The sequence below is a fragment of the Callospermophilus lateralis genome, chromosome 19 (assembly GCF_048772815.1).
Source record: "Callospermophilus lateralis isolate mCalLat2 chromosome 19, mCalLat2.hap1, whole genome shotgun sequence".
Taxonomy (NCBI): Eukaryota; Metazoa; Chordata; class Mammalia; order Rodentia; family Sciuridae; genus Callospermophilus; species Callospermophilus lateralis.
This window is the reverse complement of record NC_135323.1, coordinates 21,570,027-21,707,976: the sequence shown is the minus strand read 5'-3', so window position 1 is coordinate 21,707,976 and position 137,950 is coordinate 21,570,027. Positions and strand designations below refer to the sequence as shown.

At 47.9% G+C, this 137,950-nt stretch overlaps 9 protein-coding genes and 2 non-coding genes across 21 annotated transcripts in view; 5 read left to right on the top strand and 6 right to left on the bottom strand.

The window, feature by feature from the left end:
* Window positions 1-5,748, bottom strand: part of Stx4 (syntaxin 4) — a 6,280-nt gene extending 532 nt beyond the window's left edge. For both annotated transcript variants that reach the window (XM_076839998.2, XM_076839997.2), the window contains exons 1-10: window positions 5,618-5,748; window positions 4,698-5,521; window positions 4,419-4,520; window positions 4,210-4,309; window positions 4,013-4,087; window positions 3,353-3,423; window positions 1,526-1,634; window positions 1,377-1,453; window positions 1,018-1,155; window positions 1-84 (exon numbers count right to left, since the gene is read on the bottom strand). The exon at window positions 1-84 is cut by the window's left edge and continues 27 nt beyond it. In XM_076839998.2, coding sequence (XP_076696113.1) covers window positions 1-84; window positions 1,018-1,155; window positions 1,377-1,453; window positions 1,526-1,634; window positions 3,353-3,423; window positions 4,013-4,087; window positions 4,210-4,309; window positions 4,419-4,520; window positions 4,698-4,727 — 786 coding nt within the window. In that variant the 5' untranslated portion in view covers window positions 4,728-5,521; window positions 5,618-5,748. The remainder of the gene's footprint in view (window positions 85-1,017; window positions 1,156-1,376; window positions 1,454-1,525; window positions 1,635-3,352; window positions 3,424-4,012; window positions 4,088-4,209; window positions 4,310-4,418; window positions 4,521-4,697; window positions 5,522-5,617) is intronic.
* A 15,601-nt stretch (window positions 5,749-21,349) lies between these two features.
* On the top strand, window positions 21,350-42,829 carry Stx1b (syntaxin 1B). Of its 4 annotated transcripts, none has more exons than XM_076840087.2 (10): window positions 21,350-21,388; window positions 29,289-29,363; window positions 29,577-29,676; window positions 29,765-29,839; window positions 32,534-32,607; window positions 32,970-33,078; window positions 33,272-33,345; window positions 34,985-35,122; window positions 35,226-35,336; window positions 42,686-42,829. In XM_076840087.2, exons 1-10 carry the CDS (start codon window positions 21,359-21,361, stop codon window positions 42,821-42,823), a joined length of 924 nt encoding a protein of 307 aa, XP_076696202.2. In that variant the 5' UTR covers window positions 21,350-21,358; the 3' UTR covers window positions 42,824-42,829. The 4 variants fall into 4 exon arrangements, with proteins under 4 accessions (XP_076696202.2, XP_076696205.1, XP_076696203.2 ...); XM_076840090.2 differs by lacking the exon at window positions 42,686-42,829 and adding an exon at window positions 35,601-35,685; XM_076840088.2 differs by lacking the exon at window positions 21,350-21,388 and adding an exon at window positions 28,376-28,399.
* Hsd3b7 (hydroxy-delta-5-steroid dehydrogenase, 3 beta- and steroid delta-isomerase 7) lies at window positions 39,145-42,766 on the bottom strand. Of its 2 annotated transcripts, none has more exons than XM_076840086.2 (7): window positions 42,512-42,766; window positions 41,933-42,104; window positions 41,542-41,697; window positions 41,159-41,267; window positions 40,986-41,031; window positions 40,643-40,805; window positions 39,145-40,160 (listed from the first exon to the last, which is right to left on the bottom strand). In XM_076840086.2, exons 2-7 carry the CDS (start codon window positions 42,096-42,098, stop codon window positions 39,745-39,747), a joined length of 1,056 nt encoding a protein of 351 aa, XP_076696201.1. In that variant the 5' UTR covers window positions 42,099-42,104; window positions 42,512-42,766; the 3' UTR covers window positions 39,145-39,744. The 2 variants fall into 2 exon arrangements, with proteins under 2 accessions (XP_076696201.1, XP_076696200.1); XM_076840085.2 differs by having other exon boundaries at window positions 40,986-41,085; window positions 42,512-42,764.
* Window positions 42,830-43,157: 328 nt separating the features above from the next.
* Window positions 43,158-67,001, bottom strand: Setd1a (SET domain containing 1A, histone lysine methyltransferase). 4 transcript variants are annotated; one of them, XM_076839728.2, is made up of 19 exons: window positions 66,847-67,001; window positions 65,887-66,051; window positions 65,567-65,662; window positions 63,307-63,577; window positions 60,865-60,986; window positions 60,425-60,654; window positions 59,190-60,039; window positions 58,252-59,040; window positions 57,604-57,780; window positions 57,394-57,481; window positions 56,583-56,740; window positions 56,357-56,444; window positions 53,991-54,332; window positions 46,932-47,984; window positions 46,332-46,504; window positions 46,145-46,255; window positions 45,841-45,960; window positions 44,065-44,202; window positions 43,158-43,987 (listed from the first exon to the last, which is right to left on the bottom strand). In XM_076839728.2, the coding sequence occupies exons 2-19, from the start codon at window positions 66,034-66,036 to the stop codon at window positions 43,814-43,816; spliced, it is 5,130 nt and encodes a 1,709-aa protein (XP_076695843.2). In that variant the 5' UTR covers window positions 66,037-66,051; window positions 66,847-67,001; the 3' UTR covers window positions 43,158-43,813. The 4 variants fall into 4 exon arrangements, with proteins under 4 accessions (XP_076695843.2, XP_076695845.2, XP_076695844.2 ...); XM_076839730.2 differs by lacking the exon at window positions 66,847-67,001 and adding an exon at window positions 66,808-66,829; XM_076839729.2 differs by lacking the exon at window positions 66,847-67,001 and adding an exon at window positions 66,642-66,730.
* A 1,911-nt stretch (window positions 67,002-68,912) lies between these two features.
* Window positions 68,913-74,733, bottom strand: Orai3 (ORAI calcium release-activated calcium modulator 3). Its single transcript, XM_076839731.2, has 2 exons — window positions 74,303-74,733; window positions 68,913-70,430 (listed from the first exon to the last, which is right to left on the bottom strand). Exons 1-2 carry the CDS (start codon window positions 74,528-74,530, stop codon window positions 69,762-69,764), a joined length of 897 nt encoding a protein of 298 aa, XP_076695846.1. The 5' UTR covers window positions 74,531-74,733; the 3' UTR covers window positions 68,913-69,761.
* Window positions 74,734-76,473: 1,740 nt separating this feature from the next.
* On the bottom strand, window positions 76,474-95,123 carry Fbxl19 (F-box and leucine rich repeat protein 19). Of its 2 annotated transcripts, none has more exons than XM_076839763.1 (11): window positions 94,800-95,123; window positions 93,326-93,526; window positions 91,765-91,908; window positions 91,565-91,651; window positions 91,254-91,472; window positions 90,615-90,776; window positions 88,733-89,244; window positions 81,284-81,447; window positions 81,028-81,189; window positions 77,037-77,255; window positions 76,474-76,932 (listed from the first exon to the last, which is right to left on the bottom strand). In XM_076839763.1, exons 2-11 carry the CDS (start codon window positions 93,500-93,502, stop codon window positions 76,754-76,756), a joined length of 2,025 nt encoding a protein of 674 aa, XP_076695878.1. In that variant the 5' UTR covers window positions 93,503-93,526; window positions 94,800-95,123; the 3' UTR covers window positions 76,474-76,753. The 2 variants fall into 2 exon arrangements, with proteins under 2 accessions (XP_076695878.1, XP_076695879.1); XM_076839764.1 differs by having other exon boundaries at window positions 90,744-90,776.
* Window positions 95,124-116,187: 21,064 nt separating this feature from the next.
* On the top strand, window positions 116,188-120,421 carry LOC143385455 (cardiotrophin-2). The gene is made up of 3 exons (XM_076840937.2): window positions 116,188-116,200; window positions 118,410-118,546; window positions 119,963-120,421. The coding sequence occupies exons 1-3, from the start codon at window positions 116,188-116,190 to the stop codon at window positions 120,419-120,421; spliced, it is 609 nt and encodes a 202-aa protein (XP_076697052.1).
* Window positions 117,477-117,582, top strand: LOC143385515 (U6 spliceosomal RNA). The gene has a single exon (XR_013089471.1). It is a non-coding gene; the product is annotated as a U6 spliceosomal RNA (small nuclear RNA).
* On the bottom strand, window positions 119,446-126,320 carry Ctf1 (cardiotrophin 1). 2 transcript variants are annotated; one of them, XM_076840458.2, is made up of 3 exons: window positions 126,241-126,320; window positions 125,020-125,138; window positions 119,446-122,333 (listed from the first exon to the last, which is right to left on the bottom strand). In XM_076840458.2, the coding sequence occupies exons 1-3, from the start codon at window positions 126,263-126,265 to the stop codon at window positions 121,854-121,856; spliced, it is 624 nt and encodes a 207-aa protein (XP_076696573.1). In that variant the 5' UTR covers window positions 126,266-126,320; the 3' UTR covers window positions 119,446-121,853. The 2 variants fall into 2 exon arrangements, with proteins under 2 accessions (XP_076696573.1, XP_076696574.1); XM_076840459.2 differs by having other exon boundaries at window positions 125,020-125,135; window positions 126,241-126,316.
* A 2,336-nt stretch (window positions 126,321-128,656) lies between these two features.
* Bcl7c (BAF chromatin remodeling complex subunit BCL7C) lies at window positions 128,657-132,649 on the top strand. The gene is made up of 6 exons (XM_076840457.1): window positions 128,657-128,961; window positions 129,479-129,557; window positions 129,891-129,999; window positions 130,093-130,254; window positions 131,773-131,858; window positions 132,454-132,649. The coding sequence occupies exons 1-6, from the start codon at window positions 128,870-128,872 to the stop codon at window positions 132,577-132,579; spliced, it is 654 nt and encodes a 217-aa protein (XP_076696572.1). The 5' UTR covers window positions 128,657-128,869; the 3' UTR covers window positions 132,580-132,649.
* Window positions 132,650-134,104: 1,455 nt separating this feature from the next.
* Window positions 134,105-134,172, top strand: Trnag-ucc (transfer RNA glycine (anticodon UCC)). The gene has a single exon. It is a non-coding gene; the product is annotated as a tRNA-Gly (tRNA).
* The last annotated feature ends 3,778 nt before the right edge of the window (window positions 134,173-137,950 follow it).

The window sequence follows — 137,950 nt, the reverse complement described above, 5'->3', positions numbered from 1 at the left end:
AGCTTTCTTGACATGTTCCTGCCCACGTTCCACATAGTCTGCTGAGCTCAGGATGTTCTTTTCTATCCGGTTGATCATCTCCCCCTGCTCAGAAAATAGAATGATTCAGGGAGACAGGGATGACCAGGCAAGTGGTGCTCAGCAACTCCTTTGCCCACCCCAGACACAAATGACTAAAGGACAGTCTTAGAAAAAAAAACTGCACTAAAGAAGATATGGCAGGACCAGATCTGATAAAAGTTCTGACTCCTAAGGACGGCTTCCTGGCCTCCTTCAATCAATGTGATCCCTTCTCCCCTGTTCCCTTATTTCATACAACCTCCATTTGCAGGGGCGAGATGGAGCCACGGGCCTCAAATGGCTCCTACCTTTTTCATAGATATTGAACTTTTGTCCCCTTACAAATCTATCTGAATTCATCCATTCTTCTATGTCTGTTTCCCAGCTGCTATGAAGCCCTCCCTGTTCCTGCCTCCTCCTGGCACTACCAGCCTTCAGGTCCTGGTACTCCTACTGAATGAAAGCCCTTTCCCATGACTCCCAGCTGCAAAAGGGCATTGGCTGTAGCACTACTGAGGTCAGCTCCTCAAGGACAGGGCTGGAAGCTTACCTCAGCTCCTACAATGGGCCAGAGGAATACCACTGACACCCCAACCTTGCTCAAATTTTAGAAGGCAGATCCTCTAGGGGGAAACTTGGGAGCTCTTAGAATCATGAAGGTGGGTTCTGTTGGTAGTGGAGGAGCCATGATTGAGGCCATACCTGGGGTAGGTGCAAATTGGAGAGATGGATGGGAGGTTATATACAAAAGAGTGGCCATCTGGGTAGCAGTGGAGGTGGGCACAATTCTGGGGATTTGGCTAGGGATGGAAGTAGGGGCCACCTGAGACATGGCCAAGCCTGGAAGAGCACAAAAGCCCAGGAAAGAGTCTAAGGGTGGAGAGATTGGTCCCAGGTTGAGACTGGAGGCTCTGACTATGCATAGCCTCCCATCTGGGGGCTGCCCACAGTACCCACCTGCATCTCCACCTCAGTTGCTAAAAAAGTGAAGATCTCATGAAGCTCACGGATACTGCGTTCAAGCTGCTGGATCTCACTATGTCGAGCTGAAATCTCATTTAGGGCCTGTCGAGTCACCTGTGTGTCCTTCAGTATCTGGGGGGATGTGGACAGAAGAGAGGGAATAGATCACAGGGTGACCAGCAACAGGTCAGAAGCTCCTGTTGGGTTTTTGGGGCAGTCCCCTAGCCAAGGAGCAAAGTCAGGAACCTGATGAGTGACTCCATACTGGGCTGCAGTATGCCCTGAGTCAAAAGGCACCAGGGATCAGAGAAAATGGGAGGCCCAGCAGAGGGAAGATGGCCATGGGCACTCACATTGGATACAAACACCTCACTCTGCCCACTGTCCAACATCTGCTCCAGCTCCTCATCAGAAACCATTCCAGCATTGGCTGTAAAAGAAAAGGCCAGCTCAGAGCTGGGTCAGCATTACCCGACACCAAAGGTCTAGAGCTCCAACTCACTGATTTTCAGCTGCCTCCGTATGCGCTCCACGTTCTTTTCCCGGTATTCAGACTGCATCAAGTTGCACTTGTTGATGAGCTCCACAAATTGCTGGGACAGCACCCCATGCTAAGGATGGAGAATACAAGCTGGGCACCTCAGGAGGATCCCTGCCTCTCTGGGCCTCAGCATCCCAAGGATATAGTGAGCAAACATGAACTGTCATGAGGTGCCTACTGCCTTAACCACCCTGACAGGCTCCCTCACTTCTGAGTGAAAGCCAAAGCCCTAACCAAGGCCTAAATGGCCCTACATGATCTTCTCTGACCCCAGTAACTCTCTGACCTTATCTCCTCCTTCCCTCCTGAGTGTTCCTTATTCCTTACTTCCACTACTAGCCTTTGAATTCACTGCTTCTTCTAATATGCTTATTCCCCACAAACATCTTTTAATCTTTGTTCCAATGTCACATTCTGAATGAAGCTTTTTCTTCCTTTTTTTTTTTTTTTTGAGGTTGGGGGGTACTGGGGATTGAACTCAGGGGCACCCGACCATTGAACCACATCCCCAGATCTATTTTTTTATATTTTAGAGACAGAGTCTCACTGAGTTGCTTAGTGCCTTGCTTTTGCTGAGGCTGGCTTCGAACTCATGGTTCTCCTGTCTCAGCCTCCCAAGCCACTGGGACTACAGGCATGTGCCCATGGCGCCCAGCTTTTCTCCATCTTTTTTAAGATCTTTTTTGTGGCTCTAGGGATTGGAGATTGAACATCCTAAGCACAAGCACTACCACCGAACACTATTGTCAGCCGACTACCTTACTAAAATTGCAACCCTACCTTCTCAGCACTCTTTGACCCTCTTCTCCTACTCTTTGGTCCTTAATACTTATTGTGTTTTTATTATTATGGCGATTGTCCTGCCCCACTAAAATATAAGTCCCTCAAAATAGGGATTTTTGGTTTAAAAAGGGTCCAGCACACAGTGAGCAATCAATGTATGTTTGTTGAATGCTTGCTGAATGCCAGTCTCACTGCTTAAACTGGAGATCACCATGCTTTAGGTTCTCCCTAAAACATCCTCTCCGGGGCAATTTGTTCCACCTTGTTCTTCCACTGATACTTTAAATAAGCTCATCCTTTAGAATTCTTTCTTCAGAGATATATCTGCTCTCCTGGACTCAACTGCACCCTTTCAAAATGCTCCAACCTCTTCATCTTCGATTTGGGACCTTTGTTGAGCTCTGGGTCCACCAACTCCAACCCTAACCTCCAAGAACCTCAAGCCACTTCTCACTGGACACCCAGAAGGAGCCAGTCAGATTACTTCAAATCTCCTTACTAAGATGTCATCCCAGTGAAGTTCCTCTTTGGTGCTGCCCTAGCAAAGTTCCTCTTCCTGATTTCTTGAATACTGTCCATGGGGCCAAGGATGTCCCTGCCATGTAGGCAAGAAAGTTGCCAGTCATTTCTGACTTCTCCTTCACTTTGTCTGTGCAGAGTCACCAAGTCATACATGAATAATGTGTTTGCTCCCTAATCAACCCATATTCCCCATCTCATTTCTTGAAAGTATGTCTCCTGTAGGCAAGCCAAGGTCATGTGTAGAAACAAAGAAATTCACTGAATGGAGAAGAAAGCAGGGTGTTATAATAGATTTTATATCAGGAAAACTAGGTTCTTCACCTTAAGTGAATACTTTCCCTTTCTGAGCCTCAGCTCCCTATTTGGAAAATCATCAGGTTAAGATTCAAGGATCTCTAAAGGGCCCTTCCTTCATACATCTGCCATTTAATGATTTATGAACCACTTACTGAAATGTCCTAGTTCTAGGAAAATTAAACCCACCTGGGTTTTTCTCATTCTTGTGTTGACGGAGTTAGAATTCTCATCAGCTTCCTCCTTCTGAGGCTCTATGGCTGTGGGAAGACGCAAGAGTCCGGAGAAAAGGATATTGACTCAAGACTTCTGGAAATTGGAAACCAGGAAAAAGGGCCACAGCCAGATCACAGCTACCTAATAGGGAGCTTCTCATTTCTGGGGAATTTTTTAGGGAACTATAACTTATTATAAAATGACTAGGGGCTGGGGGTGTTGCTCAGTGGTAAAATGTATGCACAGTATACACAAGGCCTTGGATTAGATCCCAACACCATGGGGTCGCGGGTGGGGGGGACACCAATTTTGAGCCTCTGGCAACAGAAAGTTTATTTTTCCTTGCATTACATCAGTGAGTTCCCATGAGTATGAAGAAGACTCATTACAAAACCCAAAGAATGCACACTGAGCAGCAAGAACTATAGGAGTAAATGGTTTCATTCTAAATAAAGGAACCTGAAAAGCAGGCACATGTTATGAAAAGTACAGTGGACTGGATGCCAGGCACAGAGATTCTAGACCCAGGCTGCTGTGTGACCTGGATGTATCACTGGCCTCTCAGAGGCAAAACTCCCCAGACATACCAGGAATAGGGAAGAACCAAAGGGAAGGGAGGACCTAGGAGCTCACCCTTCAGCTGGGTGCGGATCTCCCTTCCCAGCTGTTTGATCTCATCACGCAGGTTCTGCAGGTCCTGCTTCATGCCTAAACAAGAGAAGGCCTTGATTCCCCAACCACAGCCCCCACCTCAAGAAATCACCCTGCACTTAACTACAACCCCCACAATCCATTGGGCTGAGCATGCGTACACCGGGGGTTTCGCTTACTCTCCTCGGGAAGGGGCGTGGCCAGGATGGTGACCTGCTGCTTCTCCAACTCCCGGATTTTATTCTCCAGCTTGACCATAGTCTGCCGAATTGTCTGGACCTAAGAAGGATGACCGAGATGGCTGAAAGAGATTTGGGGTACTCCAGATTTCACTGCTCCTCGGTCCTCCTACCCCCCGAGAATCCAGGCCAAGACCCCAGCCCCTTACCTTCTGGAAGAACTCATCGTCCGGGCTCCCCAGCCGAGCTGTGCCCGGGTGCACCACCAGCGCAACTCGCTCCTTGTCCTCATCGTCCGAACTGTTATCCCCCTGCCAGGGCCGAAGTCACTGGCACCATTTTCATGCTGCAGTTCTCGCCCCGCAGGACCCATAGTCTTCCGGGATTTTCCTTCCTGGCCATCAGCCACCCCTCCCTGTCCCGAAGACCAGGGCTCCTGCAATCCAGTCGGTCCTCCAGCCCCCAACCCTACTTCCCCAGTTTCTCACCTGCCTCAGCTCGCGGGTCCTGTCCCGCATGGCGGCGGGAGCTCTCTCCCCGGCGTCTGAGCCCAGAGGGCCTCAAGATTCTAAGTTTGGAAGTCCCGCACCCCACTCGCATTGACAGCCCCCTCCCTCACCCTGCGGACCCCAACACCCTCATGAGCCGCCAAAGACCCTGACCCTCGCACTGTCCACAGTCAATGGGAAGGAGCCGACTTCAGGACCCCCCAAGTTCCACAGGTTGGAATTCCCTTTTCTTCCCCCCCTCCCGCTCCCGTAGCCTCAGCCCCGCCCCTCTGGGATAGTTGGGGCATGCGCAGCAGGTCGCGTCTCTTCCTCGCCCGGGGGAAAGGCGAGGTCGGAAGCTATAGAGCCCCGAACGGAAGCAAAACTGCTTCAATGCTAGAGCCCTCCCCCTTTACCGGAACCGTCGCTTCTTCCAACGGAAATCTGTTGCCAAAAGGGGTGGGAATGCGTCATTTCTATGTAATTGAAAGAGACCCGCATCTCACATCACCCCATGGCGCCCCTCGCGTCACGTGAGCGCCTGGGTCCCAGCCTCGCAAACCGCAGAACGTGACTCTGACTGTCACGTGTCCCGGCTCTGTCAACGCTGCCTCCGAGACCAGTCTCACGACGTCCACGGCACCCGGGCTCTGAGCTATTCCCCTACAGCCCCCGCGAGGTGGGGCGGAGGGTACTGACTATCCCAGAGACCTTTTGAGGCAGTGGGTGGTGGGACATTGGCTTGAATTCGCTTGTATTCTTTTGGGGACCAGGAGCGTTGGCAGACTTACGACTTAGAATTGGGACTGTCAGCATCATGGAACCTTGAAAGTCAGAAAATAACAAGATCCGAAGTCTTCAGCGTCAAAGAATTGCAGGGGTTAGTAGGCAGAGAATCTGGGGGTGGAAAGTGACCTCACCCAGGGCAGAAATTTCTTCCGCATACTCCTGGCTCAGCCTCTGACAGGTGGGCGGCCGGCGCCCTGCAGGAACACTGCAGTCCCGCTGCACTCACCAATTTCCGATCAGTGAGACCATTTCAGGACATCTCAGGCTGAGAAGAAAAGTGTCTGTATTATGTTGAGCGGGCTGCTTCCTTGCCACTCACACCTCCCACCCCTACCCTTCGCCTGAGGTCAGAGCATGACTATCTTGCTCTTATCTAAATCCTCCCCATCAAGTTCAGTACCTACTGCTGTAAAGGACTCACGAAATATTTCTGAACAGAGTTTTAGCCTGTCGTGTATACGAAGACGAAGCCCAGGGTTCCCTGATCTTTAGACTTTAGGTGCCACTTCCCTAACCTGGCTCTCTATTCATTCACTTGAGTGATATTTATTGGGCATACTGTGGACTAGACACTGTTACAGGGACTGGAGATACATCAGGGACTAACAGACAAAAATCTCTGCTCTTGTGGAACTTACATTTTGTAGGAGGAGTTCCCAAAGCACTCAGTCTCCACATAGCCAAGAATGCATAGATCATATACATATGTCAAGAGTACAACTCTTTGCAGTGAACTCACGCAAAACTTCAAGCAAGAGAAGGAAAGGTCCCTCTCCAGTATGGACTGGTCAGGAAACCTATATTCTTGTGCCTGAGTTGCTACAGACTGCAGAGTCACTTCTTGCTTCTGGGCCTTGATCTCCAATCTGTACAGTGGGTAACAGCAGGGGGATGGAAAGGAGGATCAACTTTATCAATATGCCCTGCTCTTGCCGAGTGCAGTGGCGCTCACCTGTAATCCCAAAGGCTTAGGAGGCTGAGGCAGGAGGATTGAGAGTTCAAAGCCAGCCTCAGCAATTTAGCAAGGCCCTAAGTAACTTAGCGAGACCCTGTCTCTAATAAAATATAAAAAAGGACTGGTGATGTGGTTCCAAGGTTAAACACCCCTGGGATCAATCCCCAATAAGAAAAAGAAAATAAAGGTTCTGAAGTTCAATGATTATGAAGTTGGAAACTGTGAAGTGCTGAGTGAGGGACTTTGGTGTTTCTTTTCCTCTTAGAATTCAGCTTGCCTGAGTTTGCGAATGGAATGAAGATGATGCTGCCAATCAATGTACAGAGGGAATTTAGGGTTGGAGGGCTTATCAGGAGGCTAAGGGTGAGGTCCCTTAAAGATCATGGAGAAGAATTTCTTTGCACTTGGGTCTTCCATTTTAGCCTGTGCCTCTCCAATTAACTGCCACTCGCCTCCTGCTGCTGCCCCCACATCTTGTCTCTCCTCCTCTTCCTCCTCCTCCTCCTCCTCCTCCTCCTCCTCCTCCTCCTCCTCCTCCTTCTTCTCCTTCTCTTTCTCTCTCTGGAAGTGGAAGGACTGTTGAGCACCTGACTGTATGTGATCTTGAATGATTGCTTCTCTCTGGGACACAATTCCCTCATTTGACAACTTGGTCTGGCAACTTCTGCCTTGCCGAAAGTAAGAATTGGATGATGTCAAGGGAGGTTAGGAAGGATATAGAAGGGTCTTGTAAATTCATGAGGGTTTCCCCGTCTCTGGGATTTTACTACCGTGCATTCCAGCTCTCTGTGGGCCCTGAGTCCCATCTGCTTCTGTATCTCAGCCTCTTGATGACTTTCTTCCTTTTCTTTCTCTCTCTCTTTTTTCTTTCTTTTTTTTTTTTTTTTTTGTAGTGGGGATTTAATGCAGGGGCTCTTTACCACTGGACTACATCCCTAGCCCTTTCTATTTTCCATTTTGAGACAGAGTCTTGCTAAGTTGTTTAGGGCCTTGCTAAATTGCTGAGGTTAATTTAAAAAATTTACAATCCTCCAGCCTCAGCCTCCCAAATCACTGGGATTACAGGCGTGCCACACTGCGCCCAGCTTGATGATTTGCTTTCTTGGTTCCAAGCTGCAATATGAAGTTGTTGGTGTCTCTGTTAAGCAACTCAGGATTATGATATTCATTATTTCATATATGGTCTCTGGGTGGGATTACAGGGCTTTGGGATGGTGACTAAAGGTCACAAGAAGCTGGACTTAAAGCATGGAGTGGTGTGTAGAGGGGACAGACCATTCAGAAACTGAGCCTTTTGTTACTTCCAGTCCCTCTGAGTGACCATGATATATGCATTAAGTACATTGGCCTTGGGTGTGTAGGTATTGGGGGGTGTATATTCTTTCCAGTCTGTCTGAAGCTCAGACTCCACCTAGTCCTGATGCTTAGCAACTTGTTCTGTCCCTTCTACCTGCAGTATGATCCTAACCACACTGGAGCCAGATGACCTGGGCAGGGATCCCCACTCATTCACCTACTAACTCTGTGAGGCAGGTTACTTAACCTCTCTGTGCCTCAGTTCCCATCTGAAAAATGGGAAGAATAGTGGTACCAAATAGATTTGCTATAAGGATTAAATGAGATGATATAAGTAAAGAGAATAAGCAGATCTGCTATAGGACAGTGCTATGTAAGTATTTTTTCTATTTTATGAGGGTAAAGATGTTGGTTGTTACTCTGAGGCTTTCAGCATTCCCAGTGTCTCTGCTGGGGATTCCATATAGTTGCTTGTCTAAAGCCTGCCTTCCTCTTTCCATCCCCTGAGCACCACTGTACACTGGATTCTAATCTACTCACTATTTCCTGCACATCTCTCATGTCTCCATTTGGATCTGACAGACTGTATATTTTGCTTATTTATTTTATATTTTGTCTGTTTTTATCTTCACCACACTCACTAGATAAGAACTTCATGGGACTGTGGTGATGGTGATAGACTCACATGCCTAGCATGTGTGAGGCCCTGAGTTTGATCTGCAGTACCACATTAAAAAATAAATTAATTAAATGGAGTATAAAACAACAACAACAACAATAACTTCATGAAGCCAGGTATGGTGGCGCATGCCTGTGGTCCTAGCAGGAGGCTGACGCAGGAGGATTGTAAGTTTAAAGCTAGTCTCAGCAATTTAGTGAGGCCCTCAGCAACTTAATGAGATCCTGACTCAAAATAAAAAATAAAAAAGGGCTGGGGATGTGGCTCAATAGTTAAGCTCTTGGGTTCAATCCCCAATACAAAAAAAAAAAAAAATCTTTCATGAGGACTGGGATTTTTACCTGCCTTATACACTAGTGTCTCCAGCACCTACAACAGTGTTTCACATATGCTAACTAGCTGGTTGGTAAATATTCATGAGTGAATAGAATTATTCATTTTTCATTTAATATTTATATAGTACTTATTTGTACTAGGCACCAATATAAACAACTTTATAAATATTAACCCATTTAATTGTAATAATTCTATAAGATGGATGCTATTACTGCCCTCATTTTACAGGAAAGAAAACTGACCACAGAGAAGTTAAGTAACTTGCCCAAAGTTTCACAATTCGTAAATGACAAAGCTAGGATTTGAAGCCAGATAGTGCAACTATAGGGTGTGTACTCTTAACCAATACACTATGATCCAAGGAAAATACCAGTTAGGGGTGGCTCCACATGTTCCACCACCTCTGGGGACTTGCTGCCACCTATTGATGTTTTGGATTATCTGGGGGGAGGAGGGGGCTAGTGCTTGCTGACTGAACTGCCTCTGTTCCCCTGTCACAGGGTCTCCAAACCTGCTGGGTTAGAACTGACTCTTGGAGAGGTTCTTGGTCCTCCTCTTTCCTCATTTACTTTGTCTCCAGAACCTAAAGATATCCACCCATGTGTCATTTAAGGGCCTCCAATCACCAAGACTATTTCTGTGCAAACCCCATGATCCATGAATGGAACCCACATAGTTCTGTCTTCTTGAGCCTGTCTGGGGCCTGAACTTTTTTTTTGGGGGGGGGGCTGAACTTGACTACTTCTTAGAGTTCCATCTGAGTGACCTTCCCCTCTTCAAATTCTACACACACTCCTATGGTTTTAACTGACATCCATATGCTTGCCTCCAAAGGTGCATCTTCAACCCAAACATTCTCCTGAGATCCAGATCCCAAATCCCAGAATCCACTGGCCTACTGGATGTCCCCTCCTAGAGGCCACACAGGCGTCTGAAGCCCAACATACACAAAACAGGATGTATCACCTTCCCCTGGAAACCTCCTAAACCAGTTTCCTGTCTTCCTGTGTTTCCTCTTCACGTGAGTGATAAGTGACACTATTAACTCATGCCATTATTTTGGCCTTAAAATTTATTCTAAAGGTGATGGGAGACCTGAGGATATAGATCAGTGGTAGAGCACTTGCCTAACATGCAAAACCCTGGGTCCAGATCCACAGCGCTGCAAATAAATAAATAAGTAAGATGGATAATGTTATTTGTCAGGATAAGCTTCATAAAAACACCACAAGATATGGGCTGGGGTTGTGGCTCAGTGGTAGAACCACTTGCCTAGTATGCATGAGACACTGGGTTTGATCCCTAATACCACATAGGAAAACTAAATAAACAAAATAAAGATATTGTGTCCATCTACAACTAAAAAATTTTAAATATTTTTTAAAACACTACAAGATAATAAGGGGAAAATCCTTTATAGGTCACAAAATGAGGACGGTTTTTCCAACTCCAACTCAGAATTCAGCAACTATAAAAGAAAAGATTAATATATCTGTATAAAAAATTATGCATGGTAAAAACATAAGCAAAGTCAAAAAACAAATTGGGAAATATATATGTATATATACTATCATATATATATGCAATTCTTATCATACACAAACAGCTAATCTCCCTACTATTCATATTGATAAAAAAAAGACCCATAGTATAACAAAAATAGGCAAAGAATATGACAGTTCACAAAAAAAAAAATACATAGGCTTTAAACATGTATGCAGATGTACAACATTACTCAAAATAATAGAAATGAAAATAAGGTAATGAAGAAGTCAGGTATAGTGGCTCATGCCTGTAATTCCAGCTACTCAGGAGGCTGAGGCATAAGGATGGCAAATTTGAAGCCAGCTTCAGCAACTTAGCAAGACTCTGTCTCGAAATAAAAATAAAAAGGGCTGGGGATATAGATCAATGATAAAGCACCCCCAGGTTAAATCCGCAGATCCACAAAAAAACCAAAAATACTGAAATGCTATTTTGTGTTTATTGCATTAGTTTAAGCCCATAAATCTGACAAGACACTTTGTCAACAATACTGTGGGGAAATAAGTACTTCATTCATTTTTGGTAAGAATGCAAAATAATGCAACCCAAATAATATTTATCAAAATGATAAATGTGTTGGGCACAGAGGCATATTCCTGTAATATGAGCTACTTGGGAGGCTGAAGCAGGAGGATTGCAAGTTTGAGGCCAGCCTTTACAGCTTAGTGAGACATTATCTCAAAATATAAAAATAAATCAATAAATAAAAAGGGGTGGGGTGTCTCTCAGAGGTAGAGTACTTGCCCAACATACACAAGCCCTGGGTTCAATCCCCAGTACTAAAATAATGCATACATATCCCTCCATTTTTTTTACAGTACTAGAGATTGAATTCAGGGGTGCTCTACCACTGAGCCACATCCCCAGCCATTTTTTAGTTTATTTTAAGATAGGGTTTTGTTGAGTTGCCACGGCTGACCTCAAAAATATGAGCCTCCTGTCTCAGCCTCCTGAGTGGCTGGAATTACAAGTGTGTGCCACCATTCCTGACTGTATATGTTCTTTGAACCAGCAATCCTACTTCTGAGAGGCCAGAAGAGATTCCCACTATATTAATTAGCTACTGCTGCAAAAGAAATCACCCCCCAGAAACATGGGGTTACTTACTGGACTAAAGCAACCACTTTTTGTTTTTACAGATTCTGAAAGAAGCTGGGTGATTTTTCTGCTGGTCTTGCCTTGGACTATGCAAGTGGTTACAGTCAGCTGGCACCTCTGCTGGGGTGGGCTGATCCAAGATGGGTTCACTCATACTCATGTGTCTGGGATCTTAGCTCTGATGGCTAGCTTGGCTGGAGTGGTTGAGCCACTCCCTCCGTGTGACACTTCATCTGGGTTTATTCATAGCATAGTGACCTCAGTGTTCCAAGAAGGTGAAAGTGGAAGCTGCATTGCCTCTTGTAGTCCTATTATGAATCTGCACATGACTTACAGAATATTCTATTCAAAGCAAGTCACAAATCCATACCAACTTCAAAGAATGGGAGAATATAATATAATTTTAACTTATCACATCTGTGTATTTATTGGTGTTGTTTGAGATAGATCAGAAACTTGTCAACCAGCAAGTTGAAGCTATCAAAAAGAATTAGGAGGACTGGGACTGTAGCTCATTGGTAGAGCGCCCACCTCACATGTGTGAGGCACTGGGTTCAATCCTCAGTACCACAAAAAAATAAATAAAGATATTGTGTCCAACTACAAAAGAATTAGGAGCCTCACTATATAGAAATATGAAATATTCATTATTTAAATATGAAAGTGTAGAATAAGGATATCAGGCTTACCATTGCATAAGAAAAAAAAAAAGTGTGTGTTCTGTGCATGTCAGGCTTAGGTGTCTGACAGGCTGTGTTAGTCAGCTTTTTGTCTCTGTGACCAAAATACCTGACATAAACAACTTAAAGAAAGAAAGGTTTATTTTGGCTCACAGTTTTGGAGGTTTCAGTTTATGGTCTGCTGGCTCCAAGGCAAACGTCCTGTCAGAAGAGTGTGTCAGAGGAAAGCTTCTCAGCTCATGGCAACCCTGAAGCAGAGAAAGAAGAGGAGAGTGCCAGGGACAAGATATAGTCCCCAAGGTCATGTCCCTAGTGACCTACTTCTTCCAACACACCCCCACCTGTGTACAATTTCTATCACCTCTCAGTGGTTCATTCAGCTGTCAGTGGATTAATCCACGGATGAGGTCAGAAACCTCATGATCCAATCACTTCCTAATGGCCCCTCCTCTAGTAATTGCTGCATTGGGAATCAAGCCTTCAACACATGAGCTTTTGGGGACATTCAGATCCAAGCCATAATATGCTCTCCAGAGGATGATTTATCCCTTCTGGTTATCAGCCTGCATTGCCTCATCCCCAGGCCTGGGGGATACCTTGAGTGTACTAAGAGGAATAAGAAGATGAGGAAAAATTGATGAACATTACACTGAGAAAGGATAAGCAACCTGGTTTAAACATGCTGTAGGAGGCCAGACTACACCACCTCAAAATATGTCCCTTTAGGGGCTGGGGTTTTGCCTCAGTGGTAGCGTGCTCACCCAGTATATGTGAGGCACTGGGTTTTATCCTCAATACCACATAAAAAAATAAATAAATAATAAAGGTGTCCAAAAAAGTGTTTTAAAAATATGTCCCTTTAGCATATTACTTGAAGGCAATTGTCAAGAAGCAGATATAATAAAGCTCTGCCTTCCTACTATTTGCAAAAAACAGAACACACATCTATACAAGTTCCTTCCCTCTCTACCAAGAAGGACAAAAGGTGGAGATAGTCATAGCTAGATTGATTTGTGTCCCAGTGATTGCTGTGTTGGGTCCTAATCATCCTTAGTGTCTCCTGATGCCTTGACTACAGACTAAGAATTTAGCTAAACTAGACACAGTGGCACAAACTGAGTTGTTGTAATCCTAACAACTCGGGAGGCTGAGGCATAAGGATTGCAAGTTCAAAGCCAGCCTCAGCAATTTGGTGAGGCCCTAAGCAACTTAGCAAGAACCTGTGTCAAAAAAAAAAAAAAAAAAAAAGGACTGCGATGTGGCTTAGTGGTTAAGCACCCCTGGCTTCAATCCCTGTACAAAAAAAAAAAAAGAGAGAGAGAGAGAGATTAGCTGTACTAGACACAGTAGCACACTCCTGTAATTCCAGCAACTTGGGACGCTAAGGAGGGAAGATCTCAAGTTTAAGGCCAACCTGGGTAAATTAGGAAGATATTCTCAAATAAAAATAAAAAATGAAAAGACCGGGAATGTAGCTCAATGGCAGATCTCCACTGGGTTCAATCCCCAATGTGGAGGACGGGGGCAGGGATTTAGCTACATAGAATCATAGACTAAAATTTAGTTCTGTTTTAATTAATAAAACTTCTTTTTGAGCAGTTTCAGGTTTACAGAAAAATTGAGCTGAAAGTACAGAGTTCCCATGTGTTCTCCATCCAGCTTCCCCTATTATTAACATTTTGATTTACTGTGGTACATTTGTTACAATTCATGAATGAGAACTGCGTAATTATTAACTCAAGACTATAGTTTCCATTAGATTTCATTCCTTATGTTATACTTTATAGGGTTTGACAAATGCATAATGACATGTATCCCACATAGTATCATACAGGATAATCTTACTTCCCTAATGTCCCAAGCACTTTATTTACTTACCCGTCCTTCCCCCTTATCCTCTGGAGACCACAGATCTTTTTACTGTCTTCATAGCTTTGTCTTTGCAAGAATGTTGAATACTTGAAATCACACAGTATATAGTTTTTTCAGATTTGTTTTGCAATATGTACTTAATTTTCCTCCATGTCTTTTTATTTATTTAAAAAATTTTTAGTTGTAGTTGGACACAATATCTTTGTTTTATTTATTTATTTTTATGTGGTGCTGAGGATGGAACCCAGTGCCTCACATGTGCTAGGCAAGCACTCTACCACTGAGCCACAGCCACAGCCCCTTCTCTGTGTCTTTTTATGACTTGATAGGTCATTTCTTTTTAGTGCTCAATAATATTCCATTATCTGGATGTACTACAGTTTGTTTATTCACTCATCTACTGAAGAACATCTTGGTTGCTTCCAAGTTTTGGCAATTATGAATAAAGCTGCTATAAACTTAAAAGAAGAAAAGAAAGGTGTGTATGTGTGTGGGAGATGTGTTTGTTTGTATCTTCTTAAAGAAATCTTGGGAAGTTATGTAAGAAACTAATACAAGTTCCCTAGAAGTGATCCATGAGAATAAGGTGGTTACTACAATTGTTAGAGTAAGAATTTTTTAGTATATATATATATATATATATATATATATATATATATATATATATATATTATATTTAAATATATGTATGGACTTTATTTTATTTATTTTTATATGTGGTGCTGGGAATCTAACCCAGTGCCTCATACATGCTAGGCAAACACTCTACCACCGAGCCACAATCCCAGCCCTAGAGTAAGAATTTTACTGTATACCTTTCATATTACTTAGATTTTTGAAATGTGTAAATGTGTAAAAATGTGTAAATGTGTAAAAGTACTATATTTCAAATATATATGTGTGTGTGTGTATATATATGTCAAAGAGTGAGCTCAGGGCAATGGTGCATTCCTGTAACCCCAGCTAGTCAGGAAACTGAGATAGGAGGATTGTGAGCTCAAGACCAGCCTGGATAATTTAACAAGACTGTGTTTTAAAAAGATCCCAAGCCAGGGCTGGGGTTGTGGCTCAGTGGTAGAGTGCTCGCCTTGCACGTATGAGGCCCTGGGTTCCATCCTCAGCACCACATAAAAATAATAAAATAAAGGTATTGTGTCCAAGTACAACTAAAAAATAAATCTAAATAAATAAATAAATATAAAGATCCCAAGTCAGTCACGGTGATGCATTCTTGTAATCCCAGCCTCATGGGAGGCTAAGGCAGGAGGATTGGGAGTTCAAAACCAGCCTAAGCAATGAGCAAAGCACTAAGCAACTCAGTGAGATCCTGTCCTGTCTCTAAGTAAAATACACAATAGGGCTGGGGATGTGGCTCAGGGGTCAAGTGCCCCTGAGTTCTGGAGGCTGAGAAGTCCAGATGAATCTGTCAGCAGATTCAATTCACAGTGAGGATTTGCTTCTTGGTTTGTAGAGGGCTATCTTCTTGTATTATCATATGACAGACAGAAGAAGCTCTGGAGTCTCCACTTCTATTTATTTTTTTAGTTGTAGATGGACAGAATACCTGTATTTTGTTTAATTATTTTTATGTGGTGCTGAGAATCGAACCAGGGCCTCATACGTGCAAGGCAAGCGCTCTACCACGGAGCCATATCCCCAGCCCAAGTCTCTACTTCTTGTAAGAACGAAAAACTCATCATGGGAGATGTACCTTGATGATCTTACACATACCTAATTGCTTTCCAAAAGGCCCCACCTCTTAATCCCATAACTGTGCGTGTTAAAGCTTCAACATATAAATTTGAGAGAATGCAAACATTCAGTTCATAACAGAATAGCCATGACAGAACTTTAATTTTACAAAGATCTCACCGGTGGTCATTTGCAAGGCCACTACAACACAGATGGATATGAGGGTATGCTCTACATGAAGCATCACACCAGATAGGCACCATTCACATCCTAGGCATCGTGTATTTGAATATTTACTACAACAATTATCTGACAGACAGAGGTGGCATGTTGTGAGAAAGGTAAACCTTTTGCCAATTTACACAAAGGGGCATTTAGGGGTTGACAGTACCCCTGGGTCTCTGAAGGTTAATTGAGAGATCAGTTAGGAATCACACCAAGCCAAAAATCAAGAGAGGTCTGGAGGTGGAGAAGAAACACCCACTAAAGAGACAGAATTTATCAAGCACAATTGCAGATTGAAGGGGAAATGAGGAATAAAAGGAGCCTAGATCACTTCTGGGTCCTTGGTTATGGCTATATGTGGAATAAATTTGCTGAAGTAAGTTCGTAAAATAAATTGCCTTTATAAATCACAGCAACAAATTATTAGGAAATGTAAATATATGTAGTGCCTAAAAATAAATATTCTAAAATATGCTAATGTCCTTTAGAAGGCAAAATTTTTAATTTCATACATGCCAAGCTCTACCACTGAACTACACTCCCAGTCCCCCCGCCCCCAACCCTGGCTTTTTTTGTGTGTGTGGTACTGGGGATTGAACCCAGGGTCTTATGTATGCAAGGCAAGCACCCAACCAACTGAGCTAAATCCCCAGACCCACAGCCCCATTTTTTTTTAAGAGACAGAGTCTCATTGTGTTGCCCAGTCTGGTCCCAAATTCTTGGGTACAAGCAGGAGAATTGCTGGGTTCAAGCAATTCTCCTGCCTCAGCCCCCTATGTAACTAGGATTACAAGAGTGCACTGTACCTGTCTTACATTATATATATATTGGCACCAGGGATTGAACCTTTAACAGAACCATATCCACAGCCCTTTTTATTTTGTGACAGGGTCTTAGTAAGTTGCGTAGGGCCTAAGTTGATGAGGCTGGCTTTGAACTTGCAATCCTCCTGCTTTAGTCTCCCAAGTCACTAGGATTACAGGCATGTGCCACCATGCCTTCCCTGGCTTATAATTTTTTTAATTTTGTTAAAAATCTTTAAAGAAGTTCAAAGTTAATGACAGATATACCATGTAAATGGATAGGAAAACTCAATGTTATAAGGTCATCAATTCTTTCAAGTTTATCTAGAAAGGCAATGCTATAATCCTGTCTCTGCTGTATAATGCTGACTTTGCTGGAATGAGTCCCCTTGGAGGCAAAGACCAGTTGACCAAGAGAACATTCTGATTCTGGGATTTCTGTGTGGATTGGATCCAAGCTCCTGCCTTGAGCAAGTTACTTAAACTCTGTGTACTAAAAAGTAGGATTACCAAAGCATAGGTCCTGGCACAAAGGGTAGGGCCTTAATAAACACTAGCTAATGGACCGTAGGTCAAACATGTATTCACTCTTTTGTTTCTGAACACAACAGCTGTGATAGGTCCTGTGTCAGGAAGGGAGCAGAGCTTAATCAGAGGGGGTCCTTTAACATGAGGAACTCAGAGCCCAGCAAGTTGATAAGCTATGTATAAATTTCTCCACCGTCTGCAGTGTTTTTCATAATAAACTTGTGAACTAAGAACAAAATAAAATAAATTTCTCCACCTGAAGTCTTCCTTAAGAGCTGGGCATAGTGGCACATGCCTATAATTCCAGCTGAGGCAGGAAGATGGCAAGTTCAAGGCCAGAATCAGCAATTTAGTGAGATCCTGTTTCAAAAAAAAAAAAAAAAAGGCCTGGGAATGTAGCTCAATGGCAGAGCACCCCTGAGTTCAATCCCCAGTATAAGAAACAAAGAAACAAAGACCACTCAAGAAGGGAGACTGTATATGAAACTGCTACTTAGGAAACTCAACTCACAGGGTTATTTTGGTAGATTTTAAGTGGTCATGTATGTGATGAGTTCAGAATCACTGGGGTGTTGTAGCTCAGTGGTACACTTGCTTAGCATATATAAGGACCTGGGTTCAATACTAAGCATTGAAAACAAACAAACATTAAATTACTAAACAACGAGAGGCATTACCATCATCACATTATGTGTGCCTGTCTCCATTTTTAGAGCTGCAGCCAGATTGGAGTTATGCACCTTTTACTCTTTCATTCATTTATCAAATACTTACTGAGCACCTGCTACATGCTGGGGGGCAGGGCACAGTGCCACTAAAAAACAAACAATATCGGGACTGGAGTTGTGGCTCAATGGTAGAACCCTTGTCTAGCGTGTGTGAGGCACTGGGTTTTATTCTCCACACCGCGTGTACATAAATGAATAAAATAAAGGTCCATCAACATCTAAAAATATTTTTTTAAAAAAAGAACCAACAATGAACAACAAAAAAAATTACCGCCTTCCTAGAGTTTATTTTCCTTGTGTTTATGCCTGGGTAAATGTGTGAGGGAACATGCCATTTGGTCATATGGATTTTTAGTGAGCATCTACTTTATATCTGGCCTTTATGTTTGGGGAGAAGCAGACACCAGCCAGGCCCAGTCTAGTCTGGTTCGGAAGCAAGCTGAACCTATACCTAGTGAGGTTGTCTGCCTGGACTGTTGGGAGAGGTTTGATCTGGATCTTGAAGGAAGAGAAGTCTGACTATCACAGAAGGTGCTTAACAGTATTCCAGGTAAAACAAATACACAGTGAGAGACTCAGGGTGCAATGAACTCAGGGAATCCATGATTCCTTGGTGCAATGAAGGTCAGAGATCCACAGCTCAGGAAGGAAATGGTAGAAGACCTAAGGTGATGGTGATGGGATTCAAACCCCAGAGCAGGTTTTGGAGTGTAATCTGGCAAGCCATGGGGGGTATTGGGAGGTACTGGTACAGGGGGTTAACATTATCACATTTATTTGAGGGACAATCACACTAGAGGCCAGGGAGGAAGATGGACATGAATGAAAGGGGCTCCAAGTGGCAACACCAGGGAAAAAGCTATCCTGATGGTCCAGGCTTAAGATGAGGAGGATTTAGGGGCTGGGGATGTGGCTCAAGTGGTAGTGCGCTTGCCTGGCATGCGTGCGGCCCGGGTTCGATCCTCAGCACCACGTACAAAAAAAGATGTTGTGTCTGCCAAGTACTAAAAAATAAATAAATGTTAAAAAATTCTCTCTCTCTCTCCCTCTCTCTCTCCCTCTTTCTTAAAAAAAAAAAAAAAAAAAAAAAAAAAAAAAAAAAAAGATGAGGAGGATTTAGATTGACCAGAGATAATAGGGATGGAGAGGACACAGGAGACAGCTCTGGATGTGGTAGTTGAGAGAAGAGCTATATCTGTGGTTTTACAAGAATGGACTTTGTGGGGCTGGGGATATAGCTCAGTTGGTAGAGTGCTTGCCTCAAATGCACAAGGCTCTGGGTTCAATCCCTAGCACCGCCCCCCCCAAAAAATAGCTTTGTGATCAAAAGCTGCAGATAAACTGGGCAAAGTGACACCAGCCTGTAATCCCAGTGGCTTGGGAGGCTGAGGCAGGAGGATCGTGAGTTCAAAGCCAGTCTCAGCAAAAGCAAGGCACCAAGCAACTCAGTGAGACCTTGTCTCTAAATAAAATACAAAATAGGGCAGGGGATGTGGCTTACGGGTTGAGTGCCCCGGAGTTCAATCCCAGTACAAAAAAAAAAAAGCTGCAGATAAGAGTCCCACCTGGTAAACTTGGACATGATACTTAACCATTTAAAGCCTCAGTTTTCTGATCTGTACATTTGGAATGACAACAGTGGCTGCCATGAGTCGGGAGGAGTAGTGAATAGGACATGGTGGATACTCAGATTGTGGTAGCATTGTTACAATGGAGAAGAAGTCAAGGACAGCTTTCTGTCTGTGGTGAACAGCTAGGTGAGTGCAGATGCCATCCCTGATGGAGAGCACAGGAAGGGGCACTTCTGGGGAGTGGAAGGGCACCACTGTATTTGGGGTTCCCATGTCAAACTATGGTTATGGATCTGATACCTGTTTTATCTCGGTGTTCTTGGTGGCCAGCTCAGACACATAGCAGTGGCTTCCTTTGAGCAAAGGGATCTGTCTTGCAGGTACAGATGTGGGTACTGCAGGCATGTAGATGCAGAAAGGTGTGTGTAAAGTAAGATGAGACCTTGGATACAACACAGGGAACCTTGACATTGAAGGGTTGCAGGAGAGGAGGCGCCTGGAAGGAGGCTGGGATCCATAGATTGGGGGCAGTGTGGCACAGGAAGCAGGAGGCAGGTGGGGAGTCAAGGAAGAGGTCATCTGGGTCAAGTGCTACTGAAAGGTCATGGAGGGTAATCAATTACCAGGCTGGTAATCGAAGAGGTAATCAAGCAAAAGCAGGGTCCAGGCCTGATCCATGAGGAGCCAAAGCCCCATTGCAGGAGAGTTGATGTGATGTTAAGATAAGGAGATGAGGAGAGAAAAGGTGGGCATGAAAGAGGGATGGGTCAGGGCAACTCAGACCGCAGGGGTAATAGATTTCCTCTTCCCAGTAAGGATTTGTGGGGAGGGGCTGCTGGGGATCAATCCCCGTCATGGGGGTGCTAGATAAAAGCTCTACCACTGAGGCTCCATCCCCAGACCAGAACAAACTTTGTTAACAGTCAGAGCAATCTAAAGATGGGCCAGGAGGTCTTGGGAGGTAGTGAGCACCCTGTCCCTGGAGGTAGACAAGCAGAGCTCCGAGACCCACGGCTGCCAGGGATGCTGACAGGTAGGGTAGGGAAGGCTGTTCAAAACAAGTCCCACATTCTTCTCAGGGAGCGTTTGGTTGATTCCTTGCATCAAAAAAAAAAAAAAAAAAAAGCTACAACAGAGGGTCAGTCTTGCTATTTCTACTGTCCAAAGAGCCTCCTGCAGGGAACGCGCTCACAGAGAGGGGGTCGTGCGCAAACTCACACAGAGACAGAAACATCAAATCTATCTATAGCTCTTGGTGTAAAGGGATCCACAGCACCTCTCCTCAGGTTATTCCCCGAGTCCATTCCCTTGCCCGTCTCTCCGCCGGTCCACGCCACCCCGCAGGCCACCCAGCATCTCGGTGCCTGTCTCAGCATCTCCTCTGTCTCCCTGCATCTCTCCCAGCTTCTCTGGCTCTGCTCTCCCCCACCCACTTCTAGGCCTCTCCAGTCCCCCTCCCCGTGGGTCCCCCCTCCCCGGACTACAACCCCCAGGCGCCCCCAGCCCCGGGCGCTGCGCATGCCCCCTGCTCCCCGCCCCCTCCTGGTCCCCCCTCCCTCCCTTCCTCCTCACCTCCCTCCGCCCCCCTCCCCCGCGCTTCGGCTCCCGCATCCCTCCATCCAACCCTGTGCCGCAGCCGCATCGCCACCGCAGCCCAGGCAGAGCTGAGCCCGGCCCAGGCCCCTGTCCCTGCCCGGCCCTCGGCCCACTGCCCCCGCCCGCGTCCCCTCCCGCAGGTCCCTCTCGGCGGCTCCGGCGCCCCCCGGCGCCCCCAGACCCCCGGCCTCCAGCTCCGAGGTGGGAGGCGGAGAGCAGCAGCAGAGACAGGAGGACGAGGAGGAGGAGGAGGAGGAGCCGTCGCAGGATGAAGGATCGGACTCAGGAGCTGCGGAGTGTGAGCTTGGGGGTGGGGGGACGGGGGGCGGGACCCCAATATTTGGGGAGCGCGTGGGGATGGGGTGGGGGAGGTGCTGGGAGGTGGGGGCGAATGATGAAGACTGGAGGCTGGGAGCTGGGGCACCCCAGTATCTCCAGGCACCTGATGTCTCCAGTGAACCTGCATTTTGGGGACAGTGGCTAGAAGGGGTTGGAGGCCATTAAGACACGAGGGGGCAGGAGAGGTCTCAGGGCCCTGGACACCCCATGTTTCCAGGAGGGCCCTCTGAGTCTAACCTGGGGAAGGGAGAGAGTGAATGTCAGTAGAGGATTGGAGGGTACTGTCATCCTGGGAGCAGATTTGCTAAATTAGAAGGATTGGGGTGGTTATTGGGCCAGGCTGAGAGTGTAGCAGGACCCAGATTTAGGGGGTGCAAATGAGGAAGGACACAGGTTGGGACTGGATGCCAACACCTGGCAGTGAATGAAGTGTGTGTGTGTGTGTGTGTGTGCACTGGTGTGTTGCTCCTCGTGGGGAGGGGGCCCCTGTCAGAGACAGGGAAAGAAGGGTTGGCCCCAGGAGACTGCCAGAGGGCTAGGGCCTGAATCCGGGTGACCCCTCCGAGGTGGGAGAGGAAAGGAGGTTGCACGCATAGGGTCACAGAATTGGGTTGTGTGACATGGGCTGTGCTGTGCTGGGGGGAACTGGAGCATCTTGAGCAGTCAGGCCAGGCTGACATGGGCCCCCGGTCTGCAGGCCGGGAGAGGCCTGGCTCTAGGAGTCCAGCCAGGCAGGTAGTTAGTTGTGTTTGGGAGACCAGGGAAGCAGCTCTGGAGGCTGCAGAGGAAGCTTCTCTTTGGAAGGGTTGGGGAATGGGGCTTTTGGTGAGAATGGTTTGGGAGGCAGAGAAGATGCTGGGGCATTTAGGGAAATGACCTGGGTCCCAAGGAGGCAGAGCTGGCAATCTGCTATAAGATCCTGGCCTGTGGTGCTATGCTAATAAAGGTACTGGCTCAGGACAGTGGCCACTGTATCCTGATGTACTGGATCTATACCAAGAGACTGTCAATTGTTACCTCCGAGGTTATTATCCCATTTGGCAGATGAGGAAACTGAGGTTTGGATATAGGAAGGGACTTGCCCAAGGTCACCACGCACGTCTGGGGGGCAGGTGTAGGACTGGGATGTGGGTTTCCAGTCTGCCAAGTTGACAGAGGTCTCTGTTTTCCTGGCCTTTGAAGCAGAAGTTTTTGGGGGTAAAGAGCTCTGTTTTTGGAGAGCCCCCTAGATTAGGGGGCAGGGACCCAGCTTTCAGAGAGACACAAGCTTAGAGGCAGTGACTGCCGTTTATGGGGAGGGAATCAAAAGGTTTATTTCTTTTAAACTTTTACTGCATATACACTCAGGCATGAGGAAAATGTCAATAATGATAATCATCCACACTATCCTGAATGTTTTAGACATATTAAATCATTTTGATCCTCATAGCAACCCTATGAAGCTGGTACTAATATTATCTCATTGTACAGTAAGGAAACAAAGGCCCAGAGAGGTTAAGTCACTTGACCAAAGTCACATAGCTAGATTCAAACCCAGGTCGGCTGGATTCAGCATCCTTCCTCAAAACTCCCTTTTCCCTCATGGTGCAGTTTACAAAGCCCGTTATCATCATAATCTCCACCAACCTGGATAGGTAGGCGGCCTGAGAGACTTCCTCATTATTAGTTGGGGAAACTGAGGCCCAGAGAGTTAAATGACTTGTCCAAGGTCACACAACTAGCTCAATGGGAGGAATGCAGGTTTGAACACAAATCTCTTGCAGCCAAGTCTGTTCCTTGTCTCCAAAACCCAGAAAAATGCAAAGCGGTTGGGGTGAGGTGGTGGCAGAATTGTGGTATAATTATAGAGAAGGAGGGAAGAGGCTAAGACAGGTCTGGTGGAGGAGGTGGGGGTGGGGAGTGCTCCTCATTCCCTGGCTGAATGAGTCAGGGCCCCCAACCCCCAGGTGAGGGAACCTGGGGCTGGGTTGCTGGGGCCCAGGTTGGGGAGCTGGAATGGTGTGGGGTTGGGGGGTTGAGTGGATGCTGATGGCTCTGGTGTTAGTCACAGCTCTGGGAGACTGGAGATTTGGCAGGGTAGTGGGTGGGGCTCAGAAAGAAGCTGGCAGGATGCAAGGAAAAGAAAGATCTCCTCACAGACGCTGAGAGGCAGGAGAGACTGAATGGGCATTGGGAGCCCTTAAAAGAGGGTCTCTGAGATTCTGGAAAGGAATGTTAGCCTGAGGGCCTGATTGACTTTCTAGTGGTTCTTAGCATTCCCAAGGGGTTCTCCAGTCTGTTTAACATTCAGTGGTTGAAGTCCCATACTTGGGAGCCAGTGTTCTGGTTCAGATCCTAACTTTGCTCCTTGCTGTGTGACCTTGGGCAAGTTGCTTAACCTGTCTGATCCTCACTTTCTTCTTATATGAATTGGGATTAGAATAGTACCTGTTTCACAAGTTTGGCCTGCATAAAGTGTCTCGGAGGGGGCCTGGGGCAGAGCAGTGCTCTGTGGTTGCTTTTCCATAGACGACTTGTATATTCCTCTTGAGTACCATGTAAACCCCCTAAAATGGGCAGGATATGACCTCTAATTTATTTTGGAGTTAACTGAGAACCAGAGGGGAGAAAAATGATTTACCCAAGGTCACATAACTCCCTGTCAGAGCTGGGGTTGAACCAGAGTTTTCTTTTTCCAGTTCACCAAGCACTTTTGGTTGGAACTGGGAGGTGCTGGGCTGGATATGGATGGGGAGTTCCCAGATCCAAGGAGTAAGCTAGGGTGAGGCTCCAGAGGAGGAAAAGCAAGCAAGGGGGGTAGAGAAGAAAGGTAGTGGGGAGGAGAAGATAAGAGCGGGTACGTGCAGGGAAGTAGAGTGGGAAGCGAGACGGAGGAGGGTGTGGACAGACACCAAGAGAACCCCAGCAGTGAGTGGGTGTCCTCTAGAGGCCCCCAGCTTCTTTCTGCCTTTCAAACACACCAAATGTGTGTTAAGGGTCTCTGCACTTGTTTCCCCTGTGCAGAATGTTGTTCCCCCTGTCTAGAATGCTGTTCCCTCTGCCCAGAACACTGTTCCCTCTGGCCTGAGTGCCGTATCCCTTACGTTATAGTACAGTTGGCTCTTTTAGGGCTCAACTCAAATATCTCCCCAGAAAGGCCTTCCCTGACCACCCTATCTGAAGTCTTTCCCGTCCCTGTTTCTCTATATCTTCTTATTTATCTCCCTCCTGCTAGTTAGCACAATTGGAAATTATCTTGTCCATTTTTCATTGTCTCTCTCCCCCCAAACCCCGCCTCTGGAGTGTCAGCTCCTTGGAGGCAGGACCTTTCTGCCTGTCTTCTTTGCCACTGTATCTCCAGCAGCATCCAGAAGAGAACTTGGCACAAATCGTACCTATTTGTTAGATGAATGAATGAATGACTCAGTGAGGCAGGGAGATGGGGATGGGGGCAGGTGGGTCAGACAGGGAAGGTGGGGGAGAGAGGTCCGGGTGAGAGGGCTAGGCTGGACCATGGGAGGGCAGAAGGGAGGGAGGAATGAGCGGCCCCGGCCAGGGAGACAGATGGACAGAAGCAGGAGGGGGGCGTGGGCAGAGAGGCTGCTGTCTCTAGATCAAACGATGCTGAGGAGCATGGGTGAGCAGGGTGTGTTAGTATGCACAGGCACGCGTGTGTGTTTACACACACGCACGCACACACGCACACTCACAGGGGCCCTTGGTATCTCTGATGTAGAACATCTGGATTTGAGGGGTCTGAGGAGGCTTGGTTTGGATGCTCCCCCATTGCCAAGACAGTTCTAGAATGTGCTCCAGAGCTCAGCGCCAACTCCCTTAATCCTCCCAAGCACTCAAGCAGTTGGGGGGCAGTAAAGAGCAGAATGCCTGGGTCCAAATCTAGGCACTGCGACCCCATCAGCACCTGAGCGACTGAATAGTCTTGGGCAAGTTACTTAGTCTCTTTATCTCAGTTTCCTCATTTATCAAAAAGAAATAAGAATGGTATCTGCCTCACAGGGTGGTTATAAGGATTAAACAAGAAATGCAAAGCACTTGTAACCAGGCCCAACTCATGGTCATTGGTACTTTGTGTTATACAAGTATAAATTATTATATTCCTCATTCTGCCCATGAGGAAATGGAGACTTGAATTGTCCATCTGAGGCCACCATGAAGTGGACTGGGACACATTTGATCATCTTTGTCTAGTACTCTCATAGCCTGATTTCTTTTAGGCTTGCCTGATTTCTAGAAATGTGCTCATTGTTTATTAGAACTTGTTTAAATTTATTTTATCTTTAGAATAGCAGGTGGGCTGGAAGTGTAACTCAGTGGTAGAACACTTGCCTACAACAGCACAATTTTCTCACTGATATTAAATGTTACATTAGTGGTAGCAATGCAGAGGGCATTTATTGGTTGTCCAATGTCAAATATGTGAAATTAATCAAATTCTTTTTCTCTGTAACCAGTATGTACATACATGCATTAAAACGTGTCACACCAAAAAAGAAAAAAATAAAGATATATGCTCATTATTAAACAATGACACCTCAGAGCAAGGAGGGCTAGGATCACACAGCAAGTCAAGAAGAGGCTGGAAGACCTAGCTGCTGGGTTCTTCTTGCAGCCCTGGGCCCATTTTACGGATTTTCTGTCCTGGCCACAGGAGATCAAAAGTACTGAGGAAACAACAGAGAGGGCTCTTTGGGCCAGTGAGGAATAGAGGGACTGTCATCCTCAGAAGGATGGTTGGGGAAAAACCTGGGATTTGGCAGTCTCAGGTTTAAGGCCTTAATAATAAGGCTTTATTTTCCATGAAGCCTTAGGCAGGTAAGGTGAACTGAGACTGTTTCTTCTTCTGTAATGTGGAAGAGGCAGGGGGTAATAGCCAGCCCTCACCAAACACTTATTAATCTCTGTCTTGCAGCATTGGGCATTTTTCCCACGTTATCTCATTGCCCCTCCTGACCATCGTGTGGGTTGGACATTATTGCCTTCACCAAATGCAGATACTGGGACTGGGAAGGGAGAAGTCACATGGCCTTCTAGCTGGGGACCTGGGGCAAGCTCTTTAGCCCCCACTACCTCATTTTCCCTATTGATAAAAGGGCGCTATAATAATCTCTACTTCAGAGGACTGTTATAAACATTAAGTGGATAAATATATCAAGAGTGCCCAGCACATTGTAAAACACTGTTTCAGTGTTTGTCATAATTGTAATTATGTTGGCCAATGATCCTTACAGAGTTTTAATGAAGATTGAAAAAGATAACAAGAGTGTAAGACTTATACAGAAGTTACTGTCAAATGATAACATTTTGTTAGGTTTCAGGACGCAGAGACTTACTCAGAGTGGGCCTTAGCAGGAGCTGACCTGAGAGGAGAAAGAGCTGGTGACAGTCACTGAGAGTGGGGAACCAAATCTGGAGCCTTGGATGAGGTCTTGGGAGGAGGCAGGTCCTGGTCCTGTTTAGCCTGGTGCCCTTGGGCAAATCACTCTCCTTTTCTCCTCTGTGACTTCCTGTTCCCTCATCTGTGAAATGGGGATAATGATGTTTGCTCAGCTTTCTCACAGGGCTAGCTATGATGATGAGGATCAAAAGGGATTATGGGTGTAAAAGTGTTTGTAAATGCAGAGGAAGGATTATTAACTCTTAGCTCTCTTCATAATTATTATTCCAAATAAATCATATTTGTACCCTTCCACCTTTCTTCCTCTCTCAAGGGCAAGTAAACAGGTAGCCCAAGATACTCTAGGAAGAATCTAAGGGAAGTGGTTCTGAGAACAAGAAGAGAGAGTGAAATTAGACTTTAGGAAGGACTTCCTAAAGTTGGCATGGGAAAGGGAAAGACAGATCAGGAAAGTTCCAAGATACTAAGGCTAGTGAGGGTGTCCTGACCCCTGTGAGGTAGGGCGAAGGCTGAGTGAGTGTGCAGAAACAGAAGGGGCAGAGCAAGGCTCTTGGCTCTTAGGGGAAGGAGGCCTCATAGGGTAGTTGGGTTCTGAGGACTGAGATGTTAGAAACTATCATGGGAGACCAGCAGGTCCTCAGAGATAAGCCCCACATCCCAGAACCTCTCAGGGCCAATGTCTGTCTGGGGTGGAGGCTTGAGAAGCCACAAGTCCTATCAGGGTCCCCAAGATCCACCTGTGCCACTCCTCCTTCTGGGGACAGCTGTGGGCTGTGACAGAGGCACCCACCTCTCTAGGCAGATATTTGGTGTTGTCTTCAAATATCTGACATGTGTTCTGACTCAGTGTGGGCCTGGAGTCTGTGTGGAGAATCCCTCAAATTCTGTTGGGGCAAGACTTAGGCAGGAGACTGGGGCGGCTTTGGGGGCATCCAGTGGGAGGGCTCCTCTGGGCTGTGCAGGCTCTTTCCCATGCTGTCGGGGATCTGCCGATTCCAAGCTCTCTCAGCTGTCTGGATTGCATGGAGGTCCCATCTGGCCCTGTCTCGGTTCGATCTGAGCTGTCTGGGATCTGTCTGAGCCTAGCCTAGTTTGGTCTGAGCCTGTCTGGTTTCTGCGAGGGCCTGTCTGCATTCTACTCGGACCCTGTTAGCTCTTCTCTTTAGATTCCGTTTGGATCCTGTCTTGATTTCATTCAGGCTCCAAATGAACTTCTGTCCGAACTCTGGCTAGAGTTTTTCTAGAAATCAGGATGAACTCTGTCGAAATTTCCACTGGGGCTGATTAGGGCTCCAGACACAATTAAGCTTGATGGGTTCAGATTTTACCCTCAGACCTCTGTCCCAAGCAGAGAAGAGCTGGAGTCAGGAGTGGAGAGCCCTGGGGAGCCCTCCCTGTGCCCTTTGCCCAGCTCTAAATGAATGTGCAAACCCAAGGTTCAGAGAGGCTGGGAGAACAAACCTCCAGGGCCCTCCTCAATGTCCCCAGGGGCATGGCCCGAAGGTCTGTGTGTCCACGTGCAGCTTTGCTTAGGTCTGTGTGCGGGTGAGCTTCAACATGACAGCGTGTCTCCACGTGGGTGTCAGGGGCCTATTTCTGTGTGCACTTCTGTCTGTGTCACTGGTCTGTCTGTTGGTGGCGATGGTGGTGTGGGTGGGTGAATCCCTTTGTGTCTCTGAGCCCTGAGGGTGGAGGGCTGAGCAGCTGCAGGTTGCGACTGGGAAATCCAAGCCAGTGAGAGGAGGTGGGTGTGCAGTTGGAAGGGGTTGGATAAAAGAGAGTGAATACATGAAAAAGAGTAGGCTGAGGGGGGAGTGAGAGTGCTGGGGGGAGCTGCAGGGAACTAGGGAGGTCTGGGCGCTGCCTGCATCTCACCCAGCCTTCACTGGGCCTCACCATGCTTGGTGCCTGCTGCTAGCAATGAAGTGACCTTGCACAGGGGACATGGCTGGTCAGGTGGGGGCAGGGGGGAAATAGTAGCGGAGTCAAGTGAGGCCTGGGCAGGCCACTGCTGGGGATGTCAGGGACACTCAGGCTCCTGGGACACCATTCCAGAGTCCCTCTTGGATCCCAGAGCCAATTATTGCAAGGCTGACATTTAGCTGGTTGTTAAAATATTGAAATATGTTCATACTGATTGGTCAGTAGCAGCAGCCCTGAATACCATCCGCTTCCAGGTACCCATAAGGCCACATCCACCTGCCTTTTGCTAATTCCCTCCAAGGTGTCCTTTGAGTTATCAGCTACCCTGGTCTCCAGGACCTTATTCCACGAGGTATATCAGGTGCTCATTCCCCCTTTAGGTGCCCTTGCCATCTCCCCTACTTAGGACCCCTCCCAAGACCTCTTCTGAGCTTAGAATATCTATAAATGTGTCGTGGGAAGAGGGCCAGAGAGCCAGAGAGCCAGCCTGGGTGACCAAGATAGGGACAGCTCACAGATTCAGCCTTCCTTTTCCTTGCAGGCGAAAGACAGTGATGATGAGGAGGAGGTCGTCCACGTGGATCGGGACCACTTTATGGATGAGTTCTTTGAACAGGTGATGAGTCCCCAGTGGCCCCAGACCCAGAACCTGGCCCTTCGCCAGCCATTTTCTTTTCTCTGAGCACCGCCCCCCTTCTCTATTCTTCACTCTCATGGGCCTTTTATCAATCCGTCTGTGTCCGGCCTATTTCCTGCCCTGGCTGATTACCCTGGATCCCCTCATCTGGCCTAACAACTTGACTGGGTATCACCGATTTTTCTGCTCCAGGTGGAAGAGATCCGAGGCTGCATTGAGAAACTGTCGGAAGATGTAGAGCAGGTGAAAAAACAGCACAGTGCCATCCTGGCCGCCCCCAACCCAGATGAGAGTGAGTGCCGTCACCAGGTGTCAGTGGTAGGGGGAGGGCCTGGGGTCCCACCCAGACTTCTCACTTACCCTCCTCACCCTCCCCTCAGAGACCAAACAGGAACTGGAGGACCTCACTGCAGACATCAAGAAGACGGCCAACAAGGTTCGGTCCAAGTTGAAAGGTGAGGAATGCAGTCCCGTTACTAGGGGGAAAAAAAAAAAAAGAACTCTGTCTTCCATTGGACAAAACTGGCCTTTTCTAAGGAATGTCCACAGACTTCCAGGAGCTAGATTCCTGAATGGTGAGAAAGCACCCAAGCCTGGTTTGGCCCACTTGATCCAGATTCTTTGGAGAAAAACACTTGAGAGGAAAATAAGGGAGAGGAAAGTTTCTGTTTAAATTGCATCTGAGCTCTGCATAAAGGTCCATCGGAAAAATGGAATCTTCCAAGCGGCTTTGGTGTTGTTAAGTCCTCATTCCTCCTGAACAGGTCCCTAGCTTAGCACTGAGCACCCAGGAGGTGGGCTCAGCAAATGCTTCTGAATTGGTATCCTCGGCTCAGGACAGATTGGACTGTGTGGCTGACATCAGGGGCTGGCAAGCTTTCAGGAGGGACTTGCCAAATGCTCATGTATTCACTCTAATTTAAGGACTTGGGTGCTGGTAATAACCACCTTCTCCCAAAGCACTGTGGGTTGGGAACCTCCTTGTCTGCTGGTGCCAGGGGAATAGCAGTGGTACCGGGATGGTAATTTGTGTGCTCATAGTAATTCAGCTTCAGAAATATTTGCCAAGCACCTCTAATGTCTCAGGCTTTGGGGAAAGGGACTTTACGAGATGTCTGGCCTGACAGTGCTGACCTTGGTCCCGGGGACAGAAACGCCAAGTCCTCCCGGACTCAAGGGAGGCCATATGTAAATCTCTGGTGCTTGATTCATAAAATCAAGCCCTTTGCACTCGGGTGAGTGTGCTGGAATGGAAAATGCCCTAACCGAGGGTCACATTAAGAGCCAAGCCAGGCAGAGGGAATCCAGCTTCCACTCTAACTCACTCTTGTCAAGTTCCTCCCTCTCAGCTTGCTCATGGGTATACTAAGAGAAATTACACCATTTTCAAAACTGCCTTCTTTTTCTTTCCTTTTCTCTTTTTAGCATAAAAATCTTTTTTTTTTTTCCTAATGAAATCTTACAAAAACCCCTCAACATGTGAAACATATAAAAGATTGCTCTACCTGAATTGGCTCTACCTTCAGTCTCTGCAATAGCCCCTGAGGTTCCTTCTCAAGAGCTCAGTTCCTCTTGGATCGTAGCTTAAAACCCCTGAGCTCAATGATTTCTTTGTGCTCATTGAGCTCCGACCTTGAATGCTCTTCAGAAGACCCGGAGGAGAGCTGTGTGATTCAGGGTTCATGAATAGACCCAGAAATAAGAGAGGCAGTGGTTTAAGAAGCTGACCCTCCATATCTCCAGAAAAAAAGAGAAGATTCTCATCTCCTCCAATCTCTTGTTGTTGACATGAACTGAGGCCCTAAGTGTGACCTTGAAAGAGCTGTTTCATCCCTTTGACTCATTTTCTGGTTTGAAGCATGAGCTGGTATCATTGAACCCCCAGGATGATTGTAAAAAAAAAAATCAGTGACCTACAGTAAAAGACCCCTCCATCCCAACTTGGCTCCAACCCTAAAGCTGACAACAGGGCCCCAAGCTGGGACAGCAGATTCCAGTATCCCTGGATATGTGTTCCTGTGATTTTCCTGAATCAGCTGGGCTAGAACTGTCACTCAGTCACTGTGCCTGCTGTTGCTGGCAGGGGATCCTTGGGGTGTCATCCAGCCCCATACCTTCCTTGCTGCCAGCAAAACAGAGAAGTGATGTTCTCAGGAATGGCCTGGAGGCCCTGTGAGGTCTGAGAAGGCCTGGTGATTCATTCCTGCTGCATTTTCTGATCTTACTAAAGTAGATCTTACCGCAGGCTCCTTTTTTAAAAATCTGAATGATAGTGTCAGGAGTGCATGATCCAGAAGCAGGAATCCCAGTTAATCTGTGCGCTTTCCCAGAACATTCTTTAGAAGTGGAAACTCCCAGGACAGGGATCACCTCGAAGAGCAGGGGGAGGGCTGTTTTTCTGTTGAAGCATCCATCTGTTTGCCCTAGAATTCTTCAAGGAAAGGGTGGCAGCTAGAACCCCACCTACCTGGAAGTGTCTGCCTTCTACCAAAAAATCACAGGGGACCCAGATGTGGTGGCTTGCCCAGCTACTTAGGAAGCTGAGGCAGGAGGGATAGCTTGAGCCCCGAAGTTCCAACTTAATGAAACATTGTCTCAAAACCAAAACAATAGCTGGGCAAGGTGGCACATGCCTGGAATCCCAGAAGCTGGAGAGGCTGAGACAGGAGGTTCTCAAAGCAAGCCTTAGGAACTTAGCCAGGCCCTAAGCGACTCAGTGAGACCCTAAGCAACTCAGAGAGACCCTGTCTCTCAATAAAATAGGAACAAGGGCTGAGGATGTGGCTCTGTGGTAAAGTGCCCCTGGGCTCACTCCCCAGTACCAAAAAAACAAACAAACAAACAAAACACCCCAATGAAAAGAACTAAAACCACAGGGTATGTTTCTGCCCCTGTCTAGCCCCCCTTCTAATTGGTGACCTTTTGACCCTCAACTTTCCAATCTACTTGCCTTCTGGAACCCCATAAACACCTGTGCGTTTTGCTGGCCTGCCCCTCACCCTGGATTCTCTACTGCCCGCCCTCGCCATGGGCATGACACGTCTTCCCAGGCCTGGAGCCTGCTCCCTGGTGTCGGTGTCGACCCTTCATAAACCGGGGACCCACATGCCCCAGGTTTCCTGTGCCTCACTGCGTGCTCTCTCTCTCAGCGATCGAGCAAAGCATCGAACAAGAGGAGGGACTGAACCGTTCCTCCGCGGACCTGCGCATCCGCAAGACTCAGGTAGGAGGCAGTGGCCCAGCTGGGGCGGCACCTGGATCTGGCTCGAGAGGCGACCTAGCTGGAGCTGGGCCGGTTGGGTGCTGGAGGTCCAGAGCCGACCAGAGGCGCGGGGTGTGGCCAAGGGATTGGGCGGGGTTATAGAGGTGGGCGTAACCCAGCCACTTTTGGGGGTCACCCGCTGGTTTAGGGTGGAGATACCCCTGGGGGAATAAGGGACTGGATTTGTGAGGCATTAGGGTTGAGGCCCAAGTTGAAGAGAGACCCGTAAACTAATTGAGGCCATTCCCCGCCTCAAACGTCCACTTGCTGCTTCTCTCTGGGCTCCCTGACTCCTGGTGTCTGTACCCCCACACCCACCCCAGCACTCTACGCTCTCCCGGAAGTTCGTGGAGGTAATGACCGAATATAACGCGACCCAGTCCAAGTATCGGGACCGCTGCAAGGACCGGATCCAGCGACAGCTGGAGATCAGTGCGTGTGCCCTTTGCCCCATACTTCCCGCGGCTGCCCAAGCGCCCTTCCAGGCCCTTCCTCTCTGTGGAGGGGGGCGCCTGACCCAAGCTGGCTGGGAGGGTGGACTCCCGGGTCCCTGCCCCATTCCCACCACTTCAGGGCCCCTGACAGGCCCAGTCCCTGAGCAAATAATAGTCGGTTCTCCGCACAGCCGGCAGGACCACGACCAATGAAGAACTGGAAGACATGCTGGAGAGCGGGAAACTGGCCATCTTCACGGATGATGTGAGCCCCCGGGTGGGGGCGGAGTCTGTTTTTGGAAATCCTTTGCCTCTCCTCCCCAAGTTCAGGTTGGACCTAGGTCCTAAGTCCACCCTGGAATAACTAACTAGCAGTGGGCAGACTGGACGAGGAACTGGGGAATTCCGTGGGGGCAGGGCAGGAAGGCATCCCCATAAAATTGGCAAACAATAGCGTGCCAGGCATTGCTGTAAGCACTTTACACATTTACATTTACTAACTCATTTCATCCTCTCCACAACTCTCAGGGGGGCCTAGATGAGGAAAACCAGCTCAGAAAGATTTGACTCCACCGTCTAGTATGAGAGTCAGGACTCTCCACTACTCAGATCTACTACATGCTCCCCACCTGAAGCATGTCATTCACCATATGGTGCATTTGTGAACATTTTGAAGATTTTTAAAACATAAGTTTTAGTTTTGCTTAAGTTTTGCACACTGCCCTTTCCTTGTTTTATATGTGACCGATTGAGCTTTCCCCTAACCGCAATTCTTTCTCCTTATGGATTTTTTTCCTGGCCTACCCAGTCCTATTTTTGCTTCTGAAGGCGAATGGTCTGAGTAATGGTTCTCTACCAGCTTTAAAGTATGCACTGTGATTGTCTTAATAGTTTTCAGTAAGTTATTATTTGGATAATTGGTCTTTGTTGAATTTACTTTGGGCAAATTGATTGTGGGCCATTTAGCTCCTTCTCTCCAAACACCTGCAGCCAGGCCATCTGTCTGTCTGTATGAGAATGGAGGAAACCTGGCGGACAGTTCCAAGGGGGTCATTTCAATGGACAAGAGCTGACCCTGCCAACTGGCCCACCATCATTACAATAGAAACCCATCATTATAAAGCAGGGTGGTCAGGACCTGAGTTGAGGGCTGTGGAGGACTTCCTGGGCGAGGTGATATTAAGCAGTTTCTCAAGAAGCAAGGAGATTTTGGACAGGGGGAAATAGGCAAAGAGAACAATCTGGAAAAAAGAAAAAAAAAAAGCAAAAAAACAGGAAGAGGAGACAATTTACCAAACAGCTACTGGATGATTTTGATTCTTATAGGATGAGCAAGAGTGTGTGCTAAAAGGGAGAATGGGCCTTGACTACCAAAGTAAAGGTGTGTAGCTTGACTTTAGAGAAAAGAAGTAGCCTTTCTCATACAGATATACTGATTTTTTTTTAAAGAAAGATTTATGTTTTATTTATTTAGTGGTGCTCTAGAGGCGACCTAGCTTCAGCTGGGCGGGTTGAGTGCTGGAGGTCCAGAGCCAACCAGAGGCACGGGGCGTGGCCAAGGGATTGGGCGGGGTTATCATCTTTCCCGTAGCATGCATGAAGCCCTGGGTTCAAGGCTTCATGCATGCTACGCAAACACTCTACCACTGAGCCACGTCCCATCCCCTGATATACTACATATTAACTCACTCAATTTTCACAACAGCCTAGTGAGGCGGGCACTGTTAGATCCATGTTTTCTAATTTTTTGGGGGGAAAACCAAGGCCCAGAGAGGTTAAATTTACCCAAGGTTACAGCTAGTAAATGACATTCAGTTTTGAACCTAGACTCTCTGGCTGCTGAATCGAAGCTCTTACAGGGGCAAAGGGTAATTGCATTTCTTCCCTAACTCCCATGGTCCTAGATCAAAATGGACTCGCAGATGACAAAGCAGGCACTGAACGAGATTGAGACGAGGCACAATGAGATCATCAAACTGGAAACCAGCATCCGCGAGCTGCACGACATGTTCGTGGATATGGCCATGCTTGTGGAAAGCCAGGTACTGGCTCTGCCATGCCACCCCAGGAGCTGCCCTGGTCCCCAAGGTTCTGTCTCCCAGCCCAGCCCCCATTTCTCCCTGTGCACACTTCCTCTGTCTGCAGGGGGAGATGATTGACCGCATCGAGTACAACGTGGAACATTCCGTGGACTATGTGGAGCGAGCTGTGTCCGACACCAAGAAAGCTGTGAAATATCAGAGCAAGGCGCGGAGGGTGAGCCAGGGCAGGTGGCCTGATGGGGGCAGGGAGACCAGGAGCCTGGTGGGTGGGGCTGGGCTCAGGCCAAGGCTGAGCTGAGTGTTGTAATCGGGTGAGAGGCCTTATCTCTGGCTCTGACCTCTTCCTATTTCTGTTTTTTCTCCCCTTTTCCCTTTCACCCTCCTCCCCCATCTTCTCCCCCATCTGTCTGTTGGTTTGTCTCCTTCTCTATCACTCTGTTTCTGTCTTTCACTCTTTCTCTCATCTTTCTACCTGCAGAAGAAAATCATGATCATCATTTGCTGTGTGGTGCTGGGGGTGGTCTTGGCGTCATCCATTGGGGGGACGCTGGGATTGTAGGCCCCTCACCCCTCTCTCTCCCAGACCCTTCCCCCACCACATTGGGAGCAATACCCCCACCACCCCTTTCACTCCATTCCCTGCTCCGAGCTCACCCCAGAACAGACCCAGGCAACCCCACTCCCTCCTCCACCCACGGCAGACCCTGGAGTTCCTGGGCCTCACCCTGCCATGGACCACCCCCTGCCCCCGCACGTAGATAGCAGCAGGCGTGATCACACATGCACACCAACATGCATGCCGCCGGCACATGCTCGAGACGTGTGGACACCCCAGCGTGTGTGTACATGTGTAGATGTGTAGATGCACCGAATCACCCCTCTTGCCCCCACCTTGAGTCTGTGTGTGGTCTGAGCTTCCCCTTCACCTGGGTTGTTGTGTAGACTGTTCCTGAGTACAACATAGCAGCCCACCACACCCTGGTTTGTCTTCAGTGAATAGGTGTGTGTGTGTGTGTGTGTGGCCACAGATTTGTAGACACACAGTTTGTGTACATGGAATTTTGTGTTTGAGTGTTTGAACCTAATGCAACAGCAATTCCTCCACTGACACCTCCTCCCCCGTCTGCTACAAATGAGGCGGGTAGTGTGTGTGTGTGCAGATGTTCTACATTCTCAAAGGATTCAGGGAGGCCCAGAGACACATGGGCCATGGCAGACACTCCACGTAATTAGAACAAACCCTCCTGGCTTAGATACCCCAGGGGCTGCTGTGTGCCCTAGGGAGGGTGTGTGTGTGTGTGTGTGTGTGTGTGTGTGTGTGTGTTGTGGGCTTTGGAGATCCCCAGAGGTGAATGGAAGTATATACTTGTAAATGACCTAGCTTGGCCTACATAGACACGCATTTTCCCCAATAGGTGATAGGAGGTACGTGTGTATGCGTGTGCATACATCTGTCTTGTCTGAAGTATTGATAAGTTTTCTTAGAGCCCTCCACATCATGGACTGGACACCTTTTTGGGTAGGTACAGATATCTATATTTCTATGCTACCTGGAATACAGTGTGTGAGGGTGTGTGTGTGTGTGTGTGTGTGTGTGTGTGTGCGCATGCATGTCTGTTTAGGGGCTTTCTACATAGTGTGTTTCTGTCCCCTGTGTACACACACAAACACTTGTTTGTTTTTAAGGACATGTGCCCTATTCCGGTTTGTTTATCCAGATTTATTTGTCCCCCTCCCTCTCTGCAGAGCTGCTGACCAATGTGGCTGCACACACTGCTATACCCACATTGCCCTGCCCAACCTCAGGGCCCCTGTGCACACATACCCAAATCCTTATCTTTCTCTGTGTCTCTGCCCAGGGACAGGCCTGAATCTGTGACACCTCAATGTACTCACACATACCAAGGCTGAGGAGGTCCCAGGAAGGTAGCCACACCCAGGCACAACATGTATACTGGGGCACCCATGCATGCTGATGTTGGCATGGTGTCCCTTCAGGTCTGTACCCATTTTTACACAAATACCTACCAGAAAGACATTTGTAGGGATGTTACTGATGAGGTGAGATGTCAAGAGCTGCCCTCAGTCAGATGGAAAATCAGGGCATTGACCCTTCCTGCCTCTTCCACACTCCCCTTGAACCTGGGAGAAGCATTTGTCCTCACTATCCTATTCTATGCTCTGGGCTCTTCCATAGGAAACTTGGGTTTGGGCAACTGTTGATTTCAGATTTACTAGAGTGGCCAGTGTGTGTTAAGTCCTGGGCCCCATCCTCTAGACACCTCTCCTGCTGAAATATTATCAATGGCCATTCCCCACACCAGGGGTGAGATTGAGGGATGTAGACTTGGTTTTCTGATGGTGAGAAAAGGGTTAATTTCTTCTTTGTGGTGTAGATAGCATATGCATAGTTGGTGGGTTTTGTATTTGGTGATAGTAGAGGGTAGATGGGGGAAAGGACTGTGTTGGAAACCCACCCCCTCCCAATGGCCCAGGAACAAATAGGCTGAACATACAAAGTACATGAATCTGCCCTGCCCTGGGGTGGGGCATACCTGTGTACTAGCTGAAGGACACTGGTTTATGTGTGTAGACTGCAGGTTACCACATCATGCAAAGTGTGTATGTTTGCGTGTTTGTATGAGAGCCCATGCAAATGTGACCTCCCAGAACACATCCTTCCCAGCGCCCCCCCCCCAACTCAGACAGCCAACCTCTTCCCTACCTCACTGTTTAGGTTCTGCCCATCCTGGGTGTGTCTGTGTCAATATGGCCACATGTATGTAAACTCCAGATCAGCTGTCCTGAGGAAGGGAGCTTGCTTGTCCATTCCCAGAATGCCCTTCTACAGGACAGGAAGTCTGCCCGGAGTCTGACTGCAGCCCTCCTGCTCCCATCCCAGGCTTCTATGGAGATGTCAGAGCTGATCCCAGCATCCAGCCCCCTTCTTCCTTCCTGCTTCCCAGCCAGGACCCCCTTTCAGCCCAGGTGTTTCCAGAAGCCCCACAGCTTTGAAGTTCACCAGAAGGGTGGAGCTGAAGCTGGAGTGCTGCTCCTGCCTCTTTGATTAGCATTAGGCTCACAGCTGCCCATCTCTGGGCCTCAGGTGGACCAGGGGATCCCTGAGGTTCTGCTGTGCCCTAGCTTTCTAAAAGTCCCACACATTATATGATAGGTTTGCTTGTTGGCTGCTGTCTATGTGTGTCCGAGTGTTGTCTAGGGGTTGGAATTTTTTGCATGTTCTCAGACAAGTGTGTGCTGCCCACACTCCATGCATCTACAGCCATCAAGCCATGTGCCCCGTGGGTGGTCCCAGGCCTGGCCAGGGCTCAGTGCTTTCCCTCCCTTATTCCCCATCCTGGCCTCTCATGAAGCACACTGCGTGTTCATCCCATGTGCCCATGGGTCGTCGCACGCTCATGCCACGCCTTGAGCGTGTACACATGATGTGTTCTATGCATTTACCCTGCCCCCCCCAGCCCGCCCCGCAGAGGACAAGATGGGTGGCCCCCGGCTCCCTTCTCTCGCACCTGCCCCCTGCCCGCTGTGCAGCTGTGTGCGTTGGCGTGTGTTTCTGTGTCGCTGGCGTGTCACGTGATGTAGCTGTGTTTGCTGACATGAGCCCCTACCCCCTTCTCTGTTTCTCCGTTGGTTTCTAGAGCTCTCTCCCTTCCCTCTCTAGAGGGGACAGGACTCTTGGGGCCTGGTTGGGGGCCCAGAGCCAGGCTACCCTCTCCTGTTAGCCCTCAGTCTCATTTCTCTCTATTGGTGACCAAGTTGCAAATGGATAAAATACAGGAAATTCTACCCCCCCAGCCCTGCATGTCCTGTCCCCAGAGCCCCCCAACCCCCCTCCTGGGCCGGGTCGGGCCCCGTGGGACGGGAGAAATAGCAACCAATCCAACAGCGGGCGTGCTGTGTGCTCACTTCCTTCTGTCCCCACATGGGACTGGCGCCGTGGGGAGGGGAAACTTGTTGGGGTAGTGGGTGGCAGAGTTGCTGGACAGACTGATGACACAGGCTTGGAAAAGGATTTTAATACAGGGCTTGGCAAGGTACAGCATTACTGAGACATCCTCAGGCAGAGAGCTAATAATATTGCAGGATCTCAATTTGGGAGGAGGGATAAGAAGTGAAAAAACTGATTTTTCTCAGCTTTCATTGAGGGGAATTAAGAATATGTCTAAAGGTGATATATTATTTTAAATAATGGGAAGATAATGCCCTGAGGACAAAGGTGGAGGGAGAAACCAGAGAAGTCTCTTCAATCTGAACCTAGTCCAGAGGCACTTGGGTGTCAGTCTTTAGAACCTTGGCCACTTCGTGCTTGAGAATCAGAAGTGGGATGGCATAGTGAGAACATCTGGAAATCAGTTTTTTGCTAAACATCCAGCAGGCCTGGGTTGAGAATGAAGAAAACCCTGCCCTGAAACTTGGAACCAAGCATAAGAACACAACCCAGACTCAAGAGTTTGTGGCCATAAAATGTGGAGGGTTCTGGGACAGCTAGATGGCACCAGAGCTTCCAGCTCTGGAATCCAGCCATTCCATCCCATCCAGTATGTGAGGGCTCGAGACCTGGGTGGATATGCCATGATGGCCCCCAGGACCCAGCCCCACCATCACTGGGCTGTACCCTCCATGGCCTGCACCCAGAGAATGGTGCGGGTTCTGCTGTCCTCCCATGAGAACAGGGGCTCATAGCCAAAATGGCGCTGTGCCTTGTTGGTGCTGACAGTGAAGGTAGTGTTGGCCACAGCCAGTGTGTAGGGGTTCAGCAGGGGTGCATAGAGAAGCAGTGGGCGCAGCAACCATTGCAGCAGGGCATTGAGGGCAGCTAGAAGCACTAGCAGCCAGTAGGGCAGCAGTGGGCGGGTGCCCACCAGACGCAATCCGCAGGGGCCCAGGAACTCCATGTTGAAGTCTTCATAGCTCTTATAGGGTGACTTGTCATAGCAGAAGTACACTTGGCCACCTAAGAGTGCTGCCCGCTGCTCCAGCTCCCGGGCCACCAGCACATGCATCCAGGCCACATTGCCTGCCAGTGAGGGGAAGTGGCTATGCCTCCAAGGGCTCTTGCAATCACGTAAGATGCTGCTTTTCTGGACCAGCTTATGCACAAGCCACCCCTTATTTGGACCCATTTAGATGCTGCCCATCTCTCTACCACAGCCTGGGAAATGGCTGCTTTTTCCCCAGATCCTGAGGCCACTGCTCTCTTGGGTTGGTCTGTGTACATGCTACCCCTCTCTTTCCTGGGGAACTGCTGCTTCCATGCCTGCAGTCTTCTCAGCCTATAGCTTTTTATGTCAGCATTCCCTAATAGCAGGGATACTGTTTCCTTTGCGGTCCATGCAGACAATGCCTACATAATCATCATCTACCTGCGCCTGTGAACAGACCATCCTTTTCCAGTCAGAGCACAGACTGCCCCTCCCAGAACCACATGGGTCCCACCCACTTTCAAAGCGGGTCCTCCTGCCCTGTTCTTGGCCTCCCCCTGCTTAGTCCCGTCCTTACCCACATAGACCCGACCATGCTCCACAGAGGCTGGGATGGCCCGGAAGAGCCGACCCCCAAGGCGCAGACCCTGGCGGTAGAAATCCCTCATGATCTGATGGCCTTCACCATAGATACCGGTGGGACGCAGGGCACAAGTCACCAGAGGCAGCCCCCCGCGGACCTGATGGCAAAAGCCAAATGACAAACACTGTTAGGACCTGGGACCTAGCAGCTTCCCCTTTGTACTAGCCTCCTCAGGCTAGAGATAGGAGGCCCACAGGGCAGAATGCAAAGCAGCCTGCAAGTCAGGCTGTGCTGGCCTGGCTGCACCCCCAATGCCCATCTCTGTCTCTTGGCTTACCTTCCTTCCATTGGCCTCCAGGACCAGGCGCTCAGCTAGGGCTTTGCTGCAAGGATAGGGATGCTTGTGTACTGCCTCATATGGGGTGTCCTCATTGCCCCTAGTGAGGGTAAAAGGAAGACTCAATGCTTAAGGAAGTGGGCTCTTTAAGTAATGGGGGAATCTTAGCTCACCTGTAAAAGGGGTGTCCTTTGATGTTAGGTCCCACAACTTCCATGCTGCTTGTGTACACCAGGAACTGAGTTCCAGTCTGTACACAAGCCTCGATCACATTCTGCGTGCCTGGGGAGGAAGAAGATGGATCTAAGCTGAGGCTTCCTTCCTCTTTGCATCTTTCCCCTGCCCACCCCAGGTCCAGGGAGAACCAGAACAGGTGGAGTGAGGATGGACAGGATGAACAATGATCACACAGGGGCAGGGCTTTCAATAGTATAGGTTGTCACATGAGAATCAAAGGAGGTCAAGATCAAATGGGGTGGGAGAACAGAGAGGTAAGATCAAGCCATGTGCCAGGGAGTGTCCTATGCAAGATTAGAGTACGTGGGGAGCACCTCACCCTGCACGTTGACCTTGTGGATGGTCTCTGGACTGGCCCTCCCAAATACATCCACCAGCCCAGCTGTATGGATGACCACATGGGCTCCAGCCACAGCTGCTGCCACCTCCTGGGCCTGCGTCACATCCCCCTGGATGGCAGTCACCTGCACGGGCCCTGGTGGAAAAGCCAGGGAGGCCAGAGGCAATGTCAGATTCGAGGTCATCAGCCAGCTGCTTGGTTAGGCCTACACCCTTGGGAGCCACATGTTCCAAGTGACTCATTCATCCCATCCGTGTGGACCAAACAGCATAGCAGGCATCATCTTTTCCACCAAGCAGGGGAGTATCCTGGTTTGGGAGGGAATGGTGGAGACCATACCCTCTTCAAGACAACCTCCCCTTGTAGTCACCTGTCTTCAGCTCTTCTATCCAGGGACTCAGGTGCAGGTCAAAGATCCGCAGCTCCCGGAGCCTTGGCTCCCGCTCCAGCAGCATTCGTACCACATGCTCCCCCAGGAAGCCACAGCCACCTGTGACCAGGTACACCAGCTTCGGGGCCTGTGCAGATTCTGCCATGCCCAGCTGTGGGGAGAAACCTTGGCTCACCTGAGTTGCCTGCTGCTACCTGCCCCGGTTACTCATTACTCTTAGAAGGGGCCTGGCACCCTAGTGAACCAGAGCTCCATGACAGAGGGTGGGGAGGCAGAGCTGCTCCTGGAGGCTGCAGTGGTGGGGGCAGCAGCCAGGCTACCTGCCCTCTGATCCTGTTAACTGCTGAATTACTAAAAGAGTAGGGGCCTGGGGCACAGAAAGGGTAGGGATTGAGGTGGATGGGGAGAAGTTTGGGGACAAAAAAGAAGGGTGGGGAGACAGGGCATTGTGGGAAGAGGAGGAAAGGAGAAAGTATAGGAAGGTGGGAAAGGCCAGGACCAAGGGAAGGGCTCAAACCAGGGAAAGGCTGCCTGAACCCTGGTATCACCTCTGCCTACCTGCAGCCACTGTCCCAGGGCGCCCAAACTGGCCACCGGGGAGGCGGTCTCCTGGGCTGGCTGGCCAGCCACACACCGTCTTCCTTCCGCTCGCTTCTCCTCCCTCCTGGCCTATTCCAGGAACGGAGGCTAGCCCAGCCTCCAACTCCTCTGCCCCTCACTCTCTTGCCACAGGGTGCCACCTGGTGGTCACTCAGCACTCCACCGGCATCTGGTTACAGCGGAGTACTTGGGGAGAGGATGGTCAAGCCAGAACCCGCTGGGTGGGTGCTGAGGGATTTGGGGGCCCATAGGATCAAAGCAGCAGGGTGACCTCATTTCCACTGCATGACCTCAGTCCTTCCCTCCTGCTGTATCTCCCAGGATCCCAGAGGCCCAGCAGCAGCTGTGGTTCTGGGAAGGAAAGGGAGGCCTGACCTTGGCCCAACTCTGGCTGGCCTCAATGGGGGATTCCTGGCATGGCTGTGTCAGCCTGTCAGGTGATCCAAAGCAATGGCAGCTGGGTCTGCAGGTCTGGGCTCTTGCCTGAAAGCCCTCTACCCACCCCAAACTTCAGACCACCCTTTCCCTCTCTTCATCTTGCCCCATCCATGTCTCCTCAACCCCCATCCCAGCCTGCTCTCCCCCAAAGATACTGACCAAGCACTTTTGTACAATAAAGTTTAATCACAATTATAAAAATGTGGCCTTGGGTTTGCGCTATTAACATATATACAATCCAGCCCAACAAGAAGGGCCCACCCCCACCATCCTGGCCTGGCTGAGCCAAAGCCTCCAGACACCAGGGTGGGAGGGTGACCCAAAGGGTCTGGCAGGAACAGAAGATGAGGCAGGGTTCCAGGCACGGAGTCCCCAGGACTGGGGGCGCAGGGCCCCCCCCCAGGGGGAGAACATGGCCACTGCCCCTAGAGACCCCTGAACTGGGGAGGGGTGCACGCAGGGCACAAGGGGAAATCCCCATTAACACAAAGCAAGAGGGCTGTGCAACCCCCCAAGAACAGGATCTGTACAAGCCGGCACCCCAGGTTTCCACAGGAAACAGCTGCTGGCAGCTACAAAACATTTACAGCTTCTTCTCCGCAAAGAAAAAAATTAAGAGGTGGGTGGGCAGGGGTAACAGGGGAGGCAGAAGCTGCCTCGTCAAGGGACTGAGGCTCCCTCGCTGGGCTTGGAGCTCCCAACCCCACACTTGGAGATGGGGGCATGTGGGCCCTGCTGAACCCACTAAGGCTGGGGGGGTGCTGGGAGCTCAGGGCACCAAGGGGGAATAAATAGGGGTGTGGGCACCAGTCCTGCCCCACCTCAGTTGAGGGAGCCACGGCAGCTCTCAGTGCCGCATAGACACGGGATCTTGTTGTCCTCCAGCGGGAACTTATAGTCATAGGTGATCTCCTCATCCACGCCAATGGGCTGCTTGGAGTAAATCACGATCTTCTTCTGTGACTCAATGGTGATCACCTTGGCATAGCAGTTGGGCTACAGGGGGGGAGGGCAGTGTGAGTTGTGTCCCCCCTCCACATCCCTCCCATCCCTCCGCCTAGCTCCCAGCGCACCGTGCAGCAGTGGTTGATGAACCTCGCCAGGTTGCCACACTTGGTAGCATCAATGATGGTGTCGTGGTCCACCCGGAACAGGTAACTGCTGCCGATACCCTCCTGTACATAGCGCTTCTCCCGCATGTCAGCCACCATCTGGCAATATAGGACAGAAAAGGTCATAGCATGGCCTTTCAGCTTCCAGATGGACCAGGTCTGGTCCACCAGCCCCTCTGGATAATCTGCCAGCTATCACTCCAGTGTCCATACCAATTAGGCCTGGACCTCAACCCCCAACTTGACTGCTTCTAGAAACCCAGCCTGCCTCTTTGGCCACCCATCCTAATCCTCTGTCTTTTTAACTAAGTCACCAACAAGAGGACTCCAGAGAAATCTGCACTGGCAGTGGCCACTTCATCTCTTCTCCTAAGACCCTCTCTCCAAAACAGGCACCTGTTGGCCTAGATGATCAATGCAAATGGCAGGTCACCTGTAAGGACCCATGTCTTGTATGAGAAGCAGCAACTCTTATATCCCAGTAACCGGGACAATGAGCTGTCTGCACTTTCTCCTTGGGTGATCTCACTCCCTCCCAGAGCTTCTGCTGTCAGCTAAGTAGTGGGGACTCCTCCCAAACTCCTATCTCCAGCCAAAATCCACCTCAATAGAATTCCTGGGCGTCATCTTTAGATTTCCCTGGGGCCCTGCAACATCATATGTCCTGATTGGAACTCATCCTGATCACACATCTGCTCCTCCGGCTCACTCCCATTACACTGGGGCCCCATCAGAGTCATAACAGCCAATGGTAGCACCCCAAGAAAGAGCCTCACCTCCTCCTTTGTCCTCACTCTCCACAGTCAGCTCACTGCCTGGTCTCCAGTCCAGGCCACCTTCACCTTGGCTTGATCTATGACAGCACCACTGGTGTCAGCCTAGACTAGTTCTCTCTTCCCAGCACAACTAGAGGGAGCTTACTACCCTCCAAGGACCTCTTCTGCTTAGCTTTCCAGAAATTCCCTCTCACTAGAGGCCCATACTTACTAATATTGCTCCCCAGCTCTGGAAAATCTGGGCTCCACATGCCCCTCCCCTCCAAACTCTCATCTGCCTCTGGCCCTAGTTTTTCTGACTAGCCATTCTGATCTCCCACTCCTAAGACCACCCTACCTCCAGGCTTTCGCACACTTCTCACCTGGACCTGGGAGTTCCTCCTTGTCTTTAGGCTCCCAACTTAAACATACTATCTCTTGATGGTCTTAGGCTCTGTTGTATGTGCTCACACTGGTCCTGTCTCCCTAAACTTTCCCTTTAATATCAAACACTATCCTTTAGTGTCATTAATTGTCCAATATTCCCCACTTCCTTTTTTTGTTTTGGTAATGGGAATTAAACCCAGAGGTACTTAACATCCTCAACCTTTTTTAAAAGTTTTTGAGATAGGGTCTCACTAAGTTGCTTAAGTTGATGAGGTTGGCCTCAAACTTGTGATCCTCCTGCCTTAGCCTCCGGAGTTGCTGGGATTACAGGCACATACCACTGTGCCCGGCACCCCACTTCCTTAAAGGGAAAGACACTACTAGTTCTGTTTCCTGCTAGACCACTAATATTGTTTACTATTGCATATTACTAATGAAGGATGAAGGACACAGGTTTTCACTGGCTAACTCTTGGAGCTGGGAGGGTAAGTAAGGCTTTGCCCAGAGGGTCTAATGGAACTCCTGGGAAATTCTGTGCTGTCTGTCTGGTATGTCAGATCAGAAGCTGAGCCTGGTGCTGGATGTGGAGCCTCACCTGGCGGATGTTCTGACCCACGTATTCAATGACCATCTCATCAGCTGCAATGGGTTCCATGGCAAACAGACCCCACTCGTGGATCCGGCTCCGGCCAAATCGAAGCTTCTTCTTTCGGAACTAGGGGGCAGAAGGTAGATTCTACTGCTGCATGCCTTTCGAGACCAAGCTCCTCACCTTTCCTGCAGACCTCCCAGAATGGAGAATATCTCATTCCCCTCACAACCCAAACACAGGATCCTACCAGGATAGCTCACCTTGCTTTTCACTGAGCCTTTTCCCTTCCCAGGTCCCCTTTCCTCACCTTGAGCTGGTTTAACTTTAGCAGATCACTATCCATGATGGCTGAGGTGCCAATGGCACTTAGCAACCGCCGCTGCTCAGACCGGCGCTCCGAAAGCACACGGTTAGTCCCCTGCAAGGAGGACAGAAGGAAATAAGCAATGGGAAGATGGTGAGAGGAGAGAGTAGGCCAGGAGGCAGGGCCCCACCTGAGTGTCCACTCCTTCCAGCTGGCGGGCTGAGACAGGGCACACATCCAGGTATTTGTCCTTCTCCTTCTTGCTGATGGGGTAATAACCTTCACTGCGAGCGGAGCCTGTCTGGTGCTCTCGGGGCCCATCCTGGGGCCGCCGCTTGCGCTTTGGAGTGCTCAGGTTGGTGAGTGCAGGGTGTTAAGGAAGAGAATGGGTCCCTCATTGGCCAGATCCCTGGAGCCTGCTCCTCTCCATCCACCCCAGGCCCAGCCCAAGGAAAGGGCGGCCGGTCTGAGCTGGTGGGCATATTAGGTGTGAAGGGACAGCAGATGACAGAAGTCAGTCTTGGACTCCACCTTTTCTGCCAGAAAAACTTTGGGAGGCAGAAAAGAGGTATGAGGCAGAGAGAAAAGATGGCTGGGCAGCCAGAGGAGAAACCTCCAGGCTGAACATGGCAGAGTGAATTGAACAGACAGGGAAGGAAATCAATGTAGCACAAGGAGTGATCTGAAGAAGACACTGCCTGGGGCTGTGACTCCAGGGAAGGCCCCCCCCACCCCAGGCCTGTGTCTTCCTATCTTGCGTGGACAGGCCGAACCCTATGGCTCAGGATATTTGTGTGATGGACCCAGTGGGTGTCGTTAAGCCAGTCAGCTCCGCTGGTCTGTTGCAGTAGCCGCTCATATGTGAGCCGCAGGTAGCTCATGTCTTCTAAGTCTAGGCCCGAGTTCCAAATGTCATACAGGATGGTCATCTGCTCAAACTCGCTGCGGGGCTCAAAGGAGGGGGGTGGTGGAGGTGGGGGTGGGAGCGGTGGTCTCCGGCGCCGGGTGTGAGAGCGGAGGCTGCGTCGTCGGACAGCCCCCTCACCATCACTGCTACTGCTGCTGCTGCTGCTCTCTGAGGACTCGGACTCCTCCTCTTCTTCCTCCTCCTCCTCCTCCCCATCCTCTGGCTGCTGTTGCAGTTGCTGCTGCTTTGGCTCCTCTGCCTCAGCCACTACCACCTCAGGGGCCTCTAGGACCTCATCCACTGGGGAACTGAAGAGAGCTGCTGGGGCAGGAACTGGCTCCGGAGGCCGGGGGGCCGGTGTGGAAGGTGTGGGCTTGATGGCCAGGGCATAGTTGTGCTCCAGGAGGATGTGGCTGAGCAGGGGACTGGGGCGGTCTGCCTCATCTGAGGTCTCTGTGGCCTCTGAATCGTCGCCAGTAGGCAGGGTGGCCAGCCCACGCCGGGCTGGGGTCAAGGCCAGGTCGGCCAGTACTGCCAGGTCCACTTCTGTCCCTGGCTCACCCTCTTCTTCCTCAGTGGAGCGACCTCGGCCTCCAGCCCGGCTCCGACCCCCTCGGGACACCTCCTCGGGCCAACTCTTGACCAGAGATGCATGATCCAGGGGCAGGTTGCGAATGGTCCGCTCTACGCCCCGGGGGACTTTGCGAGAGATTGGGCCAGGAGACTTGGCTTGTGGTGGGGCAGCTGGGGGAGGCTCTGGGGCAGGCACCTCCTCCACAGCAGAGAAGGAGACAGTTTTCCGGCGTTTCTTAGGTGGGGGAAGAAGGGGAATAGGAGAAGAGGGTCGCTGGTCAGGGCGGGAGGTTGGGGCTGGGGGCCCAGCTGGTGGCTCTGGGGGAGGCTGGGGCACACTGGGAGGTGGTTCCTCTGTGGGACCTGGGGAAGGAAGCACACCAAGAAAGAGGAGAGTTAGCTTCTCCCCAACTTCATTAGCACTGTTAGAGGTAGGAGCCTTGGGGCTGAGTTGGGCTGTGCTCACTCTCCTCTCAGCTTCCACCCAGCAAACGCAGGCAGTTGCACAGATCCTTCTCCTGGCCCAGGGGACACACTGCCTGCCTCTCAACCGCACACTATCCTCAGCACTATGGGCTACCTTGATAGGATGGAATTCTGCACTTGATCATTCACATAGCCAGCAAATGTACACTGAGTCCTGACTTTATACCAACAAAGGAGACAGACACTTTCAACATCCTCACAGAGCTCTCAGTCCAATGAGTACACAAATCAAATGCACAGCCAAACAGGGAAGATGGGGAAGGGCTCTCCACATTTGGATTTTAGCCATTTCACCAAGACTGGCAGTGATGGAACCACATCCAACTACTAGGCACATGGACCAAGACAGTTTTTGTCAGCTGCATTCTATAATGAGGATCCAATTAGCCAGATCTGAACTAAAATACCCACTCCAATTATATATAAAATTCTGTAGTCTAGTGAGGTAGAAAAGATACAATGTAAAAAGCTGAATCTCAGTATTAAAAATACTTTATAGGGCTGGGGATGTGGCTCAAGAGGTAGCGCACTCGCCTGGCATGCGTGCGGCCTGGGTTCGATTCTCAGCACCACATACAAAGATGTTGTGTCTGCCAAAAACTAAAAAATATCAAAAATTCTCTCTCTCTCTCTCACCTCTCTCTTTAAAAAAAAAAAAAAAAAAAAACAAATTTATAAAATTTGCCTTCCTTCCCAGTTCCTAGATAGAACTGGTGATTTTTCCTAATGGGGAAGGGGTCAGAAGAAAGACTTTGCTGAAAAAGCTGAGACAGAAGCAGATACCCAAACAATGAGGAGTAGGTGGAGAAAGGAACATTTGTCTTTGAGAGGTGCTGCTTGCTCTGTCTCCCAAACTCAGCCTCTAGTACTGGGAACATGGCCTCCTTCCCCTCCCTTGTCAGTAGAAGAAGCTTTTAGCCCAAGTTCAAGGTCACTGTCCTTATGAAGCCTTGTCCACTTCTTTAGACACTGGTAACATCTTCCCTGCAGAACCAGAATCCTGGAACTTTTGGCTGGCTATAGTAGATTAATAGCTAATACAGCAGCACCTCACATGGATCCAAGTTTTTTTATATATACTATCTCATGTCACCCTCCCCAAAATAAAGTGCCCTAAGAGAGTACTATATTAATCCCATCTTACAGATAGGGAAACTGAGGCATAGAGAGGTTAATAACCTGCCCAAGATCACACAGTTTGCAAGTGACAGAACATCTGCATACAAGCAGCCTAGATTGAGTTCATGCTCTTAATAACTGCCCTATGCTGCTCTGGACACTTGTGGATATGGTGGTTTCACATCTGGCTCTACCACTCACAAAACTCAGGGGCAGGATGTGGGATTGTGGCTCATTGGTAGAGCGCATGCCTAGCATGTATGAGGCCCTGGGTTTGATCCTCAGCACCACATATAAATAAGTGGACAAACAAATAAATAAATAAAAATAAAAGATCTTTTGTCAACTAAAAAACAAACAAACAAACAAAAAACCTGAAGAGCAGACAGCACCAGGCCTGGCCTGAATAGGCAGTGGTCAACCTGTGTCCATGGCTTCAACCCATGCTCCTAAGACTGGTATCCTCAGCAAGGCCCTCAGCTTGCTATGTCCTAGGTTCTGGATACTAGTGGCAATCCACACCTGAAAGCTGGTGAGGCCCAGGTGCTTGTTCCAGGCACTCCAGTTTCTATGCATCTTCTTACCTCTTTTCTCCATGTTGGGGCAATTTCCCAACTAAGCCCTTTTCCTAACCCAGCCCACTGTCTTCCAGAAGCCTGGCTAAGGAGAACAAATTCCACCTCCAAGCTCAGCTTCACACAAATGTCCCTTTGCTTCCTCACCTAAAGCATTCCTTTCATTCAGGAGACAATTTGAGGGATCCCTCCTTTCTCTGAGAATTGCTTTCCTGATGCCTTCAGATCTGCAGAGGAAGGCCCCATACGCCTTCCCACGCCCGTCTCCCCAGGGCCAGCACTAATGGATACCACTAAGATGATTTAAGCCAGTACAATCAGAAACTTCTTTGAGAATAAGGATCTAAGAAAGGAGCAGAGCTGTCAGTGGCCTGTCTAGAGGTTAGATGGAGTAGTTACCCTCTACTGGAATGAAGAAGCTAATTTTCAAAGGAGAAAAGAATGACACAGAATGTAAGACCTATAGGCAGAACCTACAGGCATTTTGGTCCTTGCTTCATGAGACAATAGGTAAACAAATAGGTTTTACCAGGCAGGTCATATCCTGTAAACAAATCCATTCTTCTACTTAAACTAACAGAAACTGGTTCCCATCACTAGAATCCTCAATAAGCCCTCAATTAGGCTCCCACTTACCAGGAGCCACATGTTCTCTGGAGATAGGGGTGAGCTGCCCTTTGCTGCCCTCCCAGGGTCCTGCCATCAGGTCATACAGTTCTGGCCTGTTCTTGGTAACTCAGATTTCGCTGTCCTGCCCTCTCTTCTAAAACCCAAGAGACTTGCCTTAATCTTCCTCTAATCTCCCACTTGATCATCTACCCAGGAGACTTCACTATCCCAACTATTCACCTGGATTCTCACATCTCTAGAGATCTCTTTCATTCATCCTCAGCTATTCTCCACCAGTCACATTTTGGATTCACACTTAGATTTCCTACCATGTGACAAGTCCAAACTCACCTCTTAGTTCACCCTCCCATGTCCCTTTTTGATTTCTCATCCTGTGACTTCCCTCTAGTCCATCTCTCTTTTTCCATATTAACTACTATCTTTATTCAGCCTAGCCCCCAGGGACCTCACTTGGTCCTCTCTTTTCACAGTACCTTCCACACCTCTACATCCTCATCCTTCCACCATCTCTACTTATTTACCCTCTATCTTTGTCACTTCCCTTTACTTCTTACTTATTTCTTCCTTTCCCCTAGGCCCTGGCTTCCGCAGGGCTTCGATGCTGCTGGCAAGCCTGGTCAGCTTCCACCCTCGCTTCCCACTCTCCTCACTTTTCCAGGCAGGCTCCTACTCAAGCCATCCCTCATGCTCTTTAGGAATCAAACACCACAGTTCCTTGCCTCCCCACTCATAGATACATTTGCATCAGATCTACAGGCCCTCCCCAGGAATGTCACTACAGCAAGAATTTCTTCCTCTTCTGGTTCTTAACTGTCCCTGGTTGCCTTCAGTGTAGGAACATGCCCAAGTGTCGCCTACATTGAAAAGCTAACTCCTCTATCAATCCCACATTCTCTTCTCCTTATCTCTCCAATTCCAGCTAAGTTACCTTGAGCATGTTCCTGCATCTCACTAAGCCTTGAATTCCTCATCTCTAAAACAGGAATGACGGGAATGCTGTGAGGACTGAATGAGAAAATGAGTTTTCAATGAGCCCCTAGAGCTTGGCCCACAATAAACACAAAAAGTTAGCTAATATCTTTATGGCCCTTCAACTCTCTTCTTTCTCAGCAAGAGTAGTCTACTCTTCCAGAAGACCTTCCTGCCCCACAGAGAATGGAAGGCTACTAATACTGATGCCCTCTGGACTGCCTATAGCCTCACAGCCCCTTCTGCTACCCAATGGACTCAGGAGAGGCTGGCGAGTATTTAGGTATCAGTAGAAACTATCACTCCCCTTACTTCTTGTCTGAATCACTGGATTATCCAACACTTTTCCCACCTCAAAGACCTCTCTTTTGGCCTGATAATATGGATCACTCCCTCCTTTTTAAACCGGTGCTTCCCTTGGTATTCAAAATTCACCACTCCCTGGTTGCATCCCCACCTTCCTAATTACTTCTCTTTAGTATCCTTGGGTTTCCTTTGCCTACTTACCTCTTATAGGACTTTCAGGCTCTGACCCTTTCTCCCTCATGCCATATATCCTTCTAGAATACAGAGGTGGGTTCACACCTAAACTCACACTACTCCCAACTATCTACCTTGTTTCCAGTCTGTTCTTCCCACGGCATCAGATTAATTGATCCAGATGCCAATCCCACAGGTATCTCAAACTTAACCCCAAATAAACTCATCAATTTTCTTCTTAAACTGCACTCATTTCCTGGTTTCCCTTCCTGACAAGTAGTATCACCAAGTTGTCTATCTCTTAAGTTTCTCTTAATCAAATTTCCCCCAGTTCCACTCCCCTACACCACTCAGTACCACCTTGTTTGGTTCATGCCTGTATCTTTAAACCTTTTAATGTCACCCTACCTTCTTCCTCACCTTTTCTCTCACCTCCTCCTCCCAGAATGGTCTTTCTGAAATGCAGTTGTGATCACATCCCTTGCCTTCCTGCCCCACAGAGAATGGAAGGCTACTAATACTGATGCCCTCTGGACTGCCTATAGCCTCACAGTCCCTTCTGCTACCCAATGGACTCAGGAGAGGCTGGTGAGTATTTGAGGTATCAGTAGAAACTCAGCTCCTCATCTTGTGGGGTGTAGAAGGGAGCAGCATGTACCAGTGTTAGGAAGTTTTCCTGTGGTCACCGCCCACCTTGGATCATGGGATCTCAATAATAAGTGGGAGATCATATATATCTTTGAAGTGTATCTTGAAAACTGACTGATTTGATTGCATGAAGTCCCAGCTATCAACATAGCTCATCTTACTTACTGAACAGCCTCTTAGTAGTATCCCTGTATCACTCTGCTCTCTCTCCACTTCTCTCTGCACTGCATCTTTTGAAATCACAAATGTGATCATGTCACTCCTCTGAGGGCTTTCTATTACTCTGAAGATAAACCCAAATTTCTAATGTGGCCTATGCACTTTGCACAACCTGGCTCTTGCCAATCTTTCCAGTTTTAGTCATCTCACCAGCCCTAGTTTTCAACCACCAAAAGTTTATCTTTCTTCCAGATCTCCCAAGCTGCTATTCCCTCTCCCTTAGGGTCCATGTACATCTAATCCCTTCTACCTGCCTACTTTACCTGGATTTGAAGCTGACAATGCTTTAGCAGGAAAATGTTTCCAGGCCTGCAGATTGCATGCAGGTTCTGAGTACCCTACACTTTGCCTTTATGATGCTTTCAGTTTGCAATCACAGATTTTCTTATGTATGAATTATTCAACTGATATCTCTTCCTATAGGCTGCAAAGCTCTATGCAGATAGGACTAGCCTAACGGACATACCACCATATCTTTGCACTTGCTACTGGCTGTGGTAAACATTCAATCAGTATTTGACTCTTGAATAAGCAATTTCCACAGAATAAAGTATATGCATGTGCTATGAAATAACAGAATGTGCAAGTTCACAAAGGAAAGCAAAGATAAAACCAAGTTCTGGATTAATGTTAATATGTCAGATTAATCCTGCAAATATACTCTACACATTAAAGAATAGGATTAAGAAAAATGAGTAGAAGCTGGGCCTGGTGATACACACATATAATCCCAGCAACTCAGGAGGCTGAGGAAAGAAGATTGCAAATTACCAGCCTCACTACTTGGAAAGACTGTCTCAAAATAAAGCTAAAAAAAAAAAAAAAGGGATGTGGATGTAACTTAGTGGTATAGCACTTGCCTAACATGCATGAGGCCCTGGGTTCAATCCCAGTACAGCTAAGGCGGGGGGAGAGGGGGAAGAAAAATTAGTAAGAAAATTTATTAAATTGGGAATTTCCTCCTTAACTTACTTTTACTTGGGAGGAGATCATCCTGTTTTACTTTAGTAACTAAATACCTTGGTCTGGCTCTGTGAACCACCACAGCAGTGCAATTTGAATGTTAAGCCACTAACGTCTCCAAAGGGGATGGGACAAAAGATAGTGACTTTTTTGTATGTTTTTCCAATAAAGTCACACATACTTACAATTACTTAATAGATATTGCACTGTTCTCTCTCAAAAGACACGGACACGTACAAATACACACGTACAGATCACACTTCAGCTCCTATACACCCACCTGCAGGCCTTGCTGGAGACTTCTCTTGTTCAGAGAGAGGTGTAACTGGGGAGCCTGCAACTCTCTCTGGCTCAGGCTCCTCAACAGGTGCTGGGAGAGATGCTGGGACTTCTCCGGGGGGCGAAGATGCTGAGGAAATGACTGCTGGCTGCTCTTCTTCCTCTTCCTCTTCTGAGGATGATTCCGATGATGAAGAGGATGATGAGGATGATGAGGAAGAAGATGAGGAAGATGAAGAGCTGGAGGAACTGCTGCTCTCCGAGTCTGATGTGCTACCATTTTCACCATCTGAGTCAGCATACAGAGAACATTTGGAGGACGAATCGCTTTCCTCATCCTCGCCTGGAAATCCAGAAGGGGTAATCAGGCGAGGTGGGAAGACCCTCATTCAGTCAAGCCAGTTCATTCACTGGCTCACTACTCTGAACACAAGGCTCTACACCAGATGCTGGAAGTCCAATTTGTCAAGGAATTGGATAAGCACATGTATTCACAGGGCTGGGGAGCATGGCAAAGGGAGCCCTGGATTCTGCCTGCATAAGCAAGTCAGGGAAGGTATTCCTGAGGAGATACTGAAATCAAGGACATGAAGGGGTCCCACCAAGCAGACAGGGACAACAAAGGCAAGAGAAAAAGAGACCTGGAGACAGGCAAAGCATCTGCTTGTACTACTGAAGCTTTTCCCCTTGTGGGTCTTAAGGACAACCTGGATGAAAGACTCTGTAAGAAAAGATTCTGGGGGGCTGGGAATGTGGCTCAAGCGGTAGCGCGCTCGCTTGGCATGTGTGCTGCCCGGGTTTGATCCTCAGCATCACATACAAACAAAGTTGTTGTGTCCGCCAAAAACTAAAAAATAAATATTAAAAAATTCTTTCTCTCTCTCTCTCTCTCTCTCTAAAAAAAAAAAATAATAAAGAAAGAAAGAAAAGAAAAGAAAAAAAAAGATTCTGGGGTGAAATAAGCTTGAGAACACTACATGCTCCATGCCTCTGGGAGACTGGTAATATGGGAAGTGCTTTAAAAAAATATCTAAGATCTTCATTGCCCTTAAGGAACATAATTGGGTAAATTAGAATAGGTGTTAGTGACTGGAAAGGGGGTTGGAGAATAGTGAGACGAAGTTGAACAGTTAAGCAGGTGCTAGATTATAAGTGGCCTATGCTGTCAGTTCAAGGAGTCACATTGTTGAAAACAGGGAATAGGAAAAGACTCTATGGAGAGAAGAGGATCAGGTGCACATTTTAGAAAAGATAATTTCATAAGTAATTTGGAAAATGAACTGGAATGAAAGGAGGATGGAAATAGAGACAGAAATCAGTCAAGACTACTTAAAAAATATAAGAAAGAAAGGACAGCAGTGGGAACAAACAGGTGACAAATTCAAGAAGCATCAGAAGGTAAAACTGATGAATAGTAGTGATCTGTACCCCTCATCCTTAGTAGCTAATCCTGTCCTCCGTTTCAGTAAAGGAGAGCCTCAGATTATGTTCCCCATCCTGGTCCCTGCTGAAATGGTACTTCTCAGAGCTATTCTTTGACCATCATACAGAGAACAGTAAATCTTCCCCCAGGTCTGCCACCCTATCACTCTCTGCCCCATTACCCTATTTTGTCTTCTAAACATAATCTCTATTTGAAGTGAGAGGATTTGTTCACTTGTTTGTCAAGTCTCTGCCATCCATCCAACAAGCTCTCAAACCAAGGAACCATATCTGTCTTGGTCACTGCCGTGTCTTAAGTACCTAAAATAGCATCTGGCACAGAGGAAGGGCCCAATATATATCTGAAAGGATGAATGAAAAGGAAGACTAAACTATGTATCTAAGTGGACATTGGGAGCCAACAGGTGTTTAATTAGACAAGAGGACTGACTAGTTGATGGCAGTCATGAGAAGGGGAAGAGGGAGGCACAGCTTGGTGGCTGGTCCTTCCAGGAAGAGCAGGGTCCAGTTTGGCAGCGTCAAAGGGCAAGAGAATAAAGACCCCCTTATCTCTGGGGCTTGGGAAAAATAACACTTTGCTGAGTTGTCCTCAGAAAAGAGCTGTGCTTCAGAAGAAGCAAGCAGGAGAGATCCCTTTGAATACTTGAGTTAATGTTTCCAGGGGGGCAAGGATTCCAAAAGATGTGGCTGAAAGAGTTGCTATTGTAGGGCTGGGGATATAGCTCAGTTGGTAGAGTGCTTGTCTAGCATGCACAAGGCTCTGGGTTCAATCCCCAGCACCACATTAAAAAAAAAAAAGGGTTGCCACTGTAAAGAGCAAAGGTGGCCAGTATGATCAACAGGAAGGTTATGTGGGCTCAAGAAAGGGCAAACCATGTGGCTGAATCCCTTTCTTCCTAAGCCAAAACTCACTATCTTGCTCACCATCTGATGCTTCTGTCTCTTTCTTAGCAGTATCCACAGCTTCTTCTCGATCTTCATCTTCTTCATCTTCCTCATCATCTTCCTCATCCTTAACAAAAAGAATAAGGACTAATAGGAAAGGAACAGCTAGTCCTCCATGAGGACCTAGGCTCCAGCCCAGAGAGAAGCTGACATAGGAACAAAGATTCAGGAAATAGGCTTCAGGCAGGAACCTGGCACCTCTCACCTTATCTGAGGAAGACTCCTGGGATGCCTCTTCTCCTTCACTATCCAGAGCAAAGGACTTTCGGTGCTTGCCTTGGGTCTTGCCTCGATCTTCGTCTCGCTTTGGGGGCTTGGACCCTGGACGTCCTGGTTCTCCAGCTTCCTTCTCTCGCTCGGGGTCTAGGCCAGGTGAGTGAAGTTTAGGGAAATGCCCATCAACGATGTTTCTACTTCCCTACCCCATACACGAAGAGTTTTCTGTACACTGCTGCTGAACTTCCCAACAGGCCTCAGTTTTTAGAAAGCAGAAGCTCAGAGAAGAAACACAAACACCTTACAATTACCTAATATTTTATAGTTTAGACACACGCCACATATTTTATTTTTCATTCTTTTCTCCATTAGGAGAACAAGAGCAAGTCAACTTGTTCTGCCTGGCCCATGAAAAGAGTACTAAGGCCAATGGGTTTCCTGGGAAGTAGATCTGACTCAATAAGGAAGTTTCCCAGCTATACAAGCTGTTAACCAATAGCTCAGACTTCAACAAAGTGGGAGGAAGGTTGTAGGGGAACATTACGATAGTAAACTTGTTTAACCTCCAAGTTTGATTCCAAGTACTGAAGTTATCATTTTCACATGGTAGGCGAAAAACTCAAGCCAACCTACCAGAGTTAAGACCCAAACTAAGATCCAGGGAGAATCCTATCAGTGCTTCTAACACCTCCCAGAATGGCTTTATTTTCATTTTAACTCAATATCAACATTTCCACTTGGCTCTTTTCTTCTCTTAAGTATCCCATTCCCTTTCTCTTTCTGCCTGATCTCCCACTCACCATCTTCATCTTCTTCAGCAGGAGTGGAGGGCCGTGGCCTCTTTTCTTCACTGGCCTCTGAAATTTCTGATGGCTCTTTCCGCTTTACCTGGGTGAGAAGGAAGACATGGGGTCCACTTAGAACTCACACATAATTCCCAATCACCCCTACCCTAAGGATGGAAGGCCCCCCTTCCCCACTCAACTCAGAGAGATCACAGTTCAAGGTACCTTGAATGAAGGCAGCCGTAGGGCCCCTCGCAGCCCTGACCCAAAGGCGAAGGCCTCGATGCCTGTGGTACCCCCACTCTTTGCCCAGTCTACAAGGGACAGCATGCCTGGCTCTTTGAGCTTTGTCTTCTCTTTATCCTCTTCCTTGGCTTGCTGTTTGGCTGCATTCTGGAATGGCTGCAGACAGAAGGGGGATTGAAACTCAGACGATCCCTTCTGCCTGAAGACCACTCTTCCCAGGTTCCAAGAATAGAGATGCATTAACTTGTTCCTCCACTTGACACCATCTCTGTCATGCCTCTACCAGTCCTTTTCAGACATTTTCCTCAAAAGTCTACACACTTAGCTCATTGACCTTAGGAAACAGCTACTATTTTTCCTAGTTTACAAATGGCAAAACTAAAAACTGAGGACAATAAAAATTTAAGGGCCTTTTCCACTGTAAGTTAGCAACAGAGAGCCAGGGTGAAGCTCTTCTAGCTCAGGTCTGTTCTTGTCTGCTGCTTCCCCACTAAAACTCCCCTGACCAACTAGTATGTCCCCAAAAGCCAGCAATCTCATTTTTTACTTGCTTTGATTTGCAAAAACCAGAGTTCTACCTCTTCCACTAAAGTCCAAGATTGCCCAGTCCTAGGCACTGGCCCTTACCTTGGCCTTCTCTTCCTTGCTTTCCCACCACTGGTCAAAGGCTCCAAAGGCCACATTTTCCACCATCTTGCGGTTGAGGTCTCGCTGCATGATGCTTTTCATTTCTTGGACTAGGGTGGCCAGCACACGGCCCACAGTGCCCGCTGATGGTAGGGCCTTGCCTTCTGCCAGCTCTGCTTCCTCCCTAGGAGGCAACCGGGCCTCTTCACCCGAGATTGAGGAGGAGGGCAGGGGCTCGGCTGCCATGGGCAAAGGCAGGTGGTAGGCTTCCCGAGAGTATGCCCCACGGCCTTCTTGCCCTTGGGTATATAGAGCATAGGGCAAGCCATAGGCTGCCTCTTGCGGGGGCGGAAAGGGGAGAAAGGCCTCCCCAAAGGCCCCACCAGGAGGGCCAGCAGAGGCAGCAGTCAATCCCTTGCCCTGCCGCAGCTGATGAAGCCGAGTTAACATCTGGGTCTGCATCTGGAAGGACATAGGCATCCCTCCCCATTGAGCCCCAAGTCGATCCATGAGTTCCAGGGAGTTCACAAAGTCATAGATGTGGGGTGGCGGTGGTGGAGGTGGGGGGTACTCTGGGGGTGGTGGCCCATCAGGTCGGGGTGGGAGGAGGTAGGCAGGTTGGTGGGGAGGATAGCCAAGGGGAAGGGAAGCCAGGTAAGGAGGTGGTGGAGGAGGAGGTGGAGGAGGTGGGGGAGGAGGCTGCTGAGGGGGTGTTGGGGCCGGAGGGGGTGAACCACCCCTGTCATCATCGGAGATCTCCATGTCCTCTCCAGAAGAGCATGGAGAAGCCTGTGGGGGTGCAGAGGAGAGTCACAGAGAATCTGTTCCCTGGGCTTTTCCTCAGATCCTTTTCTTTTCTAATTCCCTTCCCTCTCCCTCAGGGTCCAACCCTGCCTCCCCAGATACCAAGTACCTCCCCTGGTTGACCCCAGCCTCACCTGGTTCTGTCCGTTGGCCTTGGGAGACTCTCGGGCAGCCCCTGGTTCCCCACTTCCTGTAGGTGCCACATCTTCAAAATTAGCTGGGGCCGGAGGGGGTGTGCAGGGCCCATGACCTGACCCAGAAGGAACCTCGCTCCCTGTGTCTCTAGCCCCAGGGCCTGTACTGCTGTTCTCTTCCTCCTCCTCTGTGTCAGAGGCCAGGAAAGAAAATTTGGAGCGCTGCTCCTTCAGCAGCATTTCAATGCGGGAATCCAGGCTGCTGTGCTGGGCGAAGGGCACACTCTCATTGGTGGTCTCTGGGGCTGGGGAGCAGGAACGGGCAGGTGAGGCTGGGCGAGGGGAGGTCCGAGCTTCTTCTCTCTCAGGGCTAGGCCCCCCACCACCCCCACCTCCACCAGGTTCTGGAGGCTCAGGGGGTGGGGCCTCTGAGGCAGGAGGCCGGTAGTCTTGGTCAGTGGCCCGGCTGGGCTCAGGGGGCAAGTAGGAGGTGTAGGAAGGTGGGAAGCGCTCAGCAGTATTTTCTGTAAAAGGGGCCCCCGGGGGCTCCTCCCGAGTTGCCCGGCGTGGTGGGTAGGAAGCATGGCGCTGATAGCGATTCCAGCTTTCATAATATGCTGGGTAGTTTGAGTCAGAACCACGAAACTGAGAGGACGAGGAAGAAGACGATGATGAGGAAGATGAGGACAATGAAGAAGAGGAGGAGGAGGATGAAGCGGTGGCTGTAGTGGTAGCTGAGATGGCTGTAGAAGCGGTTGTTGGGGCAGAAGATGCAGAAAAATGGCGGCGGGAAAAGGAATCTTGGTAGCTGTTCTCTGACCGCCGGGGTTTGAAGGAGGTTGAAGTGGTGCTGGAAAAGAAGTAGAAGAGTTATAGGCTCATCTCTATATGACCAAATCCAACCATCCTGGTTCTCATGCCCAAATCCTTATTAAACTGCCACCCAAAAAACTAAATGTCAGGTTGCCAATTAGCATCCCTGAAGACAGCAATTTTTTAAAATATTTTTTTAGTTGTCAATTTATATGCTATGCTGAGAATCAAATCCAGTGCCTCACACATACTAGGCAAGCACTTTACCACTGAGCTACGGCCCCTGAAGATAGCAATTAGTTGGCTAAATTTTCAGAGACCAGCACAAATGATTTCCAACTTCTCTCAGACTTTGAACATCTCCTCAGAGGCAGGTCCCAGAATTTGAAAGGTTGGAGACCCAGAGAGTGTGTGCTTTGTACCTGCTGGAGTAGGCAGAGTCCTGAGAGTAAGGGGTGCTTCCCCGAGACGTGTAAGGGGTTCCTTGGGAGGACTGAGGGGTGAACTGGCCAAAGGAAGATGGGGTGTCTTGTCGGCTGCTGGAGAAGCTTGTGTCCTGGGAGCAAGGGGTGCCATTGCCAGGGGTGCCCACCACAGCAGTGCCTGCTGGGTAGGCAGTTGTGTCAGAGGAAGAGCGGCGGCGGGACTCAGTCTGGAGGGAGAGAGGAGGCAAGGAGAAATGAAAACACCATTTGAAAACTTGGTTGCCCCAAACCAAGAATCATAGTTCCCTGACTTGAAAGCATTTAAACATCTTTTCTTGGTTCTTTCTACACTTGATAGTGAGGTCTAGAACCTCCAAAGATGACTCCTGCTCCTAGCAATCAAGCAGTTAGGATTATAGCAACCACAAACTTCTTACCGTTTCAGTGGCTGCACCAGATCCCTGGAACTTCTCGCTCAGGGCCTTGCCCCCAGTGGGCACCGTCTGAGGGGTATAGGAGCCATTAACAATCAATTCATAGTACTTCATTCGTTGTTGTCCTGGAGGGAAACAAATGGAAAACAATAGTCAGAAAGAATAACAACTTCTTTCTGATTTGGTAGTCCTTTTTCTTTCTCAGGCTTCAAGCTTCCTACAATTTCTTGGAGTCTTGAGTTCTGGGATTTCAGTTTTCCTACCTTGTTTCTATCTCTGCAAATTGCTACCTCATCTCCACCTCTTAACTGCTATAAGTAACATATCTTATGACACTTTGCAGTTTACAAATACACTTCTACGTATTCCAGCCTTTACACTAGAAGATTCACAGGAGAAGAATCAGTATCCCTGTTTTTTTTTTAAGTTGGACACAATATCTTTATTTATTTTTATGTGGTGCTGAGGATCGAACCCAGGGCCTCGCACATGCTAGGCGAGCTCTCTACTGCTGAGCCACAACCCCAGCCCCAGTATCCCTATTTTATAAACCTAAATCAAACTGATCTGCACAAAGTCACAAAATCAGTCAATATAAGAAATGGAATTCAAATAAATATCAGGTTGTCTGATGATAAATCATCCTATATACTAAAGTTTCCAGGATGGCAGCCTGAAGATTAAATCCAGCCCATAACCTATTTTATTTGCCTTGTAAAATGACTTAAAATATCTTGGAAGGGATGCAACATTTAAACCATCAGATTACATATAAAAATCTAGGTTACTGACTTTTCTTTGAAAAATCAAAATTGGGAATATTAGTCCTCATTCCCACTTGCAAACTGGTTAATATCAGCTAACAGCTGCCTTTTTAGATAGAGTTATATATACAGTGTACCAGCTTCCACTCCTCCCTATAGCTCAGACTGCTTTGTCTTTAGAGATGATTCTTTTTTTTAATTTTTTTGTGGTACTGGGGATTGAACCCAGGGGTGTTCTACCCCTGTGCGACATCCCCAGCCCTTATTTATTTGTACCAAGGATTGAAGCCAGGGTGCTTAACCACTGAGCCATATCCCTAGCCCTTCCATTGATTTTTTTATTCAGAGATAAGGTCTTGTGATGTTGCTTAGGGTCTCACAAAATTGCTAAGACTGGCCTGAAATTTATGAGCCCCCTGCCTCAGCCTCCAAGTCCCTAGGATTACAGGCATGTGGTACCATGTCTGGCTAAAATTTCAAAATCCAAACCAAACTAAACCAAAAAATGAAAACTTAATTTTTTCCCCTTGTACCAGCGACTGAATCCAGACATGCTTAAACACTGAGCCATATCCACAGATCTTTTTAATTTGTATTTTGAGATGGGATCTCACTAAGTTGCTTAAGACCTTGCTAAGTTTCTGAGGCTGGCTTTGAACTTGTGATTCTCCTGCCTCAGCCTCCCAAGCTGCTGGGATTACAGGTGTGCACCACCATGCCCGGCTGAAAACCTAATATATAGAAAAATATTTTGGGGGTACCAGGGATTGAACTCAGGGGCCACATTTTGTATTTTTATTTAGAGCCACATTTTGTATTTTTATTTAGAGACAGGGTCTCACAGAGTTGCTTAGCGCCTTGCTGTTGCTGAGGCTGGCTTTGAACTCACAATCCTCCTGCCTCAGCCTCCTGAGCCACTGGGATTTCAGGAGTGCCCGGCTTGAAAACCTAATATTTTTGAGAATTTGTTATTAAAATCAAACCTGATTTACTATAGTCTTTATTCATCCTACCATGTATTATGCTTCATTACAGTTTCCTGTTTTCTTTTTTTGCAGTACTGGAAAAAAGGGGTACTTTAATCATTGAGCTATATCCCCAGCCCTCTTTTTAATTTCTTTCTTTTTTTTCTTTTCCCCCGTATTGAGGATTGAACTCAGGGGCACTTAACCACCGAGGCATTTCCCCAACCCTTTTTTGTATTTTATATAAATACAGGTCTCACTGAGTTTCTTAGGACCTCACTAAGTTGCCGAGTTGGCTTTGAACTCATGATCCTCCTGCCTCAGCCCCTGGGATTATAGGTGTGCACCACCAGCCCTTTTTTTTTAATTTTTTTATTTTGAGACAGGGTCTCACTAAATTGCTGAGGATGACCTGGAATTTGTAATCCTCCTGCCTCAGCCTCCAGAATCACTGGAATTACAGGCATACAACACCACACCTAGCTAAAATTTTTTATGGATATTCATGCAACTATGAAGTGCCACCCCAACCATGCTGGCAACATACAAAGAAAGCATAATACACAGACTATAATTCCTCTTTAAAAGTTGAAAAATTCTCAGTTTAAATACACATTTGGCCCCCAAGACTTTCAGAAAAGGAATCCCAACAAGCATGTAAGTTTACAATCTACGATAAAGACCAACCTTGAGCAGCAGGCATGGAAGCCCCTCACCTTTGATGTCAAGCTGAGCATGGATGATGTTGCCCATGACGGAGGTAAGGTGGAGATTTTTGACTGTTTCCTTGGCACCCCGAGTGCTGGTGAAAAGCACACGGGCCAGGCCCAGGTGCTTTCGAGTACGAGGGTGAAGAAGGATCTCTACCTCTTCTACCTCACCATACTTTCGGCACATATCCTTTAAGAAGGTTTCCCGCACATTGTCATTCAGCCTTGCAAAAGTCACTTCCTTAAGTGGAATCTGTCCAATATAGAACTCATCCAGCTGTGGAGAAGACAAGAGTTGGTCTGAGATCTCTATACTAATCACTGTTTCTTTGCCTTTTGAGAATCTTTAGCTAAGCTTCATGAAGTCAAGAGAGACATCTCAGAAGTAGGGGCAAGGGAAGGAGGTCACAACAAGGACTACATCAGTCTTGACCTTTCTCTCCCTGAATTCCTGTACCATAGAATGGCAAGAACTAGGAATAGAAATATACACATGGAAAGAACTGGTTGTAGGAAAATAATCCACTAGTTCAGCTTTTAACAACTATAATAGGCTATAAATACAAAGGTGGAAAAAAAGAGATTCCCATTTACAAAAGTAGACAGGCCAGACATACACAATCACAAAGTGACACAGAAAGAGTGTAAATGGTTTCTGAGAGTCAAAAGAAGGGAACCTGTATACAGAGTTGAATCAGGGAAGAACTCATGGGTTTCTGAATTCACAGGAGTCTACCAAAATAACAAGTACTTCTAGGATGTGGAACTATAAAACAACTTGGCAGCTGGGCACAGTGGCATATACCTGTAGTCCCAGCTCCTCAGGAGGTTGAGGCAGGAGAATTGCTTAAGGCTAGGAGTTTGAGGCCAGCCTGGCAACAGAGCAAGACCCCATCTCAAAAAAACAAGCAAATAGGCACAGAGGTGCCACTTCTATACTCTCAGCTCCTCAGGAGATAAAGGCAGAAGAATCACAAGTTCAAGGCCAGTCTGTGCAACTGAGACACTACCTTGAAATAAAATGAAAAGGGCTGGGGATGTAGTTTAGTGTTTGCCTAATATGTGTGAGGCCCTAGGTTGAATAACACAATATGTAAATAAACAAATAAGATTGTTAGGAAAGACCTGGTATTTATAAAAATTACAAATTATATGATATGAAAAGATAGATGTCAAAGCAGACGATAAGGCTTGGCCAGATCAATCACTATACATGCCAATGCTCAAAAACATAGACTTGGCAACAAAAGTAAAATAAGAGAATAGTAGAATCTCTTTACTATTCTCTTAACCACTGAGCCACATCCCTAGCATAGAGTCAACTGTCAGCAGGACAGAGCAGTTGAGTGAAGCACAGAGGCAAGGAAACCCACTGAAATGAATACAAGGGTCCACATTAAGGAAATGGCAACAGGAATTTAAAAATTGAGAGGAAAAACTGCTGGTTAATTCCTAGATTTCCAGTCTGTGCAGATAAGGAAATGGTGTTACATTTATCAGTAGAGAAAATGAAGGAAGAATAGGACTGAGAGGCAAAGAGATTTGTTTTAAATCTCTTCTTGAGTTTGAAATGTCTGTGGGGCCTCCAGATGGAGCTGTCCCCTACAAGGCACACAAGTGTAGAGTTCGAGATTGATGTTGACTAGAAACATATTTGGAAATCATTAATGCTGAAGTAATAGTCAAAGCTATAGGGATTGTCCAGAAAAAGTACACCAAGGAAAAAAAGGGTGAAGGGACTCTATAAACTACCTAGAAAGAAGAAAACTAGTGAAGGAAAAATAATTAAGACAAAAACAAAGACAAAAACTTAGAACCACCAGTTTTCTAAGCTCAGTTCAAGGCCTGGTGAGTACTCTGCTTGGATTGGAAAATGGAAATGCTCTTAGGAAACAAGATGGAGGATCACATGGCCAAATGAGAGGTGAAGAACATGGGCAATGGTCTTGTCACTCCCCTTAATTGCTGAAGAACTGGGATTTCCTGCTGTCATGTCTAGGAATACACAGTGACAGACATGACAGCTAAACCTGTCCTTACCTCATCTTTCAAGAATTCAACAGCCTTACCACCAGAGATACACCTGAGACACCACAACTATACAAATGTACCTCCTGTCCAGAACATCCCAGCCTCACAGACCCAGAAGCTGTCATATCTGGCTGTCAGTCTTTTACTGGAAATCCCATTTTATCAGGCTCTGTAAAAACTACAGTGCCAGGATCCTCCACACCCTCCAAAGGCCACCATACCAGGAGACACCTACCTTAAACTTAGGGACTGGGAGGGAAAAGTCTCTGTTTTTGGACCTGACATGGCAACGGGGGTCTTGGAGGTCTTCGACTGGTATATACTTTGAGTCCTAGTAAGGAAAGCAGGAACAGAAACACAGCTCAGGATGAAGCCAAATTGTTGAGCTCTAAAAGGCCCATCTGAGGACCCATATGATGCTAAAGAGCTGGGGTCACCTGCTCATTTTTGAGAAGGCAAGCTCTGAGTATGGGAGCTCTAGGTGCTGAAAAGACTAAGAGAGAAAAGGGGGCCCTAGAGTCCCCTAGAAAGCAAGGAAAGCCCTGGGGCACTCACGTTGACACTGAAGTGGATTCCGTCATAGCGGTACACCTTCTGAGAAGGCCTGCGCAAGGCAGGGTCCAAGGCAGGATCCACGATGAGCTTGTAGTTCCGCCACTGGAAGCTCGGGGCTTTCTGCCCATCTCCCCCACCTTCTTGATCCATCTTTGCTCATTTACACTGTTAGGAAAAGAGGGATACGCAAAGAGGGTCCAGGACTTAGGCCTGACTCCCTTGCTGTCCCCTCATTGGCTAGCCCAAATTCCAGGTTCTCTCATCACTCCAGTTTCCACACCTCACCCAGACCCCGTGGCTCCCTCAGATTTTGCCCCAAGTACCCTGTCTCACCACAACACCCCATTCTCTCTCCACCTCCCAACTCTACCCTCAGGCCCCCAGGCCCATCTCGCGCCCCCTTACCTTCCCGCTCTCCCCAGCGCGCGCCCCACTTGGCCTCGGCGCAAGACCCCTCCCCCGTCCCCTGGCAGGCCCCGCCCCCTCACGCCTCCTCACCGGCCAGCGGCCCGGGCCAAGCCCGGCTCCCGCTCCCACACAGCCGCTCCCGTCCCCGCGCCCCGATCCTCTGGCCGAGAGGTGGCACCTCTTCGGGGCGTTGGAAACACCGCGAGACCGAGCCCGAGACCCGGCTTCAGCCCCGAATCCGGGCGGGGGGGGGTGGGGGGAACGCGCGCCGCTGCCCTCTCCTCCCGCCCCGGCGCGTTCTGCACCCCCCCCAGGTCTCCGCGCACGCGCGCCGCGGCCCTACTCACCCGCTCGTGGCGAGCGGCTCCCCCTCCCCCCACCCCGCGCGGCACCTCAGCGGCGCGAGGCGGCGGTGGCGGCGGCGGCAGCGCGAGACCCGGCCCCGCAGCGGTGGCGGCGGCGGCGCCCCCCCACCACCACCTCCCCGGCGCGCGCACCAAACACCACCGCCACCTGCGCGAGGCCCAGAGGGCACAGCGTCTGCATTCGCACTTTCGTCACAGGCGCTGCCTGGAGATCCACGGGTCCGAGGGTAGCGACCCTGCCTCGGCCGGCGCCCTGTATGGCTCAGGAGTTGTGGCCCAAGGAACCTGGAGATTGGCCGCATCCCCCGGAGAGTGGGTTTCACCACCACTATCCAGCTGCTCCAGACTGGGGTTCTTAACGAATCAGCGGCGACGAAAGCTGCGACTAATCCCTGAGGAAAAGGGGGCGGGGCGAAGGGGAGGAGGCCAGCCAGAGCTCGGGAGTTTTGAGTGGCGCGTTGAACAGACGCAGATTCGTCAGGCGGGCGGGGCGAATTGGTGGACAGGATGCGTGCTCGTTTGCTCCTCTTCCCTGCCCCTTCCTTGCGCGGCCAAAGATCTAAGAGGTTGCAGATTAGCCACTGTTCCTGACTTCAGCCGTCGCCTCCCTTCACCCGCCTTCGGGGAGTCAAGAAAATAACGCCTGGTTAACCCAGCCCTGTTGACAGGGTCAGCCACTTTTTCTGGATCTTTCGTACTAGCACAACTCAGGGGACGGCCCACTTCCGACCTAGGGGAAAATGGACAACGCAAAGGGTCTTCTCAGAGTCCAATGAAAATTTTCAGCAGAGGAGCGGGTCTAGCGAATCTGCGGATCCTTCTGTGGGCGGGGCCAGACCTCCGCGCGCAGAGGGGCGTGGCCAGGGCGTGCGAAGCCCGGCGTCGCGGGGGAGCTTCCTGTAGACCTGCTGAACCCCGCCAACCGGGAGGTGGAAAAATACAACGAGGAGCGGTGACTCAGATAGTTTGCCTGGGCCCACACACATGCACCGCAGGTTTTCTTCCCGTTATTCCACCTGGGCCTCTGTTTTAAGTTGCCCACTTGAGAGATGGGGAGACTGAGGCCTGCGGAAAGTGCTGCATTTTGCTGTGCTTAACCCAGCTCTGTGGTTAAATCTGAGCTAGTCCCCGGTGTTCTCGGATAAGCCTAAATAGGGCCTAAAGGACTTTACGTGGCTCCTATAAAAAATAAAGAATGTGCAGGAATACAAACCTCAATGGTTCCAGTTCCCGCTTTCTCCAGCTGTGCTTCCCTATGCTCACATGTTTTCACCGCTTGAGGGCAGCATCAGTCAAGGAGTAACCTGGGACCTTGGAGCTGAGGCCTCTCTTAAGTCTGATCACCCTCTCTATTCGGTGTGAATACTGGAGACTTGCTCTGGAGGAACCACAACTCCCACCAGGCCCTTTTGCATGACGGAGGATGCCTTAAGCTTATGACATCTCATCTCTTCTGACATAAAGCAGTCGCTTACTGTATGACCTTGGGCACGCCACTGACCTCCATAAGTTTAAGATTCTTCCTCTAAAAATTGATGGTAATTCCTGTCACAGAGGACTTAATTGTAGTCTTCAAAATAGTGCAAGAAGGGCTGCACATTCACCATTTTGAGCAATAAGGAAAGGGAAAAAGGGGGATTTGTCCAGGGTCTCCCACCACAAGAAAAGACAGAGAATTAGGACTTAAAATTTGAAGGAAATGAGGCTGGAAACATTAGTTTATATGGAGGCATAGATGAGATCAGATTTTTTTTTTTTTTTTTTTGGTCCCAGTTGAAAGGTATTAGTTCCTTCTTTCCATCAGAAAGAGATTCTCATGTGATGTTATCATAAGGTAATTCAAGTTCAATTTTCCTGATAAGCTGTGTGGCTTTAGGCAAGATCATCAGCCTTCCTAGGCCTCAGCTTTCTTATCTCTGAAATGGAAGTGATAGATTTTTATCTCTTGAGGTGGTTGTGAGGGTTAAATGAGATGATTATTTATAAAGTCCCTAGAATATAGTATGGAGTCACGCAAAAACTTACATGAAATTCTCCATAGAAGAGATAGAGACCCTAAGCTCAGGAACAGTGGATTGAAGGCCTTCAACCTTGGAATATCTCCAAATTAAGGAGCAACTGGCCTTTGTTAGCTCCTGATGGGGGTTTACCTGGAACCCTTTTCCCACCAGGCACACTTGCCTCCACTTGCTCTTAGGAACAAGTAATCTTACCCCAAGAAGGCTTGCCCTTCACCCAATTCACAGCCACCAGGACATCTGTAAAACAATTTATTGTACAAAACAAGGTGCATCAAAAATTAAGTGTTAAAGAGCTCTGATTCCAAGGGCTGGGGACTGGACTTTCTCCATTAAAACGTCTTCACCCAGTCCCTGCTAAGGAGTCAGACTGGGTACACAGCCCCTCAGTCTTCCAAGAACCCCCAGCCAGGGGCCAGGAGGATGAGAACCCCCCCGATACAGGCATGTGAGTATGGGCCTAGGGCAGTGAGGCAAGGTGTCCCCCTTCTGCCAGTGGCCACAGGTCAACAGTGGAGGGTGGGCTTGAATCCAAAAATAGGCTCTTCCTAGGAAGGCCTGGGCTTATATCTGTCACAGAAACACCAAAATCCCTCTACAGTCACCAAAGCAAGAATGTAGAACCCATCAAAATCTGGGTACAGGGGAAATTTTCCCTAAAAATGCCAACTGCAAATTACATTCTACACAATTGAAGCAAGGGTTGATGGCCTTTGGGGGCAGCTGTGTAGGTCTGTGACCTTCTGATCTCCATGTCCTGTAAAGGAGCAGCTGAAGGTCAGCACTAAACATCCCTCTAGGGTCTCCTTGCCTCCCTATATCTACCCCAGGATCCTTGTACTGAGAACGTTTCACTTTCATGCTTGTTTTTCCCAGATTTGGACATTAATAGAGTGGAGCTTACAAAAACCATGGGACAGACTGACAGGGAAAATCCCTGGGAATGTGAGAACCTGTGGACAAAAGTCTGGTCTCTACCTGAGAGTGGCCACAGGAAGTGGCTCCCTTCAGGAGTGGGGAATGGTCTATAGGCCCCTGTGGCCTCTTGCAGAGCCCTGAGGGAGGCAGTGCACACAGCAGAGACTCACACAGCCTGCAGCTCCCCCTGCAGGCGACTTAGCTCCTCTAGCTCCTGCTTGTGGCGGTCTGTCTTGTGGGCCACTAAGGAGCGGTAGAAATGTAGGGCAAAGGCCACAAACACAAGGCCCACAGGTACCATGATTGCTGTGGAGGCCATGGCTGCTTGCCAGCCTGGTCCGTGAACCCCACCATTACTACCACATACCTGCCGGGGGGGGCAGGCCTCAGAAGGCTCAACCTGTGATGGGGTTACAGAAGCTGAGGATGGTGGAAGTTTGGAAGCTGGACCAAGGGAGGAAGCCACTGGTGGCAGAGTCCCAGACACATGGGATGTAGGTACCATGGGGGCCGGTGTGTCCAGAGGGGCCCCAATGGGCACAAACTTGACCCAGCCCACCAGGACAACTTCAGCCAGGAAGAGAAAGGTGCCCAAGGCAGTGGAGAAGCCCCAGGCCAGCTCTACATAGCGGTGGAGTCGCTGGTGTGGTGACTGGTGAACAGAGTTGAGGTTGTGGATGTTGCTCACGGCTTCAATGTGGGGCAGTAGACATGTGGAGACCATAAGTGCAAAGAGGTGCACAGCCACTAGCACGGTGGTACAGGCACTAAAGGCTACCAGCAGGCCTGGTGGGTATTCATGGTCACTCTCCAGCTGTACCTCCACCATGGCCACCTGTGGGCACAAGAGGGGATGGATTGAGTGCCCATAACTTCCTTGACAGTAAAGGAATTTTTGTGGCTGTTAGGACCCATGACTGCTATATCCCTAGGACCTAGAGCAGTGCCTTGGTTTCCCTGCCTACCTATTAAGAGGGCTGGATGACATGTTTCTGACAGTTTTACCTGGTTATAACAGGGTTTAGAAAACATAGACTCTGGGCCTCCTAGGTTCATTCTTGACCCTACAAGCTGTGTAATCTTTCCTTCTTTCTTTCTTTGCAGTACTGGGAATTGAGCCCAGGGGCACAATAACACTGAGCCACATCCCCAGCTCTTTTTATTTTTTTTATTTTGATGCAGGATCCCACTATGTTGCCCAGGCCAGCCTTGAACTTGTGATCCTTCTGCCTCGACCGCCTACTTGTTTGGTTGGGATTGCAGGTGTGTGCCATCATACCTAGCCAGCTGTGGAATCTTCAGCAAGTGATTTAGTTCTCTCTGTGGCTTAAACTCCTATATGAAAAATGGAGATTGCTAATAGTATGTATAAGGTTTTTGGAGAAATTAAATGAGATAATACACATCTAGTGCTAAGAATAGTGTCTGGGCACACAGTAACCACTAGGCAAGTGTTTGCTGTTATTATTATAGTTGATGCTAAAGTCCAAAGCTAGAGTTTGCAAATTGGCACACCACACCAATTTGCAAACATGTTGTCTTGCGGGCTGGGGATGTGGCTCAAGTGGTAGCGCGCTCGCCTGGCATGCGTGCGGCCCGGGTTCGATCCTCAGCACCACATACAAACAGAGATGTTGTGCCCGCCGATAACTAAAAAATAAATATTAAAATTCTCTCTCTCTCTCTCTCTCTCTCTTTAAAAAAAAAAAAAAAAACAACATGTTGTCTTGGCTCACACAGTGTGCTTTTTAAAAAAATGAATAAGTGGCCTACTTTTAAAACTCAGGAGATTTCATATAAACAATACTTATTTCCAGATCCTCCTGAAAACTTAGCAGATCTGGTCACACCAGACTGACATTCAAGCATGGCAATTATGGTTTTTCCCTTTGGACAGATCATGGGGTCTCTTGATCACAATTTCCCACCCAGCCAAACTGGCATTCGTATTACCTGCCTGGCCTTCGCAAACAGAGTTGATGACCATGTTCTAAGCAAATATAAATTTGGTCTACAGAGCCAGGCGCGGTGGTGCACACCTGTAATCCCAGCAGCTCAGCAGGCTGAGACAGAAGGATTGCAAGTTCAAAGCCAGCCTTAGCAATGCAAGGAGCTTAGCAACTTAGTAAGACCCTGTCCCTAAATAAAATATAAAATAAGGCGGGAATGTGACTCGGTGGTTGAGTGCCCCTGAGTTCAATTCCTGGTACCAAAAAAACAAAACCCAAACATTGTTGGTCTATAGAGCCAGAATGCTTAAGTCCAAATCCTGCCCTTTACTTGTTATGGGGCCTTGGGAAAATGTCCTAACATCTCTGGCCCTCAGTTTTCTTGTCTGCTACATGGGCATAGGGTTGGGGTTGTAGCTCAGTGGTATAGTGCTTGGCTAGCATGTGTGAGGGTTTGATCCCCAGCACCACATAAAAAAATAAACGTATTGGGCTGGGATTGTGGCTCAACAGCAAAGTGCTCCCCTAGCACTTGTGAGGCCCTGGGTTCGATCCTCAGCACCACAAAAATAAAGATATTTAAAAAAATTAAAAAATAAAGGTATTGTCCTATAACTAAACTAAAATAAAATTATAACTAATTTTATAACTAAAATAAAATAAAATTAATGGCCATAATGGTGATACGTCTTTCAAAGGGCAAAATAAAGAATGCACATGAAAAGTTCTGGGCACAGTACCTGGTACTTAGTGACAATTGAATACAATCCGAATAATGTTATTTTAACTCAGGCAACCTGGGTTTTAGAATCTGGTTCTTTCCTCTTTCCTAGTTCTTATAGGCTCCATTAAGATTGCTCTGGGGGGCTGGGGATATGACTCAAGTGGTAGCGTGCTCGCCTGGCATGCGTGCGGCCCGGGTTCAATCCTCAGCACCACTTACAAAGATGTTGTGTCCGCCGAAAACTAAAAAATAAATATTAAAATTCTCCCTCTCTCTCTCTTTCTCTTTCTCTCTTAAAAAAAAAAAAAAAAAAAAAAAAAAAAAAAAAAAGATTGCTCTGGGGCTAGGAGAAGGAAAAGGAAGGTGCAGAGCCTGGCAGGTGATGGTAGGAAGACAAGCCTGAGTATTTTAGGAAACTGGGCCATGGCAGATGTCAGCAGGTGTTTTTCCACAAACAGGGATCTGGGCCAGGCTTAGTTCTGGTTTTTCCCAGGGTCTGGCCCAGGATTGATCTCCCCTGCCAGGACTGGGGACGGTCCTGCCCCTAGAACCTACACATCCAGCCTCCTTATCCTGGAGAGAAAGCTCTGACCCTTAAGTGTAACCCTAGCAATCTGCAAGTCCTGCAGCACACCAGACTGTCCTGTTGGGAACAAGTTGGAACATGGGGCTCACTTTCCTCAGCTAGGTCCATGGGTGGCTGCGTCCCTCCTGTAGTCCAAACAGATGAGGGGAGTTAACTCCCTGTTCCAAGATGTCATCCCTATCAGGAAGGTGGGCAAATCTTTGGATTCTGCAACAACACCCCCTCCCCATATCCCCCATGAAACAACTAGGTCTGGGATGACCCTTAAAGTTACAGATTTTCCCTATCACCATTCAAATCCAGTGGCTATGGCACAGAAAGGGGCAAGGATTAACCCAAATCACCTAGGGATATGACCCCATCTCAGCTCCCTCTGGTGTCCACATACACAGGAGGAGCACATTCCCCAAGGACCCCCTGCTTCCTGTAAAGAAGGTGGGGGAGAACCCTGGATTAATTGGATTGCATTCTATATACCCTTCCCCTGCTGACTGCCCTTGGCAGAGCCTCAGTTTTCATACCTGTCCAATTAGCATGTTGGTCTGAGCCACCTCTGGTGAATAGGTCTTGCTCTGACACGCCTGGATCTAGAGTTCCCAATAACAAGAATCTCAGCTCATCCTGGGCAGGCACTTAGCAGGCTACAGAGGACGCACCCTCCATGATCTCACAACTTCCCACTGGCTGTTCAGGGAGTGGAGGTTTGTCCATGGTTACACAGCTGGCCATACCCAGGGAGGAACAGGACTTATGTTGACTCCGCACCCTGGGACCACCCTCAGTGCCACTTCCTGAGGCCACTGTGGGACCGTTAGCTGACATCATCCTCCCACACCTGCAGTTTATCAGCTTTAGAATCACTTATCCAGCTTCCTGATCAGTTTCCTTCCCCAGCGGCATCCTCAGGCATCATCTCTTCTCAGAGTTTTCTTGGACGAAATCTAGCACTCTTTGCCGCTATTGGGGAGTAGCCTCCTTCCTGGGATGGGCTTTCCTTCATCTGGGTGACCTCTCCACACAATTCATTCTTCCAGACCCCCTGGCCGTGTTGATACAGACCGCATCCAGCTCTAATTTGCCTTTGAACCTGGTCAGGAGGACTCAGTAACCATTTCTGCTGGAAATATGCTCCTTTGGGACCACTTTGTTCCATCGTTGCATATTTGTCATTGATTTGTAACCCCTTCTCCCACGACACCTAGAGGACTAATCTTCCCCATGGTCCGGTTTATATTACTAGGGTCCTGTTTATATCTCTTCCCCCAATATAAAGACACTTCTTCAGTCATGGGACCTTGCTTGTTCTCCCCTTTGGCTCTTAAAGTCCGTCCTTCCCTTTCCTCTTTCCCTGTATTCCTCGGGGAGCCATTTACTTCACCTCCGACCGGTGCCCCCCACGTGCTTCACCCCCCCACCCCACTCCCCGCGTGCCCCTTCCCGCCCCTCACCATGGCGAAGCCTGACAGCAGGGCAGATGTGCGGCTGGAGGCTTTGAGCTTGGCTCGGCTGAGGTAGAGGCGGCGCCAGCTGAGCGCCCGCAGCGAGTGCTGACTGGCCCCCATAAGGTCCAGGTAACCGCGGTGCACGAACTCCCGGTACGTGGCCGAGCCCGCCGGGCTCTCGACCTCCGGGTTCAACGGGGCCTGTTCGCCCACGTCTCCCTCGCCGCCCTTCATCCTGGGGGCGGCGGCACCAGTAGCGCCGGGCGGTCAGGGAGGGGCCAAGGCACCTCGGGGACCCCAGAAGGGCCGATCACAGCAGCGGGGAGGCCCCATCCCCGGGCGGGGTGAGCGCGGATGCAGGCGGCAGGCTCCCAGAGAGGCGGCCCCAGCGGAGCAGAAGAGTCGTCTGCTGGGAGCCCCAGGGGCCGAAGTGGGACGTCGGCCGATGCCGAAACAGGAACTGGGGCAGAGGCGGAGCCGGGGAGGCCACATGATGGGGTGGAGCCGGGGGACCGAACCCCCCGCAGTCCCAGGCCTGAAGGGAAAGATCTGGGGACCCCGCGATCCCAGTCCACCAAAGATATCCATGCGCCCGAACCCGATCCAGGTGAACCCTCAGTTCCTCTGTAACTGGGAATTCTTGGGCCCTGGATCACTCCTAGGTATACCTGGATATTCTTAGGTGTCCAGACCGCCAAGCCCCCACTCCCCCAACCTAAATACTTAAGTCGAGAAAGGTGACTCCGTTATGCAGGATCTAGCCAAAGCCCTTCCTCCAAGAACCCCAAGGAACGAATTTCTGGCCATCCTCACCCTACCCATATTCTTCCCCGACACGGCAAAAACACACACACACACGCAAACACGAACACGGTGGCCCCGGCTGGAAGATTTTGAGTTTTATAGCAAACCATATTGTACAGACTTGGGGTCCAGGGGCCCAGCCCGGCTGGGTCCCCAACACGTCCCACGCCGGGCTGCCTCCTCCCCCTCCCCCAAGCGGCCCCATCCTCAAGCCTTTCCATCCCCAGGCCCCCCTCCCCTTCGGCCTTTGGTCCGCCCAGTCCCTCCCCCCACCCGCGCACCTCCCTGTTACCTGAGGTATGTGGATAGATTTCCCCCTCCCCTACATAGTACAACCCGGCTGCCCCCCCCCAGGCCTGGACTGAGGGGCGGAACCTGGCCCAGCTCCTCCCTCTGGCTCCCAAGACCCCACCCCAACAAGAGGAAGGGGCAGTGGAGAGGACCAAAAAGAGTCTGTTACTAAGTTCCCATGGCAACTGAGAGGGGCCATTTCCAGCCTTAGCACTGGCATCGGGAGGTGTCCATTGGCTGCTATTTCCATGGCAACCAGGAGTGGCAGTTCCCTGGGCGAATGGGATACAAGTTTCCATGACGATGAAAGAGTGGGAAGAGCCAAGCTGGAGGAGTCCCATCTTCCCCATCATTGGGCTGGCACCCACCACCCCCAACTCGGGTCAGGAGGGGTGGAGCTGCTCAAGACAGTAAAGCCAGAGATATCTGGAGGTGGTGCAGTATACTCTGGGTGCCCACCAGTCCAGTCTCAGTCCAAGCTGGTCCCATCCAATCACACTCCGGCTCCCCCAGGTCCGAGGTTCCCCCGGTTCAAGTAACACTTCAGTACAGATGAATGTTCAAGTATTGTGCGGAGAGGCAGGCAGGGGGCTGGGGCACCCCTCACCACTCCCCTGGGCCACGAGTTGAACAACGGGTAGACCCGTGGCCCCCACTCCTCGCAATAGCTGCCATTTTCAGTGACGTTCAAGGAGTCAGGGTAGAGGGAAGGAACTCAAATTTTGGGCAGGAGGAAAGAAAAGGGGAAACCCCCCCATGAGGGAGGAGTATTACTGCCCCAACCTGCTCTTGTCCCCCAACCCCCATTCAGCCCTGGCTTTCCTCTTGCTCCCCAAGTCCCCCTACCTCTGATACCTGGATCCCCAATTGCTCCTCCAGTTTCCCTTTTTGGCCCCCCACCCCCCACTCCAAATATCTGGTCTTTGTTCTCTGAACCCTTGGTGGTCTCTTTCTGCCCCCCCACCCACCCATCCTCCGCCTCCCCCAGCCCCCTGGCTCCCAGTATCCTGTGTGTAGATACCCTTTCCCCATTCTCCCTCCCTCAAACTTGCACCTTAACCCCCCTCCCACCATCCCTTTGGCTCAGCACCCCCCAGTACCTCTGACCCACTTCCCCCAGGGGATGGACAATGAAGCAAGTGGAAGGGGGAGGAGATGGGAAGGAGAGACCCCCAGAGATATCAGTGCAGGGGGAAGAGAAGCGGGAGGCTGGCTCCGGTCCCTGGGTAGGAATCCCAAGCCACAAAACTCAGGAATCCCAAGTCATGAGGTGGGTAACCTGGCCTCCCAGAACAGAGGATGAAATGAAGGCCCGAGGTCCAGGCTCCTGATGAGTCCTGGGGGATGGTGGGGGGCGCCCGACTAGCTGTCCTTGAGAAGTAGCTTCTCCTCTGGGCAGCGGAAGGGACCAGGAGGGCCGGCAGCTGCCAGACGGGCACAAGCTTCAGGTGAGAGCTGGCGGCAAGAGCGCAGGTCTAGTCGGCGGAGACGTGGGCAGCGGCGGAACAGCGGGAGGCAGTGGTCCGTGAGGCGGTGGCAACCTGGGGACACAGCAGTGGCAGCTGAGACCTGGTAGGTAAGTAGGTAGTAGGCACTGACCAGGGGAACCAACAGCCTAGCAAGATGGACAGGCAACCATGCTTACCAGCAAGATTGAGGTGTACCAGGGTCTCTCGGAGTGGGGAAGTGGGAGCTGTGAGGAGGTGGACACTGGGGTCCCCAACGTGGGCGCAGTGGCTCAGGTCCAGGGCGCTCAGCTGGGGCGCATGGCGCAGCAGGAGCCGCAGGGAGGCATCTGTCAGCTCCAGACCTGCCAAGCGCAGTTCAGCTACGCCCTGTAGTCGCCCACGGCTCTCTGTTTGCCCTGGACAGGCAAAGGAGATTTATCAGTACTCCTGGCCACTACCATCGTTGCACCCAGAGGACTGTCTCCTCCTCCATGTTCCTTAACATCCGTCCTAAACTTGCTCCCATCACATGGGGGCCCCAACTTGCTGTACTCTATGCATGGCTTGCTCTTCTCCCAAACCACCATACCCCTGATCTCATCTGTCCACTGCTCACATCACCTTGTCACTGAGGTTTTCCATGAGTACTCTATTTGAAACTATAATAGTTCTCACAACCTTACCCCACCCTTTCCCCTCATTCCCTACCTCTCAGTATCTGACACATTAATTTCTTCTTGTTAATTTTTTTCTCCCCCACACAAAAATGTCAGTTCCATGATAGCTTTTTTTTTTTTTTTAAGTTGTGAATGAACCTTTATTTCTATTTATGTTTAGTGCTGAGACTCAAACCCAGTGCCTCACACATGCTAGGCAAGCACTCTACCACTGAGCCATAATCCCAGCACTCCCAGGAAGGAATTCTTGCTCACTGCTCTATCCCCAGCAATGAAACACACAATAGGGTGCTCAATATAATTTCATCCATTCATCTAACACATAACATCCCTAAAGGGACTACCACTCCAGGCTCACCTCCCTCTTATTTCTCCATAATTAGTTATGTGGAGCCCTCCAGTTCCCCTGGTCACTACTCTAGGTCCTGAACTGCTCCCACTACCTCACTCCCTCTAGTCTGTTCTTTTTAGAATCCAGAGAGCTGATCTCAAACTCAAATGTGACAATATCTTTCCTGTGAGGGCTGGGCTGGGGATACAGCTCAGTTGGTAGAGTGCTTGCCCTGCATGCACAAGCCCTGGGTTCAATCCCCAACACCACAAAAAAAAAAAAAAAAAAAAAAAAAAAAAGGAGAAAGAAAGAAACTGTGAGGGCACTTCAAAGAAGTCTAGTCTCCTTGGAAGAACATCCCAATTTCTATAAGGTCCCACTCCTAAGACCACCTCTGTTTAGCATACTGCCTAGCTTTCAGAGCTCAGAGGCTTCCCCTTCTCCATCTCCATTGAGAAGAGCTCACATCCCTCCCCATTGCACCCAAAGCACCCAATATGCCTTTCTTCCATGTTACTGGCTCTCAAACTCAAGAGGCTCAAGTCCCCTGGAGGGCTGGATTGCTGACCCTACTCCAGAGTTGCAGTAGATTTAGTGTTAGGACTTGGGGTTTACTTTGCTGACAAATTTTCCTGTGACACTGAGACCACTGGGCCATAGACCATATTTTAAGAACCTGAGCCTTGGGAGAGAAGCTCTCTGATCATTATTGTTGTTTACAGATAAGAAAATTGAGGGCTGGAGCTGTGGCTCTGTAGTAGAGTGCTCATCTGAGATGTGTGAGGCACTGGGTTCAATCCTCAGCACCACATAAAATAAAATAAAGGTATTGTGTCCATCTACAAAAAAAAAAAAAAAAAAAAAAAAAAAAAAATATATATATATATATATATATATATATATATATAAAATTGAGATTCAGATCATAAAGCTGTCATCACATAATTATGAAGTAAAAGCCAGGAGACCCAGATCTACTGAGAGAAACTCCATCAGATGCCACAGACTCATGAAACCAACCTCCAAATTTTATGGAATCTGCATGGTGCTAAAACTTTTCTTGCATGAATGTCTAACATTACAAAAATGATATTTTTATACAGAAATTTAGATGTGGAGCTTTTCCTTAAAAAACTGACCTGGCATCACTGGGCTACTACCCTTCCTGCCTGACAGTAATTGGCTGGAATAGGGCTGCCAGTGCCACTCCCAAAAGTCCTGCACCAATGTGTCACTTCTGCTACTTGCCAGGCCACCTCTGTAGGCACTCCATATGGCATGTCCTGAATTCTACCCTCTCCTCCTGTCTTTGGAGAGCTGAGAGCCTAGAGAGGGAGGTATATTTATAAAAACTCCCAAACTTGTGCCACAGATAAAGGGCACTAGATCAAAGAGATCACTTCTGGCTTAGGGGCAAGTGTGGGCATCACTGAGGATTTCCCTGAGGTGGTGGCATTGAAGCTGGGTCTTCGAGGGTTTGAACATGCAGCAAGATAGGAAAAGAATATACCAAGCAATAACTCAAAGAATACACTAGGCAAGAGCCTAGAAGTAAAAGAACTTTATATTTTGCTGTGAGAATGGTACAGGGAGCCAGGAAGCCATGAGAGGAAAGGTAGGGGAAATCCTAACCTGCACAACTGGACTGACAGCCAAGAAAGCTCTTTTCTGCATGCTCCTGATAAAGGGAATAAGACAGGAGAGGAAGGTTTGCTCTGTCAGCCAGCACTTTCTCACCTCAAAGAACAAACTGCTCCCAATGCCCATCTCACCCTCCTGTCCAAATCGTCCCAGCTCAGTTCAATTCCAGTAAGAGCAGACCATGGGTGAGTGCTCTGGCCTGGCTCTGCCTGACTTACATCAGTCATTCAACTCCTTGTTGAATCAAATAGGCCTCTAGAGCCTTGTCCACAAAATGGGAAGAATCCTAGTTGCTTCCCTACTCTCCTTCCAGGGCTACTGTAGAGCATGGTGGGGCAGGAAGAAGGGACACACACACACAAAAAAAAGAACTGTGAAAGAACTTAGAAAAAGAAGATCCTTTTAATTTTCTTATTTAGGCCACAGCAAATCTCCCTTTGGAAACCTTTCCTCAAACCAGATCTCTCCCTTTCATCCTGATCATCTCTGTGCTCATTCAGTTCATTCACTCACCAAATATTTGCTGAGCAGACCACTGAGCAAGTTGCTGGTTTTGAGCACATGGTACCCTGTAGAGCCTAAGAGACTAGCTAGAAGAATCATCTTGTTTTTTTCTTCTTTTAATCTTTTTTTTTATTTTGGATTTTATTTTGTTTACTAATATGCAGTGCTGAGAATTGAATACAGCGCCTCACACGTGCGAGGCAAGTGCTCTACCACTGAGCCACAACCCCAGCCCTGCAAGAATCATCTTAATCAGAACACTTCCCACTTAGCACTATGCCAAGACCTGCTTCTAAGGCTGAGAAGGACTCAAGAGCTCAAGGCAAGGAGTGAGGTGGGGTTGGTCAGGGAGAATTTCTAGGAGGTGGCATCTATGCCAAGGTCTAAAATATTAATTAAATGAAAGAGGACAGAACATTGAGGCAAAGAAAAGTGGGAACTGAAAGGACCTTGGCAAAGAGGCTAAGGAGGCCAAATGCAGGGATGGCCTAGGTTAGTGGGACTCAGCCATGCTAGGTCTCAGTAACTACAGTAAAACCCTTATCTTTATCCAAAGGGATAAGAGAGGAGCAATATGAGTTTAGAGCACAGGAGTGATATGGTCAGATGTACTCTTCTGGATAGTTCCCCTGGGTCTGTAAAGAAACTGGGGGCCAGAAAAGATTCTGCAAGTATCCCATCTGCTAACTTTACAAGAAGCCCTGAGGCCTCAGTGTCCCTACTCCACATACCTCCAATATGCACAGGCCTCTGCTCCTAGAATGCCTCTCTGCCAATGTGGGCCTCCTGCCCCACTGAACTGCTAATCATACCTCAAACACCCTGGGAAAACTCCAATCTTTCAAGACTCAGTTCAAAGCACACTGAAGGCAAATGAACAAATGAATGAAAGCTAAGATGGCTTTCCTATTCAAATTCATGTGTTCCTCCCTTTCCTTCAATAATTGTAACACCCAATGAGTCAGAAGAGACCGTAGAGGTATATATCCCCACCTTGCCCAACCCATTCTACAGAAGAGCACACAGAGGCCACACCTGGTTTAGTGTCTGGTGGAGGCAGCAGCAGCTCGCGGAGCTGGGAGTCTTTTACATCCTCAATCCAGCGGAGGTCCAGGAGCCGCAGGGCTGGCAGTGGGGCTGAGCCCAGGGCAGAGACAGAGAGCCAGGAGCAGCCAGAGAGCACCAACTCCTGCAGGCCTAGAGGATTTGTGGGGGTGAGGGTCAGGAAGCCAGACTCCACCCCAGGCCTGTCCCCATTTCTACCCTGTTATGACTTGTCACTCCACCCTACCTTGCAGTCGGTTCAGAAGCCACATGAGCTGTTTCTTGGAGACACCTGTCCAACTGAGGTCCAGGGCACGGGGCTGGCGACGAACTACCCCACTGAGCATGGGCGGGGTCAGTGACTTCCTCCTGCTCAAGTCCATTCTAGGCCACAAACGTTTGTCGTAGCACCTGCCGGGCACAAGGGGGAGACAGAGACCTCAGCCTCAGTTCTCATGGAGCCTACCAATCCCCACACTCCCAACAGTTCACTCCAGTTATCCCTCCAACATCCAGGCCCACCCAGGCAGCCTGGTAGCAAGAAGTTCCAGGCTGTGGGCCAAGAGCACTGGGTTTGGGACCCAACTCCATCACTAACTGAATGCAAGACCCTGGGCAAGTCCATTCCTCTCCCTGAGCCTGAGAGGCCTCATTTATAAAATGAAGATAATGATTCAGACTCTGCCTGCCCCACAGGGCTGCTGTAAGATCAAATGAGGTAATTATACTTTGTAGGCCTTACAGCTTTTAAAACATTTTGCCAAATAACTACACAAACACCATATACACTATTTGATGTAATGCCAAAGGGATCTTTAAGCAGCCCCCCAACCCCCTACCTTTGAGCTTCTAGATTTCTCCCTTGCTGTTAAGGTGGCTTCCTCATTGGTACTTCTCATCTCCTCTACTAACCTCTGCCAGGTTGATAGCCAGCTGCCCAATGCTGGACTTATGGTCCTGGCATTTTCTCTTTGGTTATTGTGTTCCTCCAATTAGAATGTAAGCTCTACAAGGGCAAAATTCGCTTTTCTTTTTTTCTTTTTCACTTCAGTAACCTCAGTATCCAACACTTCCAGGTATAAAGTATAGGTTATCTGTTGCACATTTATTGAATGAATCAAGCCAGTGTGGAATACCTAAAGCTTCTACTGAGTACTTCCTTCCCACACACTTCATTTATATTTTTGCAGTTATTCACTCACAGTTTTTGGAAGGTCTGGCAGGTCCTAGGTATTGAAACTACAAAGACGAATGAAGTCTAAACAAAGCTAAATAGGTTTCCTAACCCCAGCACTCTAATTGCTTTGACTAGGCTAACATGCAGTGAATGGGAAAAGGGCTTCCCAAACTTATTTCACCAAAGAACTCTTCCCCACCTCTTCTAACGTAATGCATGAACACTTTTTGGTACCTTAAGTTCCTTTTTTTAATGTAACAGGGATTGAACCCAGGTTCACTTTACCACTGTGTCACATTCCCAGTTCTTTTTATTTTGAAACAGGCTTTTGCCAAGTTGCTGAGCCTGGCTTTGAACTTGCAATCCTCCTGCCTCAGCTAATCCCGAGCTGCTGGTATTACCAATGTGAACCAACATGCCTGGCTAAGTTTCTCTTGATGATTTAGTTTTGCAGTCCACTTATCTTTATAGAACATGACTTTACCTTTAAATCATCCCCTCTCTGCACTTAAAACCAGTATTGTTTCACATAAATATAGTAAGCTTAAGTAATAAATACAAGAGAAACTATTAAATTCTAGCCAGAAGTTGCTATGGCTTTAGGCTAAATCACTTTGGTTAAACAGAAAGACAAGCAAATATTAGAGAAGCGCTAAAGATATGATAGCACCCAATAGTTTTAAAGAAATTCTGTTATTTTCCAAAACTGACAGAAGGATTAAACCATGGTTTTGTGTCAGGCAGTGTGGCAAGGTGGTGTGTGCTTGTATTCCCAGCTACACAAGAGACTGAAGCAGAAGGATCACCTGAGCCCAGGAGTTTGGGCTAGCCCGGGCAACACAGCAGCATCCAGACTCAAAAAAAAAAAAAAAAAAAAAACAACCATGCAGAGTGTGATAGTGTGATAGTGCATGCCTATTATCTACCTCAGGGAGGCAGGAGGATCACAAGTTTGAGGCTAGCCTGGGCAACAGTAATACCCAGTCTCAAAATAAAAACAAAAAGGGCTAGGAATATAGCTCAGTAGTAGAATGCCTTTGGATTCAGTGCCCAGTACTGCAAAACAAAACAAAACAAAAAAACCTGCCAGGCATACTCCAGAGCCTCAGTATGATATTTCTGGAATTGTAGAAGCATTCACCAAAGCCCCTCTCCAACAGTCCTCCTCCTACCATCCCTCCCTCCATTCTGGCATTCTAGTCTGCTCCTGATTCCCTCCACTCAAGCAATAAACATAACTATCTCCAATTCTAAGAATGAAAAGGGAGAGGGGAAATTCTACCTTCAACCCAGCTTCTGCCCTGTCTCTCTCTTTCCATTCAGTGAAATCCTACTCTAAAGCCTCTCTCTGGGCCAGGGATACAGCTCAGTGGTAGAGAACTTGCCCTATGTAAGGCCCTGGGTTCAATCCCCATTACAATAAAAAAATAAAAACAAACAACAAAGAAAGAATAAACCCTCTCTCTCTCCCCTTTGACCTAGTTGCAAATTCTAGCTCATCTGCTTCCTTGAAGCCCTTCCGGAAATTGTCCACACTTGGAAGGGAACCCTTCTCCTTGGGGCACTCATAGGTCCCCAATTGTGTTTCTGCACCATTCTACAAGATCCAGGCCAAACCACCTTCCCGCCTACAGACACACAATACTGTCTGGTGCCAACACATTCTGGAATATGCTATGCTTCTGCTGGAAAGGTCAACCACCACAGACCCTTTAAGGCTTGGCTCCAGTACCCTCACTTCCAGGAAGTCTCCTTGACCCTTTCTTGGCTAGAGCCAATCAGTTTCATTGCAATTAGTTCCAGAGCAATAGGTTTAAACTTGAGTGGCAGGCAACAATCTTTGAGGGTCCTACTGATACCATGTGTCCAATTTCTACTGGGCACAGAGCAGTTAAGGATGACAGGGTTCTTGCTATACAATCAGGGGAGGCACAGTCTGCAGTAACTGAGGCAGTAAGGGACATGTAAGAGTCAACTTGCAGACTGGAACAAGGGAGCATCCCCAAGGAGACGGTGCCTGAAATGAGGCTGAAGCAAGCAGTTATTCTGTTATTTCCAGCAAGGGGAGAAAAGGAACAGGGAGAGCCTGCATCTAGGCCCAGGAGAGAAAAAACTCAAGAGCTCTGGGAACCCCAGGCAGCAGGAACCAAGGGCAGCTCATCCTATATAATGGTGATGAAGACCACAGCAATAATAACATGTGTTTACTCAGGGTATACTGCAAGCTGGGTACTATTCTTTGTATTAAGCATTTAACCTTACAACAACCCTAGGAGATCATTATCATCTCTTTTTTACAGTTAAGAAAAACAAGGTCCAGAGAGGTTAAGAAACTTGTTCAAGGTCCCACAGCTACAAAGTGGTAGCCAAGTCAAGCTTAAACCAAGCTGGTCTGAATGGAGAGAGCCTAAACTCTGGGCAGGAAGAAGCAGGGCTGAGGCTGCACAAGAGGCTCGGGATGAGGGTTCAATGTCATGGAGGGCTGAATGCCAAGCAATCAACTGTCATGGCCACAGAGCCCAAAGGTGAAGAGTATGAACTATGGGGATCTAAATCCCAGCTTCCCCACCTCTATGGTTGGGGTGTCCTCAGGCAAGGCATGTGCCCTTTATGGGCCTTCATTCCCGAAAACCAAAAATTAAGGCAAAAGACAGCACTTAATTTCAAAGGTTTGCTGCACCAATGATGAGAGACTGTATAGGGTAAGTGCTTAGTGCCATGACTGGAATGAGGTTCATGTCCTGCATCCCTATAGGAATTCACTGAAGGTGATGGAGAGGCGTGGATAGGGAATGATGGTAAGCCAAGAGGAAAGGACTTAAGAGTTGAAGCCTGTCATCATCCTGGATAGGCAGGGCTTGACATCCAAGTGCCCCAACCTATCCATCTTCTGCTTCACTCCAGCAATCCTCTGAACTAAGTCATCATCCTATTAAGCCCACCTACAAAACCCTACATTCTAGTCCTAAGCCTCATCTTGCAGAAGCTCCTGGGGAACAAAGAGTTGAACAGTCCTAATTGTTCCCTGCAAGCTTACCACCTCCTGGTCCCTGACTATAGTTCTTAGCTCCCATCAGCTCTCTTAGCTCCCTGATGCTACTACTGTCCTCCAATCTGTTTACCTCCAGGCCTTCACTCCCAACCCCAATTGGTCTTGACCTTGTGTTCCAGTCCCTCCCTTGTCACCCTCTATATCCATGTCCTTGAAAGTTCCAATCCTGGCAACTCAACAACTCCTCCCTGCCTCCCTGCCTGCTGCCCTCTCCCTCAGCTCTTGGCAGATCACTTCGCCTCCCAGTTCCAGGAGAAGATGAAAGTCACCAGACAGGAAAGCCTGCAACTTCCTGCTCTCCCACCTACAAAGTTCTCTCCAGTTCCACCCTCTACTACCTCTTTCTACATCCCATCCAAATTTTCCTATTATTTTAGTACCTACTGTATGCCAGGCACCACACTAGAAACCAGGGACACAGCAGAATAAAGGGAACAGGTCAACAACAGGGAGTGTTGACTCCCTGCCTTGGAGTCAACACTCTCAATTTCATGTGTTCTGGCTTTATTCCCCCAACTCCCACATACCACAGCCAAGGATACTAAGGCCTTCTTGTAGCAAAATCCAACTGCTACCTCTTGGTCCTTGACCTCCTGTGATTTGTTACCAACATCTACCAATGCTCCTCATTCCACCTTCCTCAGTCTCCCTTCTTTTTAGGCAAACCTCCATCCTTGATCTCTAATTCTTGGGCTGCTCTTTCTCTAACTCATAAATAACATTCTATCATCTGCTCTCACATTCCAAGGTGCTACCTTTAGGCTGAAAACCCCCAAACTCACCTTTTTCTTGAGCACCCAACAGGCAGATTCAGCTGCTGTACTAGTTCTCCTGGACTGGCCCACAACCCCTTTACACCAAACAGGTCACAGCTCTTTCATTTTCCCCTAGAACCTGCTTCTCCACTGTGATTCCCAATCTTGGGAAACAGTGCTGTTGCCCATTCATGTTCTTGGGCCACAAACTCAGCTGAGATTTGCCCTGCTGCCCTTATAGCCAATAAGTCACCAAGTCCAAGTAACTGCCCTTCTTAAAAAGGTCTCAACCTGATCCCTTCCCTACCTGCTTCTGTGCACAGACATGGGAGAGCCTCCTTACTTGTTCCACTGCCTTACTAAGTGTTTAGTACCCTTCCAAAACTGTGCTAAGTGCTTTGCAGGAACCACCTCATTTAATCCCCATAAAGTAAATACAACTGGCCCTCGGTATCCAAGGGTTCCACTTCTGTGGATTCAACCACTACAAATCAAAATCATTTAAAACAAACAAAAAAACCTGTATTGAACACGCACAGACTTTTCATCATCACTCTCTGAACAATACAGTGTAATAATTATTTAAATAACATTTACATTGTATTGGGTACCATAAGTAATCTACAAATTATTTAAAGTACATGGGAGCTGGATGCAGTTCCTTGTTGCCTATAATCCAAGCAACTCTGCGGACAGTCTTGACTAGTGGTCCCATTTATATATGATCCAAGCAGGAGGATCATAGTTTGAGGCTAGGCTAGACAAGTTAGCAAGATTTTCTCAAAAATTTTAAAAAGGGCTAGGGATGTTAGCTCCATGGTAGAGGGACCCTAAGTTCAATTCCTAGCATCAAGGAAGACAGAAAGGGAAGAAGGAAGAAAAGGTTATAGCAAACACTGCATCATTTTATATAAGGGACTTGAACATCCTTAGATTTTGGTATTCTGGAGGGAATGGAGTCTTAGAACAAATTCCCCAGACCCTGAGGCAGGGCTATATTAACATGAAAATTGCACTATGGCCTCTCTATACAGCTACTTCCAGCTACAAGTCTCTCCCCTGAGGCAGAAACGTGTTTCTTTTCAGTTCTGGGTCCCAGGTGCCAAGCACAAAGCTGGCCTTGGAGGGGTCTCTGCAGTTAATTCTCAATTAATACTTGAGGTGGGGTGGTAATCCCCAGCAACTTTCATAACTATCGGCTTCTATGTTGCAGACTGGAAGCTCTTCAAGGGCACAGATCTATGTTCCCAGGACTAAAACGTTGAGCTTTCAGTAAATACTTATAAAAATGAGTGAATAATAAAGATTACTGTTAAGGCCAAGTGTTTCTACCTCTTGGGTACTCTGCTCAGTTTGTGTACCAGATCACAAGAACACTATGAAGTGAGAGCTTTGATTATCCCAGTTTTATATATGCAGAAACTGAGGCATGGGGAAGTTAAGAAACTGGTCCAAGGGCAAACGCTCATCAGAGGAAGAACAAGTCTGCTGCAGGCGATCTGCCTCTATAGCCTGCACTCCAGCCCCCTTTCTCCGCACAGACCAATCTAGAAGTCTAGAGCTGACTTCCAGACTTCATCTCAGAGGTTCAGGAACGGAATCTGAGTTTAGTCACTAACTTTGCACTATGGCCTCAGGTGTCCCTCACTCCTTCACAGGGCTGCTATTATAAAGAACAAATCAGCTAAAATTTGTGACGCACTCAACAGGAAGCCCAGGCCACAGTGAATACTGGGAAAGAGCCTGAATTACTCACTTAGTAAAACATTTCTTCAGCATTTCTACTGCCCTTTGTCTCATGCTGGGGACATGAAGATAAAAAAGACACAATATGTGATGGGAACATGAAAACAAATAAATGAATGAAGGCTTGTCAACATGCCAAATGCCTCTGTGTGCTCCATTAGGGGAACACAGTGCTGTGGGAGTCTGATGGAGAGAAGAAAAGTTAGATTTAGGAGGATGACTGACATTTCTGAAAAACAAGGGTCAAAAGGCAGTAGAATATATCTGGGAGAATAGGGAGAAGACGATAGACCAAGTCAGGAGGTCTAAGCACGGCTGTCTTAGAGAAAGCAGGGGCTACCCCAGCAAAGGGCTTTCTCATATATAAATGGGACCACTAGTCAAGACTGTCTGCAGAAGAGGGAGCATGAAAATTAAGTGAGATAGCCAGGTTCAGTGGCATATGCCTGTAATCCCAGCAACTTGGGAGGTTGAAACAGAATGATCAAAGTTCAAAGGCAGCCTCAATGACTTAGCAAGACCCTGTCTCAGAATTAAAAAATAAAAAGGGCTTTACTCAGTGGTAAAACACTCTGTACTGCCAAAATAAAAAAAAAAGAAAAAGAAAAAAAGTGAGATGTATTACAGCACTACACTTGGCACATACTAACCACTCAATATAAATAACAACAGTTATTAAGACAAAAAATTCTGGAGCCAAAGGGCCTAGGTTCAAATTCCTGGTTTACACATCCTCTCTACATGACCTCAGGTCTCAGCTTCATCTGAACAAGGAGGAATAATTTCCTCCTAACAAAGTTGGAGAGGGTTAAATGAGCTCCTAAATGGAAAACAGGCTGCCCACAGTAAATACAAAAGTATCACACTATGATGTGTACATACTATAGAAGTGCAAGGCCTAGAGAGGATCAGAGAGCTATGGCAGGTCGCAAAGCAAGTGAGACCTCAGGTCTGTCCACCACTCACCAGCGGCTCCAAGTCCGGCAGACTCGCATGCAGATGCACAGCTCTCGTGGCCCAAGGTGCTGGAAGACACGAAGCCAGGCAGCCCGGGGCAGGGGGTGGTCGGATCCAGCAGCCAAAGGCAGTGTGTCAGGCTCAGGGCTTCGAGGTGGGGGCCGTACCACATGCCGCTCCAGCTGTGGAGGCCGGGGTGGGGGGGCGGGGCCCAGGGGCCAGCTGAGCAAGGGCCCCCCACTGCCAGGGCGCACAGCCCGCCGCCCCCCACGGTTCTCCTTCTCGCCAGAGCTGCCCCGGGCTGGCCGTCGCCCATTCCGGGCCTCGCCAGGGGCCTCATCCTCACTCAGCGAAGTGCCTGATGAGTCGGAATCGGAATCCGAGTCCGAAGAAGAAGAAGAGGTATCAGGCACCCGCTCCAACAGCTGGCACATCCGCTTGAAACGTTCCAGCTTCTCCCTCTGTGGGGATGGGGATGGCACGGCGGGGCCCTCAGCAGAGGCCAAAGGCGGCTTTGGTTTCTAAAAGAAGACAGGGAGAGGCTGTTCTAGGGCCTGGGATATACTTTCCCACCCCTCTACCCACAAGGAATCACCAGGGAGTGAAGAGCCCAAGGGATGGTCCTCAATTTCAAACTGCTCTCAAATAACATGATACCTCGGCCACCTCTGGACTTCAGTTTTCTCATCTTGAATATGAAGGCACTAATTCAAAGAATTTAGTCTTATGGAAAGTCAGGCATGATAGAACACCTGTAATCCCAGTGACTTGGGAGACTGAGGTAAGATTGCAAGGTCAAGGTTGGCCTCAGCAACTTAGCAAGACCCTGTCTCGAAATTAAAAAAAAAAAAAGAATGGGGGATGTGACTCAGTGGTAAAGTGGCCCTGGGTTCAATTCTCAGAACCAAAAAGAAACAAACCAAAAAAAAAAAAAAACAACAACAACAACACCTTATGGGTTTCAATGATTCATAAATTTCTCAAATCAGAAAAGAGAACAGTTAAGAGACCTAGCTTGGGGCTGGGGATGTGGCTCAAGTGGTAATGCGATCGCCTGGCATGCGCGGGGCATTGGGTTCGATCTTCAGCACCACATAAAAATTTAAAAAATAAAGATATTGTGTCCACCGAAAACTAAAATAAATAAATATTTTTTAAAAAGTGACTTAGCTTAAATGCTGGCTTGTCCATCAACACTGTGAAGACCATTTAATTGTTCATGACATAAAACAGTTGGACTAGGTAATTCTGAGACCTACTCCACAAAATGAGAGTTCCTATTAGAATTTAAGTGGCAACTTGAGCCACTCCTTTTAGACAAAAGACACCCAACTAAATGGTAGAAGTAGGTTTGAACACAACCAGATAGAATCCTTGCAAAGTACTATCTGAATTCTGGCTGTGCTGTATGACCTTGGGTAAATCTTTTAACCTCCCTGGGCCTCATGTTCCCTGAATCTAGGTGAACTAAAGTTCATTTACTTTCATTATAGCATTTGATTTATATAGTGCTGTGGGGTAACCACAGGTAGGTTAAGAAGGTAGCTTCACCCCATTTTACAGATGAGAAAACTGAAGCTTAGGGCAGCTGACCAGTTGCCAAGACCACACACAGTCCGTGGTTGGGCAGAAATTTGAATTCCTTTTAAGACTTAAAAAGATGAGGCAAAAGGGCCAGATAATACCCTAAGGGTTCTAGGGAAGTCAGGGGTTCCTGTGGCCTGGACCCAACCCATTCTTCCACCCCACTCTTCCTAGGGATCCAGGTGCCCTTTGGGGCCATGTGGGGATAGGGTAGGAAAAGGTGAACAGAAAGGGACAATCTCAGTCTCTGTGGTGAAGGGTGGGGCAAGGAGAGGTGGGTAGGGGAGGGAGGAGATCCCCGGCACACCTCCCAGTTCTCGGGAGGGAGCCCAGGGTGGCAGGACGAGAATGCCTGGCTTGGATTCAGAACCCTGGGGGGCAGAAGGCCAGGGCCGCCTGGGTCCGATCCTCGGAGGAGGCAGGCATCTCCACCCACCTTCTTCAGGTGCCTCTCTCGACCTCCTTTCACCTACCAGGGCAAAAGGAAGATATGGGGGAAGAGGAGACCCCATTAGGCCCTCAGTGCCCACAAACCTACAGTCCACGCCACCTTCTTAGACTACAAATCCCAGAAGCCCCCATCCCAGGGAGAACTCTGAGCATGCTCACCTTGCAACCAGAGTCTCAGCTCACTGAGCATGCTCTCATCTCCTCTTTCTTTCCCCTCAGGCTCTCTCCAGCCCCTCCCTCTTCCTCTGTAGCAGTTAGTTTGAGCATGCGCTCTCCTTCCTCCCTAACCCACCTAGGGCTCCTAAAGCTTCCTGGCCTGTGCCAGTTCTCCCTTACCTGTATTTTCTCTTTACTGTGAACATGATCTACCACCCTAGCTACTCCTGAACTACATCTCCCAACAACCCCTGCTTCCCAGGCCCACCCCCACCAAAAAATGGCCAGTACTACAGCCCCAACATGCCTTGAGCTAGTGAGCATGCCCCATGGGGCTCACCTTTTTCCTTGGGGTGGGGGGCTCATTCCCTGCCTCCCTCTCCTTGCGTTTGGGGGGCCCAGGCATGTCCTCCGGGGGCGGCCCAGCAGGTAGAGGGCCCTTCCGCCTGGGCGGGGGCGGTGGAAGTGGCGGCTCCTCCGTCAGCTTCCATCCACTCCCTAGGCTGGCGCCCTCCTCACCGTTGTCAGCCCTGCGGCGGCCTGGCCCCTCACCTGAATCCTAGGGAGATGGAAACTGGGGATGAGGCCCTGTACAGTTCCTGACCCTCTACTGACTCAGAGCCCAGAACCCTGCCTAGCCCATTCCCCTACCTTGCTGGTGCGGCCTTCCTGTGTACAGCGAGGGCACTCCCAGCAGTTGGGGATCTCTGCATTGATGACACCCTCAGCCTTCCCCATCTGCAGGCAAGAGGGCAAGGAGTAGATAGAAGGTGCCAATATAAACCCAGAGGCAGTCTGGTCCACCTCCCTACCCCCTGACAATCTAATTCCAGGGTCCCCAGGGCTATCACCTTCAGGCAGCCGGGGTGGACGATCTCGTTGCAGATTGTACACTCCATGAGGCTCAAACCAAATTTCTCTTCCTCTCCCTCCACTGTGTCCTCCTTCCCAGCCTCCCCACATAAGAGGCACACAGCTGTGTGTGGGAGCACGGGCTGTTGGGGGAGAGGAGGCATCAGGGACCCCAAAAGCAAGCTACAAGGGAAAGACTTCCTTTTGGGGACCCTGGTCAGCAGCTGGGTGAGGTTCAGAACCCATGGGCCAAGCTGAGTCAAATCTTGAATTTGCCTTTTTTTTGGCAGTACGACCTTCAGCAACTGATTTAACCGCAAGACACTGTTTCTGCATCTGGACAGCTGGGCAAAGAATCTTTCCCTTGCTGGACTGTTATGAGATAATGCATGAGGGGCATTTGATACACAGTTGTAATTAATGTTGTGATTGTTACAGCCAGTGTGACCCTGAAATTATGGCTGGCTTTGGGGCGTGAGAGAAACCACAGGCAAATTGGGACAATAATACTCAGAGAAGGCTGGAGAAGACACAGCAGCAACTTCGGGCAATTCCAAGGTTGCTCAGTGGGCAGCCCACGGGTGCTCTGGATCCTACAGTAAACCAAACTTTGGCAAGACTTTTGGGGACACTAAAGATAGCTGCTGAGTCTCAGGGAAAATGGGAATAGTCCTCAGACAATGTGATTTTCGGGAGGACAATGGCAATACTGAATCAAATCAGGGATGCTGAAGGTTATGACAGGATCAAGGAAGAAGCAGGTAGAGGAAAAAGAAACAGGAAAGTGAGGCAATGGTTTGGGGAACAAAGGAAGAGAGGGGCTGTGTAGGGAAGAGTCCAACCAGGAAAAAGTGGCTGTAGGAAGAGAGGGAGGTAGTTGAGTGTGGGGAGGGGGATGCAGGATGCAGCTGGCTCCTCATGGCTGGTAGGGAGGGGCCATTCTCTGGAGCCCAGGGATGCTCAAAGGCTAAGGAAGGCAGAGAGGAAACCCATGTTTCCCTGATGCCTACTGTGTGTATCGGGCCTCATGGTAAGCACATTCATATCCATGCCATTGTTTACTCTTTACAACTCAGCAAAGGAAACATTCTACAAAGAAAGTACCTGAGATTCAAAGTAATATACTCAAGGTCACACAAAGGGGAAGCCTGGCCTCAAATCCAAGACCACCCTGATAGTGAGGAAGAGACCAGAAAAAAGAGACTTTTCTAGGAATCAGGTCTGGGGATGGATTGCATTATGCACAGATACCTCTGGGGAGCTGCCCAACAGAGGCTGTTTTCTATGGGTCTGTGTCTCTGAGAATTGAGGGGGTGAAGGAAAGGACTGTCACATTCTTCTGTTCACCCTAACATTTCCCCTCACATGGAGATAAGGACACAAATGGACATTTAAGCAAATCACTGAAAGAATGAAATAAACAGCAACTCTACAGTACATTCTAGAAAGAACTCATTGGTCACCCTGGAAAAGTACTTGGGGGCTAGGGTGAAAGACAGTTTTGGAGAGGAATGCTGCGAAGGGGCCCAACAGCGGAGGAGTGAGGAGATCGGAACTCACGGCAGTGCACTGCCGGAGCAGGCACGACTGCTTCATGCGCCCGGGCCCCCCGAACTTCTTCATGTCTCGACAGAAGTGGCAGTCCCCGCACTCAGTTCGCACACAGGCCCGGCAGCGACGGCAGCGGGTTCGGCGTCGGCGCGCTCCGGCCCCCGGCCCCCGGCTGCTCGACGACATTGGGGGCGTCAGCAACGCCGAGGGCTGTTGGTAGATGGTAGCAGGGTCAGATGGGCCCAGTGGAGCCCAGGCCCAGGCGACTCCTGGTAGCTCCCTCCAACCATAGGCAGCCAGAGTCTGCCCTCCTACTTAGGGGAAAATGTCACCCCTTCTGTATGTCTGGGGGTGGGGGGCCACTCCCTCTACTCAAGGCCTCTCACTCTCTCCCTAGCTCATCCAACTCCTCTGGGATCCATGAAAACTGACTTCCTGACCTCACTCCTCCTCTAGCACTTCCTCAGTGCCCATACCCTCACCCACAGAGGAGAGGCTTCCTCTGCCATCCCCAAGTTAAAACTCCTCAGAAAGGCCAGCAACTCCTAGTCTGTGGCATTACCTTCAGAGAGGTCCCAACATTTCCTCTCTTATCCAAATGTAAAATATCCCAGGCTCTCCCCAGTCTAAAATGCCCAGATTTACCTTCAAGACACCCACAGATTCCTCAGTGGAAACACCAGATTTTTCTTTCTTTCTCTTTTTTTTTTCTTATAGGTAACATCATCCAATTGCTCTTCCCCCAAAACCTCATCAGATCCAATGGGATCCTTGCCCCCCCATCCCTAATGACCATCTGTTCCGGAACTTCCCAGGACTCTGATACCCCCAAGATGCTTCTTCAGAGTTCCTTCTCAGTCCAAGATCTCAACTCCTCTGTTCCCCACAGAGCTCCCTCTGCTTCCAGACTTCCTGTAGGATCTCTTAGGTCAACCTGGGCAATCTCCCAGATTCCCTGGGATTCTAGAATCCAACCTGACATCTCCAAAGAACTCAGGATGGGCTCAGACTTAGATTCCCCAGCTTCCCGAGGTGCTTTCCATCCCTAATTGTCTGGAATCCCACGGGGGGGGGGGGGCTCCCCTCCCCATGGAAACCAGATTCTCCAAGATCCCACATGGACTCAGCAGGCCTGGAGGGTCGCTTCCCAGTCTTACCCTGGCTTCCCCCTTTCCAGGGACTTCCAGACCCATCCATGAGGGTAAGGGGCCCTCCAGCGTTCCAGGGGAGGGGCCTAGAGGGCGGCGACTGCAGGCGGGGATTTGGGGATGGGGGGATTTGCAAGGGGAAGCTGGGTCTGGGAAGGAAGGCCAGTTCCCCAGGGTTGAGAGGTTATAGGAAGGAGGGCTGAAGATGAAGAGTTTGAAGCAAAGGGAGAGGGAGGGTGAGGCTGGAGGCGGGGAAGGTAGAGAGGCCGGGCTGAGGATGAATGGGAGTGGGAGCTGCCCAGGTCTGGGGGTGAGGAGGAGCCGCATGAACCCACCTCACACGTGTCCCGGGAGCCATCTCTCCCTTCTCGGCAGCTCCCGGCGGGTCGGCGGCCATCGGCGGCGGGGGGGCCGGGCGGCGCGGGGCGCGGAACGCTCAGAACGCCGGGGTCCACGGCCCCCCGAGGGCGCTCGGCCCCTCCCTCCGGCGGAGGCCGGGACGGCGGCGAGTGGAGATGGGGGGCGCCGGGGGCGAGGCCCTCCCACGGGCTGCGGCGCGGCCCTTCCAGGGGGAGGTCCTGCTCTGGGGGGCTCAGTCCCTCAGCCCCCCCAGGCCAACGGGGGCTTCTCGGGCGCAGGGTGCTCAGCTTCTGCCCGGGCCCCACTCAGTCCCGGTCCGAGTCCCAGGTCCCCTCCCCCCACCCCGCCCCGCCTCTCCCTGCGCCCCCGGCCCTTTAACTGGCCCCTTCCAGACTCCCCCTGCCCAGGGGTCTAGGGACCTGCCTCGGCCCCCCCACCGTTTCCGGGGTTCAAGCCCCGCCCACCGCCGGTTCCCGGGGAGGGGGGGGTCGCTGTAACCTGCCCCCCTCCCCTGGGCCCGCCCCTGGACTGCGGCCCCCTGCCCTACGGCTACGGGGCTAACCGAGGGGGGTGAAGGAAGCTGCTCCGGCCCCGCCCCCCCCAGCCCGCGCGCACCCCCGCCCTCTCCCCCTCCCCCCAGCGCGCGACCCTCGGGAGATAGGGATTTAAATAAAATTTGAATAAACCCCCCTCCTCAAGTGGGAGGGTGGCAGGAATGGATCGAGAGGAGCAAGGAAGGGGAAGGGGGCAGTTGGGGTGCCTTAGCCCCCCAGGTCCCCCGGCCCCGCGCTGCTTCGGCCCGGGGCCCTGGCCGCCTCTCTCATCCCTCCTCAGCTCCTTCCTCCTTCCTTCTCTCTTCCCCCTCCCCTCTCTCCTTCTTCCCTCCTCCTCCTCTTTACTCCCTCCTTCTCCCGGAGGAACCCCGCCCCCTGCCCCCTCTTTCCTCCACCACCTCAACTTTCCAGGACGAACGCGTGCAGGGCACGGCGGGAGTTGTAGTCCTGCGGACTCTGGCGCTACCGTGGGAAAAATGGGACGCTGGGACCAGCGGGTACTACAAACAAGATGGCAGAGGGCGTGCCAAGCCGGGAACCGAGGATGCCGGGAGTTATAGTCCGGTTGCCCTGAGGCTTCCCGTTGTAGAACATAGAGAAGGAGCGGGAACGATGACTACAAACAAGATGGCCTTCTCCCCCGACCCGACCTCCTTCCCAGGCACTCACACGCCCTCTTGTCCACAACCCTCCGCGTGTGTAGTACCTGACGGGAGTCGCAGTCCATCTGCTGCCTTCCCGCTGCCATTTCTACTCGTCAGGAACAATGGAAAGGTGAAAAGAAACGAGGACTACAAGCAAGATGGCGGAAGAGGGGCGTACACCTGACTAGTTGCCGATCTTATGAGGTGCGATGGGAATAGTAGTTTTCTAGCCTTCTAGTATTCCTTAAGAATGGCGGAACCGGTGGGATGAAGAGACTACCATAAAGATGGCAGGCTACCTAGCCTTTCCTGGTCGCTTCATTCGGCCACCTTGAGCATCTCGCCCGCCTATAATATCAAAATCCCGCACCCGGTGGCGCAAAGCCTGACGGGAGTTGCAGTCTTCTCGGCTCCCCTCTATTATCTTCAGTCCAGACAATGGAAGGGATGGGGCGGGGACTACAACCAAGATGGCGGCCAAGGGAAAGACTGGATGGCGGCATGGGATTTGTAGTCCAAACGCTAAGACTATTCCCTGCGGAAATGGGAGAAAGGACTACAGTAATAATGGCAACCTGGTAACTCGACCTCCGCTCCAGTGCCTGCTGGGGGACGTAGTCCCTTTCTGAGCTCTACACAGAGAAAGGACGTTGGCTGTTGAAAAGTGCATCACCGCCGACATGCCTAATTGAGAGCCAACGGAAACGGAAAGTCTTTTTCCGCCTCTCCTCGCCATCCCTTTCTGAATGGCTTGCAGGGAAATGTAGTCCCAAGCTTTCACTCGCCAGTGGAGGAGAATTGGTGTCACCAGTGGGTATCGGTGAGGGTGAGAGATAAACGTCTGAGAAATCCAGGAATACTGAATGCCCGCCTCCCCGTGTGGTGAGGATTTCATATTTCAAAGGAAGGCTCTTAAAGGAAAGCAACAGTGATCAATATTGTCGCGACAAGGGAGGCGTGGTTCTCGCGGAAAGTACTCAGCGCTGTTTTCCCTGGGAAAGCTCGGACGCCTCACACCCAATGCTTGTTCCCCTAAACCTCTGGGAATCCAGAGGTTGTATTTTACAAGTCACGAGGCTCCAAGGAAAAGACTCAGGAATTACACAAAATCCCCGCCCCGCCCTGGAAAGTCACCAAATCTCGGTTTTCTCACCTGAAAATTGGGAATGATGATACCCACCTCGAAGCAGAGTTAGAAGTGTTAAGACAATGTTCACGAAAGTGCCCAGCTCTGGCACGGGGCACGTGACGGTAGTTCCTTTTTCGAGGTCCCTTCCAGCCCAGCCGTTCTGGGAGCCAAGGAATCCATCATGCCGGACACAGTTAGCCTCTGTGAGAAGAAAACTGTGACGGGCAGACTACCCCCATCTTGAGTCGCCCCCTCCCCGCCCTCCTCATCTGGGTCCTCCAGCATTCACTACCTAGTACTGCTCCCAGGGGGCGCCCATTCTCCATTTAACTGAGTTCCCACAAACTGGCCAAATACCTCAACCTGAAATTGTAGGCGCTGCACGCTGTCCACTCTAATGCCATGCTTGACTTCCAGTCAACCTTGGAGGGCTCTTCTTAGACCCTCAGTCGCCAATGCAAATGGGACTGCTTTCCACCTCTGCCCCGTCTTACCTGCCTTCTAGATCTTCCTCCGTCTAGAAAACTGCTCACTGCTGACCCTAAACCAGCCCCCTCTGCTTCCCTCTCTTCTGCGTTTGGGGGCCCTGCGGAAGACTTGGTGGGTGTGGTTTTGTCAGGGAAGTTAATGCTGGCCAACGTAGTGTAAAGTCCCAAGTTTGCAGGCTCCAAGGAAAAGGACTAGACTTAAGCTGAACTGAGGTTCCTTGCAGCGCGCACTGTCAGAAGTCAGGAAATTCTTGGCTTCCATAGAATTGCCTGTCTGCTGTCTATCCTCATTACTTTAATGAGGGCTTTCTCAAGTGCATTTCTTGGACTTGATATGCCCTTTGCCGCCTCCCCTCTCACGTCTCCACCCAGTTCACTGTTCAATCTTCGGATCCCTAAATGCCACTGTCCCAATGAACTTTCCTGTTATCTTCATATGAAATCCATTCAATCACTGTAACCTGTAAGCTTTATGAGGAGTCCACAGGTTACTAAGGGCTTTCAGCATCTCATTTGATCCACATAAGAATCCTGGGACAGCTCGGACGCCTATAAGGGTAGAACCCCATTCTATAAGGGTAGAAGCCCATTTTATAGATGAAGAGAATTGGGGCCCTCAACTGTACACAACAGATGAATGGTAGGGCCAGAATTTAAAACCAGAGACCATGCTCAGAACTACTACAATAGCCATAGACTGGTCAAATTCAGCTATGTGTTTTTAGTTTAGTATAAATAGCAACAACAAATTTCTTTTGCAAAAATGGATTTCTAGTTTCTCTTAAAAAATCCTGAAATCTAGCAGTGCTGGGTCTGCATTCCTCAGCTGTAGCTGAGCAGTGGCTACCTCTTTTGGAAAAGACACATGCTCCCTGGTTTCTCCCAGTCTTCACTCTGCTTGCTTGAGACCTAGCATAATCTTTGTGGGGCCCATTCCCATCAATGGAGACCACCAGAATAAGCTTATTGATGCCAAAGATCAAATTTTATACTGTATAGGCAGTATACTGTAAAGGCTATAGCCTTTCAGTACTGGGCACTGTGCCTGCACCTGCAGCTGGGTGGGTAGAGGGTAACATATAAAGAGATTGCATATAAAGATACAGGAAAGGATAAGGGTGAAGCTCAGCAATAGAGCATTTATCTATTGTGAGACACTGCATGTTCCCAGCACTGCAAAAAGAAAAAAAAAATTTACTTCATAAGTGAAATGTGTACCATGAGCAGATAGATATTGTGCTTAAAATATAAGTCGAACATGACTATAATCAAGCCACATTAACATTAAAATATAAAGACAAAACAGCCTAGAAAGGTGGTGCATGCCTATGGGCAGAAAGATGGAAAGTTCAAGGATAGCCTCCCCAACTTTGGCCCTAAGCAATTAACAAGACCCTATCTCAAAAATACAAAATAGGGCACTGGGATGCCCAGGCAGGAGGATTGCAAGCTCAAGGCCAGTTTCAGCAAATAAGTGAGACCTTGTCTCAAAAAGTAAAAAAGAACTGGGGATGTAGCTCAGTGGTAAAGTGCTCCTGAATTCAATCCTCAGTACCACAAAATAACAAAAAGTGATGTTCTCTGTCTTACTTATGTGTTTGGTCTTAACCTTTTGAAGGATGGCTAAGGCCATTTGATAATGGTGGTTTCCTATGTGAAACCACATAGGAAATCACATAGGGTGAAGGCACTGCAGATCAATTTCAGAAACAGTTCATGCCTTCCAGTCCTCAAGCGGAAGCTACTAAAAGAAAGACACCTGCTTTATTTCAAAACTGCTATCTTGGAAATAAATGCATGCATTGAATTCAGGAGCTGGAATGGCACATTCATCCTGAGATTAGTTTTTTTCAGTACTGGGTATTGACCCAGGACATTCTATCACAGCTAATCAACAAATATATGAAAAAATGCTCATCATCTCCAGCAATCAGAGAAATGCACATCATCTCACTCTGAAGCCAGATTTAAAGTTAGGAAGTCAGTGTAGTTAGGTAAATCTGGTCTAATATCGAGTAAGATCCAAAATGGAGGCCATGTTGAGAATGAATTCCGGGAAAAGCAGAACAACTCTTGGAATGTTAATGTCCCCAAGGCCCAGAGCCCATCCCAAAGAAAAGTTAATGAAGATTACTGCTTTGGCCCACCTGTGCCCCACCCTTCGGGCCTTCCCACCTACATTCCATCACTGAAAGAAGTACAAAAAGGGGAAACAACTGCACTTCCATGGATTCCATCTCTTGGGTTCCCTTCTTCCTCCGGGAGAAGTCTTTTCTGCTGTCCTTTAATAAACTTCTACTTTCCACTCTGACCTTGCCTCGGCGTGCTTCTCTGGTGTTATTCTTCAACATTGGGGAAGCAAGGACTTGTCACAGGTCAACAGTGGTAACAACTCCAGTCAGAATGGCAGCTATTATGAAGGCAAACAACATTCAGTGTTGGCGAGGATGTGGGGGAAAGGCACACTTTTACATTGCTGGTGGGACTGCAAATTGGTGCAGCCAATATAGAAAGCAGTATGGAGATTCCTTGGAAATCTGGGAATTGAACTACCATTTGGCCCAGCTCTCTCTCTCCTCGGACTATACCCAAAGGACTTAAAAACAGCATACTACAGGGACACAGCCACATCAATGTTTATAGCCACACAATTCACAATAGCTAAACTGGGAGCCAATCTAGCTGCCCTTCAGTGAATGAATGGATAAAAAAAAAAAAAAAGTGACATTTATACACAATAGAATTTTACTCAGCATTAAAAGAGAATAAAATCATGGCATTTTCAGATAAATGGATGGCATTGGAGAAGATAATGCTAAGTGAAGTCAGCCAATCCCAAAAAAACAAATGCCAAATGTTTTCTCTGATATAAGGAGGCTGACTCATAGCGGAGTAGGGAGGGAGAGCAATGGAGGAATAGATGAATTCTAGATAGGGAAGAGGTGGGAGGGAAAGGGAGGGGACAGGGGATTAGCAAGGACAGTGGACAGTGGAATGTGATGGACTTCATTATCCAAAGTATGAAGACTTGAATTGGGTGTTAACACATACTTTATATACAAACAGAGATACGAAAAATTGTGGTATATATATCACAATTTATTATATATATATATAATAAGAATTGTAATGCAAAAACAAAACAAAGTACATGTATAAAGGCATGAATTGGCGTGAATGTACTTTATATACAAAGATATAAAAAATTGTGCTCTATATATGAATAAGAATTGTAATGCATTCCACTGTCCACTGTCGTGTATTTAAAAAAATAAAATCAATAAAACTAAAAAAAAAAAAAAAAAAATTAACACTTCTTGAACCTTGAACCAGATTTAACTCCTATCCTTTCCATCTGTCCTACTGGCAAGCTTATTAATTAAAATAAAATTTGGTCTAAACAACAACAAAAATAGAAGTATAATAATTGAGTACATTTTTTTCTTTGCAGTGCTAGGGATTGAACCCAGTGCCTTGCCCTGCTAAGCAAGTGCTCTACCACTAAACTACAAACCAAGCCCATAATTATTACTTTTTTTTTTTTTTTTTTTTTTTTTTTTTGTGAGGAGAATTGGGGTTTCTTTTTTGTTTGTTTGTTTTCTGCTTTGGAACTAGGGATCAAACCTAGGGCTTCACACCTACAAGGCAAGCATTTCACCACTAAGCTCTATCCCAGCAAATTAAATACATTTTTTTTTTTTTTTTTTTGGTATCAGTGATTGAATCCAGGGGTGTTTAACTACTGAGCCACATCCCTAGCCCTTTTTATTTAGAGATGGTCTTGCTAAATTGCTTAGGGCCTTGCTAAATTACCCAGGCTGGATTTGAACTTGAAATCCTCCTGCTTCAGCCTCCTAAGCTGCTGGAATTATAGGTGTGTGCTACCATACCTGGCTAAAATTGCCCATTTGAAAATGGTGAATTTTATTTAGGGTTTTTTGTTTTGTTTCTTTTGTTGTTGAAATGCTGGTTGCTGGGATAGAACCCAGGGCCTCACACATGGCAAGTGATCTATTACTGAGCTGGTTTGCCAGCCATATATTACACTTTTTAAAAAATCACAGTTAAAAATAGAAAAAAAGAATTTAGGTATCTAAAATTTTCACTTACCAGATATATGTGGCTTTTGGGGAACCTTGCTTGTTGATTCCTGAGCTCTGGATTGACCACCAACTTCTCACTGAGGCATTTTCTTGTCACTTACCATATATAGTTCCATAGTTTTTTGTTGTTGTTGTTATTGTTGTTTAATGTTATTTTTTAGAAGTAGTTGAATACAATACCTTTATTTTATTTCTTTTATGTGGTGCTGGGGATCAAAGACAGGGCCTTACACGTGCTAGACAAGTGCTCTTCCACTGAGCCACAACCCCAGCCCCAGTTCCATAGTTTTAAGGTTTATGTTCTTACAGGAACTAGGGATAACACAGAACAGAACCCTCTCTAAATAGTATGAAAAGGGCATAATCCTTTCTTGAAAAAAGCTATTTGAGGGCTGAGGATGTGGCTCAAGCGGTAGCGCGCTCGCCTGGCATGCCTGTGGCCCGGGTTCGATCCTCAGCACCACATACAAACAAAGATGTTGTGTCCGCCGAAAACTAAAAAATAAATATTAAAAAATTCTCTCTCTCTCTCTCTCTTTCTCTCTCTTTAAAATAGAAAAAAGCTATTTGAAGATGGAATCCAGTCAACCAAGAGATTAGTCAAAATGTTAAATCATTGATTACTATTGAAAATATGTAAATATCAATAAACTGAGTATTTTAAAAGTCAGGATGAAGGGCTGGGGTTGTGGCTCAGTGGTAGAGTGCTTGCCTAGCATGCTTGAGGCACTGAGTTTGATCCTCAGCACCACATCAATGTAAAATAAAGATATTGTGTCCACTTAAAACTAGGAAATAAATATTTTAAATAAATAAATAAAATAAAAGTCAGGATGCATAATAGAAAATACTATAAATTGTTTGGGGTTTTCTTTTTTCTTTTTCTTTCTTTTTTTTTTCCATACTGGGAATTGAACCCAGGGCCACTTTACCGCTGCGCAATATTCCTGCCCTTTATATATATGTTTTTGAGACAGGTGTCTCTAAGTTACTAAGGTTGGCCTCGAACTTTTGATCCGCTTGCTTCAGGCTCCTGAATCACTAGAATTACAAGTGTGTACCACCATGCCTGGCATAAATGTTATGAATATTAATAAACAAAAGTAATAATAAAACTAGCCAAAGTTTGGATATAGAGGAAGGTAGGGAAAAATATTAAGAATTAATTGGGAATGATCAATGGGAACAACCAAGTATGTTAGCAATGTCCATCTCCAAAAAGTGTGATTAATAAATAATAATGCAACCATCCATGATTTAAAAATTTTTGTTTTCAGTGCTAGGATTGAATCCAAGACTTCACACATGCTAGTCAAGCATTCTGCCATTCAGCTATACCCACACCCAAGATCTTTTTTCTTAATCTGGGAATTCTAGGAAATAATGTCATTTATCTGAAGTTCCACAGTTCTTTCGGTTTTACTTCCATTTCTTTCTGCTAAATTCAAATAATTAATGTTTTGGTTTTAAAATATGACATATAATATGACTGTCATATATTTTAAAATGTTATTTATCTAACAAAATGGAATGATGTTCACCAAACATTAATATGTTTGTTATTATTTCTAAGTGGTAAAATAGGGTGGTTTGTTGGATTTTTTTTCTTTGCTCTTTTAACATTTGCTTGAATTTTTATGGTGAACAGGTATTTTAACAGAAATGATAAATTTATTAGTCATTTCAGCGTATATTTTTAAGAATGCAATTTCAGGGCTGGGGCTGTAGCTCAGTGGTAGAGCACTCACCACACACATGTGAGGCACTGGGTTCGATCCTCAGCACCACATAAAAATAAAAATAAACAAAATAAAGATATTGTGTACAATTAAAAAAATAAAATTAAAATTAAAAAAGTAAATAAAGATATTATGTCCAACTACAACTAAAAAAAATTTTTAAAAAGAATGCAATTGCAGACAAACATTTCTCTAGAGAAGATCTACAAATGGCCAATAAGCACATAAAAATGTGTTCAACATCATTAATCCTTAGGGAAATGAAAATCAAATTCACAAAGAGGGTCTGGGGTTGTGGCTCAGTAGTAGAATGCTTGCCTGGCATGTGTGAGGTCCTGGGTTCGATCCTGAGCATCACATATAAATAAATAAATGATTCATAGACAATTTTAAAAAAACACACACAAAAAGGTAACACATTAGCTCTTTTAGGATGGTTGTTACTAAAAAAACATGCATGCATGAGACCCTGGTTTCGATCACCAACACCACCAAAAAATAAGTGTTAGCCAAGAATATGGAGAAATTGGAACCCCTGTGCATTACCAATGGGAATATAAAATAGTCCAACCACTGTGGAAAACAGCAAAAAATTAAACAATTGCAGTATGATCCAGCAACCGCACTTCTGGGTATATATCCAAAAGAATTAAAAGCAGGGACTTGAACAGATTATTGTACATTCATGTTTATAGCATCATCATTCACAATGTCCAAAAGGTAGAAGCCACTCAAGGGTTCACTGACAAAAAATGTGCTATATTCACACACTGGAATATTATTCAGCCTTTAAAAGGAAGAAATTCTGACACATGCTACAATGTGAATGAACCTTGATTCCAGTAAGCTAAATGAAAAAATTATATGCAAGGAGACAAATACTATTTGATTCCTCTTATATGAGGTACCTAGAGTAGTCAGAGCCATAGAAAGTAGAGTAGTAATTACCAGGTATGGGGCAGAGAAGGGAAATGTGTTATTTACTGCATAAAATTTCAGTAAATTTTGGAAGATGAGAAAATTCTGCATATAGTGGTTGATGACTGTACAATTAATGCCATAAATTAATGTAATTGATGTCACTGAATTGTTCACTTATTAATGATAAAAATGGTAAACTTGGGCTGGGGATGTGGCTCAAGCGGTAGCGTGCTCGCCTGGCTTTCGTGCGGCCTGGGTTCGATCCTCAGCACCTCATACACACAAAGATGTTGTGTCTGCCGGAAACTAAAAAATAAATATTAAGATTCTCTCTCTCTCTCTTAAAAAAAAAAAAAAAATGGTAAACTTTATGGGTTTTTTTTGTTTGTTTTTTGTTTTTTTATTGATTGTTCAAAACATTACAGAGCTCATGATATATCATCTTTCATACATTCATACATTTGACTCAATTGGGTTATGAACTCCCATTTTTACCCCAAATACAAATTGCAGAATCACATCGGTTACACACTCACATTTTTACATAATGGCATAAACTTTATGTTATATGTATAATAAACAACAAAAACTATATTGTAATATAAAACATGTTATCTATTATGGATATAGACGATATAGACATAAAGGGCTAATTTATGATATATTCAGAATAATTACCTGAAAATTTCTACTTTGTTATTTTTATTTATTTATTTATTTTTTCCTGGAGATTGAACCCAGGGCCTTGTACACACTACGCAAACACTATACCATTGAGCTCTAGCCCCAGCCCTGTTAATTTTCTTCTTTTGCAAAGCAAAACCCCCAAACCCTCCTGAGAATTTTTAAACTTTTATATTCTAATCACTTTCCAGTTTCTTGTAAAAATAGGATATGTGGATAAAATTGTGGTTAGAAAACAAACAACTAGTAGTGTTTTTTTTGTTGTTGTTGTTTTGAGTACTGGAGATTGAACCCAGGGGTATTGAGCTATGTCCCCAGCACTCTTCATTTTTTATTTATTTATTTATTTATTTTAGAGAGAGAGAGAGAAATTTTTTTAAGATTTATTTTTTAGTTTTCAGCGGACACAACATCTTTGTCTGTATGTGGTGTTGAGGATCCAACCCAGCTGCACACATGCCAGGCGAGCGCGCTACTGCTTGAGCCACATCCCCAGCCCTTCATTTTTTATTTTGAGACAGGGTCTCCCTAAGTTAATGAGGCTGGCTTTAAACTTGTGATTCTCCTGCTTCAGCCTCCCAAGTTGCTGAGATTACATGTGTGTGCCACCATGAGACTAGTATAGAATGATTTTGAGCAACATTATTAAATGAAAAAGGCAAGGTACAGAATATTGTATGTGGTTTGTTCTCGTTGGTATTAAGAAGGGAAAAATCAAACATACACATTTAGTAACATATATGTAAAAACTCCCTGAAATATTAGAAGAAAACAGTAGCAGTTGTTGACTCCTGGGATGGGAACTAGGGGACTGGGAAACAGAGGTGAGAGGAAATCCTCAACATTTTGTCTCCTTTGTATACTGAACCATACATAGAAACAAATTGCCTCAAACCGGAAATACTGGAGAATGATATTGACCAAATTATATTATTATTTTGTGCTCATGTACAAATATGTAACAACAAATCCCACCATTATTTACAACTATAATGCACCAATACAATATGTAGAAAAAAAGAAAGAAATGAATTACCTGTCCCCAAATGACTGCATTACATTTGTAGAAACAAACACACACACACACACACACACACACACACACACACAATCACAAAGAATAAAATAATGTAAAGCTTCTTGGGAAATTCTGATATGTACTTTCTGGTTGGTTAAGGACAATTTACTACCACTGGATGAAACAGATATTAAGCACCTCTAGCATGCCAAGCCCCACACTGGGCAATTATGATGCAGAATGCTGTCTTCCTTTAGAATGAAAAGGGAGATTTAGGCCTCTTTCTAGGGATAAGGGTTTGAGATGAAGTCTCTGCATAATCTAGGATCTGTAACTCTGTGTCCTCCTGAATAATACTGGGCCCTTCCAAAGCTCTATGGAGAGCCCTGAGTTCCTATGCAATGGTCACTACCAGCAGCACTTAGGATTTTGCCTTCTTCCTTTCTGATATTGGCCCCGCTTCCCGCAATGCCAAGGCAGCCCTTAAACTCCAGCCAATCCCTTACAGATACTAGGACCCTCTGTGGTCTTGGATTTTCTGCTGATGGAAGCTCTCTCTACTAGAATGACCTGCACTTGCTTTGGTTTAGGGAGCAGGAGTCAGAGGTCATCTGCTTCCTATGGCAGGCTGCTTTTCTGTTCTATTTTATTCCTTCCTTTCTTCCTTTTCTTTTTTCTTTTCCATAAATATAATTATCTTTCCCCAATTGAAATGTTTACATTTCTATATTTTCTAACAATTAAAACATAGTCAAGGGCTGGGATTGTCGCTCATCGGTAGAGTGCTCATCTAGCATGCGTGAGGCACTGGGTTCAATCCTCAGCACCATATAAAGTAAAATAAAGATATTGTGTCCACCTATAACTAAAATATAAATATATATTTTTTAAAAAAAACATAATCGATATGCAACAGTTTTAGAATTTGTATATTCTTTCAGCTTTCAGTTTCAGTTTTCACTTATATATTTCATTGTTGTGATTCTGAGACACTGATTAGTTCTCATATGCAAATAGAACATACACATAATTTATGTCATATAGCATGCTTGTGTACCACATCATCATCCTTTGGTATTCACAGGGAGTTGTCCAGAACCCCTGCAGACACCAAAGTCTGAGGATGCTTAAGTTGTAATTCTGAGGCCCTTGCATAAAACAGCCTGATATTTTCATATAACCTATGCACATCTCCCATATACTTTCAATTATCACTAGATAAATTATAATAGTACAATGTAAATGTGATGCAAATAGTTATCATAGTGTACCATTTAGGAAATAATGATTTTTTTTAAAAGTCTGTACATATTCAGTACATATGTAATTATTTTTATTTTGAAAACTTTCAATCTTCAGTTGTAGACAGAACCCATGAATCCAGAGGACTAACTGTACTTGACCATTTACAAATAAAGCTCAGCATGTGTATCTAGAAATGTTCCAGTGGGGCTGTGGCTCAGTGGTAGAGCGCTCGCCTAGCATGTGTGAGGCCCTGGGTTCGATCCTCAGCACCACATATGAATAAACAAATAAAGTGAAAAATCCATTGGTAACTAACAAAATTAAAAAAAAAAAAATGGAAATGTTCCAATGGCCTGGCTAATTGCTAACCACACTCCTACCACTGGTGATGACCATGGCCATGGCCTAGTACCCTGCCAGTTACAGCAAGCCCTTTCTTTGCTTGTTGGTCCCAAGGTTCAAAATATTATGGGACTCCTTCCATGTCCCCTGGTAGCATTGTCCCTCCCTACTCTGGAAACCAGGAGCTTAACTCTCTAGACCTACAGAGCTCAAAGTTGGGAAGCATTGGAAGCACAAATTCCCTCAGAGGGGATCACAGAGAGTGATAGTATGTGGGGCCACCCCCACTTCCACCCCTCGGTTCCCAGACCCATGTACCTTCATCATAAAACAGTCCTTCTAAAAGATGGCACTGTGTTCTCCCCATACTGACTTCTCCAGCTGTGCCTTCCAAAGGCTGACCCATCAGGCCAAAGGCTTCTGGACATGCAGCAAATGGTACTGTGTTCTCCACCATGTTGCCTTTGCTAGAAGGTGGGTTTCTCGGTCCAAGGCAGAGGGAGGTAGCTGTGAGCCATTAGCAACCAACACCCATACCAGCTGGGTAAAATGCACTGTGGGTGCGTTGGATCTGGGTGGGGCATCAGCTGTATTCTCTATAGGATCTAACTAAAATTTTCCATATCACTTTCTAGCTGTTCCAGTGTCTTTTAGATGTTGTTTGTGGTACTAGGGATTGCACCCAGGATGTTCTACCACTGAGCTACAGCCCCAAACCTTTTATTACTCAGGGAGTATTACTACATTGCCTAGGCTGGTTTTGAACTTGCAATCCTTCTTCCTCAGCCTCAGGAGTAGCTAGGATTACAGGTGTGCACCACCATGACCCACTTGGTGCTTGTGTGTATATGTGTGTGTATGTGTATGTGTGTCTCCCTTTAAAAAATAGTGTATTCTTATCCTCCCATATTTGAAGTGTTACTTTTTTTTATCTTTATTTTATTTATTTATTTTTATGTGGTACTGAGGATTGAACCCAGGGCCTCACACATTCTAGGCGAGCGCTCTACCATTGAGCCACAACCCCAGCCCTGTAGTGTTACTTTTATCACATTCTGAGTGCCTATATGTATACATGGGTCCGTTCCTGGTCTTTCAATGCTGTTTCATTGATCTGCTTGTCTAGTTGTACATCATTATTACACGGTTGTGTTGGTTTTTGTTTTTGTTTGGAAACAGAGTCTCATTAGGTTGCTCAGGCTGACCTCATACTTCTGGGTTCAAGCAATCCTCCTGTCTCAGCCTACCCAGTAACTAGGACTAAGATACATACCACCAAGCCCACAACACAGTGTTTTATTTAATATAGTTTGAGGGTAGTTTTATTCAGTAAAGTCTACTCATCTGATTAGATTCTGCTCAAGTGTCACTTCTGTGGGAAATTCAGGTCACCCAGTGGCCATTCATGTGTAATTGCTGAATGATGCCCCAATCTCCCATCAGTCTCTATGATCATAGGGTTGCTCATGAAGAAGGGGTAAAAACTTGTCTGGATCTCCCAAAATGGCAAAGGCTGGGTTAGGAAGTGTGCTAATCACTGCCATATCTGCGTCCCCAAATTTGTCATTATGGTGTCCAACTATGTGTCCCCAACCTGGGGACAAATTGTGTTGCACACATTGGGACAGCAAAGGAACTACATCTTGGGATGGTAGGGAGCTGTTCAATCCCTAGAGCCAGACTGTGGGAGACCAACCTTGCACGTGACTGGGTCACACTCCCTGGCTGGGTGCTGAGGCGCTCAGTCACAGAAATGTGGTAGAGCTTTCCCCACTCTTTTTGGGTTCGAGGGTCCATGTCTCGTGCATGGGTGTGTCTTGCTACAGCCCCATGGGTGAAGCTATGCTCACCTGTTCCTTTGTAATATAACCCCTTGCCCTGTTTAGGATAGAATCTTCCATGGAAGTGCCTTGTGTGTGTCCCCTTCTTTTACTGTGCCCTTGGGTGTGGCCTACCCAGGTGTCAGTCAACCTGCTGACAGTGGACATCATGAAGATAGACTCAGCCCCCTGAAACCTGACCCCTTGCCTCATTTGAATAGCTTCTCTTCAATAAAAGGGGTCAGCACGCTCTCTCTCTTTCTGGGGACCCTTAAGGTCAGAGGAGCTGTCACAGCGACCCCAAAGAAAAAGGTTCTTGTGTCTCTTGTGTGGTTATTTTGCGCAGCCCAGTTAGCCCAGTTCAACTGGAGTGACCCCTGAGCCTTTTAGTAGCGAGAACAGAAACCCGGCACCAGACTTGAGTTCAAGTCCTCTACAGCTCCTTCTCTGAGTCATCTTGGAAAGTCCCCAACCTTTCTGGACCCCCATCTGTAAAAGAGGGGATAACAGGGATGGGGATGTGGCTTGGTGATAAATCAGTGTGGGAGGCCCTGGGTTTGATCCCCAGTACCACAGAGGGAAAAAAAACTGTGAATATGACCACAAATCTCGGGATTGTTATAGGATTAAATGAGCTGGGGATGTATATTAGTGGTAGAGCACTTATCTAGAATGTGTGAGGCCCATAGCACTGTGAAAAAAAATTTAAATGAATTAAAAAATATAAAAATGGGGGCTGGGGATGTGGCTCAAGCGGTAGCGCGCTCGCCTGGCTTGCGCGCGGCCTGGGTTCGACCCTTAGCACCACATACAGACAAAGATGTTGTGTCCGCCAAATACTAAAAAAAAAATAAATATTAAAATTCTCTCTCTCTCTCCCTCTTTCTCACTCTCTCTCACTCTTTAAAAAATGTATATATAAAAATGGTTAAGTGAGATCATATATGTGTGTATAGTGACAGGTAAAATAACAGAGGCTAAAAAAGTTATTATTTTCCTTACCTTATATCTCATCTGAGAAGTGGAAATGACAGGTCCTTGTCACATAACCCTGAGGGGAATCCAGGGGGACAAAGACCATGGAAAGGGCTCAAAGTCTGGCAAGCATAAGGCCCAGAAGTTAGAAATAGTAATAATGGTAAAGAGTCCCAACTGCAGAGCTTGGGTTCAAAACCTAGCCCTAGCACTGCTTCCTATTAGCTGTGTGATGTTGACCTCATCACATAACCTTGCTGTGTTTCAATATCTTCATCTATAAAATGGGGAAACAATACTATACTTCAAAGGGTTGAGTAAAGAAAACATGAGGGGCCTGGGATATAGCTCAGTTGGTAAAGTGCTTTCTTAGCATGCAAAAGAAAAAAAAAAGAAAGAAAGAAATGAATAAATATAGAGGAATAGCTTAGGGCAACTCTGGGACTCTAGTAAGCACTCAAGAAATGTTAGTGATGGGCTGGGGCTGGAGCTCAGTGGTAGAGGGCTTGCCTAGCATGTGTGAGGCCCTGTGTTAATCCTCAGCACCACATAAAAATAAAGGCATTGTGTCCATCTACTCTCTCTCTCTCTCTCTCTCTCTCTCTCTATATATATATATATATATATATATATATATATATAAAGAAATGTTAGTGATGATCTAGTACTGTGGCAGCACAGCTGTAACCCTAGCAACTCAGAAGGTTAATGTTGGAAGATCAAAGTTGGAGGCCAGGCTTAGCAACTTAGTGAGACTCCATCTCAAAAATTTTTAAAAAATTAAAAATAATTTTTTAAAGGGCTGGGATGTAGCTCATTGGTAGAGCAAGCTGGGTTAAATCACAGTACAACAGCAACAACAACAAATGAACATTGGTGAGATCCCTTTCTTCCTGGCGGCGGGGGGGGGGGAGTCTTCTCTGCTGTCCTTTAATAAAGCCTTTTACTTTCAACTCTAAAATAAATTAATAAATAAGCAAGCAAGCAAGCAAACAAACAAATAAAAAAAATAAACATTGGTGACAATAATGACAATGATTAAGAAGAAGGCTAATCTGCAAGGCTGTGTGCTGCAGGAGAGCAGGGCCCCTCTCAGTCTTATTTGTATCTCCCTGTCTCTGGAAGGGTGCTGAGCAGGTTCACCGAGTTCCCAAGTGGAGTGGGTTGGGCTCCTCACTCCGATGATCGCAGCATTAGGATCTCTCTTCTATGCCTCACACTAGCTGTCTCTTTGGCCCACCACCCCATCAGGAGGAGAACTAACATGGACATTTCCTGAGGCCAGGCATTCTTTTCAACAGATCAGACCCCTGGACATGGCTTGGCAGCACCCTGAGTTGGAATCATTACTTCCTTGCCTTTCTTCTTTCGGCACCACTGAGATCTTGTCTTTGTGCATGGCCTAGTGCTAGGGACTTGGAGATGACAGGACCCGCCTTCTTTCTGGTAGAGGAGAAAAACTGTCAAGAGATAGAATGTCAAGGCAGGGTGACCAGTAAATGGACAGGGGTGAAACAGGGGTCTGGGAGCCCAGAAGAGTCTCCCAATGTAGCTGGAGGCAAGGGAGACAGGGGAGATAAAACCCAAGTGGGAGGTTCAGATGTGAGGGTTAAGTCAGGTGAAGGAGAGCAGGAGAGATTTCTACACTGGCATTGACATAAGCAAAGACCTGGTGTTCAGCAGCTGAGTAAATTGTGTGGCTGGAGAAGTGGGGAACAGCCAAAGAAGAGGCTCAAGGCTGTACCGGGGACAAGGGGACCAAAGGCCTTGAAGGTCAGACTAAGAAATCAAAACCTTATTCTGAGGTCACTGGGGATAGTAAAGGGATAGGGTGCTAGGAGGGGACAAGGAAACTTGCTCTTCTTTATCTTTTTTCTGTCCTAGTCGAGCAACCACAAACTTCTTTGCTCTCTGTACCTGCCTTGCTTATTTCTGAAAGCTGTCAAGCTATGCTTACACCTTGAGTAGGGGAAAGGTCTATAGTCAGGAATAGGAACAGGGTTGGAGTTACTGTATGGGATAGGGTATCTTTTTTGCTTGTTTTGTGGTACTGGGGATGAAATAGGGTCTAGAGCATGCCAAACAAGTTCTCTACCACAATTTATACCCAAATCCAATCCTTTTTATTTTATTTTGAGGCAGGATCTCACTAAGTTTCTCAGGCTGGCCTCCAAATTGTGATCCTCCTTCCTCTGCCTTCCAGAGTAGCTGTGATTACAGGTGTGTACCACTGTGCCTGATTTGGAGTTCATATATATGTATTCTGAATTGTCTTCATTATGTGGTTTCTGTATGATGTTGGGGTCATGCTTGGGGGTCCTGGGGATAACTGGGCATTGGATCTCTTGAGATTACATGTATGGATGGGAGAGGGACTGGGCTCAGAAACATAAGGTGGTGGGATATTGAGAGTTTTGCCATTGCTTGGGAGCATTCTGCAATACTGGAGAAGAGAGGGGGGCCTCACAGCAGGGATCAAGGCACTTGGTGTGTGGAGTCAGCAAGGGTTTGTGAGGCGGAGTTATCATCCCTGTTTCCAGATAAGGTAAAAAGAAAAAGTGGGTTCAAAGAAGTTAAGTAACTTGTCCATGCTAGCGATGAATAAATGCAGTACTTGAACCCAACTCTACTTCCTCCAAAATTATTGGGATCCCCAAGATATCAGCTCCTGGTGAGACCAGAACATAGATGGAGACATATGGATCCATGGTGAGTGGAGCAGGTCAGGATGGCAGAGGTACTGACTTCTGCCAAGACAGTCACTTTGGACAAATGGAGCTGGGCCTGGCCTGGGGACTGATTCCTTCAGCTGTGAACGACACCCGGGAGGTCTAGAGAGAGAAAGTGAGTCCCCTGAGAGATGCAGGCAGTGCTGAGGTTTGGTGGGGGTTTTCGTGCTACACTGGGTGAGGCCCAGCCCCACGTACACCTCCACCTGTGAATAGCACAGATCGAGTATCTGCCTCCCTCTTCCCCTCCTCCCCATACTCCACCACCAAGGCCTGGCCCACGCCTCAGTGCACCCACTCAATGGGGCTACTCTAATCCCCTGACATCACCCTCTGCTCAGCACAGGCCCTACTTGCCAGCCTGGCAGCCCCCAGCCTTAGAGATGCTGTTTAGAAAACCCCAACTCAGAATCATCCTTATCCTTAACCTACTCCTTCCTTCAGCTCACAGTTCAGATCTGGGACATCCCACCTCTAGCCCCAAGCTGGGGGATAGAGCCTAGGATCGGCCCTGGATTTGCTGTGTGACTCCAGGTAAGTAGCTGCCCTTTCTGGCCTTTGGCTCCTTAATTAAGTCTCCTCCCAACAACCCCCAGCTAATCACATCAACTCCCTTTGGCTCCTTCCTAGCCCCTGTCATTTTAGGAAGCATTGGTTTTTATTAGTTCACATGTTTATTGTTGGTTTCCCCCACTGGAATACGTACCCTGTGAGGACGGACTTCACCTGCCCTTCTGTTCATTCTAATGCCACACAGAGTGAATGTTGGGTTATATCTGTTGGATAAATGTAGGGTACCTCTTTCTTCATGTCACCCTCTTACCTGAGCAGTAGGGAGAAGCAGTATTCTACCCCCTGGATGGAGTCAGGGTGGGATCCTACTGATCACTCTGAATCACTATTGGGAAAGCTCTGGGCAGGGACCTAAACCCAGCTTCTCTCCCCAGCCTTGCCCTTCTGCCTCAAGGCTTCTTAGGGAGGAGGACCTCAAATGTGTGTGTGTGTGTGTGTGTGTGTGTGTGTGTCCCTGTGTGTTCTGCCTGGCAGGGGACAGGATCTCTCCTTGTCTATTAGAGACTGAGATGTGGCTAGATCCAGGACTCCTGCTCCTCTGCCGCATGTGTGTCTGTATGCATGTGTATAGGCATGATGTGTGTGCTCCATGTGCTCATGTCTGCTCTGTGCAGGTACCTCTGGCCGGGTCTCCAGGTGTGCAGCATGTATTCACATGTCAGTGTGCATCTGTGTACACAGGAGCACTCATTTGTCTGAGTCTCGGGCTGTGTAACATGCATAGTCCTGGCCTGATGGGGGTTTTCCTGCCGTCTTGGGTGAGGCCCAGCCCCACATACAGCTCCACTGTTGGCTCCAAGACAACGGACTTTTTGTCTGTTTTGTTCCCTGTTCTGTCCCAGCACTTAGAAGAAGGACTGGCACACAGTAGGGTCCAGGACTACTCATGAATGAATGCATAAAATTGTGCGTTCAGGTCTGCTGTGTGTCCGTGTGCCTATGCTTGTGTGGACGTGTGTGTGCTCCTGTGTCCAAGGGTGCACCTGCTTTTGGATGATGTTGCCCCTACACCACTCCTCCTGATCACAAACTCTTTGGGAGCCAGGGCCCAATGCTTGGGTCCCTGTGGGCGGAGCAGGGGGCCGCCTCCTCAGGGGAAACTGGATCCCAGGACGTGCAGAGCAGCAGGGAGCAGGGCGGCCCCTTTGTCCCCCATAATCCCCTCCCCGCCCTTGCCCCCTCCTTCTCAGCCACCAAGGTTTAAGGTTGAGTTTGGGATTTGTAGGGGTCCAGGGTGTCACCTCAGTGTCCTCATCCCTGTCTATTTCCTGCATGGGAGTCTTCTGTACCCTGAGTCCCAGGCCACTTGGCCTGAAATATATACCCTCTTCTGGGTCCCTCCCAAACCTCTCCTTGTCCTGTCCCCTAACTGGGTCTGCCTCATTCTTTGCCAGGACCCTGTCCCTGCCCGCCCCCTCTCTCCAGGGTGTACTCCCTCCTCCCTCTTGGGCGGCTCCAGGGCACAGATCTAGGTATAAAGCTACCTGAGGGACAGGAGGACAGGTGCCCTGGAAAGACCCAGAAATTGCAGAAAGGAAGGAGCCAAGGAGAGAGCATGAGCTGTTGCGTGGGTGAGTGAGGGGACTGAGCACCAGGACCCAGAGGCCAGGAGGGATGGGGACCCTCTCTGGCTGCTCTGACTCATGTGCCTAGTGACTTTGCACTTGCTGGAAACCTCCAAATCCTTATTCATTCCTCATTCATTCAAAAAATATTTACTGAGTGCCTATTGTATGTGAGGTATAGTCATCCCTTGGTATCTATGGAGGGTTGGTTCCAGGACCCCCCAGAGGATTCTAAAAATCTGAGAATATTCAAGTCCCTTATATAAAAAGGCACGATATATTGAGCTGAGGTTGTAGTTCAGTGGTAGAGTGTTTGCCTAGCACATGTAAGGCACTGGGTTCGATCCTCAGCATCACATAAACATAAATAAATTAAATAAGCTTTTTTAAAAAGGCATGTTATTGGCATGTAGTTTACACAATTCTCCTATATACTTCACATAATCTTAAGATAACTTATAATTAATACAATGTAAATGTCATGTAAATAGTCATTTTATAATTTAAAAAATAATGACAAGGAAAAAAAGTCCATTCATGTTCAGTATAGATGAAATTTTCTATCTGCAGTTGGTTGAATATGTGGCTTCAGATCCTGCAAATATAGAGGGCTGACTGTGCTGTCCTAAACATTTGGGAATAGAACCAGTGATCAGACAAAAACCTGTGGCCTGGGATGGGGATGCAGCTCAGTGGTAGAGCTGTGGTAGGTCACTTACGAGGCCCTGAGTTCTATCCCCAGCACCACAAAAGCAAAACAACAACAATAAGATCACCCATGACAGCATTCATTCATTCATTTGTTCACCAAATATTTAGTAGAGAGAACCAGCAATGAATGAACCAGGTGAGGTCTCTCTTGCCTAGAGCTGTCATGCTGGTGGAAGAGACAGCAATAAGTCAGTTAACAAACAAATGAGATAACTTCCAATGAAAAAAACAAACAAGAAAACAAACAAACTCTCAGTGAGTGGGCTGGACTTTGGGGATGGTGGCCAGGACAGTTTATCTGAGCTGGGGCCTGAGGAACAGGAAGGAGATGACCTTGGGAGGGTTTTGGGGGTGGTCCCCACAGGGAATGTGACAGAACATAAAGAAGGCCAGTTCAGGGGGAATAAGCCTTTGCAGAGCATACTGAGAACTTTTTTTTTTTAAATATTTTTTAGTTGTTGGGGCTGGGATTGTGGCTCAGCGGTAAAGTGCTTGCCTAGCACTGGTGGGACCCGTGTTTGGTTTGATCCTCCGCATCACATAAAAATAAAGGCATTGTGTTGAGTTCATCTACACCTAAGAAATGAATATTTAAAAAATATTTTTTAGTTGTTGATGGACCTTTATTTTATTTATTTATATGCAATGCTGAGAATCGAACCCAGGGCCTCACACATGTTAGGCAAGCACTCTGCCACTGAGCTACAACCCCTGCCCCACATTGAGGACTTTTATTTTTACTCTGAGTGAGGTGGGAGCCATGGGAATGCTAGAGAGGGGATGAACATAGTCAGGCCTAGGGGTCTGCAGAAGCAGAAGCCAGGGTAGAAGCTGATACTGGGGAAGAGGCAAGAGACAATGTGGAAGCTTGGATATATACAGCTCAATATATTCTCACAAAGTGAGCGTATACCTTATAATGAACATTCAGATTAAGAAACAAAAAACTTGGGGCTGGGGTTGTGGCTCCGTGGCAGAGCGCTTGCCTAGCATGTGTGAGGCCCTGGGTTCGAGTCTCAGCACCGCATATAAATAAATAAAATAAAGGACCATTGACAACTAAAAATATATATTAAAAAAGAAAAAAGAAACTTGCACTGACCGTTTTACTCTTCTCTCTTCTATTCCTCTCCTTACCCCAACCTCCCTCCCACTCGCCTTCCATTACTGGAACTGAACCCAGGGCCACTCTATCACTGAGCTACATCCCTAGCACTTTCTGTTTTGAGACAGGATCTCACTAAGTTGCCTAGGCTGGCCTCCTTGAGGAAGAAGAAGTGGTCAGATTCTGGATATACTGTTTCATCTTTTAAAAGTTTTTACTGAAAGTAACAAATATACAAAAGGTCCATGTTATAAGTATACAGCTCAATTAATTCTCACACAGTGAAGATACACCTTGTAATGGGCGCCCAGCTTTCACCTGCTATTTATACTAAAATTGGAATGATACAGAAAAAAATAACATGACCCTTGTGTAAGGATGACACATATATTTGTAAAGCATTCCATATTTTATTGTTTGTTTATTTATTTAGATATTAGGGACTGAATCCAGGGGCACTTAACCACTAAGCCATATCCCCAGCCCTTTTTAAATTTTTTTATTTTGAGACAGGATCTCACTAGGTTGCCTAATGCCTCAGTAAGTTGCTGAGGCTGACTTTGAACCTGTGATCCTCCTGCTTCAGCCTCCTGAGCCACTGGGATTATAGGAGTGTGCCACCACACCTGGCACATTCCATATTTAAAAGAACAAAACCAAAAAAATCCTTCCCTTGGCTACCTTGTAAGGACAGAACCAACAGGATTTGGATGTGCAGAGTAAGAAAAAATGAGGTCTTAAAGAGGACCCCACAATTTGGGCCTGAGCAACTGGAAGAATGCTGGAGGAAGATAAATCTAGAATTGAGTATTGGGTATTCTGAGTTTAAGTTGCTTACTAATATCCAGGGAAAATGTCAAGTAGGAAGTTGAATATATGGGTTTTGGAGTTCAAGGGAAGTTCAAGTGGAGTTCTTAGCTGGAAATAATCTACCTATAGGGCAATTCTGCAAGCGCTAATAATCATAGGATATGACAATCACTGAGAGCTCTGTTGAAGAAGTTTTAGGGGGCTGGGGATGTGGCTCAAGTGGTAGCGCGCTTGCCTGGCATGCGTGCGGCCCGGGTTCGATCCTCAGTACCACATACAAACAAAGATGTTGTGTCCGCCGAAAACTAAAAAATAAATATTAAAACATTCTCTCTCTCAAAAAAAAAAAAAAAAAGAAGTTTTAGGATGAATAAATGAATTTGTAGGCAGGGTCAGGGATTTGATGCTGACCTCTGATTTCCTCTGCCAGCCCCGCTCTGTCTACTGAGCCTACTATTGCCACCCCTCAGTCCCGCAGCCCCCATCTCCCCAGCTGAGCCCATCAGTCAAGCCTATAGCCTGGCCCTCTACATGCAGAAGAATACATCAACACTGCTGCAGACCTATGTGAGTGACACCGGGCACATGCAGGGGACGAGGGGAGAGGGATACTACCCTGGGTAGGGGAAGCAGAGCAAGCTCAGGAGTATTCTCTTCAGTGGGTCCAAGGGCACAGGGGTCCTGTTAACTAGAGACATACTCAAGCGTTGTCACAGATGGCTGGGTGATCTTGGGCAAGTGATCCTTCCTCTCTTGGTCTCAGCTTCCTCATCTGCAAAATGGGATGGTAATACCACCTTTGGTGACCTTTCAGGATTGTTACACAAAGGAAGCACTTAGAAGGAAGGATTTACATAATCAGGGTGATTTCCATAACCACCTCATGCCATGTGCTCACTTGGGCTCTATGCCATCAATTCCTCAAGCCATTCTGACTGGTGGAATTAGAATGCATTTTACAGATGAGCAAACTGAGTCCTAGAGGGGATAAATAATTTGCCCAAGGGCACAGAGCTAAAAACTGATAGTGCCAGGATCCAAAACCAGGTCTATGGAATTCCACACCACAACCCTCCACTCCTTACCCCCACCCCACCATATAGAAACAAAATTGGCTGCCTAAAACAGGGATCCTGTAGACCAAAACTTCCATCCTCCATCTTAGTTCTGCTTTTTTCCCCCAAATTACATGACATGGCTGGCCCTGGTGAGTCCTGGAGTTTACAATTCTTCCATTGTACTATACTCCAGCCCCTTATGAATTCCACAGTTTAGGTTCTGGTACCATATCTGTCTCTATTCCCTGGACAGTCTTGGGCATTTTGAGACTCAGTTTCTCCATCTATACAATGAAGATATGAAACTACGTTATATGTCAATTAGGAGCTCTATCAGTATGCATTAAGATTCTGTGGGTCGTGTTTTGTGGGGGGTCAGAACTTTGATGGAGAAAACTCTCAACTACATTAAACAATGTTAACAATTATTTATTAGTGATCATAATAAAATTAACAAACATAAGCAATTAAATACCATAAATAAAAAGATTAAACTGCAACTACATTGTCAGTAATATACTTAGATTGAACATATTATTAAAAAATAGTCACAGAGTTCATTAATATCTATATATTATTAGTTAATGACTTTTTATTCCTTTATTGTATCTCAGGTGCTGTTTATATATCTATATCTATATATGTATGCATATACATATATAAATTTTCCATCATCTTCACATAACATTGTTACATGGGAGTTACAGAAGCTTGTGATTTGATGTCATATAGATAGTACATGGAAGATGACCAATTGGAACCTAAAAAGGCTCTCGATCTGTATTAGGACATCCTACCAGCTCCCTGAAGGGTGGTGAATGGTGGATTCTCCTGGGAAGATGCCGGTCTCAGAGTGGAGATGTGGAGTCAGCACCATACATCCCTTTGGTCCCCTTACCTCTGTCTCTCTCTGTCCCGCATACAGCTCCAGCACCAGGGCAGCCCCTTTAGTGACCCTGGCTTCTCAGCCCCTGAGCTGCAGCTCAGCAGCCTGCCTCCTGCTGCTGTCCCCTTCAAGACCTGGCATGCCCTGGATGATGGGGAGAGACTGAACCGTGCCCAGGGAGCCTTCCTGGCCTTGACCCAGCACCTACAGCTCGTGGGAGACGACCAGAGTGACCTAAATCCCGGCAGTCCCATCCTCCTGGCCCAACTTGGAGCTGCAAGACTCAGGGCCCAAGGCCTGTTGGGCAATATGGCTGCCATCATGACTGCCCTGGGGCTGCCTATTCCCCCAGAAGAGGACACTCTGGGGCTTGTTACCTTTGGGGCCTCCGCCTTTGAGAGAAAATGTCGAGGCTATGTAGTGACCCGGGAATATGGCCACTGGACAGATCGAGCTGTGAGGGACTTGGCTCTACTCAAAGCCAAATACCCAGCATAGAGGAGTGGGGCTTCCTGTCAGAGGCTGCAACACTTCCTCTTTCACAGTGGACTCTTTTTTGCCTTGCTTTTGGGATAGAGAAGGAGCTACAACTTCTCTAGAGACCAGGGTTTTTGTGCCATGTTTTGGAGAATATTATCTGGACACCAGGCCTCCATTCCTTATTGCCTATGACCTCCCTTCCAGAACTAGTTGGGTCTCCATGGGTCCTATTTCATGGATTCCAATCCAGTGGTACTTGTTTTCCTACTTCTTAGTTGGAAAGAAGAGCCCCTTGAAGAGGCTTCACCTCCTACTCTAGGGAGAGGACAAGTGGTCTCCTTCCTGGGCTCTCCTTGAGACTTTCTCCTTTCTAGAATTGGAGGAAGTTCAGGGGTTGTCTTCCTGTCTCCGTCTACCTCCATTTCTGTGTGACAATATGACCTTTCTGAGCAGATAGCTCTCTCTTCTTGCTGGAGTTCATTTCCTCTCCTGATTTGCCTGTCTGGGCCATTGTTCCACTTTATCTCCAAATGGGGTTTCACTTCCTGATCAATGGAAGTAGAATTCTGGAAAAACTAAGGACTTATGTCACATCACATCTGTTTCCTGCTCAGGGCACTTTCACTTCCTGTTTGGGGCTGACAGGTGGTATCCCTGTCCTGGGGTTTTGGTGAATCTCCTATGCAGACTGTGCCTTTGGGGTATGTGTGGGGGATCAGTTTGTACCCCAAGGACCCTATTCTTCTCAAAGTTGTCTCTCCATTTTCAACAACTGTATATACAGGTTAACTTTAGTTTTATTTTTTAACATTTTATTTACAAAAAAATTAATTTATTCTCAAATAAAACTCTTTTAAGGCATTATGTTTTTTTTCCCCCCTCTCCACAGACCTGGCTTGAGAGGTGAGGGCTGTACTATCCCTGCACAGGGCAGGGCAAAGTGAAGGGAGAAGGGTAAGGGCCCAAAGGGATGGGGTGGGGACAATGAGGGCAGCAGTTGGGATGACCCTGGAGGAGGGTGTCTAAAATTTGTTTGCAGTAGCCTACCCACCACAGGACCAACAGGCACATTCCTGGCCAAGAAAGGACAAAACTGAGGGAGTGGCCTCCTTGAGATGAGGCTCAGATGTACACATGATCACGTGAGGCCACAGGGAGATGGGAAAACAGACCCAGAGATCCCCAGAGATGGGTAAAGGGGAGACCTAAAGAGACTGAGGCAGGCCCAAAGATGGAGAAAAAGAGAGGGAAAGTGAGAAAATGAGGGACACAGGAAAGTTCCTTGGGCAGAGAAGGAGGACCAGAAAGAGAAGAGGTACAGAATCAGAGCAAGGGGACAGTTCAAAAAGAGACACTGACGGACACGGGAAGAGACAGAAGTGAAGATAAACATGGAGAAGGAACCTGATGGAGAGGAGGCGACAACGCGAAGTCGCCCCTGTGCGCGTGCTCACGCGGGCCCCTCGGGCACCAGCTGGCTCAGGTCGCCCTCGGTGCGGCTCACCCACTCGCTGTAGAGGTCGCACACGCGGAGCCCCAGCACCTTGGCCGGGAAGACCCCTGCGGCGCTGGTGGTGGCGGCGGTGGCTGCAGCCGCGGCGTTAGCAGCGGAGGGCTCCGGCCAGGGACCGCGGGCGGTGGAGCCCAGCGCAGCTAGCACGGTCTCCACGGCGGCGCCCAGGGCCCGAGCCTGGCGTGCAGCGTCCTCTAGGCGCCGCAGCAGGCGCGGCACGCGCGGGTTCAGCTCGGCCTGGTGGCGGCGCACGACGTCGAGCAGCGGGGGCAGCGCGGCCAGCGCCGCCGCGTCCAGCCGCAGCCGCTCGGGCAATGGCAGTCCCGCGTGGCCCGGGGCCGGGGCGCTCAGGCCGGCCACTGGCAGCCGCGGAGGCGAGAAGCTCGGCAGCCCGAAGGGATCTCCCTGGTGCTGCACCTGCGGAAACACGGGCGCGGTCAGCGGTCAGCGCGGGGCGGCCAGGGTGGGGGGGACTCGCCGGGGGCGGGGTGCTGTGGCCAGCGCTGGGGGTTCCTCCAGTCCTAGCGGAGACCTCGACCTTCTCCCAGGACGTCTGTTTCCTCATCCTGCAAATAATTCCCTCCTAAAGGGGCCGTTGTGTTTGAAACAAAACAAAAAAAGCATGGGTTTACACCAGGGCCTTTGTTTTTTGTCTCTAAAATGGAACCAGTAACAGTATCAACTTCATAAGGTAGTTATGAGCATATGAAGTGCTAAAAACCAGGTCTGGCCTCTAGGAAGGGTTCAGTAAATGTCAGATGTTTCATTAATATTATCTTAAAAGATCAGGGTTCAAATCTTGTCTCTGCTGTGCCTTTTTGGGCAACAGTTTCCCTTCTCTGAGCCTCAGTTTTCTCATCCATAATATGGGGGAACAGCTGTCTGTCCTGTCTTCTCCTTTCTCATCTCCCTCACCACATTGAACCTAGGGCTTCCTGCATGCTAGGCAAGTACTTACTCTATCACTGAGCTGCAACTGCAGCCCTTTTTATTTTAAGACAGTTTTGCTAACTTGTGTGGCTGGCCTCAATCTTGGGATCCTCCTGTCTTAGTCTCTCAAGTTGCACAACTAGGCCCAGCTCCCCTGTCCTGTCTTTCTACCAGGGTTCTCTCAAAAATTAGAGGTACTCAGTGGATTTTACTCTCTTCTCCCATCCTCCCAAACCCTGTACCTGCAGGTATTTAATGAACAATTTTCATATGAATGAACAAAGATAAAGGTGATTTACAACTTCTCAAATGCAAACATTTCTCTTTTACAAATATCTTGCCTCTGGTTCAAGTTTTGTTTGCTGCTTAAAAACATTATCTTCCCAATAGTGGGTATGATGATAATAATAATGGCTTTGTAAATAAGAGAGTTAAGCTGAAGACAGTGACTAGCCCTGTAACCCACCTTGGAAGTGGCAGAGCTGGAATTTGAATCACAGTTGGTAGGACTACAAAGCTAATTCTATTATTCCACTACCCAGTGTCTTACTTGTTTCATTATTATTTTAATGTTATCATTACTGCCCAAGGTCACAAGTGGGTAGGCCTGTTGTTTGTCTGATTCAAAACTGCAGCCCTGGGCCTGGGTTTGTAGCTGAGTGGTAAAGTTCTTGCCTAGTACACATGAGGCACTGGGTTCAAGCCTCAGCACCACATAAAAAATAAATAAATAACATAAAGGTTAAAAAAAAAAAAAATACTAGGGGCTAGGGGATATAGCTCAGTTGGTAGAGTACTTGTCTTGCAAGCACAAGGCCCTAGGTTCAATCCCCAGCACCAAAAAAAAGAAAGAAAAATACTACAGCCTATTTTCACTACACTGAAGTGGGATTATCTTCTCTCCTTGGGCAAGGTAGAGCCTTCAGGCCAACCAAAGGTGTTGATAGCTCTATCTTCTCTGTATCAGCTCCCTCTTGGTCCCTCTGAATATTCTAGGTAGAGGACTTCACAGTCCATCTTTATTTAGTGCCTCCTTTTATGGCCCATGAAGATAAAGGTGACAGGATCACACAGAGCTTAGAATGTAGGTTTCCTGACTCCTGGACTAGAGTACCCTCTACTGTCTCAGGTTTTGGCTTCAGGCACCAAGGTGTAGTGGCACCCCCTCCTCCACAAAAAAATCTTAGTTAAGTTTCTCCAGAAATCTTCACCATCATTGATTTTAAGACTATAAACAAGAGTCTTTACAAAAAAGTTCAATGTAGTTAAACTTCCTATTTTCCTTGGCCACTGACTGGAAAAAAATCAGCATTCCAGGTGCTGAACGCCCTTTTACTTGTTTTTCACAAACATATATCCAGTATAGTAGTTTGTTAAAGTGTTTGCAAATACAAAATGTGATTTAAAAAAAAAAATAATTTAACAAGGTCTTTGGCCTTGGGCTGCAGCTTCACAAAGATGTCTACATTTCTAAGATAAGAAAAGTGGGGCTGGGGATGTGGCTCAAGTGGTAGCGCGTGCCCGTCTGGCATGCATGCGGCCCGGGTTCGATCCTCAGCACCACATACAAACAAAGATGTTGTGTCTGCCAAAAACTAAGAAATAAAATATTAAAATTCTCTCTCAAAAAAAAAAAAAAAAAAAAAAAAAGAAAGAAAGAAAGAAAAGTTACCAGTTGGGCTCCATGGAAACAGCTGGCAGGGAGAGGAAAGAATGGGGAGAAGTTCTCCTCTTCTTAGGTGTTATCCTTAAAGGGTTAACTTGCCCAAAACAGTGGGGAAAAAAAAAAAAAAGCTTGCTTTTATGTAAACTTCTGAGCACCTCCTCTTACATGCTGGGTATAAAATTCTGAAACTACTTGAACTACTTGATTCAGGCAAAAGCTATGTGCCCTCTGAACCTGGCTGCAGCCAAATAAAACTGTTTCCTGCTATCTTACTTCAGTGCCTTGCCTCATCTGTCCCTACAACAAAGGAGGGGAGGCTCCAATCTGAGGCAGAGGTCATTTGCCTCCTCCATTTGCTCTGTGGCCAGGAGTAGTTGCTGTCTCTCTCAGGAGGTTTGTTTTCCACAACTGGGAATGAGGTTGAGAAAATAGGTGATAGAGGACCTCTGTGACCTGTGCTTCCCTGTTTCCCAGGCCCAAGGCACCCCCAGCCCCTTTCCCACTCACATATTCCTGGAGCAGCTGCTCTGCATATTTGGTGAGGAGGCGGGCAAGGCTGTGTGTCTGACGGATCTTGGCCTCCAAGTGGGGAAGGAGTGAGACTGAATCGTCAGCCTGGGGGTCTTCTGGTGGGAAAGGGAGGGAGGAATGAGAGCAGCCCAAGCTCCTGCTCCTTGACCACCCAGCTGTTCTTCTCTCCTGAACCCAGAAACTCTACTCTGAATGCTCCAGCATTCAAGCCAGGAAAGATCTGTCCCACTCCAAGTGAGGAAAAATGGGGCACCAGACTTTTATCAAATAGTTGCTCTACATGAAATGTGTCCCCTGTCCCCAAATCACTATTGAAATCCCATTAAAACCAACTTTAAATTCTGCCTCCTCTTTGCAGAATCCAGAATCCTTAAATGAACTGCTCCCTTTGACTTAAGCCATTTGTTCATAATTCCAAGGTAGCTCTCCAACCTGTGTATATCTACCTTAGCCTGGAATGCTTTTGAGAATAGGGCCTTACACATGCCCTGTGACTGTTGTGGAATTCAACATCCCTGAAGCACAGAACTTCAAATTGGAATGTGACTTTAAGGCCCATTTTACAGATAGGGAGACCATGTCCCATTCCCTCTCTGATGCCCCTACTGGGCAGGGCAGCATCGTCTGACTTTCCCTGACACAAGCCGGAGTGTGGCGCCCAGAAGGACGACGAGTCCCGAGACGCACAGTGCATGCTGGGGAGTGTAGTCCAGGCCCGGCAACTCCCGCCCCGCCCCCGCCTGAGTTTCCCACAACCAGTCCCTATCCTCAGCAGCTTTGACTTTCGAGTCCGGTTGTCACTCACTAGTTCCTGTGGCTCGAAAAATTACTTCCCTAATTCTACCTCTCCCTCCGGCTCCCCAGCTCTGATTCTTTCCCAATAATCTGAGAGGACCTTGGCGCCTGACCCATCCCCGACCCCAGCCCTCCCTCAATGTGCTGTACTCTCCGGTGAGATCGGTGATCTAAGCCCTGAGCCCACACCCTGGAGGACTCAGCCCCAGGCCTCCTCTAAATCCTTGCGCCTGCCCTTTCTCCCAACTCACCCGCACGTTACCTGACACCGGAGCCTGCTTTCCCCCGCCCAGGCCGCTCCCCTCCCGGACCCAGGGGTGGTGAAGACCCAGACCCCAGCTGCCAGCCCTTCCGATTCCTACTCCCCTCGGGGACCCAGTGTCTGGTCCCTCAGCCCCTTACCCAGACTTCCCTCCCTCTGGCTCATGCTGGCCCCTGGCTGATCCCGGTTCCCTCCACGCCCCCCTTCCGAGGGGGGAGAAGGGGAAAGGGGTAGGGGCGTGGCTCGGGCGCAGCCAATCATAGTCCAGACCCCAAACATTCCCCCCGCCCCACCAGCCCTTCTAGGCAAGATTCCTTGGCCCTGAGCTCAGCAAGTAGCCTGCGCGGCCTGGTCAGGGAAGGGGCCCCGCCAGGGATGCAGGTAGTCTGACCTGTGGACATTACCTTAAGGCTGGGGGTCTCAAGCCCTGGGAGACAGCCTTGTAACCCTCTGGGAGAGGAGGCTCTGGTTCCCACCTGAAGCGGGAGGGGCCCCAGGGTTGATTTGGGATTAAAGCTTCAGGGACAGGAGAGGGAAGCTGCGGGCTAACAGGAATGTGCAGGCCCTCCCTCTTGACTGGGGCTAGGTGCTAAAGAGGCAGCGGTGGGGGCCACCGGCTTGAGAAGCACCTTTCCAAACATACACCTCCTGGCCAATCTTAGATGCCTTCCATTCTCCTCATATCTGCCAGGAGGGAAACAAGACACCACCACGCCTCACCTTACCAGGCTCACTAACCAACAACCCCCCTCCACATGTACATGCATCTCCTGGAGAGTTAAGGTATTCAAATGCCCATGCTCAGAGAACAGGTTTCAGAGACCTGTACAGGAGGTCAAGCTCAAACAGCAACCTCATTAATGTGGTGTACACACTGAAATGATTATACACACTTATCCCCACAGCTGATTCCCAAGCATCTACTCTGTCCTGGCCTCTGAGTTAGACAGGATCCATATTTGGTCTCTGACCCCTTGAGTTCACAGTCTGATGGAGGAGACCATAAACAAGCAGGTAACAGAGTTTGTGAGCCAAGGGACTGAGAAGGAGGCCAGCATGCCTTTCTCCCAACTCACCAGCTCCTTACCTGACACCAGAGGATATTACCATGAGCAGACAATTGCCAAAATAAAGGAGGGTATAGCAGGGGTAAGAGCCAGACTGTTGTCAGGGGTCACAATCACACACTAATCAACAGTTAACATTTACTGGGTATTTACTGTCTTCCAAGCACTGCACACACACACACACACACACACACACGAAATATGTGTATAAGATACATGTATTATGCATGTGTATATATGTATTACACGTATGTGTATATATATGTATCTACAACATGGGATTAAGATATATATGTATCTAATATATAAGATGTAAGATATAAGATACATAAGATATATATGTATCTATCACTATCTATCTATCTATTGTTCGGTTCCAGAAATGCTGTCATAACCACCCTCCTAATCCTTTAACCCCTCTGGACATGATCACACCAAAACTCACAGACAAATCTTTGAAATACAAATCCTAAAGCCCAGCAACACAGGTTGAGACTTTATCATATCTACTGACTGAGCATTCTCAAATAAAATTAACTAAGACATATTTATATTTTTAAGTAAACTTTTAACTGAACTGTAATAAACATGAAAAAGTGTACACATAATAAATATATAGTTTGATGACTTTTCAGGGAGTAAATATGCCCCAGGAATATCAATCAGTACCAGATTAAGAAATAGAACACAGCCACTTCCCAGAAGCCCCACTCTTACCCTCTCCCTGTCTGAAGAATGACCACAATCCTGACTTCTCACACCATAAGTTTGTCTGTTTTTGATCTTCATATATAGAATCATCCAATGGTTACCATTGGATCTCGCTTTTTTTACTCAAGATTTGTCCATGAGACTTGTCTAGGTTGTTGGGTGTAGTAGGACACTGGTCATTCTGCTTGCTGTGTCTAAGTCCATGGTGTGAATAGGTTGTAATCCATTCCAATTATCCTTGTGGGTTGGCATGAAAAATGCCAGTTTTTCAGAGTCTCTCCTAATTTACACTCCTGTAGAAATATAAGGGACATCCAATTGCTCTACTTTTTGCCTAAACTTGGGATGGTATGTCTTTTTCACTTTGGCCATTTTCGTTGGGGAAGACCCACTCGTATTTGCAGTTTCTGACATACACTTGGCACTCAATTAACAGACTGTTGAATGAATGGATGAGCGAGTAAGTTGAACAGTGTAGAATCAGGCTGGTGAGAACGGAAGCAAGCACGCGCGCGCAAACACAACACCCAGCATTTCAGGGACGCCCACCCGCTGCGGACGCACATCAGGACACAGACCCTCTCGTGCACCCCGGCACCCACGTGGTCTGAACGCACCGCTAGGCCCTGCTGCGCGCGTCTAGCCGCCGAGCTGCCCCCAGACTCTCCCTCTGCGCGGCGGGCAGGGGGCGCTGCGCGTCCCGGCGCCCCGAGGGGGCGGGCCCGGGGCGGGGCGGGGCCGGCCCGGCTTCCAGGCCTGGGCTCTGGCCGCCCGCGCCGCCCGGCCGCTCCGGGGACGGGCCGGGGCGGGGCGCGGCAGCAGGAAGCGGGGCGGGGACTCGCGGAGGCGTTGAGGAGCGAGGGAGGGCGCGGCCAACTCCCGGAGGGACGGCAGGCCGAGAGAGCGGCGCCCCGGCCTGGCGCCGAGCCTGAGCCCGCCGGACGGCAGGCGGCCCCGCCGCGGGCTCGGCCCCGGCCCCAGCCCCGGCAGCATGGCCGGCCGCACCGTACGGGCCGAGACCCGGAGCCGGGCCAAGGATGACATCAAGAAGGTGATGGCGACCATCGAGAAGGTCCGGAGATGGTGAGTCCTGCCTCGGTGCCAGGGACGGGACATGGGGTACCACCCCCCCTCGCCAGCCGTGGCCCCTGGCGTTAGGTGTGTCCCTCGCCCACCCGCTGTGCGCTGGATCGACTGGCTCTGTCCTTCTTTCCCTGGCTATTCCCGGGGGTCTACAAAGCGTGATCCCCAGCCGTGCCCTCCCGGAGTGGGAGCCCTCATCTATGTCCCGCCCCCTAAAGCTTTGACACTCCTCCTGTAAGTATGCCGCGCAATCTTAATAGCCAGGGTTCCCAGCCAGCCCCCGACCACCATGTGTGCCCCAGGGGTCTGCACGAGCCACGCCCCCTAGTCATACCGTCTGGAATCACTCCCATCTGTGCCCTGGGGTTTGCAGGGCTGTCTTTCTCCCTTTAATTGTACTCCATTAGCGAAACTGCCCCTACCCTAGTGCATCTCCCTAACGTCTGCAGCTACCCCAGCTCTAGAGGGGTGGCTCTCCCCTCATACCTCTCTGACCCAGCTCCCTGTCCTCCCACAGGGAGAAGCGCTGGGTGACTGTGGGCGACACTTCCCTTCGTATCTTCAAGTGGGTGCCAGTGGTGGACCCCCAAGAGGAGGTGAGCAAGCCCCCCCCCCCCCACCAGGCCCTGCATCTGTGCAACCTCAAGCAAAGCCCCTCCTCCCTTGGCCTCCACCTTCAGTCCCCACTCTGAGACCTCCAGTGTAGCAGCCCAGACAGATGTTAACGGTTATCAGCAACTCCTCCCCCTTTTCCCTTTTTTCCTGCTCCAGACACCCAAGATGAAGATGTAACCCAATGTACGCATTATGTGCCACATCAGGCAGGGACTTTTGCTTTCTCTATGCCTTAGTTTCCTTATTTCTACAGGGGGGGACTTTGCAAGAACTAAGTAGAAAGCTGGCTCTGACCTTATCTCTGTAATCCTTAGGAGCGAAGGCGGGCCGGTGGAGGGGCAGAAAGATCCCGTGGCCGGGACCGCAGGGGTAGGGGAGCCAGTCCCCGTGCAGGTGGCCCTCTCATCCTGCTGGATCTCAACGGTATGTAAGGATCATGGAATTTGGGGAGACTGTGGAGATTGAAGGAGGATACTGGAGGCCTCATGACAATCTTCTTGGCTGTTGCTCCTACAGATGAGAACAGCAACCAGAGTTTCCATTCTGAAGGTTCCCTCCAAAAGGGCACCGAGCCCAGCCCTGGTGGCACCCCTCAGCCCAGCCGCCCTGTTTCACCTGCTGGACCTGCAGAAGGGGTCACAGAGGAAACTCAACCCCCACGACTGGGCCAAGAGAGAGGTAGGACAGTTTGCCTCCCAGGAGCCTCTCCTCTGAGTCCTGTTTTCTCCAAAGTTGAGCCTACCAGCTTAACCCTATACCTGTTCCCACTACCCCTGCTGCCTCCTGAGGGGGCCTCCTCTCACCCCTGCAGAAACTACCTCTAGCAGGCCTCTTCCTCTCTTGTTTTTTAGGATTTGTGGATAATCATCATCTGAGATTTTTGTACACATTTAATTCTTTGTTTATTGTTTTTCTTCCCATTCCCATCTCATGTCAGCTTCCTGAATGTTGGGATATTGTTCTTGTTCAGTAATAGGTGCTTAGTAAATTGAGTGAATAAATAATAGTGATAATCACAGGAATGATTAATAATTGTAGGATTAACAACAACTAATATTTATTGAGTCCTTTCTGTGTGCCAGGCATCCTTCTAAGCACTTCACATTTTTTTTGTTTTTTTTTTCTCATTTAATCATCACTATAATATAGGATTTATGATCCTGTTAAGATCCTTGTTCATAGAGTAGGAGACTGAGACCCAGAGAAGTAAGGTGCCCATGCTCATATAGCCATTAAGCCAGCATCCTGAGCTTGAGTGCTCCTCAGCACCTTTGTCTTCCACATAGTCAGTCCCCTGTCTGGTCAAAACACTTCTCATTTTCCCCTCCTTTGCCAGTCCTGCCCAGCTCTGGCCATCTCATCTCACCCATCTCACCCATCCCTGCTCCAGCCTCCACACTGGTCTCCAGTGGTCTCCACACAGCTGCCAGAACAACATTTTCTGAAGCACAAGTTTGACATAGTTATTGTCCTGTTTCTCATCCTTCATAGGTTCCCCATGGCCTTTGATGCCTCTGCTTGATACTTGGGGTCTTCAGGAACTGTTCCCTGCTGATCTCATTGTTCCCTGGCAAGAGCTCCACCCCATGGACCTAAGGGCTAGGTCTAGATTGTGCCAAGTACTTTGCTACTATAAAAATTATGGGACTAAGGGTGTAACTCAGTGGTAGAGCTCTTGTCTAGCATGCAGGAGGCCCTGAATTTGATTCCCAGTGCTGCAAATAAAGAAATTATACCTAGATTTATTGGGCAAATATGCTAAGGGCCTTGCCTGTATTATCTCATTTAATCCTCACAACAATCTCATGTGGTAATTACTGTCATTATCTCCATGAGCAGATGGGTAAACTGAGATCCAGAGAACTTTTAAGTAGCTTGCTCAAGGTCAGGATTTGAACCTATGCAGTTCAGTTGCAGAATCTGTGCTTACTAAAGTATTTGTGTTAATTGTGTGCTACACCCCACCCCCCACCCGGCCCTGTTTGTCTACCTAATAAAACCCTACTCACATTTCAAGGTCCCACCTAAATCTTCCTTCCTCTTTGCATCCTGGATGGCAGCCAGGGATCTGGCTCCCTCTTGCTGCTCCAGAAGCTCTGGCTTATGTGGTTGGTGCCCGTCTGTGTTTTGTTTTCCCCTCTGTGCTACTGGCACAGAGTGGCTGCTCAGGGGATGTGTGTTCACTTGACCTTCTAGATCCCGGGGGCACACCTGCAGGCAGCACTGATGAACCCCCAATGCTGACCAAGGAGGAGCCTGTTCCAGAATTGCTGGAAGCTGAGGTGAGAGCGGCTGGACTCCCGGGTCTTAGAGGGAATGGGAACTCTGGGTGATGGGTGGCTGCATCCTGATGTCCTGGAGGGAGATGTGGACCCAAGGACCCAGCTAAAGGCTTAGAGGCTGGGTTCTTGGGACTGAAAAAGAAATAGATGAAGTCTTGAGGACTGAATTAGGGCTGGTTTAAGACCCTTAAAAGTCTGAAATGATCATGGTGCTTTTCCATGTATATATTAAAAAAAAATCCTAGGCTGGGGGTATAGCTCAGTGGTAGAGGGCGTGCTTAGTATGCAGGGGCTCTGGGTTCTATCCCCAGCACCACACACACAAAAGTGAATCCTAAAACTAGCTTACGAAAGTCCCTCATAAACTTAATTTTTCTCAATGGACTACCTTTATGCATTTTTCAGGAAGATCAAATTCCCCCAGTGTTGCCATTATTTTCGGTGTCCTTCTTAATCTGCATCTTAGTCACCTGGCCCTAGGCTAGACTCCTGGGTCCAGAGGGGAGTGGAGTGGAGGCTTTGGAGAAGGCAGAGGCTAGGAGGCTGTACTCCTGGGTTTGGGTGGAGCTCACGCCTGTCCGCCCTTCCTCTCCAGGCCCCCGAAGCTTACCCCGTCTTTGAGCCAGTGCCACCTGTCCCTGAGGCAGCCCAGGGTGACACAGAGGACTCGGAGGGCGCCCCCCCACTCAAGCGCATCTGCCCAAATGCCCCTGACCCCTGAGAAGCCGGCCTGCCTGTCCTGTTGTCCCAGGGGCCCCTTTGGCTTTTTACAAATAAAGACCCTTTTGTAATTTTGTGTCATGTCATTTCCCCGTCAGGGCTGGGGAGGGTCTTTGGAGACAGTTTTGTCTCATGCTCCATTCCTCAGATGGGCTCATTGAGGCTCTAAGAGGACCTTCCTATGGTCACACATGATCAGATGTGCAGTGGGGGCTTGAGCCAGGACCCTGCTCCAACACTCCCTTACCCTGCCCTGTCTCCCTTCACTGACCTTCCCTCCCCTTCACCTTCCTCCTCTGGGAATCCCAGGACCTTTCTTCCTGCTCAGGCCTCCCCTGGGCTCAGGAATTGTCACAGTTCTGAGCAGTGAGGTCCGTGATTCCCAGTTCATTCATGGGAACACAGGCCCAGATGGATGTAGGGGCCTGGGATGACCCAACTTATTTTTGGCCCTCAGGAAAGCTGCACCACTGTGCTTCTCTGACTTTCTTGAGCCCTTCTTCCACCTGATACCCCTGGCTACACTTCTGCTTGAGTCCTCCATGTCCCCAGCTCAATCTCTACCTCCTTCGAGAAGCCGTCCCTAACCCTAGGTTCCATCAGTGTCCCCTTCCTTGAGTTCCCAAAACCCCTCAGGCTTTCTTCCCTTTGTTTCAACATTTATTAGGCTTGTTTTGGGGTCATTGGTCTTTGTGTCTGTCTTGTCCACAGGTTGTGGGCACCTTGAGGACAGAACTGGATCTCTAGCCTGGTCTAGCTCAACATTGGGAACAATGTAGTCATAGTAACTCTTCATGAATAAGTGAATGGTTTGGGGTTGTCCAGGGGGGCTTCTTTAAGGAGGTGGCATGTGAGAAGCCTTGGCTCAAGTCCTGGCTTTGTAATTAATTATTCTTATGGCTCTAGGTAGGCTATTACTATTCTCTGAGCCTTAGTTTGTTCATCTGAGCAATGGGAATAATAATTAGGCCTTCCCCGCCTCAGTGGTTTCTAGGAAACTTCATATCCTATCAGGTCCCTCTGTTTCTGCAAGAGAGTTAGGGTCAGATGTATTAGCCCTATTTTTATTTTTATTTTTGGTACCAGGAATTGAACTCAGAGGCGCTTGACCACTAAGCCACATCCCCAGCCCTATTTTGTATTTTATTTAGAGACATAGTCTCACTGAGTTGCTTAGTACCTCGCCATTGCTGAGGCTGGCTTTGAACTTGCAATCCTCCTGCCTCAGCCTCCCAAGCCGCTGGGATTACAGACATGTGCCACTGTGCCTGGCCCTTTTTTGTTTGTTTGTTTTTTTAATTTTATTTTTAGTTGTAGATGGATAATATCTTTGTTTTATTTAGTTATTTATTTGTATGTGGTGCTGAGGATTCAACCCAGTGCCTTACACATGCGAGACAAGTGCTGTACCACTAAGCTACAACCCCAGCTCCTTATTTTTAATGAAGGAACAGACCAAGGTTCAGAATGGACCAAATTGGAACTTTAATAAGCCATTTAAAAATATAAGCGTGTGGGGCTGGGGATATAGCTCAGTTGGAAGAGTGCTTGCCTTCCATGCACAAGGCCCTGGGTTCAATTCCCAGTAGCAAAAAAAAGAAGGAAGAAGAAAGAAGGGTATTTCCTGTAATAATAGTGGAGCCAGAGGTGGCCTGGGGAGACAGGCATGCAGTGATGTGACATATTTGTTTCTATTGCTGTTAACAAGTTACTACAGACAGTGGTTAAAGCCACAAATTTATTACCTTACAGTTCTGGAGGTCAGATGTCCAAAAGTAGACATACTGTGCTAAAGTCAAGGTGTCCACAGGGCTGGTTCTTCCCACGGGCTATCAGGGACAATCTGTATTCTTGACTTTTCCAGCTTCTAGAGGCTTCTGTATTCCTTGGCTTGTGGCTTTTCCCTTCTTCAACTCAGCAGCATGGCATCCTCTAATCTCTCTCTTTCTTTCATCATTTCATCTCCTCGTCTGAACTTTGTGCCTCCCTCTTATAAGGCCCCTTGTGATGACTTGGGTCCACCCAGACAGTCCAGGATGCTCTTCCTTTTTCCAAATCCTGAATTTCACCAATCTGCAAAATTCCCAATTGCCATGTGAAGTAACACACAGATTCTGGGGCTTAGGATATGGACACCTCAGGAGGGTCATTATTCAACCTACCATATGTGGTAATCTCAGCCATTTTCTGGGTGTGTGAGTCATGTCATTACGCCCTCAATGATCCCATGAGGTGATATGAGTGCTCTGTAAACTCTAAAGTACCTTGTGTGGTTAGTGGTACAGTGTTAAGGCCCAGAAATCAAATTCTGGGGTTAAATCTCAGCATCTGCATTCATTTACTATGTAACCTTAACCAAGTGACTTAACCTTGTTCTCATTTGCCTCAGTTTTCTCTTCTATAAAATGGAATAACCATAAAGCCAGCCTGGTGAGACTTCTGAGGATTAAATGACACAATTCCTGGAGAGAGAGTCATTGGCTTAGTACATAGTAAATGCTCAATCATTGGCAGTTGTTTTTCCTGTTACCCCATTTTACAGATAAGGACACTAAGGTCTGGGGAGATACCATAGACCTGCCCACAAGTGAGGCTAAAGAAGAATTTTGGTTTTGGATAGGATGTCCATTTCTGAGTATACTAGAGAAGCTAAAGTTTGGGTCTCCCCATTCCTGTCCATCACCTGGACACAGGCTCTAGGCAAGTGTCCCCAACCCAGACCTGCCCCCACTTTCTCTGTGGATAATTCCTAACCTCTTCTGTAAGACACTTCTCCCATGTCAAAACTCTGATTTAAGACAGGCTGTGTTCTCCCCATCCCCTACCCATGTTCACACTTTCCTTCTGGAAGTTCTTCCACCCTAAGTCTTGGGCTCTGGCCTCCAGTGCTCTCCCCTTTTCTGCTCAGGGTCCTGTCCATCCTTGGTCTCTTTCCTCTTCCTGATCTTTAGTATCTGTTGCCCTACCCTAGTTCTTCTGTTCCTGAATAATCTCCTGCAATGCCCCACCTTCTTTTTTTTTTAATATTTAGTTTTAGTTGTAGGTAAATATCTTTTTATGTGGTGTTGAGGATCAAATCCAGTGCCTCATGCATGCTAGGTGAGCTCTCTACCTCTGAGCCACAACCTCAGCCCCTCACTTTCTTTTTCAGTTAGTGTTTCCTAATTCCCTGCCTTGAAGTTCTGCCCCCAATCTCCAGACTCAAAAAATTAAATAGCTTGCAACACTTCACTTCATGTCCAAAACACACTCAGCCTCATCTCCCCATCAACCATTCCCACTGTCTCTTGTACCCTTAAATGACTCCCTGGCCCCAGGAGTCTCAGTCCACTTCCCGGAGCCATCATATCCTAAGTCTTTGTCTTAAATGATTCTCCAGTTGACCCCTTTCTCCAGGGCCACACTGCTTTACTTCCTTCGAGTGCCAACAAATCAATGTAACAACTTCCTGGTGGGTTTCCCTGCTTGCCCATGTCCAGTTGGCAGTGGGCAACCCTTCAGAAGCCCACATCTGCCCATGATGCTGGCCCTGGCCAAAACCTTCCAGTGCTCATTATCTGCATGCCAGAGTTCATGCTCTGCTGCTTCCACCCAACCCCAGCTACCCTCTGAACTGCTTATAATCACCCCAAAATGTCTTACCTCTTGGGTGTTGCTCATGCTCTTTGCTTTGCCAGGAGCGTCCTGCTTGCCCCTCTGCTCTTCACCTGGAAGATGTCTTCTTGATTTTCAAATCACAGTTTCCTGGTGGCATCTTTTCTCCTTTTGATCATGCCCACCCCCCTCCTGTTCTTCCTTTGCATGGAGTCCCAGGAATTGCCTCACAATGTCTGTGTCTTCTCACATTTTCAGCACCTCCTTCAGGAGGGCAGAGGAATTTCTTTGAATCATAGTGATATAAATTTTGTGTACTTACTGTTTTCTGGGCCCTGTTCTAGGCCCTGGGGGTACAGCATAAAGAAACCAGAGGGCTGGCAGTATAGCTCAGTAGTAGAGCACTTGCCTAGCATGGGTGAGGCCCTGGGTCCTATCCCCAATACTGCAAAAATGAACAAACAAAAAAACAAACAGAAAAAAATCCCTGCCCTCATGGAGCCTACTTTCAGTAAATTATGTCCTGAGTAGGAAGTTATGAGTATAATCATGGGGGCTTAAGGACAGGGATAGGTTCTGAGAAATGTATTTTAGGCAATTCCATCATTGTGCGACATCAGAGAATGTATTTACACAAGCTAAGATGACTATGATGTCATGAGATGATATCAACTTTTGGGACCACCATAGTATATGCAGCCTGTTGTTGACTGAACTTTGGAAAAAACAAAGCAGAATTTGGCAGATGTGGAAAGAGCAGGTTGCAATTTTTACATAAGGATGTCAGGAGATGCTTCACTGAGGAGACATTTGAAGAAAAGTTCAAAGGTGAGGGGAAAGGCCATGCAAATATCTGGGGAAAGAGCATTCTAGGCAGAGGGGACAGCCGATGTAAAGGCCCTGAGGTGCAGCCCTGGCAAGGAGATCAATATGCCTGGAGTGGAGAGAGAGTGGTAGGAAGTAAGTTCAGGTCAGGTGGGGCCTCATGGGCAGGGCAAGTGCATAGTCTGTCATTCAAACTGGGAGATTTTTGAGAACAAAAGCAGGAAGAGTATTAAAAATTATATGCAGATAACAGATGAAATCTGTGACAACCAGAATGTCTGTCTGGTCATCCTCCTTGGAAACTATTGTTAGGACTTGGGCTTTTGTTATGGATGTGACAAAGAGCTATGAAGGGGTCTTGAGCAGAGGGGCAACATGATCAGACTTAAGTTTTTTATTATAAAAAAGTTTTAAACATACAGAAAATAATTTAAAGAATTGTATGATCTACACATATACTTGCCACTTAGATCCTGAACCATTTTACTGAATTTGTTTTATCACATATCCATAGCCATCCATCCTATTTCCTTGAAACATTTCAAAATAAGCTGAAGACAATACACATTCCTCTAAACCCTTGGTGCACACGAAGTTAACTCAAGTCCAGGATTTGTTTGTAGGTATATGTTCCCTTTGAGGTAAAATATCTATATATTGAAATGCACAGAAAACTGTACAACTCAGTGAATTTTTAAAAATGCAAACATGCATAATGCAACCATTATCAAATACAGAACATCACTAGCACCCCAGGGAATTCCCCTTTCCCAGCTTCAACTCCCCAGGAGGCAACCACTATTGGGATTTTGTTTCTAAATCACAGATTAGGTGAACCTGTTCTAGAACTTCCTATAAATGGAATTATTCAGTATGTACTCCTCTGCATCTGTTTTCTTTTCTTTGGCACAATATTCTTGAAAATCATCCATGTTGTTTTATGGCTCAATAGT

Excerpts from the sequence above, each read along its gene's own strand:
- Stx1b (XM_076840087.2), top strand. The coding sequence starts at position 21,359 with ATGAAGGATCGGACTCAGGAGCTGCGGAGT. Across the intron at positions 33,079-33,271 it reads CCAGCGACAGCTGGAGATCA|CCGGCAGGACCACGACCAAT; the intron begins GTGCGTGTGCCC and ends TTCTCCGCACAG. Across the intron at positions 35,123-35,225 it reads CCATGCTTGTGGAAAGCCAG|GGGGAGATGATTGACCGCAT; the intron begins GTACTGGCTCTG and ends CTCTGTCTGCAG.
- Hsd3b7 (XM_076840085.2), bottom strand. The coding sequence starts at position 42,098 with ATGGCAGAATCTGCACAGGCCCCGAAGCTGGTGTACCTGGTCACAGGT. Across the intron at positions 41,698-41,932 it reads GATAGAAGAGCTGAAGACAG|GGCCCGTGCAGGTGACTGCC; the intron begins GTGACTACAAGG and ends CTTTTCCACCAG. Across the intron at positions 41,268-41,541 it reads CCACAAGGTCAACGTGCAGG|GCACGCAGAATGTGATCGAG; the intron begins GTGAGGTGCTCC and ends CTTCCTCCCCAG.
- Setd1a (XM_076839728.2), bottom strand. The coding sequence starts at position 66,036 with ATGGATCAAGAAGGTGGGGGAGATGGGCAGAAAGCCCCGAGCTTCCAG. Across the intron at positions 60,655-60,864 it reads CTGGTGCAGCCACTGAAACG|ACTGAGTCCCGCCGCCGCTC; the intron begins GTAAGAAGTTTG and ends CTCTCCCTCCAG. Across the intron at positions 46,256-46,331 it reads TGGAAGGAGTGGACACTCAG|GGGACTAACCGTGTGCTTTC; the intron begins GTGGGGCCCTGC and ends TCCTCCTTGCAG.
- Orai3 (XM_076839731.2), bottom strand. The coding sequence starts at position 74,530 with ATGAAGGGCGGCGAGGGAGACGTGGGCGAACAGGCCCCGTTGAACCCG. Across the intron at positions 70,431-74,302 it reads TGCTGTCAGGCTTCGCCATG|GTGGCCATGGTGGAGGTACA; the intron begins GTGAGGGGCGGG and ends TTGTGCCCACAG.
- Fbxl19 (XM_076839763.1), bottom strand. The coding sequence starts at position 93,502 with ATGTCGTCGAGCAGCCGGGGGCCGGGGGCCGGAGCGCGCCGACGCCGA. Across the intron at positions 91,473-91,564 it reads AGGAAGGCCGCACCAGCAAG|GATTCAGGTGAGGGGCCAGG; the intron begins GTAGGGGAATGG and ends CCATCTCCCTAG. Across the intron at positions 90,777-91,253 it reads CCCCCACCCCAAGGAAAAAG|GTGAAAGGAGGTCGAGAGAG; the intron begins GTGAGCCCCATG and ends TTGCCCTGGTAG.
- LOC143385455 (XM_076840937.2), top strand. Across the intron at positions 118,547-119,962 it reads CAACACTGCTGCAGACCTAT|CTCCAGCACCAGGGCAGCCC; the intron begins GTGAGTGACACC and ends TCCCGCATACAG.
- Ctf1 (XM_076840458.2), bottom strand. The coding sequence starts at position 126,265 with ATGAGCCAGAGGGAGGGAAGTCTGG. Across the intron at positions 125,139-126,240 it reads CCAGAGGGAGGGAAGTCTGG|AAGACCCCCAGGCTGACGAT; the intron begins GTAAGGGGCTGA and ends CTTTCCCACCAG. Across the intron at positions 122,334-125,019 it reads AGCAGCTGCTCCAGGAATAT|GTGCAGCACCAGGGAGATCC; the intron begins GTGAGTGGGAAA and ends GTGTTTCCGCAG.
- Bcl7c (XM_076840457.1), top strand. The coding sequence starts at position 128,870 with ATGGCCGGCCGCACCGTACGGGCCGAGACCCGGAGCCGGGCCAAGGAT. Across the intron at positions 128,962-129,478 it reads ATCGAGAAGGTCCGGAGATG|GGAGAAGCGCTGGGTGACTG; the intron begins GTGAGTCCTGCC and ends GTCCTCCCACAG. Across the intron at positions 130,000-130,092 it reads CATCCTGCTGGATCTCAACG|ATGAGAACAGCAACCAGAGT; the intron begins GTATGTAAGGAT and ends TTGCTCCTACAG.